General features: G+C 40.3%; 4 protein-coding genes across 4 annotated transcripts; 1 reads left to right on the top strand and 3 right to left on the bottom strand.

The window, feature by feature from the left end:
- Positions 1–20,224: 20,224 nt before the first annotated feature.
- rngtt (RNA guanylyltransferase and 5'-phosphatase) lies at positions 20,225–99,546 on the bottom strand. The gene is made up of 16 exons (XM_070849097.1): positions 99,146–99,546; positions 97,828–97,937; positions 97,635–97,738; positions 97,457–97,545; positions 92,208–92,283; positions 90,761–91,013; positions 88,464–88,573; positions 86,981–87,082; positions 75,289–75,424; positions 71,950–72,021; positions 63,908–64,072; positions 48,882–48,950; positions 36,550–36,650; positions 30,843–30,909; positions 23,156–23,279; positions 20,225–20,635 (listed from the first exon to the last, which is right to left on the bottom strand). The coding sequence occupies exons 1-16, from the start codon at positions 99,207–99,209 to the stop codon at positions 20,469–20,471; spliced, it is 1,809 nt and encodes a 602-aa protein (XP_070705198.1). The 5' UTR covers positions 99,210–99,546; the 3' UTR covers positions 20,225–20,468.
- A 340-nt stretch (positions 99,547–99,886) lies between these two features.
- LOC139218333 (interleukin-31 receptor subunit alpha-like) lies at positions 99,887–112,035 on the bottom strand. The gene is made up of 16 exons (XM_070849897.1): positions 111,948–112,035; positions 108,372–108,641; positions 108,134–108,263; positions 107,864–108,045; positions 107,660–107,772; positions 107,250–107,273; positions 106,926–107,085; positions 105,714–105,796; positions 105,349–105,565; positions 105,029–105,193; positions 104,080–104,181; positions 103,848–103,985; positions 103,610–103,750; positions 102,500–102,584; positions 102,231–102,312; positions 99,887–101,654 (listed from the first exon to the last, which is right to left on the bottom strand). The coding sequence occupies exons 1-16, from the start codon at positions 112,033–112,035 to the stop codon at positions 101,235–101,237; spliced, it is 2,400 nt and encodes a 799-aa protein (XP_070705998.1). The 3' UTR covers positions 99,887–101,234.
- A 1,032-nt stretch (positions 112,036–113,067) lies between these two features.
- On the top strand, positions 113,068–115,696 carry rdh14b (retinol dehydrogenase 14b). The gene is made up of 2 exons (XM_070849063.1): positions 113,068–113,584; positions 114,535–115,696. The coding sequence occupies exons 1-2, from the start codon at positions 113,231–113,233 to the stop codon at positions 115,150–115,152; spliced, it is 972 nt and encodes a 323-aa protein (XP_070705164.1). The 5' UTR covers positions 113,068–113,230; the 3' UTR covers positions 115,153–115,696.
- Positions 115,697–118,700: 3,004 nt separating this feature from the next.
- LOC139218175 (brain-enriched guanylate kinase-associated protein) lies at positions 118,701–130,724 on the bottom strand. The gene is made up of 6 exons (XM_070849733.1): positions 130,627–130,724; positions 127,545–127,706; positions 125,488–125,554; positions 123,702–123,809; positions 123,179–123,259; positions 118,701–120,116 (listed from the first exon to the last, which is right to left on the bottom strand). The coding sequence occupies exons 1-6, from the start codon at positions 130,722–130,724 to the stop codon at positions 118,701–118,703; spliced, it is 1,932 nt and encodes a 643-aa protein (XP_070705834.1).
- Between the last annotated feature and the right edge of the window lie 2,128 nt (positions 130,725–132,852).

The following is a 132,852-nucleotide window of genomic DNA, read 5'->3' as shown; positions in this document are numbered from 1 at the left end:
TAGGTTCTTATGCAATAGAAATTCACTACTCCAGTAAATAGGACAAACCTTAGATAGGACTTGGCAGTGAGAGATATTTCTGGTCCGTTTAGCTCATAGAACCCTTTGGCTCAGCTATGAACCAGAAAGCTAACGTTATGCTAACAAACAGTAAATATAATTTGACAGTATGTTTACCTACATGACTAGTGAGCTGTCAAGTCATAGCAACCAAACCAGTATCAACATTTTGCACGAGTTGAGCAGCGGATGGGCTCTAAGATGAATCTTAGATCGTCTCTGTGATAACAAAGTCTCACTTATCAGCTTGTTGATGGTAAACATAGGCTTTGACTGCATCTGTGTTGTTATGGTTACTCATTTTAACACAGGATGACACTATGTAGTCTGCATTAACGTAAAACAGTGTAGGACAGTTTAAGAAAAAGTCCTTTATGTCATGATCTAAGTAAGAGGTTATTCAGTAAAAGATACTTTTGTTGAACTGGATGATGCTGGATGATGCTGAAGTGCATGGTCACTAAGAGACAAACTTTAAAAGCCTTTAGGATGTGTTTCTATTATGTTTCTGCATAGGCCTATGGTGCCTTGTACAAACAGGATTTGATTGTAGTGGTGAAAATGTATTAATTTAATTATTCACTACAACGCCTTTTTGCTAAGAGTCTCAAAACTAGCAAATATTCACACACCCATAGAAAATACTTTTTAAAATCATCAATCAATAATCAAAATCATTTTCTGAATTAATTTAAAATATTTTTTGGTGCTTTGATTTTTTGAAAACATAAATGTTGTTCTGAGTAGTTGTTTATGCCTGTTAAATCAAATTAAACTTTAAACGATATTCAGCACTATTTATCCTCAGCAAACACTGATGTGCAAGTGGTGCAGGATTAGGTAATGCACATGCAAAACATATGTGCTGCTTTATTAGCTCTTAAATCTTAATCTCATTAATATCTAATGAAACAAAAGCAGCTAAGTGTGTCTCACCCACACAGATGGAGCTGCTGTTTCAATATGAATATATGCTCCTCTGTTTGTGACTAATGTTATTTAGTAAAATGACTTTCTTATTGCCTTCCTCATTATAACCTCTTCCCCCTGCCTCTCTCACAAGCTTCCAGTTTTAACACACAGGTGAACACGATCATTATCAGCCCTCTGGCTCTAACAAACATTCTTCTGAAACAGCCAGACATTTTTGCTTCAAATCTGTATAAGGTCATTTTTTGCACTTTGGCAGCTCCAAAATGAGGGAGAGAGGGTAATTTACAGAGTTCAGTGACCACAAATGCACACGGCCTTCTGATGTTTACCACTTTTCTATGGACTTTGCTGATGGGAAGCAGTTTGTGTTTCAGTTTACCATCTGTTTCAGCTCCAGATTCAGTGTTCGATGAGACGATTGTCAACACTCCAGTGTCTGTATGCTGAGTATGTTGCTGCTGCCAGCAGTTTAGTTTAGCAGAGGACTTGACAGGGGAAACAGGTCTGTTCGACCTTCTAATTAAAAGAAGAAACACCTGTCCAGAACGATAACCAGACATGTTTTCTGATCTGATGTCCCCATTTGCAGGATTTGTTTTGTGTCGGACTATTTCTCGACCAAACCAGTAGCTAACAAGCTGAGAAGCAGCGCAGAATATAATCCATTTTTATGGATTTAACAGCTTTAAAAGGTGCCAGATTTTTTTTCACCTTTGAACAGTCAGGCTAGCCATTTCCCACGTTTACTGTCTTAATGCTAAGCTAAGCTAACTGTAGCTTCATATATAGCGAACAAACATAAGTGAGGTGTCAATCATCTCGTTTAGCTCAAAGACAAAGAAAGTGTATGAAAGTCATTTTCCCAAAATGTCAAACTATTGCTTTGAATTCAACTTTTTTTTAACACTCTGCAGGTTATATCTCCATTAGAGCAACTGTAGAAAAACTCCAAATGTATCTCTGTGGTGAAAACTAGACTTCAGTGACATAAAGGTTGTCATCAGTAGTCACTTTGCATCAATACTGCGTCCTGATGTGATTTATGTAGGCAGAATGCATTTACCATCGACATCCACAATAAAATGTAGAGACTTTTTCTGCTGAAATACAGATGCAGATAAGATGGGAAGAAACTTGAATTACTCTTTGGGCGTAAGTAGGATGCTGCAGCAGTCTTATTGTAATAAATAATAAAGAAGAATCTAAATAAGAACTGATCTTAAGAGTATTGCAGCGAAACTTCAGTTCTTCAGCAAAAAATATATCAATTCACTGGGGAACAATTATGCAAGCAGTATTTTAAGTAGCAACAAAAAGCTCTTGAGAATGAAAATGTATGAGCAAGTAATCTAATTTTTCAACTACTTGCTCATACTTTTAGTACAGTTAATAAGTTGGTTATTTGTGTCTGTCATGTAAGTACAAGTGCCCTGTCCACATGTATGTGTGTGACCCCAAAAAACAGCACTGCAGCAGTGAAACATTTATCAGACAAGAGCGTAACTTCTTCTAATGTATGAGATTAAATTAAAAATGTAATGCACTTTTTCTTCTGTCCAAATTCTACAAATACAATCTTCACACTAAAAACACAACTGAAGTTCATCCAACCAGAAGAACTACTGAGAATAATCTCTTCTCTTCAGGGAAATCATTTAAAGAGATTTAACATTTCACTCCTATGACCCACGATGGACAGTCAAAAAAGGTCAAAATCGACACAGCAGAACTAAAGATATCAGATATATCTAAAGATGCCTTTTTATTTTACACCTTCCTCTCTTTTGTCAGAACCTGCGGTCTCCATTTCCCACAATGCAACTCGACTGCTGGCATTTGGCTCAGAGATTCAGGTGTGTTATGCTCGCAGAAGTTACTATAACCTCAATCTGTCAGTCTCAAGTGACTTCTTTCTAACTCCACACCCCCAGATTTATTTTATTTTCAAACTTGTAGTCTTCAGCCCCAGCTGACGGTCAAGTGTCAGATTTCGCACAGCTCCCTCTGAAGCCACAGAAGGTTTTACACAACTTATTTCCACACATAAAGTAGCACTTCCTATGACCTGTAAAGACTTTGAAAAATTGGCAGTTCACCTTTAAAACTGCCTCTTTCTACAGCTGCTGGTGATACACTTGAACATTACTGTGCACACAGAACTCTCATCTCACATAAAGCTCCACTGTGCTTGTTTTTCATTGGAAATATATGTTCTTAATTTAGATTTAGGTTTGTATCAAACATTACAGTACAGAATTTAAGTAAATAACAAATGAGAGGTATGTGAGGAAATATGTGATGGGAAGAGACAGTATGTTTAGAGGATGCATCCATTTATATCCAGAGGTGTCTCTGTGTGTGCATGTAGCTTCTACATCAGCAGAGAGCTTGTTGCAAGCATGTACAAATCACATTGTACAAAATGTACCAATCTGTGTCTGTCGACAGTTTCGACACCCAGACGGGAAATATTGCACAATATATACAGTACAAATACAAATGACACACTGCAAAGTTGCTGTGCATGATTCGGCTAATAATTATGATATGGTCAAATAAAATAATAAAAACAAACAATTTAACAAATAAATGCAATATAAGAACAGAGGCATCAAAAAATACTGAAACTACTAACATTTTAAGGTGGAGACTTCACATATGCACATAAAAACAAACGTATGCACAGAGATCAGAAACTCGTTTAGCCCACAGATGAACCCCTACAGAAGAACCACTGAGATGTGACGGCAGTGTGTGTCTGTGTGTGTGCAGTTTGTGCCGACAGAGCAGGCGGTGCAGCAGGAAACATCATGCAGCCTCGGCGGGTGGGAGGTGTTGTCTAAAATGGAGTTTAGGTTGACTGATGCAGGCAGGCTGGTGGAGGCTGGTGTGGGAAGGACGGACGAGGATGTGACTGACGGACAAGCTGGAGGAGGGGAGGGACGGCTGTCAACCCCCTCCCCCCCAACGCTATTTACATCTTTTACACAATTTGTGCACACAGACCATGTTGTCACAATCTAGACCCTTCTTCTTACTTGTTAAAATAAACGAGGAGGAGGTTTGAAACAATTTACAGCTGCGCTGACAAGGAGTGAAAAAGTTCATGAGTGCTAATTTGTCAAGACTGAAAATAAAATAAAGAAAGAGCACATGTAAGGGCAGTATTAAGATGCATATTTAAAATTTAAAATTTCCAAGCACCATGGTTTCTCCTCACTTCTGACAACATGCTGTCTTTGTTATCTTGTCTTAGTAAGGGGAATAAAAAGTTTGTTTCTATATGCAATTTCTTTATACAAGTTTTATGACTATTATAAGTAAACTATCACTGTTTGCTGTGTTACTAGGTGTTGCTAGTTTGATTAGTTCTTATATCTAAGACAATATGAGAGCCTGTGAAAGGTACGCATGGTTTAGTCCATGCCTGCAGTGAGCTGAACAAAAATATTATGTCCCCAAACTTTAATTGCACGGATTCTGAAGACTTCAGGTGAAGTCCTTCGGCTGCTTAAACAAATGATTTCATAATCTGTACAAGCCCTGCGATGAGTTTATTAAAAGGGCCTCTCCTGTTAATAAACCCATTGCAGGGCCAAGGAGGACATGCATGTGCATGGGGCCACATTTTTCTGCTTAGTCACTGCTGAGTAATTTCTGATTATTTTACTCTCTTATTTTACTTTAGTCTTCAGACGAACAAACTGACACCCGAACAAAGCCAGGAGTGAGGAGGCTGTGTCCTAACAGGTGGTGCTGTGCTTTAACTACAGATATGGGGTTTTAAAGTAGACAAGAAGGCATGTCTGAGCTGTTCGTTATCCAAAGCACTGTCTAAATGATCACAGCATTATCAATACCGCGTTATTCTTAAAGGTTTGCTTGTGGTTAGTTTGTAAATTACATTCAGGAAAAAAACCCAAGCCTTATGTTTACTTTCCTGCCCAAACATGCAATACTTGCCTGATTTTCTCCTGTTTGTCTTCTCACATCCTTCCCTGTTGAACCATTTTCTCTTTCCTTTCACGTCTTTTCTCTCGCATTACAGAACCTCAGGGGGGAAGCGATGCCGCCATGACATGCCTCATCAACAAAATGTTGCGCCCACCCTGAGCCTCAACTCCCTGGGTTCCTCTACTTGCTCTTGATTGCCAATCGACCGCCGATTCCTCCCTTCATGTGTGACCCTTTTTGCATTTCTGTATGAGCCGTCTTTGATGCCTCCATCCGTTTTTTCAATAAACTCATCCAACGTTAACTCAGACCACGTATACTGAAAAGTATAACAGAAATATTTTTTCTGTTTATTGTTTATACCAATAACATAACTTTTGGTTTTATTATTACACACAGAATTCAAAAAACGAAACAAACAAACAAACAGCATTCAGTGGCAACACTCAATCTCTGCCAGTGCCACACACAGGGTACGGAAAGTAAAGGTGTGAAGCTGTCATGCAGGGATCCAGAGTTCACATTTATTGTTGAGTTAAATTTTCCTTCTTGAACATTGCTACCATAAAGCCTTGTTGTCTCTGACGCCTTGGCTACAATTTTCCATATGAACTTTACCCATTTCTCTCTGGTTTTAGATCCTTTAGTAATTAATGAATGACTCCATCCTTTTAGAAATTTGCAACCAAAAATCAAACAGGTCTCTGCCATCGGTTTTAAACTTAGCTAGCTTGCAAAATTATGAGCAGCTACACCTGGCTGCTCCCCTGGCTAGCATCGCTGACGCTGGGGCACATAATGACGTAAAGGATCACCCATGTGCAGGATTGGTTCCTAAGGTTTATGACATATGAAACCTGGCGAGGCTAATCTGTTGTTTCACAGCAGACATGCTCAGACATGGTGCTGGCTCCTGATGCGTTGTAGCACATGAAAAAAAAAAAAAAAAAACACCACGTGAACATGTTAACAAGGTTTAAAACTTGATTTCACTGGAGGGGGTCTTTAATAAACCCAGTATCACACAATATATATTGGTTCCAACAATATAAACAGGAAATAAACAAGTCCTTTCAAACATATATTCTTGTATTCTTACATGTAACTTCTTGGTTATATTGATGTTAATTATCCAAAATTATTCTTTTCCAAAAATGTAAACTATTCTTACATTTAACTCAAAATTAAAACAAGGACTTAAATGGTGTAGCTGACTCCAATGGCAGCTACAATGGGCATAAAATATGCAGACATTGAATATAATCTGTGCTTTTCTGAATTATCTGAGATTAGCATCATTGTTTGGCTTGTTTGTTGTCATTTTTCATTTGTATTGATTGTCAAACATTGAGCGAAAACAGAGAGAGCAGAGGAGAGGAGAGGAGAGGAGAGCAGAGGAGAGGAGAGGAGAGGAGAGGAGCATAATGCTGCGAGTGAAGAACTCTCTAGTTGAAACAGTCATGGACAATGAATGATAACCCTCATCCCTCACGTATACGGTTTAGTTTCTGTCTGTTTGTTCCCTCTACCTAACTGCAAATCACATCCACTGTTTCACAAGAAAAAAGAAAAACTTATATAAACTTTACATAACAGCAATATATATTCTTATTTCTTATCCTTCTTATCATCTGGCGATCCCCAGTGCTGTAACTTTTGCTTCTCCCAAATCAGCTGGGACGAAATCACTGATCCATGATCAAACAGTGTGCAACTGCTGCTATCTGAAAAGTATGACACAGCTTTTTGAACTCTGAGAGCATCACTCAGCTGGAAAGAGAGCAGACTGACTGTATAATATTTGGTTCTTCATCTGAAGGACTTAGTTGTTTTAGGAAGGTGGTAATCCCAAAATGTTCTGATACACAGAGACGTTCGTTAATGCTGTCCACTGTTAAACCACCACGGATGCTGAGAGGCACAGACCCTGTTTGTTCTGAGTTCGAGGGAACTCTTTGATGTAGCGGGGGCCAACATTATCAAGGAATTCCACTTCTTGAATCCTTCCAAAATAATGCTGGAACTCAGATCGGCTGCGTTTTGTGTTGCCTCTGCTCAGACAGACAATGAGCCAGTGCGGCAGTTACACAAAGGCTTTTCTCAGCTTTAGTTGTTACAGCTCTCGTTTCAAAGCTTTTCCCCTAGTTCCATTATATCAATTACAAACACCCCCTCACACTAAAATCCTGTCTCAATTTTCCGCTCTTCAAAAATGCATAATTACAAATAGCAGCTGGGGTGCAATTTCCAACATTTATCTCCAGCCTCACGGCCCAATGGGCTGCAGGTCTATTTTAAAAGCTGAAATCTCTTTTTGATGCATAGAATTTTGAAAAGCTATTTGGAATATAATACCACTATTGTGTGGGTAAGTTTTGAGTGTGTGTGTGAATAATTTACGATATTCAGCAACATGAAAAGGACTCATTATTTCTGTTTTCTCTATCTGGAGACATTAGAGAATAAAGACACTGTGGTATGTTTTCACTCGCATGTCAGTCACTCTTTTAAGAAGTGTCAAAGTCTATAAGCAGAGTGCTGAAAACCACACCAGCTACTGTAGTGAACACACTGTTGGCTGAATGATGCTCGGAGTTTCCCCCACTCTAAGTGTCTCATCACTGGCTATGAAATGCCTCTCCAAAATCACCAAGCCATGTCGTTAGTGTGGCAGGAAGCCGAGCAGAGGCGGAGCTCACAGAAATCAGGCAGATTCCTGAGGTGACAGCTGTAGAGGCTGAGCAGAGCTGCACCAACCTGCTGCATTAAAAAGGGTTTCTGTTAAAGCAGCCTGAAGGGGGGGTGCAGCAGGTTTGGCCAAAATTGTCACTTTGAGGTGCATCGGCCTGTAACTGACTCCAGAAATAAAAGTCATATTCTCAATTCAGAGGAAAGCACCAGGCAAAGTCTGTCATGTTTGATATTGGCTTTTTCGGCTTAAAGAAACATGTCTGGTCATATTCTATATTTTTCTTATTTTTAACAAAAACCACGAAACGACCAAAACCAAGATCTTACTAGTCTGTGTAACTTAAATCTGATATACGTTATTCATCTGTGCCGCTGACCTCCGCTGTTGTCCAAAAACAATTAAAAACACATCAGTGAGCCCCACTGGGTGACATGTTCCTTCATTATGATGAACATGGGCACTGTAGGTTGTTTTGTTCAGTCCAGCGTCAGTTCACCTCATTAGTACATCAGATGTGTATTAATCTGCTACTAAAACAGTGCCCAACAAATGCACCGCCACTTTGGTCCAGATAGAAATATCCTCACAACTGACTTGTGCAGACATTCATGGACCCTGGACCATGAATAATGCTGACTTTAGTGATCCCGTCAAATGTCTCAACAACTATCGAATGGATCATCATTAAAACTGATGTACACATTCATGTTCCCCGCAGGATTATTTGCTGTCATTCTCTCTCGCACCAGCATTAGTTTGGATTTTGATTTGATTTATGACCAAATACCTCCATCAGCCTCAGCTGTAGTTTCTATACAGTGTTAACATGCTAATAAGAAGATGGAAAATGTTTCACATAACACCTAGTTAACATCAGCGTTAGCGTTGTTAGCAGTGTTAGCATTCAGCCACTCGCAGTCACTATGATTACTGTTTTCGAGGTTTACGTCTTGTGTAAGGAGTCGTAGAACCACCAAGATTGATGACAACCCCGTGAAACCCCGCAATATAGTAGTCCAGGGTAATGACTGCAAAGAGGTTTGCTATTGCACACAAGCCAGTAAACACCTCCCCAAAAACATCTGTTTGCTCTCACTTTGACCAGAGAACGAGCTAAATGTAACACAGAATAGCTGACACTTGTTTAATGTTAAACCTGATCTGCTAACGCTGGAAATAATCAGCTAACATATGTGTCATAATATTCCACTCAACTCAATGAATCCTCTTGACTCATATTATTAAAATCCCAAAGTCAGATGTGAGTCATTAGGTTTGCACTGCCACATCTTAATACATTTCATTGCACGTTCATCTGCTCTGGCTGTGGGGACATGTGGGTGAGAAACGGTGCTGTGATGGTTTGATAGAAGCAGCGCAGGTTTAAAAGCAAAACAGCAATACATGTCTTGAGTGACAAGAGGGGTTTATATGAAACATTCAACTAAAGCAATTTGTGGCTCCAACGTATTGCACCGTAAGTAATCACTGATAAAACTCTTACAAAAACAAATGTCAGTTTTGCTTGCTCTCTGCGGCTAATGGCTTTCAGTCAATAAAAGGTCAGTCTGAAGTCATTCCAGGAAAGATTTCATATTTGTTCTTTGCACACAGGAGGTTGATGGGTTTTCTTTTGAAGAGATAATCCCTCTGAGAAATGTTGACAGTGAGGTCAGCTCCCAGTCGGTACAACTGAGTATCATTAAGAGTAACATTCATAATGGATGTCAAGTGCCATTATTTAGAATGAACACAAGAAGGAGTGTGTCCTTTATGCATGACAGTGGAGGTGGAGAATCAGCACAACTGCAGAGTCATGTCATACCCTTTTTAACAAAAACATCTAATAATAATTTCATTTAGCTATTATTTTTTCCTGATCATTGTCGTGCTATTGTGAATCAAACTGAAAACACCAAACTAATCTTTCACATTAAAAGTCTTCCTACCTCCCTGTTGTTGGTAGACTTTTCTTGTGAAAAATCTACACCAATTGTAGAACGAGTGCTGTTGTACTGATGGAGTAAGTGATGTGTAACTGGACATTTTACTGAATTTATCGTGACAACACAGAGGAAGTTTTGAGTTTGCATTAACTGGGGAACTTAAAATAACGTCATGTCTCTAATAAAGGCCCGGTCTTCCCTCACTGCCATTATTTGACAATGTACTGTACATCAGCACTTTAAGGGTAAGCCAAATTTGACTTATAATTTCATATTAAAATCAGCTTTTTGTTATTTAGGTGAACTGATCTAAGAAACCAAATAGTGAAGATGGACACAAAAATGTTATGTAATGGAGATAGCACAAGTTTGGTATAGGTTTTTTTTTTTTAGTCTTAAATTACCTTTGTATAACAGTAAATGTTATAAGTATAAGACTAATTTCTGTAAATGGAAATGGAATAATCAATCCATTCAATCTCACCACAAATTGGAATTTTATTGTAATATTGTATATTTATTGGCCACTCAGTGATGAGACTCCTTCACTGATGCTGAATCACAGCAGGAATAAACTCATATGACAATTACTCCTGCAGAGCTAGATGATTATGCGATTTATGATGACTATTATAATCTGTTTTTTTTTTTATTGTGCATCAGTGTAATGATTCAGACCGACCTGCATCGGCCAGTTGGTGAATGGACTGCGGTTTCAAACGAGGCTGTATTCAGCATCGCTTGTTCATAAAATGGAACATAAAGGGGGCTTCAGAGACACATATCGAAGGCGAAATGAGTGTGGAGAGGAGTAGAGACATAAATAATGTAAAGATATTTCATCAGTAGTTTATCTCAGGTTGGTAGGTAGAGCTGCTTTACTGGAAGAACTGAAGTCCAAAATGACTTGAAAGTTCTCCAAAGACAACAATGTCTTTGTCCTGTGTCAAGTCTGACTGTAGCCTTGTTTGAGGAGCCTCTGTCGTTTCCATTACCTTTACGGCTCCTCATTAGACACACACCAACACTCCCTACACCTCACTGTCTCTGTTTCCCTGAACATGATGAGGCGTGGCAAGATGAGACCGTACCTTCTGGCATTTCTTTTACTGTGAAACTTTGTCAAGAAAAAACTAAAGTTAATGGATATGCCCAACGAGCTTGTGCGTTTTACTACTCCATCATTTTCATACAGCAGCGGCGGCACACAGTCCTGCAGCTATAAAACATGAAAAATTACTTTTGCTGTGACAAAATCTGCCCCCTCCTTCCTGGCTTCCAACAAATCCAATTTACTTGTCTCCAAACCTCTCTGCCACATCTTTAAATATGATAATCTGAAGATCTGTGAGACCCTGTCAAGGAGTTTTTGTATAATTATACAGAGAATTTGGGATGATTACATCTGTAAACTGCACCAAAAAGACAGCAAAAAGCTGTGTTTGTGACAAATATACGATGACATCCAGGCAACAGCAATCAGAGGAATAAATGAGCACATCATCTAAAAAAACAAGGACAAATGCATTTTTAAGAGGCTTTTTAAGAGCATCTGTATTATAATGGGCTGGATGACACGGATCCAAAATGGCAGCAGTTGGTAAATATTTGGCAGCATCCAAAAGTGCAGATTTCATTACAGTTGCTGACAAAATCTACAATTCAAGTAAAGGGGCCTCAAGTGGACTTTCTGTAGACTTCCAGAGACTCTACACAGTAGTTCAGATTTTATAAGATTAGTTACAACTGACAGCGATGTGTGAACATGAACTTGGAGGCTACAGGCCAAATGTGACAGACATGCATCTTTTTTTTGAAGATGTTTGTTTTAAAGCTCATTTCCAGGTTCATACTTGTATTGGGGGTCCTACTAGAGCAGGTTTTACATGGTTTAGTGTTCAAAAAACACTAAACTTCTTTAACATGGCTGCTGCAGCTGTTTTAAGCCATGGAACAATCTGCGTTTGTTGTTTTTCCCTTTGACATCTTCGTGTTACTGGCAGATGGCAGATAGCCTGGAACATTAAGGAGGTTTTCAGTGGGCGGGGATGGTCAGACTGGTGAAGGGGTGGAGCGGGTCACATGATCAACAGATTATGACATCATTAATGGAGCCAAGACTAAATGGCATGTTTTCTCACAAATTTACTGAAGGATGGAGCAGGAGAAAAAAAGAGAGGAGGGTGTCTGGGCAGACCGGGGACACACATCTATGTTGAAAAGACATTCAAATAAGCATTTTGCATGATATGGAAACTTTAATGTACAAGTTTATCTACGTGGGAGGTTTACTATTGTAAACATATAGAATAAATTGATCTATTATGATCTGCAGAGTTCGACAGGAAAAGTTGATTTGATGTGAGGATCTTCAGCTCCAGGAGCAGTAAAATATAATTAGCAGTGATAATGCTCCTGTTAGGTTTTACTGTGCATATCAACTATTATGCGTATCTTTTGTATTATGTAAAGCAGCAGACTCCGCACGTTTTGCTTAAATGGTCAAGGTCAGTACTAATTTTTCTTGTATAACAGCTGAGGGCTGAGTTGTGGGTGGGAGAGGGTGAGCGTGCTGTCTCTATCTCTGTATTTGCAGTGTTACGTAAAGCTGTTTTTGTTTGCATGAGTTTATATTTTGTATTTGTGGCTATAGGGTCCCTATGACAATGACACGCTGCATCTCAGAAGGCAATCCTTTCAGTTAATTCAAAACTCAGATACAAATATTACGAGAACCATTTACAAAGGTAACTCTTTCATTCATAGCCATGGAAACTCATTGCACATTTTAACCCCTCGTGGCCCAGTGTCCTTGCAGACACAGTCTGTGTGTCCAAAGAGGAAACATTTGGATTCAGCCATTGAAACTTTTCATGAGTGGGGGCTTGAAATACATGCGAATGGTCATGCATCACTATTATATTTGGTGATCATTTTATTTCCAAGTATATATATTTATTATCTATTTACACTTTTAAAGCTCCTTACCTGTTACACATCCTATTCTAATCTTTATTTATTTAAACATACTATTCCTCTTAGTTTAAACCTAATAAAGCTCATTTTAAACAGACTCTGGACAGTCTGAGAGCATCTTATCTTTCCCTCATATATTAATTGTGCACTATCCAATAAATCTCTTTTCTGTAAATGCAAAAATCTGATTTGTGATTGTTTTGTGTTTCTCCAGACGTCAGGCGCCTTTCGACTCAGCTGCACCAGACCTGCTGAACCAACGCTCAACTGATGACAATACAATAGTTATTTGTTATAATGATGATAATGTTTTATGCAGCACATGTTGCTACACTGAACTGATTAAATCAAAAACTAGAAAACAAGTTTTATCTAATGGAAAAGTTCAGAGACACCATCCTCAAATTAGGTCTATTTCAAAATAAAGCGTCAAAGGGCTTCTCATCTCCCACTACCGTGGAAATCCTCAATGAGAACACAGGAAAGTTCGACAAAAAGTCTCAATTTAGAGAGAAATTTTTTTTAAAGAAGCCTCACCAGTTGAAAGTGTGAAGGGGTTCTCTACCCTTTCACACTTTCAACTGGTGAGGCTTCTTTAAAAAATTGCTCCAAAATTTGACAAATGAGTTGAACCAACTTTCAACAAACTGAAGTGAACATTTGCTGCAGAGTATCACCACCGACCTGGTAGACACTGCTATCAGAAACATCAAGGTCACCGTAATGACACCCAGGAGGAGCATCATGTTGGTGCGAGCAACAGATCCACAAGAAGCAAGGCAGGAGACAGAGTCAGGGGCCTCTGGACTGTCCTGAAATCCAATATTGATCACAAGGGGAGCTGTGGTACACATCAGTGCAGCATCACCAATCCGAGCTGAACAGCTCTGAATTATTTATTTCAGCAGTGTTCCCCTTGAACTACTGAACTTCGTACAGTTTGAGAACATAACAGTGTGAGCCTCGCAGAGGGCCGCTGCTTTGAGAGAAAAACATTTTGGTGCTCTTGTCATAGATGGAGCATGTTCTTAATGCACACTAAGGGTGAGTGCGCCCAACGTTCTACCGTTAAGTACTCTCAAAGAGACTGATTCATCTCATGTCTGTGGAACAAAGGTAATGCCCTGTGAAGGGTGCTCCAAACACATAAATAATCTTCTTACCATTTTGGAGAGACCACTACTGCCCTTCAATGAAATACAAAAAAAGTGGTCACATTGGTGCAGTAGAGGCCTGGATATTATGACTTTTAGTTCTTACTATAATAAATAACCCTGTTTCAATTGAAACCATCTGACTACAGTCGGATCACACGGTCACAATGACAGATGTCATCTTAGTTTAGTGTGTTAGCATGCTAGCTTTTGCTAATTAGCACTGAACACCAGCTGAGGCTGAAGGGAAGGTGTTGCAGGTATGTCGTGATAAAACAAAGTTTGACCTGATGATGGCGCTTGATGAAAAGTCAGGAAATTGCAAAACTTGTGCAGTCAGTTCATGACTGTGTGTGTCAGTCCATCAGATAGTTGTTGAGACATTTATCTCAAAAGCACATTTGTCAACGCCATGGTGGCACAACAGAAAAGTCAGAGGATCACTGATGTCACTATATTCATCATCTGGCAACCAACAAATTTCATGGCGAACCATCCAATGTTTTTTGTGATATTACGGTCTGGACTAAAGTGGTGGCCCACCTAACAGCACACATTGCTAACATGGCCAAAAAGACTGGTCAAAAAGGATGCAGCAGAGCCAGGGATACCATGAGACTTGGTTACTAATGCTGGGCACTTTTAAAAAAAACAATGGATTCTGCATTGACAAATAGAAAACAGCACAACATCCATTAATTTCAATGAGACCATGCCTTAGGGGGAAAAACAATGTCGTCTTGGAATAAGTTGAACCCAGCTGAAATTGTCTGGATTGCAATGCAATGTCACTTGGCAAAACATTTTGGCCATTGAAAAACATCAATTGCAGACATGTGCAGATTCCTGGTAGGTTACTTTGTAATGTGAACACATTATTTTTTACAGTTTAGCTCACAACTTTCAGGAGAAAGTGCAGCATCCTGTCTCATAGTATTATATAATCTTCAAACTCATAGATCCGTTACTCACACTGAACTTCCTGTATGAGATTTCATTGACTCACCAGCTCCCGAAGTGACACTCCTGCAGAAATGCTGCCCCTTGCTTTTCTGTTACACCTTGTTAGATCCTCTCTTTCCAATGGAATTTACCTTTAAAAAGCTCTGCAGAATTTTGAAAGGTGGTATTGTAGTTTTCTCTGTTTTACATCATTTAGTCAGCGCCTGCTCTGTTAAAGCCCTGGTGACTGGATGCAGAGGGGCAGGGAAACAAGCAGCAACGATTGCCTACATTTACTCTGAAAAGGTCAGGCCATTTTCATTGAATTCCCCCTTTCTTTCCTATAAGATGTCTCCAGCAACTGTAATGTGCAGCGCCTCTCCTTCAGCATGCCAACACTGGCTGTAATCAACATCAAATCACTTTACCAATAAGTTTTCTGCAGTTCAACAAAGTTCTGTATAAAGTCAATGATTTTTTCCCCCCACAGGCTACTGAGGAGCAAAAACCCAGAAAATTAAAGAATGAACTGTGATTCTTGCCTTTTCTTTACTCCATTAACTTTGGTGCATGTGAGAATGTCAGCAAGAGGTGGTGGTGGTAGGGGGGAGGGGGGGTATCCAGTAGGTGTAATTTTCTTACGGTTTTATTGACTGACATTTTCAAAATCTTCTAGAGTCATTAAGAGTGAGAGCAGGCTGGCCTAAAGGCTTTAAAGTTGATGCTCCAAATACAAACCAGGTAGTGTTTCATCATCGCTGTGTATCCTAAAACATTTTACTGCACAGTCTGATGCTGCTGACCCCTACCAAAGACAGTTTGAAGTATTTCAACACAAAATCCAATAGAAAACATAATCCAATAGAAAACATTATTAAAAATACATTAAAAGAGAAAGATGCTATATTTCAATCTGGGTTTCGTTTTCATAGCTTTGGCCATTGTTTCTATTGGTTAAAATAACATTGTACTCTCTAAAGTAACTGCTAAGATCTTATAGATAAAAAAAAAAACACTTTGAGGAGTTCAGTATTTTCATAAATGATAGACCGGTTGTAATAAACTGCAGTTTATGTTGTATTTCTTGGTGTGAGCTGAATATACATTAAAATGCTTCTCTTTCCTTTTGGTGTAAAAGGTTAAACTACTTTTTATGACCAAATATGATGTGGAGTGACCAGCTAGTTGGACTATCAACTGTCCTCTGGATTTCAGCTGGCAAACACTTAATATCACACAATATCCACCCACTTTTGAGTGATCCCATCAAATCTAAAGGATTGATCGTATATTGTGTATTCAGCATCACTCTGCTTAAACTGCCGTCTGACGGTGACTTCAGAGTTACTTCAGCGATTTGGGAGTCTTGAGAAATGCAACAGCAGACACAAGTGCATTTGAGCAGAGAGATCAGTGTACACTCATGTGCTGATGGCGGCCTCGCAGTGCTCCGGTTGCAAATGATGCTGTCGCAAACAACCACCCCCTTGATTGCTGCTTCTGATGGAGACGGAGAACCAGCGCAGCAGCAGCCATCGTTACAGCAGCCATCATGGCTGCGACGAGCTTATGAGGAGGGGAATCTGTGATAATGGCACAAACCCGCCCACTACTCCCAACTCCTCCACCTCCCAGAAGCTGAAAAACTTCTGCAATTAAATTTCTAATTTCAGGAGGGTAATCAGGTCATATCTGTCTCACTTCATTATCAGGAGCAAAGCTTGTTATTAAAATCATCGGATGAAGACTTGAATCACAATTACGACTTACGGTGTTGTCGTTTTTTCTGAGATTAGGACAAATGATCTCTATTAGTTGGCTTCTTTAACCTCTCCAGATGAAATGCAGCTAAACGGTTAAACTTTAATGTCATATATCTACAATTGAAATATATTGGGGGCAATTAATCAATGAAATTTACATACATCTTTTTTTTTCTTTTTTTTTAAATCAGCTTTTTATACAACTTTAAATTCAGAGCGACGTGCATCAAGTGGAAGCCTCCACAGGAAATCTTTAATATGTATTAAAGACACTCAGTAAGATTCCATTACATGCTTTCTTCAAACTACAAAAGAAAAAAGGTCTCTGGAGAGTTTTAAACAGTTCTGAAATAATGCATGCTGGGAAGTCTGCTGATTAGGTTTCTGTAAAAACTTAATTTGATGAGATTTCAAGTCAAAAAGAACCAGAATTATCTGCTGAATTAACCTGAGTATTTGTGATGTTAATGACAAAGGATTAGATGTTTATACTTCATTTCTGTATGACATCTCACAGTGCAAATATTTTTATATTTTCTGCTGTGCAATTCACAAATATGTTTACAGAAATCATGTCCATGCCTCACTGACTGCAAAGAAATAATATGGATATCTCAAACCGTGGAGCAAATTACATTCAACTAAGAGGGAACTTAGATGAAGAAATGGTTTCATTATGCAAAAGAAACGTGTTTTAAATGGGCAAAAACTAAGCAAGCACACAAACTGCTTTGAGCTCCACAGAAAGCTCGTCTTGGCGCCCCTGATCGCAGACACAGGGAGCGCCACGTAAATGCATTATTCAAACTGTATATAATATCGAGACGATAATGACCTGCAAGTCGTCTCTGCTGATTTAATATCCTCGTGAGGCTCAGCAGCTTCCGGCCTCCCAGCACCTGAGCTGAGATGGAGCGAACCTCAGAGCCACCTGTGCTCATGCAAAGACTGTGTTTACATTTGCAGATGCATACAGTTGCAGAGCTGCCATTCGTGCCTCTTGTGCTCGAAGGCACAAACACACCCGCAGAAAACACATGATTGATGTTCCTGGATCTAACTTTGTGTGTGTGTTTTCTCCAGCTCGGTGTTTTCAGAAGCAGAACGCCACACGCAGGGACCCCTGCAAAGAGAGGACATTTAGCTGAAGGGGTTTGGAATGAGATAGATTTTGGATAATATTAGATCAGGCAGCTAGAAGCTCAGATTGAGAAGATGGAGGATGAACTTAAGTGAATGGATTTTACGGAAAGATAAACAGGTATAAATGTGTGTGCTGTTGCCGATAGCACACCTGCTGCATGAGAGCGAGATGTCTCGGCGGCAGCAACCTCATGACAAAAAGGTGAGAGAGGCTTTGATGAGAATCAGCCAGCTTTCATGTGCAGCCAGAGGGAAGAGAGCCCCGAGAGTACAGCTCATCTATTTCTGCTATAAGGAGAACAGTCGCCTCAGGCACAAACAGACAGGAACTCAAAATACACACACAGGCTTGATTTGTTACACCATCGTGTGTTATACTCCACTGACTTACATTTATTCCCCAACTTCTGATCCAAATTCTCCAACCGGCATGACTAACCGCTGCCGCCACCCTCGTCTTAAAATAAGCACAAATTCTGACTCTCGGTCCAAAAAACTGCATGGGAGCTCAGAAACACAGAGTTCAAATAAACTTCCACAACACACTTGTTCTGAAATGCACACTTTTAGTCAAGACAGAAATAGAAATATTCCCTCGAACGTTGAATCATTTGTGTAGCATCCTCCGCTCTTTAAGAGAGATTGTCCTTCATAAAAAAACAGCAACATGAAAAATAAATAAAAGTGATGGAGACATTATTACACAGTCTAAACCAAACTGTGAATTTCAAAGCGCCAATCACCTCTTGTCACTAATGTACCGCATATGAAAGCTGCAGAGTAAATTATTTTTACAAACACTACAGTGGGTGATTAACAGTGCAGCTGGGCAACACTCCAAGCAACAGGCAACAACGTGGGCAACAGGGTGAGAAAAAAAAAATTTCAAATGTTCCCTGGCAACAAGGCTTACCTGTGGGATTAAACTAAAGGAGCAATGACGAGCATGTTTAGTAATCTAATGGCAATTCACCTTCACTTCCCTGCCCTCCACAGGAAGGTCAGAGGTCAACTATTGTACAAGATGGCGTGACGTCTTGAGCAGGTGGACATATTTCTTTAGGTTTTAAGATTAAGGTGTTTTCTCTGATTTCTGTTAGGAGCTGTACATAAAATGCGTTTGTCTGAAGGATCTTAGAAGTGAGATTCAACTTTATAAATCAAGTTGTTAGACTGTGATGAGCTTCATGATATTAGCAGTAGGGATGTACATTTCATTCATTTGAATACTTCAGATTTTTTTTTATAATTTCACAACTATTCAAATCTTCAAAAATCATGCTCCATCCCTAATTAGCAGCTGTTAAGATGTGTGCTCACTGTAGGTTTGGAATAGTCTTGTAAATTGTGTTAACTCACACTACACGTTTTGTCTCTATGCTAAAATAATGCTACAATATCAAATCAAGCTAACTACAGTTTATAAAGCACCTTTTGAAACAGCCACGTGGAAAATCGGATCATGGAAGAGCTCAAACTGCAAGGCAGCAGTCAAGGCACCAGATTTTCCGATGAGTCAGAAACCATTTCGATCGACTGACAGCCAGATCGTTTGGACAATTAACCAGCTGTCCTGACCCCCAAAACTGAGCGACTACCGATCAGGTTAAACTCGACCTGGTTCTAAAATAGGTTGGGGGTAAAAATCCCCAGGCCCCAGAGACCTTAAACATCACACCAAAAGAAGAAATACAGATGTTGACAAATTAAAAGAAACTCCTGAATAAAGGAGAGTAGAAGCAAATGCAGATGCTTTTACTTGATATAATTGTGCAGTTAACATGTTATTTACACCAATTCCAGAATCCACATCTCAGATTCAAACAGGTCTAGTTTTGTGCTAACTGGCTGCTGTTTACCGCACGCCGGAGACTTCTTTATAGGTGATATTAAGAATGGTGACACCGTCCTCCTGCACAGCACACTGCCTCGCTACATCACTGCAAAACAAACGTCCGAAAAATGGCGAGCGGTGTGGATGAAATGGTCGCAGCCGCACGAGTCGTCGTCAGCACCAACAGCATTGGAAGAGTGATATGCATCGAGGGCGACCAAAACCAGTCACCTTATTAAGAAACTTTATGTTGCTTTATGTTGATTTGTCGCCCGTCTGTAGCTGTCACCGTTTTTCTTTACTCCTTTGGAGTTAGTTTGTTGAAACTGTGTAATCATGTTGTCATCTCTCCACCCGACCATGTGGCCTTTAAAACAAAAGTCCACACAGATGGGCTTCCTTTTGGACAAAATCTTATGAAACACAGAGCTGAGATCTAATCGCTTTCTGTCTGTTGGCATTAGATATGAAAACATTTGACTGAGCATTATAGGTAGAGCACTGGCAGTAACATTGTTCTGCTAAATGGACTCAAACCCAGAACCTGTGCAGCTTTGTGTTAATCTAAATTAGATCTCTGATGCTGCAAACTATTACAGAGTGCTGTACTGATTGAAATGTAGTCAGACAGCAGACTGAGCTTTGATGTCGTGTACTCTTCCTTCAATACAAATAAGGAACTAAGTGACAAAACACAAACAAGGTCGTCATTGTCAGGTGTTAATTGTAGCCATAACAACGTCCCTGCTGATAAATACCAATTAGCTCAGACTTTAAAAAATATAAATAGGAAAACAAACAAAAAATAAAATAAAATAAACTAGCCGTCATGTTTTTCCTTTTAATAAGAACACCAGCAATTAAAGCTACAAAGAAGTCTACAAGGTCATTTGATGATGCCGAGGCAGTCAGTTTAAGGTTTATCAGGTCCTTAGATTTACAGGCTGAAAAGCAAATGTGCTGTGGGTAAGAAAGCCTTGAAATGTCTGTTTTCCATAGGGAGGGGTGGATGTGGCTGGTGATATAGATGTACAGTGTGACGTAGAGCAGTCCAGAGAGCCCAAATGTGGGCTACGGGATGGCCCGGTTGGGTCTCTTTGGAGGGGGAGGGGGCATTAGCTCAGCGTCTGGGTCTGGCGGGTGTTTCCGGTTCTGGGCTTGGAATCCCTGTGAGCAGCGGTCCACGTACTCCAGGAGGATTTCCTTAGTGACGGGCTCCTGGATGCTTTTGCACACAGCTGGGCAGAGAAACAGGAGGAAGGAAGTTACTACAGAGATGGTGACAGACTCGTCCAGTGTCCTGGAGCACACACACACACACACAAACGCACCCTTCACAGGTTCTAAACTCCTGCCTTTAATGGCAATTATCAGCTTAGTGACTATAAGTAGGCAAGGCAGGTCAAACTTTGGATAGTGGCATCTTTTTTTTTTTTAGCTTTTTCAAAACGAAAACCACAAAAGCAGTGAGTTTGTTTGCTCTGATATAAACTGCAAACCTTATCACACTCGGCTACCTGGCTTACTACCTAAAGTAGTAACCACCACCAAGGCTAAGAGGCTAAGGCATTTCATTTGCTAACTATACTATTTCGTGAGGTGACAGCTGCTGTTACAAAAGCCCAGTTCAGGACTGAAATATTCACTGTGTGAAACTGTAACTGTACTATAATGTCAAGGCAAACTAGCTACCCTGCAGTACCTGAGAGCAATAAACTTTACTCGTATGGTTTTCTTTGCATCAGTAAATCTGTCATCATGGGCATCATGTGTGCACCAAATGAATGACCCATTTTCACGTGTAAGCTGGAAACATTAAAGAGTAATTCAACCCACTCTAATAATCCTGCTGTCCTTGCTTACAAGTACTAATAAGGCAACACTGATGCACCATGGCAGGTTTTTCCTGCTTCCAAAATCTTTTGTGGGTTTGCATTCACACTAGTATTCTGTTTTTGCAAATTAACTCAGAGTTAGTGAAATTAGCTAGCTAACTATAGCTGCTAAGATCTGCCAGCTGTCGTCATTTCGGCCGACAAAATCATTAATTGCAAGCTAGGGATGAGAAGCCTATTGTTGTTTTGTTTGAACTTAAGGGGGCCGACTCATGACGCCATGATTCCAACAACATAGATGAGTATGTGGTGGTTTCTGAACAGCACATAGTGTTGTTATCAGCATGAGGACAAATGCAGTCCTATTCATCTAGTTTTTTAGATAAAAGGTGCTTTTGCCATCTGGGCGCCAAGGCTGTACAACAGCCTGCCGGAGTATCTAAAGCTCAATAATTCAAAACTATCTTTTCTATCTTCTTCAATCAATTCAGTTCATTCTTTAAATGTATTTTCTCTCGCTTGTGCTTCTTGTTTTTATTGCTTCAATTTGTACTTTTATGTGCCTCCTTGTACAGCACGGTGAAGTCGGCGTTTAGATAAGTGCCACACAAACAAGGTTTATTACTGTGGTAAACTATTATTTCTGCATTCTTTCTCAATCTTTCTTTGTTTTTCTCTATTTGTTTCTACAAGACACTTTTATAGCTGTGCAATTTTCATATGCAGAGAGGAGACCGTTTGAGAAAAGAAAAACTTTTGTTCAGAATTCAAATGCGAGTTAATCACTGTTTTTGAACTGCCAAACTAAAAATCTGTTTTACCCTTTAAGATAAAATATAGCAACAACTACAACTACAGAATTTAAAGATCATTACTTTGTAAAGTTATGTAAAGATTAAAATCTGTATCTGTTATCAGCAGAGAAACAGTTCAAAAAACTTTAAAAGTTTTGGCAAAAAGTTGATTAAAGACTTGCAGAATGGTAATAAACTGGATTTAAAAACCATTCATGTTGTGTTCTCATTTGAACGAGGAATACATTGTTGTAACATTACAAAACAATATTGGATTAATTGATTTTTTTTTTCTTTTTTGCTCTGGGCAGTGGCTTGAACTGTAAACACGTCATCGCTTTAGAAAGTTTTAATGAAGAACCAATATTCACTCTTCTTTTAGTTCCGTTTTTGTCTCCATTGACCTGTTAAGGGAATATCTGTCTCTTTAGTTCCACAAATGCTCCACTATGTTCACCAGCAATGGAAACCTTTTCTTTTCTGTCTGCTTGGTGGCAGGCAGGTAGCATACAATGAGTTTATTGGAGCTTTTTCTCTGAAAACAACAGCCTGCTGTGACCTGAAACCAGCTTTTGAGAGCACTGAGAGTGAAACCACCACAGCACTGTTGTGGGCCATAAAACCAAAACAATGAGCTGAAAGATGCTAAAATGCTCCGAATTGAACTTCAAAATCAAGTGATAGTTACCTACAGGTTTGTTACTATAGGCGACCACTTTCATTTACAAAATCATTTGATCCCTTGTTGATATAAAAATACTGATGAGTGCAGCTTTAAAATACAACAGTGGAACCTTATAGAAATGTAATCATGCCGCAGTACTTAATTAAGAGGATTTTTAGGTAACATTTTGCAGCAAGTGTCAGTTTTCCCTGTTCAAAGTAAGGAGATCATCTTGTCCCAAATCACCAAAAAGAGCATTTTGGGTCCCAAATACAAGGTTAGACTGACTGTGTGCTCCAAACAGATTCTCATAATAACACAGACATCAAACTAAGACGTGAAGTATTGATAAAACGCGCCATTAATCGTAGGCTGACTGGCTGTTATTCACTCAGTCTGAGACACAAATAGGAGAGACGGTGATATTAATAAACTAGCGTTGAGCAGAGAAGGACAAAGTCTCACCCATCGCTGTGTCGTAGGAGTTGGGGAAGCTCTTGTCCACCCTCTGCCTCATGAACACCCAGCTGTTGTTGGCAAAGGTGCACTCGATGATCTTGTTGTCGTACTGCTTCAGCTCTTTAGTGGCCTGCGCAGACAGAGATGAAAGCACACAGATGGTTTGTATGATTATAGCACAGAGCGAAGGAGACACCAGTGTAATTTTATTTTCTTCGGCTTCCATCACCGCCTGTGAAAATTAGAAACTCTCCAATGTACTTTTCCACATTTAGAAGCTTCGGTGGTCTGTTCTACGACATTTTTGCTTTGTGTCCCTTGAAAGTCACGGGCAGCGATCATTATAACGGCGCCCAGAGACTGCCGCTGCATTTATGAATACCAATAGCTCACAATGACTTAAGTGCCACTGCCGTTTTTTTCAAACACGTTATGAATATGCTGCAAATTATTATCTTTACTTTTGCAGTTAGTACTTACAACTGGATACTTTTAGTAGCAGATAAGAGGCTAAATTAATCTTCACACAGCACTGAGGGAAACCTTTACATGCCATAAATATAATCTCAATATAACCTAAAATGACGGTGGTGTTAAAACTCAAGTTCAACAAATGTGGAGCTAAACATGATGAATGTTGATTCAGGCTGCAGAAGCATTTGAATGCAGCAACTACATTTGCTGGTTCAAAATTTTCACCTCTCTTAATGGTTAGAGGGAGAAATAACAACCACGCTGGCTGTATCCTTTAAATTGGCAATGAATGAACGGCACTCTGGAGGCAACAAATGGATGTCAGAAGTCACGGTTTGAAACCTCTGAGGAATCAGAAATCACGTACTGTGCTGACTAAACTGTACAAAGCCCTGGCAGGTTTGTGATCAGCAATATCAATACACCAGAACACTCACTTTCATTAATGAGTCATCCCTCTATTTTATATTTAACCAGTTAATCATGGCTTCACATTCAAACAGCCTATTTTGTTTCACAGACAGTTATAGTCACAGTGTATTGAAGATGTTCAACACACTGTGATACAAAGCAGTGGAAATGAACATGTTTGGTGTTTTTACTAAAAAAAATTGGTTTTATATTTATAAACCCCATCAGATTTTGACACCCCGTGACCTACAGGTAGCCATAATGCTGCGCCTAATGGTTTCATTTGACCAGTCATGGACCATCAAACAAAGGCAAAAATACGTTTTATCTTGGTGTTTTCCTGCTCACAATGTATATAGCAAACAGTTTTTTCAGTTAAAATAAAATAACCATAACTCAAGGTCCACTCACTAGCCTTTCAGACCCTTTTGACCAGATCTCACAGCCTCCACCAGCAGGCTGAGTTTGTTAAGTTGCCATAGAGATGGACGAGTTGTCCTAAGTAATAAGATAAAGCTTAAAACACAACTAGTAAGCGGATCTCATTTGGTCAAAACACTATTTACGAGATCGAGGATGAGCTTTAACCTCAGGATCAAAGGTTATTCTATACATGACGAGAATACCGATGAGGACTTTTTGTTTTGCTTCAAGTCACTGATATGGCATTAGAAAAATATTTCTGTTTACAAGTGCCGAGCCCCAGATGCTTCGTGTGAAATTGTATAATAGAAATGATTTTAAGTAAGTTATTATTCTTGGCAGAATCATTGACAAATACTCTAAATGAAGCTACCTAAATTAAATGGCCTTTCCTTGGCTGCAGTGCTACGTTAGGTTTTAGGCTAAAGCTGGTGTATTTTTACATGTATACAGAAGATACTCACACAGTGTGAGGGCTGCATCAGGAGATACAGACACTCTGTGCAATAGTTCCTGCTTCTCCCACTGAGCCACACAGGATCACTGACTTATTACATCATATTCTGCTTTGAAAACAAAACCAACTCTACACACTGAGCACACTAACATAGCTGAAGTATATGAAAATGCCACACGATGCTGAGGATCAAGCGTGAGTCAAAGAAGACATTTGAGCATCTGTTGTTTATTTGTCGAGGGACTGTGGCTCACTGAGAGGATTCTCAAGATTTGGAAGATGCAAACCCTAGAGCTCCTGGGAAGCAAAAGCGGGCAACTAAAACAGGCAAATGCAAAGGGTGGCTATGAAAGAAAACAACAATACAGGGACATGAGTAATTGTGAAGTGCTCTCCTGTGACTTTTCACCCGCTGCTCACGGAGGGAGCCTTTCCTGCTCCGAGAGTCCAAGAGACTCAAGAGTCAAGAGGGTGACATCCTGGGTTCAGTGTGAACATGTGACCTTCAAGGTCAGAGAGCGACCATCACTGCCAGGGAAGCACTGGGTTTTGGCAAGATGCTGAAATACAAAGTAAGAGCTTGTGTGATCCTGGAGTGAAGGGCATCTGGGCTCACAGTGGGGGGCAAAAATCACACGGGAAGCAAAGAAAGTGTGCGAGGAAGGACAACAGAGGATAGGCCAAGGGAGAGAGAGAGATAGTAGTTATTGGATTTCAGATAATGAATTTGACGAGTCATAACTAATGAGCGTGCCTAATTAGTCATTGTCATGATTTTAAAAATGTGATTTATCTCCACATTTGTCTTTGATCTCACTTTGAAGACATGGTGTACATTAGTAAGACTAACTCCAGATCAAACATTTCTTTATTTGGACAAGAACTGCGGAGGATCTAAAGGAGCGACAGAATCTTCAAGCTCTCCTAAAGCTCGACACAGCAAGCTGCCAGAAAGCTGTGAAGGGCAATACAGGCAGGCAGGACGCTCTGCTGCAGGCTGGGATCTCTTCCTGCTGGTGAAGGGTGACACATTGGCTGCCATTTTTCATCACCACTTGGTGCTTAATCTGTCCAAATGTGTCTCATTATGGCCGCACACGTGTGCCTCCAGTTATCGGGGACTTTGGCAGTCAAACTCTCTCTCAGCCAGTGTTGCACTACTGGGGAGCAGGAGAGCTCTGCCTTCGTGCCTTTCTATTCCCATTCTGGCTTGTCCAGATTTAGAAACTACAAAAAATACGAGCAAGAAAAAAAAGCAGTATTGTTGGCCCAGAACAGCCTTTCTAAAGTGAAACATTTTGTTTATCAGCTCACTAATAAATATCCTTTGTTTAAACATATAGTGTAAAATCATAGAGTCTTCATTTTATATTCCGTCTGTCTGTGCTGTCCGTACCTCTCCTTCCAGGATCAACTCTGTTACCTTTTTGGCCAATTCAGCACAAACTGCACATTATACAAGTGAGTTTTATGCTCTGTCCTGACTGTCAAAGGCTAAAAAGGTCTTGTGGGAGTGACGGACCACCTGGAATCACTGCACAGAGCCACTGGGCAAACTGTTGTTGTTGTGAAGCCAAAAACTGTGTGTACAAGTTGACTTAATCAATAAGAAATGACAACTCTTAAAGCCACATATTTCTGTGAATGGCCTGATCAAAAATGTATTTCTGAAAGTGACTACTACTGTAGCTTTTTAATCTGAAAATGGCAGGTATCGATATTAACTGTTTAGGGCAAAACACTGGCCTAAACACAAGCCTTAAAAATCTTATTTCTTGCATGTATTACTGTTTGCATTTGTCCAGCTCAGGACAAATAAAGTTTGAGACTCATTATCAGGCTGGATTATTTCATTTAAGAGAGAGCCTGCAGTTAGCATTCAGATATTAAATTATTATTATTATAGTACTGAGCTCATCCTTTGGTCACCTCTTGGAATCCACATATCGGTTAACATGAAGTGCCAGTGTTTCCCCTGATAATCTCACCCAAAGTCAGGGAGAAGAGGACCAAGAGTTTTCATCACTGGGAAACGTGCGACATTAATTCTGTATCATGCAAGTATTGGAGCTATATGGTATCTGACCTTTTACAAGTCTGTGCACAACACAGTCTATCTGCTTCTTTATCAAATGCTCTGGATCTGTGGGGACTGTTGAACTCGTACATTGTGTTGCAGCTTATTGAGAAATTTTATAGGGGTAGCAACATGGATGAGCAAAGAAAAAAAGTTTGCAATTGCCTTGAATAGTGGTTTTGTTTCCCTCACTATTGCTCTCCGACTGACCCTGCCTTTGTATTATTCTAGACTTAATCAGAATCGGCCCGCAGGTCTGCGTCACTGCAGCTCCCGGGTCCATTTTAATAACGAGAAATCAGATGAAAGAATATATAAGTGGGGAGAGGATATAAGATGCAAAAGTACGACCATGAACAAACACGCCCCTAGAGGGAAGAACATTGCTGATGGATAGACCTAAAACCAATGTTCAATCTTTAATAAGCTTTCGAACAGAACGCATCAGATGTCTTCGGTGCATTAATATCAGCTCCTCCAAAATATACACAACTGAACCGGGTGACTCAGCAAACTGTGAATTGTAAAGCTAATGCAATTACTAGGGCCAGTTGCAGCTATATGTGGCTTTCAATGGCCGTGTCAGAGAACAAACAAATGGTCCAATGACACAGCGACTCCTCATGGACCCATTACATGACATCAGTGTCCGGTCTCTGGGGAATTTGTTTAATACCGATCATTATCCCACACATTCAGATTGACTGTCGCATCAGATCTGAGGAGATGCAACTGAGGCAAATGAGGAGAAAGCAGGCGTGCATTGTCAGTTAAACAAGACACGAGGAAGGGGGTAAAAAGCTGCCCACTGAGTTGTGTTTTTACCTCCCAAACTTTTAATTGATTAGTTTGTTTTGTTGTGTGCAGCATGATTGAGTGTTCTGTGGGAAGCACATTAAAGTACTGACAGTATTCATGGTTCTTAAGCCCACATCTCATGTAATTTACAAAAGCTGTGGGCAACAAAAATCTTAAAAATTAACAGCAAATGAAAAATCTATCCAAAAATTCTAATTGCAGTTCACTGAGAAATTGTTACAGATGATTAAACAAACTAACTCTCGCGTAATGATGCATTAAGTGTCGTACAAACTGGGGAAATCAAAAGTTGATGGAAACGGTCGAAGGCATTTCAGCATTCAGCAGGTGGAGCCCACGCTGCCAAACTCTCACAGCTTCATCAAAGCGGCTGTTCTTTGACAAAGAGCTGCTCTTATCCCCGTCGCTGATGACTAGATCTGTCAGACACCATTCAAATTATTTCTGATTAATGAGCTGTACTCATATAGTTCTGTGCAGGGAGCCGACTTCATGAAGCGATGGAACTGAACCTAAATGGGGAGATCAATAGTCATTTCTTCTGCCAGGCTTTAGCCAATTCTACCTTTTCTCAAAGTCAAAGCTGTGGTGATGCAGAGACCCAGAGGGGCTGAAAACAGGCCTTCCATTCTCAGGAACTATGGATTGTAACAGGAGTCTGTATTAGTGGTTTATCATTACAAACATGAGTTGTATTTTTGTACCTTCAGCCAAACTGTTGATAACAATGTTATCAATGTTCCCCTGAAAATTATTGCTGAGAACGCAAAAGGGAACAACATGGCAAAAATGTACAGGTTAACAATCAATTACTAATTACCATCATTCTTTCTCTGGTTTGTTTAATCGGCACAAAAACTCCAGTGTAAAAAGGAAAAGTTGTGGTTCTACAGTATTTTTGGGTCTGACGCTTTAACTGCCTGAAGAATTTGTTAGCTTTGGACGTGGCTGGGCTAGCTGTTTCCCCTCGTTTCCAGTCTTTGTACTTAGCTAAGCTAACAGGTTGCTGGTTCCAGCTACATATTTACTGTAAAGACATACTGGCAGATAAAAGGTGCTCTGCTCCTTCACAATATTTGCTCCTTTTGGAAGGCTGAGCTGATAAATCATCATAATAAGTCTCCTTCCAAAAGTCATTTTAGCAATTCCCTGTAGGCACCAACAGTGTAAGGAATTACAACAATAACGAGCTAAATTGGAAGAATTGAGCCAATAAAACAGGTTTTCATGAGGATTACAGCATTTTTCTAATTACAGAAAAAGTCTGTCGAACTTCTTTTATTCCAGCAGCCAAATTACATCAAATCTACATTACCAACATGCCTATGAGCAAGGCAATGAATACCAGGACTACTCTGTGGTGGTGCTCTGCAGGCCACAAACAAGCACACGTGGGCTGTGCAGAGACGGCACAACATTTAACATTTGTTCCTACCGGGAACATTTATCAGGCAGCGAAACCCCAAGTCGCATGTGGCCTGTGCTGCCATGTAATTTCTTTTTTTTTAAACATTTTTTAGCATATTCACACGTGGATCCACTGTAAAACACACTCCACAACAAAAACGGTAACATGAAAGCGGACAGAAAATGACCCTGGGGCTGCAGCTTTTGCTGCGTCTCCCTGAGAGGAGCTCAGAGACCGAGCAGCAAGCAGAGACTCTACCTTGTTCAGTTACAGAGCCCAGGGCTGATACATGGGAACTGGCACAACTGTGACAATACCAGAGGGAGAGGAACCACTCATTTACTGTGCAAACCATGACCGTGACTGTGACTAATGGAAGGCATACACATACTAAGAGTCATCCAGTCAAAGTGACACATTTCCATATAGTGTAATTGTGTATAGACATCTAAATAAAAATAGAAATCGTAGAACTAATGTACACAAATAAAAGCTGAAATGTTGATCTCTTGTCTCATATTCATCTTTTGATGTCAAACCCAAATGTTTTCAGTCTACAGCAAAAATAAAGGAACTGGCCTCACTGTTCCAATACTTTTGGAGGGGAGTGTATAATGTTTCTACTCGACCTGCTCTCCACCCGAGACTAGTGAATTCCCATAACACCGTAATGCAGATGAGTTGTATTGTTTAATCGTTTGGCTTTTTGGTGCGACTCAAAGTTTAAAACCAAAAACAATATCAGTTTGCTGTCATATAAGAAAGAAAAGCAGCATCTTCACAAATGAGATGTCGGAATGAATAAATGTTTTTTATTTACTGATCAATGATCAAAATAGGTGCAGATTATTTTTCTGTCTATTGACAAACCGATTACTCAATAAAATACTTCAGCGCTAGTTAAAATGATTATGATAATTACACCAGAGTGATTAGTTCATTTAAGAGGAATAAGAGAGATATTTGATTGTTGATTGGAAACACTCCATCAGTGCATGTTTAAATGTCATCTTGTGTAAACAGTTCAGTGAAAGGCGAAAGTGAATGTTGGATCATTTCAAAAGCACATACAGATTCATCAATGGTAAACATCAGTGCAGGAAGTGGTAGTGAATGATAGCAGCACTTATGATGAAAAAATAAAACACAGCACAGTGAGAATGTTGTGCGCTCTGATGAACTGTACATGTCTAATATCTGGAATGTATCAAGACGATAGGCACTACGAAGGAAGATCGCTTTAACAGCAAATTAAAACGAGTAGATCAGAAAACGAGGAAGCTGTTCACTAGAATTTTATAAAATAGGGGGAAAATAGTAAAAAAAAGATCTGTCTCAAATGAAAGTCAGTTTCTGCAGTTAAGGTAGATAAATACCCAAGTCACTATTTGAATGTTTATGATAAGTAAAACAACTACACTGAACAGCGGTAAAACTGCTATAATTATTCATGTCACACAGTAACAGATGAAGAAGAAAAAAAACCTTTATACCCTTTATTCTTGGCAATGAACACTCAGCTACATACTCTGAACAGCGCTAAAGGGGAGCTGGAAGAGCACAGGGGGCTCTGGTTTATTGGCACGGGGATGAATTGACAAAAACAACACAATTATTTTCTCACCTTCATCTTTGCAAAGGGCCTGTCATAGTTGCCGACGTAGAGCAAGCCGACAATCTGTGGAAGCAGCCTAAAAAGACAAAAAAGATCATGGTTAACACCCCCGACACCCTCAGCAAAGGATCTCAACACGAGAGTGTGCAAGTGGTAACCACGGTGCAAAGAAATCACTACGCCGCTTCCATTTTCCAGCTAGTAACAGAACTGCAGAGATGTGAGATTACACCTCTCTGAGCCCTTCTGTCTCTCTGAGCAGCTTGATGTTCCTAAACTTACAGTGAAAAACGCAGTATGGGCACGGCCAAGGCACTAATAATTCTGTGAACATATATAGAGATTCAACACAAGGTCACAGGCGTTATACAGCACCGTAACTCTGTTTATGACCTCACTGCGAGCCCTCAGCACAATTCATTCAGACTAAAAAGGAGGTTTATATGCATAGTTACCACTATTAAAATCACCTCTGTGCTCTAAAGGTTCACTGTATGTGAATGGGCTCTTCTTGTTCTTGTTTTGTGTGAGCTCACAAATTAACTATGTTAAAATGGCAATAAAGTATTGAAAGTTGAAAGCTGATAGCAGTCTTGTGCGTGCGCCTCTTGGTACCCTGAACATGTGTCAGTGCAGTATCCGTGTCTCATTCTAGCGATCACGCCCAGCAGATGTCTTAATCACACACTACTCCTTACCTCCCTCCACCAAAAACACCCCCCAGTGTGCAACCACTATCACTAGTTTAACATTAGTTAACCATTTTTAGAACGAACATAAGCGGGGGCTGGGGAGCTTAAACGATGGCTAAACAACAGTGCAGCTACGTAGTCTGACACACCTTATTCAGAGATTTCAACTGGAGCTAAAAGCGGAGAGCATGTTCCCATCCACCCCAGCCCCCTCCTGTGTAATGATAGCTGGCATTAGCAGGAAGGAAGCAGCAGTAGACATTAAGAGAGCCAAATAGCCTCTCAGTGATGAACACTGTCACGTGCCAAGACCTTACAAAACAGTCCTTTCTGGTCATTGCTTCTATTAATAGCTCTAACATGTTACATGTCCCATATCACTTTACCAAACCTGCAGGACACACAAACAAGAAAATTGTACTCATCATGACACAGTTTTCTAAAACAACAGTGAGATATCAATGAGATTTTACCCGAGGCACTGGAACAGATGAGGAAACAGATGAGAGTATAGATCAGCGTGCCTTTGACTAACAGACTTTTGTTGTCACTTACAAGCTGTTTCACGATGCTAACTTGACGCTCCACTCACAATCTGAATGTCTGAGGTCTGTGTGTAACTAAGAGAGTCCTGTTGTCTTAAATTACACTGCAACATCATTTTTCCCGAGGTATGGTTTGGTGTTAAGATGAGAGACCTTAACAACACAGTGCACCAATAAAAATAGACTCTAATACAAGGCAGGGATTTTTTTTGATTTGTTTTTTTTTTAATCCAAAACAATCAAGATAGTGGTAAATGTCAGTGCAGCATTTGAACAGCATGTAATCAGACCTGTATCACTTAATAGTCGGGACAACATGTGAAATGATTTAGAAATCCACAAAAACAACAAACAAACAAAAAAAAAAAATGTGGAAAAGCCAAAGTGCTGTCTCGAGTGAAACAATATAAAAACCTTTATGACCTGGGCTGGGGAAGACAGTACATTATGACAAATGTGTATCATAAAGTCCCTACCAGCCTTTCTTCTTCTCTACTGTGTGTCGTGATGTCTATTAATTAGCAGCTGAAAACAGTCCCTAAAGAATGCACCATTTTCTATTGTTTGCGCAATGATTGCACAATGCCCACTTGTTTTAGGACATTACTTAGTCTGTTATAGAAATAAAAGCATACTTTATATTTGTCTTCAGTAGGACAGAATGGTATTTGGTGCTGAGTGCCACTGGCAGGGTGAGGAAGTCACAATGTATGGTGATAAGTATCAGGGTTTCTGGCTCATGGTCTGTCTATGGGAAACTTTAAGGTGCCCTTTTGTGAATTTTATTTCTGTTCGTGGGATCGATATGTAAACCTCCTTACCCACAGAACTCAAACTGGATCGTGGACGGGATCACTTTAAACTCGAGTTGATACACCTGTACAAGAGGGATCAGTTGCATAAAACCCCAATGATGTGGAGAGTTTTGTGTGTGCAGGGTTTACATTCTGTTGTGTATGGCAGTGCTCCATTGCTCCAATACGCTCGTCTCTAAACAAATAATCATGAAATAAATGAACAAATAAATATAGAAAGACAGAGTGATGCATTATTGGTTTTGGTCTTTTAATGTATCTGCTGACAATAACAGAAATCTCAAATATTGCCAAAAAACTGTAATGAGTCTCGACAATAAATTCCACAAAAAGTGTATGCTGGAGTTCACTTGCTCTGAATCACATTACAAGTTGCAGCAAGTGGTTTCATTACCCAAATCCTTATGTGCAGCTTTTAAAAATGGTCTATGCCGATTGTTTGGATCTTAAAACTGATGCTGAAAAAACAGTGCATCTAAAACTCAAACTTCCTGACACCACGCGGAGTCTCCAAAATGGCTTGAATCTTTTAAAACAGAAATACAAATGTCAAACATTGTGGTGGCTCTGAGGGCAAATGAGATTAATTCTCACGTTAATACAGTCAAGATTAAAAAGTCAAAGAGCTCGATTCCATGTTGTTAACTTCCACTTTCATTCTTTTACATCATCACTTACAACTGAGAGTAATTGACTGGGCTGTCTGACTGTGGATCCCTCACACAAAATATGGATAGAGGTGCTGTAATGACACTTGAGCCCACAGAGTAAGAAAGACGAGTAACAAGAAGCCTGGACGCTGGCCTCTGGAGAGCCAATCCAAGCCATTCAGACAGAATCGTTCTCCTCTTCTGGGCCTGCAAAATCACTACACACCTATGAATGATGATGTAACCATTAGTCATCGGCTCCTCAGACAGAACGCTAGCTCAGATTATCCATAATTCAAGCAATCTATACAATACTCGAGACTGCTCAATTCCATACTTGGGAGGGGCACTGGCATGCTCTCTGGAAGTGCTTCATCTTTCCATTCTGTTATTTCCACCTCTCCGCTCTTCCTGCCTCACAATAATCACTGTCTGCCTCTTTGCTTGCTTTCAGAGAAGGTAATAAAACCTGCAAGGCTGTATGCCTCAGTGGTACACAAAGACGTGCTCAAGGATTGATTGTGTGGGCTGATGAATAAACAGTTGTTACCTCCTTTCATGTCTGTCCATCTCTCTCTCTCTCTCTCTCCCTCCCTCTCAGACAGTAACTATGGAGAGATTTGAAATCCTATGCCAAGACCGAGTGAGGTCTGATGAGAGCTCCTCTGCCAGCGAAATTCATCTTTTGGGGAAATATCAGAACATTCTCAAATGGCAACAATATTCGTCTGTGTCCACCCACACACAGGGAGGAGTCAAGAAGCTGACTAGCTGGCCTGCTGGCTGGCTTTGGAGTAGAATGAGTGACTGTGCCCTGCCGTGCTCCTCTCAGTCTGTTGTTGGTGAATGGTGGCAGGCTCATGGCTACAGAGCTGGGACAGTCACTGAGGTCACCTGAGTCTCAGAGGAAAACGCAGCATGACCAGAAAGCTGACTGCTATGGGTCTGTTTGCCTGCACTCAGAAAATACTCACAGACTGAGCTGAAGAAAAGCACACAAAGCAAAGATGCTTGTAAAGTGGTGGCGTGCTGGCAGAAAAAAAAAAAAAAAGAAAATAAGAATGCGAGTCTTCAACCATGCTAGCAGCTTGTGCAATTTGTAACTAGACACAGTGTGGTGGCTTTGAGCTACAGCACGCTAACATGCTCACATTTACAATGTCTACACGATGATGTTTAGGAGGTATAATGTTTGTCATGTACAGTTCTGAGTGTTAGCATTCACTAATTGGCCTTAAAGACAAAGTGCAGGTGTTGCAGGTCTTCGGTCGGGTCTTGGACAGATCTTGTTAGATCTATCCCATAGTTGTCGAGATATTTCGCTCAAAGCCAAAAATGCCAATCTCAAGAAGAAAAGTCAGGTATTCATAAAAGTCCTTTGGATTAATGTACAAAAGTTTGTGAAAATCTGTCCCATAGTTGCGACATTTCACTTGAAAACTGTGAAATGTGAAAATTTGCCCTGGTGGTGATGCTAAAGTAAAAGTCAGGGAATCACCAAAGATATTAGGGATTTATTCTGTGTGTTCCAGGAATGTCTATACTTCAAGCAAAAATACAAACACACACACCCCGCTGCTGCTAGATGCTTTCTGCAGTGTTGTTTTTATTATTGGCAATTTTATTTGTCTTAAACATGCATTACTTATGGCAGAATTACACGTTTGAATTAAGTATTTGCAATTTAGCAGACCTAGAGTCGATCCCTGTCCACAACACCTTCCGCTCACCCAGACCAAGCGCTGAAGTGGGAGGGGCGCTTGGCCCGGGAGGAGTGGAGAGAAATCTGGTATAAGAGCTAAGCTAACCCAGCTGGCACCTAAGGCTGCTCCTAGCTAATGGCCGATCACTGAAAGATTGGCTGAATGAGGGGATCAGGCTGCCTAAGCAACGAAAAACCTGAGACAGAGCCCACATCTTTTACACAGACCTAATTTCATCCTCAAATCCCGAATCAATCTACTGCTCCTGATGGACGCCAGTAAAAACAAAGGAAAATACTTTTTAAAACAAGGCAATAGTCGTATAAACTACTTGATTTTAATGAATATTCTCATATTTGAAAATCACGGCCCGTCCTTAGGCTGTGCCAAAGTTTAATTAATCTAAATCGTTGTTTGAGAAATTCTACTGAAAATCCAAAATATTAACGAGCTTGTGGCACTACAGAAAATGTCAAGAAATCACCAAAGTCAATAGGATGTATCCTCTGGGGATCAGCACCGTCCATATAAAATGTCACGGTGATCCATCTGGTAGGTGTTGAGATATTTTAGTCTGGATCGAAGTGACCAATTGACCAGTTGATACGTAATACCCTCCCTAGAGCCATACCACTAGTAAGGATAAAAAAGATGTTGAATTCTTTCAATGCAAGGTGCAAGTCTTACTGCACCTAACATTGAAATGTGCTGCATAAGACTTTTAGACGACTACCAAGTAGTAACTATCAGACATACATACACATTCAAAGCATGTTATGACCTGTGTCAGCTGATTCTCTTTTCTTAGTATGGACTTGTTTTTCTGCAGAGTTCTATTGTTTACCACGATAAGGGCAAGGATAAGCACCGGTGGGTCTCAATAATTTATGTTGTACAGGATAATAAACCAAAAGAGAGGAAAAAGGGGAAGGACAGTAGTGCTCTTCTTTGAAAATATAAGCACATACAGCAAAAAAATTAAAAAGAATTTTTAAAAGAACTGGGACTGGGGAGTGCATGCAGGCAAAGATGGTGAAAGGAATGAATTTTTTCACACTGTGGCAACATTACTGTGGGAGGAATTGATCCCCAAGGCAAAAAGGAAACGAGAGAAAAAGATGACATAGTAAAGAAAAGATTAATGTCAAAGAAATTCAATGGATTTCTTTGATTCAAGGCATGTTTTTGACACCGACGTACACAGCAACTGTGCACGTGTGTGTGTGTGTCTACAAGTCCTCCAGTGTGTCACAAGATGATAGGTGCTAATGATTCATCAGGCAGAGCGTTTCCCTGGCAACAGTGACTTACCCTTCTCCTCCGACTTTGGTGATCTTGAGGCGAAAGTCCACAGAGTTTAGATTGGGAGGCTTCCACTTGAGGATGTCATCACACCTCCCGGCCTTGTACCTCTGCAGGAACACCAAATCCCAAAAAGAGAATAAAATGAAAGATTTTCTGGGAATAAATGCATTTTAACACTGCTTTCACAGAAAAAGGGTGACACTGTGGCACAATAAGTATTTTTTTCTTTTTTTTTTTTAATCAATCCCTAACTCTGGAGGCTTAATGTTTAAGTGATTTGTGAGTTGAGCAAGAATTTTTAAGCAGTCTCAGTTAATGAGCTGAAAACTCTCAGACAAATTAGGCTCCATTATGTTACACTGTTGGTATCTAACTATTTAGAGCAGCAAGCAGCAAGACAGGGAAATGGATTGATCTTAGGTTAAAAATTAGACTGAGTATCAACAACGTCATGAAATGCAAACATAAAAAGAGAGCTAATTAAATCAAGTTCAAGTGCACCATGTTTGAAATGAAAAGATTAGAAGTAGAAAATTGCCTGTTGGAGCACAGGAATACATATGTAAACACATTACAGGCTGACAAATCATGATTCAACATGATCACATTATTTTCACACACGCAACCAAACAACATGCTTTCCTGCATCACTTTGATTATTTATGCGCGGCTGACATTTAGAAGCCCATGAAACAAGACCATTAGAAACACTAGAACATGAGAAATGTAAAGGCACGATGGGTGGAGGCGGGCGCAGATGATCAGGCTCTGTCACTGTCAGGTTGCCCGGTAACAGAAGTCTACTCCGAGGAAATGTGTGCAAAACATGACAGGTTTCCTCGGGAGAACCTGCGCTGTCACAGCATATGACCAAATAAGGAGTTCCTGACTCCACCCACATATTCTCCTATGGCAGAACTTAAAAAAAGGAGTTAAGATCATCACGGGCAGAAACATACCACTACTTGTGAAAAAAAAAACAAAAACTACCCTACACCTGCACAAGCTGAAGGCCTGGTGTCCAAATTTGGCAAGATGGTGGACGAAAATCTTGCAGCCTGACAAGTTTCAATTCAAGCTCAGTACCCATAGAAATTATCATCATGCATCATTCTGCAGCTCATGTTTTACGTCTAATGTCAAGTTCAGTGCTATTGCAGGCTTTCCAGTGTGTGCAGACCATATTTTCATTCAGGTTATCAAATCTGGCATAAAGCAGTGACACCAGTGTTCACTCATAGGCCGGAGTAGATTCTGTCTGAGCCAGACAGAAGCCGACTTAACCGTCGCATTAGCTTTCCTGCTAATGTCTCCTTCTTATCTGACTTATAAACATGAATAAACGTCATGTCCTACACCTTCACTTCTTGAAAGAACAACCAAACAAACATTCTCTGCGGAAAAGTGCCCCGCTAATGTCACTTAACTAGTTAAATAATTAGCTGCTCCTCTGCAGCACATTTAACAGCATGCAAACATACAGTTTCTGCTATTTCCCCAAGACTCTTTTTCTTCCTTCAATACTAAACCACTATTCACAATACAATTTAAAAACATTTAGACGTTACTTCTCACTACAACAGCTAAATGCAATTTCAGCTGTTGTGCATAAGTAAAGAAATTCTAACTTCACAAACTGGTCGAGTCAAGGGCAGACTGACTTTGCCATTTTAGGTGTAAAGTGAAGGGAACATGTGGGGTGTCCTTCTGCTCTGTCTGCAGTGGAGCTCTCCATGTGGGAGTCGGCCTTCATGTGCCTTTGAAACCAGCTCACTCCACAAAGGCTATTCACCGCAGTTAGCTAGAGAGCAGAAAAAGAGGCCATGTCTCTTTTGAAGGGCCTTGACTGAGTACATCTTTTCTTCTGAAAACGTGGGTGTGGAAGGGAACATTCTTCAATGCAGTTAGTTATGCTATGCTGCAGGGGCATCAAAATAGCCTCTTGTGAAATGACTTATTCCATTAATGTAGCTCAAGTGTGAAATGAAATATATACATGCTCCTAGTGATTAAATCCTCCACAATTGCTATCAAATTACTTCCCAAATTAGAAAGAAATAGGGTACTAACTTCTAATGAGCTGAAATATATAGGCATAAAAGGTTTGCATGCTTTATGCTTGTTTTCGCTGTGATAAAACAATAAGAGTAAGTCTGCAAACCCACGATTTGATTAAACTGTCATTTACATTTTCAAATTGTTCTTTAAAAACATAAGCTATATGGTAACAACATCCGTTAATATATGCTAGAAAATAAATAAAAGGAAATTATAGTACCTTTATAGGAGTAGCCTAACAATACTTAGTGGTTTGCTGGTGGATTTACACAGTGGGGGATAAAGCTGTTGGATGATAAAAACTACAAATGACTGACTTTTTGGCTCATTGTTAACAGCTTGATGGATTTCAATGATCAAAATCGAAAGCTAATTTTGCTCAATATTTGATTTAGAATCAAAATTGTGAGTCCTGCAATAGTCACCCCTGGAAAATCCACTAATATAAGGATCTGTTGAGGCTTATTCCTAACTCTGCGTGTAAAAGTGCAGATGCTGCATTCTCACCAAAAAAATTTCCAAACATGAAATTTGCTTAAAATAAATCCAAGCCAGCAGGACTATAGCAAGCAAATAAAAACCAAATCAGAATGCAGATTAAACAAACAGGCAACCTTCAAAGTCATTCCTAAATGAAAATGTGCTACCAGTTGCACTTTCATTGCTATTGTTGGTCTTGTCAATAAGTGACTCCACGTTAAAAAAAAAAGAGCTTCATTATTGAAGTGCAAAACAGACCTTCAAACCTGATCCTGTATTCAGGAACACATCTCTCATCCATCAAATTCATTTTCATGTAATGATGTTCCATTGCATTTAAATTACCTGCTGTTTCATATTAGAAATTCAGAGGGTGAGGGGAAGAAAAACTGAGGGAGATGCACAGTGTGAAAACAATGTTCTTCAGTGTTTTAGTGTTCAAATGAATGTCAAATCAATTGCTTGAACTGTCTTAAATAATATGAAATGCAAGGAAATATGCAAGAACATCTTTCTAGTAATGGACAGCTCAGCCCTACAATCACCTAAAAACTTTTAACACACCTTGCTGTATCTCTTGGTAACTATGACATGCAACTATGTAAATACAAAACAAAATAAACCCTTTCACAATGTTTTAGAGCGTAACTAATAGGTGTCGTGTGGACAAACAAAAATAATGTTTGCATACAGTGTTTCTCACCAACACATTGTGTGTATCATTCAGGTCAAGTGTGTTAAATTGCATGTCTTTCCTCATAAAGCCTTTGCATTTTACAGGCTCACCACAAAATATTTACGTTTTTTTATTCCCCATTTCCCCACAATAATCTTGATTTTTTTGTGATATGGTTGGGATATATCTGCTACTTGAATTTATATTGTGGCTCTAAAATAAGGGTGTGGGATTTAGTTATTGTATTGCTTAAGAATTGAAAAGTGATAACTGAAAAATAGCAGTTGTTTTTAGAAATATTGTCCTCATCACTCAGGATAATCCACAGACCTCAAGGTTAACAGTTTTCAAAGAGACAATTTCATTACAAGAAATAATGTAACTGAGGACATAATCAAGAGAACGCTTGCAGGATTTACTGACAGCTGGTCACTGTTCCCCATCTACCGGCTAACCGGCAATATACTGAATATAACGAACTCTTATAAATTATGCCAGCTTTCAAAAATACCAGCATGAGATGACTGCAGGCACCACCAGCTGCATAGCTGTGCAAGCATGGCTTGGCTGACTTTGCAGTTTTCTATTTTCTACTTCGACTAAACATTTTTGGTGACTGGGATAAAAGCAGTCTACAAACTGCCACCTAAGACTTTATAACTTTCACAAGCAACTACATTTTCAAAATAATCCAGATTGGACGGAGAAAACACACCGATAATGCTTTCCCAAGCATGAATGGTAAATGAAAGCTTCCAAGAAACCTGGAGCTCATGAAGGAAAACACAGGTTGAGCCCATCAAAACAACCACGTATTAAGTTGCTCGAGAGGTTAATAGATAAGCAGTTTTAGGAATTATATTGAAATGAAACTGTGATTGACATTTGTTAAACAAAGTCTGTTGCGATTTGTATCACTATACTGTAGCCCTTCCCTAATGTCAATATGGGGAAATAAAAAACCAGGGGGGAGGCAGACCAAGTATGGGAATCTAAAGAGAGAGAACAAACAGGCAATGTGACAAGCTATTGAACGGCTGTGGATCAGAGATTTGTTACCCTTTTAAAGTCCAGAAATAGCCAGGGTGTATTTGATCTAGTACAATCCATATCTCCACAGGAAGAAATGGGGCCCTATAATTTTCTCTTTGTGAGTGATGGAGGAGACGGTCAGGTGGAGGTTGAGGTGTTGATATAGAAACAGTATAGAAAACAATGACATTTTCAACCTGAGGGGATTTTTCCCATTTGTTCACATTACAGTAACCAGATATTGTGTTCATAATAATAGCATCATTTTTGTTTCTAATAATATGTTTTTAATTATATACAAGCCTATATTTAATGCACTTTTCTTTTTGCCCTTTTGGTACATCTGGCCCATAATGTCTACAGAGTCTGCAGCCATGTTTGCGATGCTCTAAGGCTCTATTCAGGCACAGTGGTGCTTTGGGCTAAAATGCTGTCATTTTGCAGGTATAATGTTTATTTATGTTCACATTCTTAGTTTAGCAAATTAGCATGCTAATATTTAAGCAATAAACACTGCAAGGATGATGGGAATGTTATTAGTTTTGCAGGTATCTGGTCATAAACCAGTTGATGATGGCAATAGATGGAAAGTTAAGGGACCATCAAAGTTCTTCAATTCATCCTGCGGGACATACGTGTCTGTACCAAATTTCATGGCAATTCATCTGGTATTTGTTGAGACATTTAAAAAAAAACAACACACAAACACGTCAACCTCATGGTGCCACTAGAGGAAGAGGCAGTAGGCTTCATGACTGTCTGAATCAAATCCATTGTGACCCATTTAATAGCTGTCGAGACATTTTAACAAAAGTGGTGAACCAACTGACCAATGAATCTACCAGTACTACCGTCTGTAGAGCCATGCCACGAGCATTTGCTCCTGATTTCTTGTACACTTGCAAAACATAGTATTCTGTAACTGAAAGTTGCCACAAATAGAATTTGCGGAAAATGTGGAAAATGAGTAATAAATAACCAACCTATTGCACGAAAATATTTTAAAAGCCGTATATTAAAAAAAAACAATATCTGCAGCGCAGTTATTCATAAATATTTGAGTGTGTTTAATTTCAAAAGGCTGATCGTCTTTAGTTGTACACATGCTATCGTAATCACAGATGTCGTGAATGTGGCAAATTACTGAATATTAAAAGCCTTCAATGATGAACAAAATCTTAATAAATGTAGAAAGTGTCTCTACACAAGAAAAAGCAGCTTGTTTGAGGGGAACGCTTCAAGACGCTTCAAGTCATTTGATTACAGTGGGGGTTTTTTATGTCTCATTTCAATACCAGCTTTTTTGCTCCCAGACAGACTTATTATTTAGGTGTGCTGCAGATTACAGACAAAAGGCTGGACAAGGCCAATAAATCTGTTCCACAGCGAAAAGTTCCCTCTGTTACAGCACATACAAACTGGGCAATTTCTATATCAATAATACTTTATGTGTGTCTGTGTGTGGCAGAAAAGACTTGGAATACAAACAGTTGGGGAATACAGGGGCAGGGGAAAGTTAAATGGTAAATCTTGAGATGAACCCTGTGCAGTTATGACACAAAACGCTCTGAAAAATAGTAAAGCCCACATAAAATGATTATACTGACTCATGAACCACATAAAAGGCACGATAACCAATGATGAGACCTCCTACACTCACACATCTGTCTTGGATCGTCTTTCGAAATATGATTCAAAGGCTGGGTCCAAAAAAAATTGATATTAATCACACCTTCTGTACTCACTCGAGATAAAAATAAATATAACGAACAGCAAAGAGAGAAACACCAAATTCTTCTTTGTATTCTTTGTACAAAGATCACCATCTGGGGCTCTCTCCCATAAGCAACTCTGCCATCTGTGACAATGGTTCTGTTAGAAATTTAAAAGCTTTCTGACGTTCCCTAAACAAAGAAAACATATTCCAAGGACACCATGTGCAGGGTGAGATAATACACCCAAGGACTGCAGGCAGCTGCAGTGGTAACCTTTGTGCTAATATTAATGGACATTCAAACCAGCAAGACCATGCTGAGATTAACCCCGAGACCACCCTGATCCCATTCACACAAGAGGAGATTAACAATGCTTGTTGGTGGAGAGATCGACAAAATCAATGACTTAGGAAAACAATTGCAATGGGAGGCAGTGTCATTTGCCCCCTACACACAGTAATGGTTAGCAGTAGTGTTGGTGATAAAGGAATTGAAGCGTATCCCAAAGCTCAAGCTGTTGCATTTTCTGTAAACTGCTGTAAATGAGTTTTAAGCGACTGTAAACTGAAACCTTACCAGATATTTAGTGTAGAGTGTATGAGTGTGCGCTGAAGCAAAACCATGTCTTGCGTTATGGCTTAGAAGGAATTTCACACACCAGCAACGAAACAATTTTTTCTTTCCCCGATATTGATTCCAATACTTAAAAACTCATGGTGTCTGTAGAAAATGAGTGAAATGATCTGACAACAGAGCACTCTGTCGCAGGATGTGCGTCTCCGTCTCATTCCTCCCCCTGCAAAGTGCTCCCCTAAAAGAAGTTCATCATTAATAAGATGTAATGGCAGTCCAAACTTACTATCAAACTTAGTTTTGTTATTACATGATTAACAAAGAGTCTACAGTCATGCTAGCAGCTCTGTGAGCCTGTACTTTTAAGTATATCATTTTAGGGGGATTGGCTGTTCCCTCAAAAGTGATTATTTAAGCCATCGTTCGATGAAGTTGCTTTTTGAACCAGACGCGGGTACGGCCTCCATCTGCCATCTAGTGTGACTGAGCACGTTCTGGTCATCGGGACTGCCGTTAGTGCATGTGAGTCTATGAGTTGTTCAGTGAGATAACACAGTGGCGGAGTACAAGGAAGCATAGTACCGTTATAGGAGTAGCCCAAAAATACTCAGCTTGATACCTAATACATAACGCGGACAACAAATACAAAACTACAAACCACTTTTTGACTTGTGCTGACAGAGGTAAGCAAGCTAATGGCCATCACTCTTAGGACATACACACAAAAATGCATTTAACAGACCTGTTTATTTGTTAGACTAAAACAGTATGAGAGTGTACAGACCGAGTGTTTGTTTTGAGATGCTGGTGCTCTAGTGTGACATCAAGTGTTTTATTTTTTAAATCTCGTATACAGCACCTTTAACATTTAATGAGAAAATTACAATAATTTCTTCCTGACCAGGGACATACATTGCGAAATCAAGTCTTTACCCAGCCACAACCCAGCACAATAGTTCCCATTGCTGAGTATCCTTCACTTTGCTTATTTACATAGCTTGGCATACAAAAGAGATTTCAAACAAGACCCATAGTGTCAATCAATAACCCAATGACACAAGCTAAAGGTCAAACTAGAATTATTGCCTTGTGGCTGTATGTCTGGTTGTATGTATTAAGTGTATTTTTGGGGGGAATTAGGATTGAATTTTGCCCTATATTGCCATGTATAATTGAAGTGAATTATTTACACTGACAAAGTTGCTTCACTTTGAGACTATTTTTACAGAGGAGCACAGAAGACTGATAGAGAGCTTTGCCAAATGGTGCAACAGCAATTACCTGAAGCTCATCAGCAAAACAATGAGGAACAGGAGCCCTGGTCCTGGTTCTCATACAGGAAGAGGAAGTGAAGGGGTTGCGTCTCGGGGTCCAAATCAACAAAAAACTGGACTGGACTCAACACTGAAACCGTCCTCGGGAAGGGACAGAGTAGACTGGTCATTCTGAGGATATCATCATTGTGTGCAGCAGGCTCCTTCAGATCTTCCATCAGTCTGTAGTAGCCAGTAGCCAGAGGTCAGTAGTCTTAAAAAGCTCCAAAGGAGGGCCAGCTAGATGATCAAGTTGGAAGTGGGCAATGCGGGGCCAGTGGTGGAGAGGAGGATGAGGGACAAAAATCAAAGTCATCTTGGATGACCCTTTTCATCCTTTCTACAATGAGCTGTGGCAGATTGGCAGCTTGTTGCAGAGAGAGGGATGAGGGACAAGATCAAAGTCATTTTGGATAACCCCTCTCACCCTCTATGTAATGAGTAGTTGCAGATGGGCAGCTCATTCAGCCACCGAACCATCTCACCCAGGTGGGAAACAAGGTGCTTCGGCTTTCATTTCTGCCCATTGCCATCGGACTGTGCAGCAGCAGTGGAGACCACTGACTATTCTTTTCTTTTCAAATCTTTTTAACAATCTTTTCTCAAAAAAATGTTCATCTGAAAAAGAAAAAATACCAAGTATCTACAATGCCCTTTATCTGCCTCTACTAATGTCCTTAATTCTTCCCTGTAAATATTTACTACTACTACTAATTTACTACTAATATTGCTCTAGTTTTTCAGTGTCTTTTTGGTGCTGTACAAGTTTTATTTGGTGTTGGACATCACATCACGTTATTGCTTTCAGCATAAGGTTATGTTTCCTATTACTGAGCGTATGGATGTTAAAGACATTTCTGCTTTCAATGTCTAACACTTTCCAGTATAGCAGCATGTGGACTAATCTAAACAGTGCAACATAGACAGGACACATACACAAACACACAGAGTTGGAAGAAGACTTTGCCTGCTGTTTGCCCTCAGCGTCACCATTTTATGAGACTCTTCTGAAGTGATGAGTCAGAGGTCATTCCTATTTACTTTGTGTGGGTTATGATGTTGGTGTTGTGACAGTCACCCTGCCATCCCCAGACTGGTGGGTGTTAAGAGTTGTTACTACCACTTAAATCTGTCTCTGCTGCTGTGTTGACGTGCATATAGAGCCCGACGTGATGATACCCTGGTCACTGCCACACAGTTGTTCTCTTTAATTGACTGTGTTTAGATGAATGTGAACAAATCTAATACATCTTGAGAAAAATCTGTTGGTTTATGACAAAAATCCTCTTTGTATGCGTTGAATCTATATAACTTAAGATGTCTTTTCATCTCTGGCAGCCTTACACAATCAAAACCCTGATAAACAAGCTGTTTAATTGTTTAATGTTGATGCTGTAATAGAACAGTAAAGCCAGACAGAGCTGTTCAATATTTTCTTCTGTAATTTCATATCAGGCGGCCGACTATCTGCATCATCATTTAGTCATATTAGACTTGCCAGCTTTTCCAACCCGGCCCATTTGTTTGAGCGCCTGTGCAGACAGGAAGCAGCTGCTGACCTTCAAGAGTTTGGAGATTTCCCTCTGTTAGAGTTAGAAACTGCTGAAAAACATTGTAATGAACGGCAATTTGATCAAATCAGACTGAGCACAGACAGCTTTACTGGGATATGTGGAATATCTGTCTATGGTGGTAATTTCTAAAATGAACTGCATGTCATACACAGCCTTGCGGTGCTGTGAAAGGCCTTCCATCCAATTCAAAGACGAGAATTATATAAGCGGGGTAAATAAGGCACCTGCTGACAAAATGGATCTGTCTGAACGACGACCTGTTCATGCAATCAGTTTTTGTATTGACAGAACATTTGCAGCTTGGCTGTTTCTATTCCTGCTTGCTGAACAGCATATATTTCAAACCTGTGAAAAGCATCTGCCAAAACAAATCACCAATCCGGGTAACAGTGTTTTTCTAATCCCTGACTGGGATGCGGATGGTTTCCTCAGCCAGTTTGATAAATGCCACGTACAGCCTTACATTTGGAGGACCACAGTGGTTTCAATGCCTTTCTCTGGCCCAGGTTGCTCATCCATCCATCAAATTCATTACAGGGGCTACAGAGGACAACATGACCCTAAATCAGTGGCTGGCAGCACCAAAAGCAGCGACTGTAAAGCTCTAAATCCAAAACCATTTTTTGGTCAGGAATGTGTATAATTTAGAAATTCAATACAGTTTCATGAATATATTCTCTTAAGCAGCTAAAAGGGAAAACAATGATTGCACCCCTTTTTTTTTTTTTTTTTAATAATTAGCTTCTCTTCCATAATGCACAATATAACTTCTCCTACAGTTTTATGAATTAGAAATCAACTGTGGGAATAAAACAAATAAAACACTCCATCTAATTAGCTTCTCCTCTTTGGAAGAGAAACACGGTGCACTTTTCCATAATGAATCTAAAACCAAATATATGAAAAACAGGAAGAAGAAAGATTCTAATTTACAGATAACAAAACAAACAAAACATAGCCGCAAGAATTGCAAGCACCTGCAAAAATAAGATACTTATGCTGTGATATCGATCGAGACAGTGACGCATCAATTAACAAGCCTCGGAGAGATGTGTGCCTGGTGGAGAGAAACTGCAGCTGTGTAACCCTGCCTCTGTCCAACTTTCATTGCCAGCAATCCTGACAACTGTTGCTATACACAGTTTGATAATTACCTCACAAATCACAGAGAAGAGCGAAAAACTGAGTGTGCTAATGTGACACCTGGCAAATTTGCATCCAATCCATTAAATATGGAGTAAACATACTTTCGGCACTCTAAAAATATTACAACTGCATGTTAATGCAAAACTTGGGGCGTTGAGTCTCGTACCATCATTATAACACAATTTAAATGTGTTTTTTCAATATCTTATGCAACTTGTGTTGGTTTGGTTAATGTCATGTGAAATCGCTATTTTGAGACCCATACATTTTCATCTCACTATATTGATCCAAGACATAGTGAAATGGCCATTTGTTGTATGGTGGATTGAGCAGGTCAAGCTACCTAGGTTTTTACTGCTGCAATTCCAAAGTAAATCTGCATAATCAATTTGAATTAAATGATTTAAACACATGTACTGCTGTGCAGTGAGACAAACATAGCCCCCATATGGTACTCTTTAAAGAAAACTATTCGTAATTTCACCTGCTTTTCCCCTCCCGTGGAAATTAGAGACATTACAAGTACTTGAAATATTACCAAGATATAACAATCTTGGTAATCATCACTGACTATGATGGAGGGGAAAAGAAAATCAGGAGTAACTTTTCAACTCTTTCATTGCTATCTGTGGATTAAAATGCATGTTGCTTTTAAGCCAAACTAACCAAAAAAGTCAATGCAGGAGTCAAAATACTGGATTTAACACCTCTGATTGAACTGTGGCCAGACAAAAAAATAAAAACATGCTTGAGCAGTGAAGCAGCAACTGTGATTATTTACTATTGACAAAAGAGATGTTGAACATATGCAGGTTCAAAACACAAAAGACATGCAGGTGTCCAGACACAAAATGTCACAGCAAGTGCTGTCCAGATCTTTGTAATGCAAATTTGCTGGATTCAATTCAGCTAAAAACATTTGGCTTGGTTTTGATAAGAGCTGTAAAGAGAAACTTAATCACCATTACCTTTTTAGAATTACTTGACAATTGAATTAACTCAATTGTATCAAAAAATACAAGCCACATATTTTCCTGAGATTTTAAGCAGGCAGAGCAAATACACAAGTAAAAATGGGGAAGTTCACAAAATTGTGCTGCAGGCATAATTTAGATACTGGTTGAGATAAGGGTGCTTAACATAAAGGGAATGTGTAAAACAGAAGCACAATATGGAAAATCTTATTCAGGTCACTGATATATTTTTTCCTCAAGGGGTATTAGAGTCAGTAGACATGAGCAGCAGCTCAGTAGCTACCTGCAGCTTTATTCCATATCTCAAAATTCCTTAGATATTATTTGTGCTCACATCTAGATGCATACCTGTCATATTCCTGCACTCATGTGCGATAGGGTATTTCATATATTACACAGTAGAATATGGGCCCTAGAGTCCATCACTCAGTCCAGAAGAGGAATCGTATTACTGTCAAAGATAAAAGTGATTTTCTGCCGTTTTAGCACCAGGTAAATCAGTATTCTAACCAAGGCTGTTTCCTTTGTAACGCAAACTGCCATATGTCTGTTTAACTGTGCAGCCTCTTACAGAGAGTCCTGTGTTGTTGTGAATTCCTGTAGGAGTGTGGTTTCCTTTACAATAACAGAGGGCAAGACTGATAGAGAGAGTGACAAACGGCGGGTGGTGGTGACAAGCTGTCCAATTCTTATGTAGGAGTTCGGCGGAAGAAAAAGACGTGCCTGACAATCAACCTGTGGCAACGGGGCTATGGCTTTGAAAAATGACAGACTGTCATACATAGATGGTGGCTTACCCCGCATGGCTGGAAGATAAGCCCATCGACTTCATGGCTGACCTGGGATGTAAAGCTGCCTTCCAGTAGCTGAAAAATACAAAAGGAGAAGGACACAGTTTCAAATCAAGTTGAACTGATAAACAACAAGATGGCCAGCTGAAAGCTTTAGATGGGAACACATGAAATGGCATTGACTTATAAAGTCAACTACAACTACAGAGTCTGACAGCATTACCTAACCCCCTAAAAGTAAGTTTTGAGTTTCAAGATAACTGGAGGGTTTATACAGGACAACTCTGCCGAGTTAAAACTACAAACTCAGGCGCCTTGTTTTCATCCTTCTAGGCCTGAAACTAAGCACTGATCTCTTTGATTGATAACGCATGCTGGAGAGATCAATATCTGTAACTTGACAGCCCAGGTTGAGGGTTAGGGGTCATTAAGGTCCTGATGACTGGAAAGACTGGATTTCATCTGTTCCATTAACACAAACCACCAAGCACCACAGCTGCTGCAGCGAAAAGGAACCTACTGCACCATATTAGACAGCAGGGATGCCCAGGAGACGTGGAAGAGCTACTGTACTATAAAAGCACATTTTCTACGCCATGAAGCACATCAACAGCCATGGCAACCACAGCAAGGCTATAAGAGGCACTAAATACAATATCTGCATATAGAAACAGATGAAGAGACCCCCCAGTTTAAGAGAACTTTCTTTTTTGCTTTCCTCGTCTAAAATATAGGTTCTAAAAATATCAATCCCATTGGGGATTGATATTTGATATTGTGCTTCCTCAACACCCCTCTCTACATTCTACATTCTTACCTTCAGTCTTACTTCCATTTGGAGGTAATCATGCTCTAAGTTTGTAATTTCTTTGGGGGTCTTTGGAGGACATAAACAGGAAATATAAAGCTGCTATGGAGTCTTTTAGTTAGCTGTGGGCTACAGCCACTTTTAGCCTATATCGGTTTACTTTTTCTCCCCAACCTGGCACCATTAAAAGTTTGCCAACTTAGCTTTTAGGGGTTTACAGTGAACCCACTGATATATAGACAACCATCATTGGATTGCTTTGCAGCTGAAGAAAACATTTGTTATTTCTTTATTTTGAACTCTTGAATATTATAAGTAGGTAAGGTAGCGTAAGCGTTCATTTCCAAACAGCGTCTGAGCAGAGAAGCAAAATTGTACAGCGTCAAAAATTCTATGCAGTCAAGTATGAATATGAAGACTCTGAGGCTTCAGTGTATTTGAATAAAGGACGAGACAATGGGAAGATGCCAGCCAAGGTTAGCTGAGTGCTCCATCTTCAGAAATGCAAAACCTTCAAATCAATGTTTTAAAAGTGAGCTCGAAACATGAGATAAAACTTCCACTGCATTCACCCATGTCACTTTCAACTTTAAAGTGACATTGTGCTCTTTGTGATGGATTACCAATCTGAACAGGGTTTTTCTGTACTGCACTGGCATGAAGAGAAACCTGCTGCTGCTGCTGCTGCTGCTGCTGCTTGGAAGGTAGGAAATCAATCTAAAATTGTATCATATGCCTTGGAAAATGTTTAGCTGTATGTCAAATCTAATATGCGACTGCTGATAACTACGCAGAGAGGAATGTGTAAGCCTTTCCAAGGATAGTCACAGAGACTGCAGAATTACTGACACTCATCAATTGTCAAATACGGAATAGGGTTTAAATGCAAACACTGTCAAAACATGAGCAAGAGCGAGGTCCATCCAGCTATAAAGCTGCAGTAATATATTTCTATATGAACGATTGGTTACATGAAAATGATCTCTCTGCTCTACAGTGCTGGTTAGAGTCTCAGTGCTTTGGTTTTAGGGCTCGTAATTGTGTGTCAATGGTTTCACAACTTGCGAAATCAATTAATGTAAGTTTAATAGAATTTTTTGTAACATTTATAGGAATAGGAAAAAAATGAAACTGACAAATCCAAAAGGAAAACCTTCGACATAATGTGGAGTCATCTGCAGAAAATGAGGGTGAGTCACTGGCAGTCACAGAGGTTTCATCATTATCTTATGTCAGAAGATGTATTTCTTTTGCAATCCTTGACAAGTGAGCTTTGCTATTCTGTATGTTCATGCAGAGGTTAAACATATTTAGGCAGGCAGGAAATGGCCTTGGTCAATAAAATAGAAAGTGAATGCATTAGTGCATCGCAGTGGATATCAGGTATCATATCCAAGCCATCAAGATGAACTTAAGCAGAGAGCAATGCATTCTAGCCATACAGGAAAGTAGTGAAAGGTGGAACAGCAATATTGTGCTTAGAATGGCAGGAGTGGCCGTCTCCTGTCTGAATGAGGGAGACAATAAAATTAAACAATTAAACGTGGACATCGTGAGTGCCTGTTGACTAGGAGATAGCAAAGTGTTCAGAGGATATGGAGGCACAATCGCAATCAGAGCTGAGACACATTCACTATACAGGAGATGACAGATTTTCACCATCTGTCTTACTGCTGCTTGGAGACAAACCAAATTATAACCTCAATAACAAACATAAAGCGTGTAATAAACCGTAACTACATTTGTACTTAATGCAACGCTGGTGCAGCAGCACTGGAGGCTTGTAAGAGACAGAGCCTCTGCTGTGAAGATGCCTTTGTCCAGGATCGGACCAAAGTGATCTTTCTCTGCTGCTCAGTGAACGGCCATCTATGGCGGCACATTTTAACATTAATTTAGACACAAAAGGCACTGGTGTGTTGAACTGTGTGAAAGTCAATGTCCAGACATTACGTTTGTAACGGCTTTTGTTATACAAGCTTTTGTGGCTCGTTACAATTTCTTATTGAGCACTTCTCTTGGAGCATTCTTTCCATTGTTAGAAACGCACTTACTTTGCGAGCTCCTTCCCTGCCTTTGTTAGCACAATGCCAACACGTCTTTGCATGCTACTGTTAATAATACAGCGTGAAACTGGAAACAAGAGTGTGTATCGTGATGGCCATATGCTTATGCGCAGTTAAACACAAACGGGAACCCACACAAAGAAACATTGCTCAATCGTGCTACTAGAGGTCAGAAACTCCATGAGGCCCTCTGACAAAGGGGACTCGTTTATGCTATTTGTCGCCGATGTACCTGCCACTAGCCATGATCTTTGCCTTACCTTTGTTTGTTTAGTTTCATTACCTGTTATTTTAACAATGAATTCCATCTGATAGCGCCAACACACATTACTATCCTGAATAAATTCAGTTGCATTTGGGGGGCTGGGGGGGGAGGGCCATGCATGGCGGATGCCAGGACTTGTGCCATTATTTTGATTGTCTTTAGTTATGACAATTCCTGGATTGCACCTGTAAATAAATGTCCATCTATGGCACCGTCATCACAGCTTCTTGAGTCTGTCTTCTACTTCCCAACAGACCTTTAGAGGACACTATCCTACAGGCCCCTTTAAACGCAGTACCCGAAAATGTCATCAGCACAGCACCACAGGTAATTACATCATTAGCCTTCTATAATATATCTTCTTGAGTCTGTTTTAAAAACCTTTTTAGTTGTAATATCTGCTTTTTGAAAACCTCTGCTGTGTTTGTTTACTATAAATGACAATGTCACATGCTTCATATAGGTCATGACTGATGCGCCAAGTCTGTTTCCACTTTTTCTATGTGTGAATTGTTAACATACATTAGACAGATCAATACAAATGCAAAGCTAGTGTGATTATGGATGGTTTTCTAACTTTTTGAACAGACATGAACACCTTCTGGTCTTACTTCAGCACTCTTTTGGAAAACAGAAGCTATTATGGGCTTGGTGATACCCTTGCGGGCCACGGCTCTCTATCCTGTGTCTGCTATATTTATAGCACTGGATGATTTCAGGATTTTCACAAAATACTTTGATGCAAAACATCACTTTTTCTCAAAAAGATGCCTTTCAGGGAAGTAAGTGAAGTCATCAGCCCTTAGAGGAGCGCTGCATACATTTATCTAAAGCAACAGAAAACTGTTCGGTCTCTGCTCTATCTGCAAAGAAAGCAGAGCAACATCAGTGCTCTCCAGAATGATGAATGAGTCACAGCAGATCACACAAAGCTTGACAATCATGCTGACATGGAGAAGGCAGATAGCCAGACTAAAAAGAACTGGTGCCTTTATGAGGGAACGGCATGTAGGCGGAAAGATCTGGGAGTTCCATTTCAGTTCTCTTGCCATCTTAGCACACCCACCCACCACCTTCGTCGAGCACAGTGAACCTTGGATGGAGAGATGGGCAGAAAAAGAAGACTTCCACTCACACATCCTCCTACAGTAAGGAACTTCCTTGGAGCGATAATGCAGAGGAGGGGCACCGACCCTGCTTTCATGGTAAACCTTTTTAGGAAGGAAACACAAAGTTGCGCCTGGTACAGTAGGGATGTGTGGGCGGAAGTGAACAGCAAAGCCCCATTAAGAGATCATGCTTTCATTGCACACTCCGGGGCAGAGACGGGATAACGGAAGCGCTTTGGGAGACAAATCAACCGCTGACATGCTAAGCAATGTCTTTCCTCACAAGAAAATGAAAGTCAGGGCGATGGAAGTCGGACCATTTTCCTGTGCAGTGTTTGGGCTTCACAAAAATTACACAAAAGGACACAGTGATGAATGCCTTGAGGTTAATCAGATAGAATCGAAATGACATGAAATACACCACTCGCCTTGACTGAAAAATAGCCGTCATAATCATAATACCGCATGACCCCTTCCAATGTCTTGCCTTTTCTGACCAATACTCCAAAACCAAAACATATTCAGTTCATTGTGATTAAAAACACCACATCTGAAGAGCTGTAACCAAAGAACGACTGATCATTAAATCTCTATTCAAATACCGACACTGAGCTGGGAAATTGCTCCGTAGATTTAATGACTGATGCGTGAGTTGAAAAATTTCTGACAGAGAATGCATCCCAGAGAAACAACTAAGCAAACACAAGCTGAGAAAAAGAAGAAAATCATTCAAACACACTCAGTATCTGTGCTCATCTTAGTCTGTTTCAATTATTTTGTGAAACTAGTATTGAATAGCGTTAATTCTTTATATTAAGTAAATGTAGGCATCTATATAGCAGTAGCAAAGCCTGATTTAAGTGTAAAGGTTAATTTAGAGTGAAACATTCACGAATGGATGGACACTGGAAATATATTAGGGCCTACAAGCAATTACTCAAAGGCATTTTTGTTGACCATGTTTTCTAAAGTCTGTCTCGTCTTATCTTGTCTTTACCTTTTAAGGCTATTTCATTGGATTTCTGTCTTAGCAGAACAATTCAGACTCTGTTGTATTTTGTTTTGCTGAGACAAAGCGTCCCGGGTGGGGAAATTATACCTGACCTTGACCGTTTCCTGGTGTGGTTTAGAATAAGAGATTCTACAGGCAGGACTTCAATTGCTCAGCTGGACTTTAAAATAAGCAGAAAAGAGCGGAATGCAGACAGGGTTTTCTACCAATTTTTATTCAAGGTAACATCCACGGGGCTAACAGCAAGGTGACAGCAAACCAAGAACCAATAAAGGTAGAGCCAGAATAATCCATTTAATTAAAAGTGTAAAATCAACAAAACCAAATAACTGAATGTCTGCACCACAACACGTGTAGAAGTGACTAAAATAAAAAATATTCCACTGTAAGTGAGAATTCATTTCTGTAAGCTAATTGCTGGTATACTGATTATGAATTCTATAAATCGTACCTTAAGAAAAGAAAAAAAATTAGATCAATTAAGTTAAATGATTAAAGAGCCAAGTAACTAGCAAGCATTTAATACAGTGTTGAGACCTATGAAGTCCGTTTGCCAGTATTCTAGCAGCACTTTGTATGAGTTTACAGTGTACAGTAGTCCACCCTAAAAGAAATAAACTGAGTGATCTTTTCCAAATTTTGCTTGGATGCAATATTTCTCAGTTTAGCCTTTTTTTCTTTTTAAAGATGCCAAAATAATGATTTTGTTACATCTTTGAAGTGGGTAAAAAGTCCTCCATGTTTATACTGAGAGTCATGACGTGGCGTGATGTTTTTAGTGCTCTAGAGTCAAGGTAAGCACTAAGCCTAAGCCTTCCATCTTTATTGCTGAAAATAATTATTAGGAAATTTTGCTGCAACCAATTGGCTCCATTCTGAAGGCACAGACAGAAAGTCTGTAGGATCCATGGCCATTTATTATTCATAAAGAAGAGTCAACAATTGGTGTCATGCATGTAAAACACTTCCACACCTTAAAGCCATATGCAAGAAGCACAATGAAGCATACTCTCACTAGCAAACCCATGCTGGGGCTTATTTTCTGTGCAGTCTCACTAGCTTTTCCCCAGCACACCTGATGCTATGCATTTTCCATTCCTGCAGCCTTTGTGTTTTCCTGCTGTCTGCTCATCCTCATCGCTCTGAGGAGGTTTAGGTGCAGGGGCTGAATCAAAGGCGGGGAGGATGGATTAATATTCCAGTCAGACCACAGGGCTGCTGCTAGAGGGCCCTTTCAAGCCTAATGTGAATGGGTCTCTGCAGTCAGTGTGCTGTTCCCTATTAAACCAAAAGTCCACATCAGAGTGTACGGGCAGGGCTGCAAAACCACTGACTGGCCTGGAGTCAAACAAGGTTACACAGTCTGGAGAAGCTAAACGTCTTCTCTTTTGATGGATACTAGTAGTTTATTAAGAACCATGATCTAGATTAAATTTTACACATTAATTTGTGGTGACAGGAAAAAGATTAACAGAGACATTTACACTTTGGGGATTGAACCAATAGGAGATGGCACAGGACTCGAACAGGCAAGGATGATGAGAAATATCAGGAGACAGCAGGAAATTTAATTGTGGTAAAAAAAAAGAAACATGTGGTGAACTCGACAGGCGCCTTGATGAGTACCATTAACTAGCATTCACTACCATGAAATTTGATAAGTTATTGCAAGATGATGAAGACTTGAGGAGTCAAGAAATCAATTCACTAAAATTCACAATCTCAGTTGAGGCCCAGGGACACACCTGAAGCTTAAATGTCTATTTTTAAATGTGTAATTTCAGGTTCAGTGTCAGGATTACTGATTTATATTATAGGGTGACTATTTTCATCGCTAATTCCTCAACTACTATTTTTTTTTCACAGAACGAATCAATGATACAGGTTTCCTAAAACAACAAAACACTAAAAGCACATGAAGTGGACTATCAAGTAGAAACACAACATGTCTACCTAAACTAAGCCATACTACAGTAACTATCAATAGTAGATCCCTCCACTTCCACTGTGTCTAAGCTGGGTTCAATGAGTAAGTGCCAACACAGGCTGGGCTTTACAGATGGGTTTGTCCTCAGCTTCCAAAAACATCACCAAAAAACATCTAAATGACAAAACTGTTGTAGTTTGTAAGTACTGTAAATTAGTAAGTAACTCAGCCAGTGATTGTTCAGACAATGGATGTGAATTCGGTTCAATGAAAAGTTTCTATACTACAGTACTACCCTAAACATTTCATTCGCATAACAGTCTCTTTCCCAAATATGTACTGCCTTACTCAACAGAGGCAAATGTGGAAATTAGAGCTGCAATCTGTGATTAAGTCCTTACTTTAATCTACAGTTTATTTTCTTGATTAATCAGTTAAACATCTTGTCTGTAGTGCGTCAGCAAGAAATGCCCATCACGGATTTACAGAGTGTATAGTTGTGCCACATTTGAATTTGAATTTCCCTCAAGGCATTTCTGAGATATCCCTCTAACGAGAGAATGGATGGACAACCTGAAAGCATAATTGCCCCCGGCCATGGCTGTTGCTGGTGCAGAGGCAAAAGAACTTTGACGGGGAATAGTGAAATGTACAATAATACAGACAATGTCCAACAAATCTACCTTACAAGCTTAAATTATCATGTTGCAGAGATGGGACTTTGGCCAGTTGAAGTCTGGGCTGAAGCTAAACCACAGCCAGTTAGACACATCACAGATCATTCTCCAGGAGAGAAAAGAAGACAACCACAAACACGCAGCCTACACACTCAGACACTTTCAAACAGACAGCAGACAGAGCGTCAGTGTGAAAAGGAAACGACCGGGAGGCAGCCCTTCACTGGGCTCCTACAGCAGGGCGCTGTGTCTGTGCTGTCTGAGATACAGTAAGAGAAGAGACCGTCTCTGCAATGAGACACATTGCTGAGGCTGACTTGATGTCAGACAGAGAGGATCATTTGACTTGGGTTATGAAGGTGCACAAAGAATTTGCCTCCTCTCATAGATATTCAGCTACTGTCGCATAAGACAGAGAGGAAGCAAATCCTTACAAATGAGAAGCTAGAACTAAGGAATGTTGGGCTTTTAGATGAAACAAAAAATAAATGAATAAATACATTTACTTGATACTTTAAATTGATTTGATTATGTTCAATTCCAGACGGGATCTTCATTACACGACCTACCCCACCCCAAGCTTAAATGATGCTCATAGAAATAGGGTGAGAAACATTTTCCTATGAAGTACAATGTGACGTCTTCCAGTCCACTGGGCACCACAGAAGTTGAGGTTGATTGCCTTCTTCTAATGGCAGCTCTCAGATTTCAGTCAGTTAGCTGCTGCCATGGGAAATGTCCACTTTAATCTTAGAGCTTAGATGCCGTTTCCACAGATGTCCAAAAATGTTTTATCCTCTTTTGTATAATGGAAAAACAGACAAAACACCTACAGTATCAGTGCAGTTTCAATGTTGCACAAAAAGTGGGGAGACGTTCAGTGCAACTTTAAAATAACAACAGCACAGAACAAATAAAAATCAGAGAAGCATTCTAAAGTAAATCTAATGTGCATTTGTATCATTATGGCAGCAGCTGTGCTGGTTATCTCCGAGTTATTGTTGAGAAGAATGGGGGGCAAGGATGTCATCACACATGAATAAATAAACACAAAAGTCATCAGAATATCTAAAGACAGACATCTTTTGACCCGGCCCAGAGGACGTGCTTTCCTTTCCTAGAGTACATCAACACTGAACCCGAAAGGCAGAATAACTAAAACTACACAACACACTGCCGCATCCTCTTGCTCTCCAGCAAATCCGACCTTTACTGTACAGATCTGCCATGCATCATCAGATGTTGCGTAATGTCTTGGAGGCTTTGAAGAAAACTAAAATATTTCAAAACAACAAAGGTAAACAAACATTAGTCATCAAGTCCATGTCGTGTGTTCTTTCAAGCAACATAAGCCCTTATACAACAGTTAACATGTTTCCCTCTGTGAGTGGGTGCAGCAGCAGAGGAGAGAGAGAATATGCATGTGATAAAGTGAAGCTCGATTCTGAACCTAAATGTTGAGGATGGCTATTACACCAAGGCCCGTGTGTGCAGGCTGATGAATACTTTAAAGTATATTCCATAAACTTTGCAAGACAGACGGTTTAGCGGAATATCTATCTTTCCCAGCCAAAGGATTCCTGCATTTTGCTGTTGATTAGAATGAATAAAATATTCATAAGTTAGGTTTATGGGTTAAAAAAAGCAGATTTTACTTCACTAGTTCTGCCATTATCTAGCAAACGGTGTGCGACAGGAGAAAAGACACATATGCAAAATATTGTATGCAGCTATTACATCTTAATTTGTATTTGAGAGGATATAATAGGCGTGGAATTACTACAAACTCCAACAGCGGACAGAGGTGTGGGGCTAGTGAGCAATTTACAACCTGCAGACTGACAGTATAAGACTCTGACTCGTGGATATCGGTATAAATGATAAAACGAAACGAGGACATTTACATTGAGTCAACCACTGATGATGAAGACTGATTCTACTAGAGAGGAAGATGAGTCAGGAAAGCATAAAGAGTCATCACAGTTATGAGGTTGGCTGCAGTTACTCGATTCACGATTTGGGATATAAAGTTTTTCCTTTGACAAGAGCGATGACGTAGAACCTTCAGCTACAGCCTGATCTGCAGTGCACGCTCCGAGATTTCACCTCGTCTCTGCACTTAAAATGTCAGCTATCTAAACATGGATTCCATTTGCGGCGACCTTTCAAAGCACATCGATTTAGGTTGTACCTTATCTAGAAACGTAAAAATGACAAAAGCATATCTGGCTTTGCAGAGCTAAGATATTGGTTTAATCTTAAACATAAATGTGCAGTCCTTCGTCTTGAAATTAAGTTAAAAATTCTTGTGGATATGAATGATACGAAGACGTACAAGTGTTTAGTTAGACTTAGTGGTTTCACCAATTCTGAAACCGCTGGGCTGCTTATTGGCACTAACACCACACGACACCACAATACATTAACGATAAATCTGAGAACTCGATGTAGAAAATGTTTTCTATAATCTTCGGCCTTCCACCTTCTACTAAAAACCTCCAGTAGAGGATGACCTTCAAACTGAAGTATGGTCTGAACTCTCCTTTTGTGCATCTCTACTCAATCAGGAGTCACACCAACTACAGAAGTATCTTTTTTTTTAATGAACATGTTGATCATTGGCAGTAATGCAGTTATCCTAACATACAACGGCATTAAACAAGGAATCGGACAAAAAAACTGACTGAAACCACAAATGTGCTTTTGCCATTCCTTTGTAAGTCCATAGAAGTAGTAGAGACTTTTTTAGATCGTTTTTTGTTGTCAGCTATTGAAATTTCATAAAATCTAAACTTCACAATTTACTTTCTTACTTACATTCTTTTGGCTACTTGGTATTCAGCACATAGGCTAAACCTTAATCGTACCTGCCATGATTAGGTTGGAGCTCTGTGAAAAGGCTGCAATCTTACAAAAGTATCTGGATGACTACTTTTCAGGTCTCTATCCAAAGCCAATCTCGGCTTTAAAAAGGTATTTCAAGATGAGATCTACTCTAAGAAGAAACTCATTCCTTCTTCTCGAGTCTCTCTCTTGCCTGTTCACCGCTGGTATCTGGACTCCTGGGAGGAGACGGGTGAAGGCCTGGGTTCAACTGGAGATTCCAATCTCATGATGGGGAACTTTATTCAGCTTTGGCCTAATTTCTCCAAAAGATATGATAAATGAGCGAGGGATATTAGATATTATGTGAAGGGCAAAGACAAATGAATACCATCCAATTTCCTTTTGTAATTTTAACATTACCAACTTGTGGCTTTATTAAATCTAGATACACTGAGTCACATTTAATTGCTGTATGCTCTGCAAACATCAGGCTTATTCAGACAGGCTGAATATTTCATTTTCAGGAAGTGAAAAAAGAATTATTCCACTTTAGAAGGTGTCCTGCTTTGGAGAGCGATGAATTTAGTTATACAAATACAACCAGACTGTTGATAAAGATAAAAAAAATTCATGCAATATAGTGAGAACAAAACATGTGGATTCAAGACAAAACTAACTAAAGAACAAGACTAAAGAAACCAACTAATATTCACATTTGAGGAGCTGGTTAATAAGATTCTTAATGACTCACACTGACTAACTGATAGTCGTTCAGCTAATCAATTAAATCAACTAATCATTGCAGCTTTACTCGAAAATGCATTGTAAGGGCAGCAAGATGAATTCAATGGAATGCATTCCATTCAAAACATTTTCAACACATTTCAGGACTAAGGGATTTATCCTCGAAGTCAAAAGAAAAGCTTATATTAGAAAAAGCTAAGCTTTGCATATCCTGGACTGAAAACATGAACCATATTAAAAACAAGTTCGAGTTGGATTAGTTTCTTTGACTTGTCAAGCCTACTCTCTATGGAAATTGCAAATTTCACCATCAGCTCTCAGTAGCCCCCAAATGGCAACGCTCATTTCTATAATCTCAGGAAAAATACGAATTTTTACCTCGTAAACGGATTTGCTGTAGAAACTGTCAAATTTGTTGCCTTTAGCGGGCAGGAAAATGACTGGAAATCCCAGTGAAATGACTTGGATTCTAATTCTTTGAAAGAGATCTCTGCCAAGCACACCGTCTGGTCAATTTAGCAGTTACCAGAAGGGAGACACCAAATCTCTCTGTACTGTGAATGTTAGCCATATAATGCTTTGTGTGTTTAATGCAAAGTGTCAACAAGCCCCAATTCATATTAAAAGTAATCAAACGTATACAGAGTAAAAGCAAGTGCACTACAATGAAACGTTGTGGTTGAACTGTTGAAAAGGGTTTGATGAACAGTGAGCAGGGTAAACAGTTTTGAGTTGAGGATGGGTATTACCAAGTACGCCAGGCTCTGAGTGGATAATAAGATTTTTTGGGATATTTCTTATGGAAGATATAAAATGGCGAAATAGAAGCATAAATGTGCGAATCCAGCTGCCTTGCCAATTACAGTGATTTGTGGCAGGCGGTGAGGAGGAGGACTCCCACTGACTAAGGTCAGGTTGGTACTTATTTGCACCTGTTAACCTTAAAACCTATAACACTTGAAATTACTTTAGTTAGTTAGTGTTGAATCCTTTGCCATTAACTCTATACAACTCACTGTTGCATAGAAATGTGTATGTTTTTTTTTAAACTACTGTGATTGAATTTACAGAACAAATACTGTATCAACATATATATGATACCGTCATGCACAAATTATATTGTCATTACATGTCATTGTCGTATGGTGTGGCACAGGTTGAACCCTTTGTAAAACATGAACAAATACATACAGAGAGCGAATGCCTTCAGTTTACTATCTAGTTAAACAGGCAGTATTGGAACAACTCCAGTCACTAGTTATGTCCCTCCGGCCAGCTTGTCCATTAGAGACTGATTGTGTCACGTACTGTACTTGAAGACCGCAGTTCACACCAGTCTTGGTGACATCAGATGCATGACAAGAAATCCACCATTTAAAGTAAAGAATAATCTCTTAAAAATAAAGCATGTAATATTGCAAGCTAGGTACAAAACTAAATGTGCATCATGGAATTGGCTGTAGAACAGGCACCACCAACCGCGTTATCAAGTGCCATTAAATTCAGAATTATTTTCTACTCAAAATATATTTTGTAAGCCAAGTCTATTCAACCTACACAAAAGGGAAATTCCCAAAATACATTGTCTGGTCGTCTCAATGTACAACTGGTGTAATACAAAAAGGGGTCTTTGTAAGATAATTGGACAAGTGGTGAAAGTAAAAAGAATAAATGGTCCCAATTGGTGGGAAATGGCGGCATGAATGTGCAAGTGTCCGAGATGAAAAACAGCAGCCTCGCAACAGACAAAAGCCATCATACAACTACAGCCTGTGACTGAAATATCCTAAAAAGGAATTTCTGGTGGATATGCCATGAAGTGGAGGGTTGTACAGCTCTGAATTAATGAGCCAGATTCCAGTTTCCCTTTTTTAATGTCCCATACAACAGAGATATGACTGTATGGGGAGCAGATGGCCACTGCACAACACAATAGAGCAGTCAGGAACCAGACAGTACTTCCAGTGACTTCATTTCTTGACTATCTTCATCAACATGCCACCCAAAGGGTGGGCGGTGATCCCTCATAAAGGCTCTTAGAGGAGCAGATAGCTCAGGGTTGGACCAGAGGTAACCCAACTTTCCATTCTCAGATTTTCAAAAAGGACAAAAGCACCCAGATATCAGTGTTGGCAGAAGAAGACACGTGAACACAGCACAAGACGTGTAGAACTTCACTGCCTCCACACACTTTGATCATCTGTGAATGTGCAGTGCCAAGATTTCCGACTGATCTTGGTCTGAGCAAAACATCAAATTAAACGTGCTCTGACCTCCTACAGACCTGATACAAGTGCAGGGCTTTGAGAAAGACTAAACAGCTATTCAGACAATAAAAGATCTGCTGTCCTCAGCCTGTGAACAGCACAGTACTATACGCTGAGGCGTGATAATTTATTTATAATGACAACTACAAAGAAAATGCAAAAAATATGATAGTCAACCAAAATAGTCAAGAAAGTGAGTGAATTAACATCACACATTTTAAACTTATCCTTAGTTTTGTTGAGCAGCAATTAAAGCAATGACAAAAGCTGAAAACATCAAATAAAATCTATGAAATCAAGTCTACTCCCATACTGATCAGTGCTTTATTCCACTGCCATATTTTCAAATGAATTTACTACTAACTTAACTTAGACCTCAAAGTGTATTCACACAGACAGAAACAAAGATGTAGGCTGAGGCAATCACTGTCAAATAAAGCTCAACACATATGGCAATGACTTTTCTGGGTCCAGATACTATGTCCCAGGTTTCTTTGCTGAAACAGGGCTACATGAAAATCAGAACATTGACTAGGCTAAACCCCCGTAGAGCCCAAAGCCTAGGCATGACTCCAAGAGGAGGCCCGTTTCTCTATTCTGGGTGAGATTGTGCTTTCCATAATTGACATTGGTACAAAGATGTCTTTCAATTGCTCATGCTCTGGCTCCTGACCAATTAACCCTGCAAAACCCTACGATCTGTTATCCTGGAAAACTACTTTGTGGGAGGTAAGTGGGACATTACTGACTCTTTTTATCAGACCAAGTATGAGCACACATACACAACTGGGGACTTGCTGATATTGCTTACCGATACAAGAACTAATAATACCATTAGATTGTACAATTTCCATGACTATTCCATTACAGTACCATTGCACTTACGTTCGTGTCAGCTGACACCATGCTGCCAGGTGTCAGTAGCTGCCATACAGGGCTGGAGTGCCATTTGATGCCATAAGGGTCATTATGTCAGAAAGGGTGAAATCAAAACCTGCTTAACAGAGGTAATTACATCAAATGAATGAAAAACAATAAGTAGATGGTGGTTCCTCACCATGATGAGCGGGTCAGCCACCTGAGCCATTATAAGAGCCAATCCACACCGACCAACTCACAAAAATATGAATTAAACAAGCAGCCGGATCAGACCCACCAACTTTATGCATCATAGTAACACAACTGTGAGGACTGCATCCCTAATTGTGAGTCAATTGGATTTCTATATCTGTGTGAAAAGCAAGAGTGGGTTTTGACTGGGTCACATCTGTGAAAGAAATTGGGAAAAGAAAATGGGTTGGAGAGTGAAAAGATGCCTTTGTTCACTTTACCTTGCGTGCTGCATGAATGTCAAAGAAGGGTTTATTTCGGACGCTGAAGGGTTCCTTGGTTTTGTCAATCTGTCCGGTCTTCATCTTTTCCATCCGGGGAGAAATTATTTCCTTCTCTATGCATAACAGCCGGATATTGAAATCACACTGGCCAACAGGCTGTCCCTGAAACACACAGAAAAATCAAACTCGGTCATCTCTTTTGGTACACGGAAAATGTACTCATTTATACACATTAAGTCACAGTTTGTTACACAGATAGAGAAAAAAAAACTCATTGTTCTCAATATTAATACAGTCAATAAACAAAAACAACACAGAATAATGTTTATTTGGACTGAACTGTGTAACGTTTCTAATATCACACGATTAGCATACATCTAACATGCATACTATGATAGATCTCTTTTGCGTAAATCTTTTACAGATAAATGAGCTGACAATTAACTGCCATGACACAGGTGGAGGGCTACCACTTCTGTGAGTCAGAAAAAGACCTACATTTTCAAACATTGAAAATGAAAATGAAACTATTTTGATAATTCGTCTCTTAAGTTAGAGAGCAACTCTTAAGAAAGGAAAACTGACTCCTCTTAAGAGAGTTAGTCTCTAACTCTTAAATGTCTCTTTTTTTTGTATAAATGCTCAAATGTACCTGGTTCCAGCTCCTCAAATTAGAATATTTACTGTTTTATTTATTATTATATTAAACTGAATGTCTGTGACTTTTGATAAGCTGAAGTTTCAATAAGAAACGTGCTTGCCAACTTAGGCTTTGGTTCAAATAAACAAATTTTTCCAACAATTAATCAATTAGTCAAGCAATTATTCAACATATGAATTAATAACGCAAACCATTAGTTGCATCCCTAACTACTGCTAACAACCATGGTACACACAATCAATGTAAGTAACAGTTAAGTATCTCATTCATAGCTCAACCTGAAGAGAGCGATAGGCAGGTATAGACTGTTCAGTACGCCCTGCACAACAAGACCTTGACATCAGTTGAGCTCATGCAAATAAACATTACAGGAGTCAGTTTTCCTCTGTCACTATGACAACAGATTTGTCCCATCATTGGCCAGTCACACACGGTTATTTTAAACCGATAAGCAAAGCAACGTGAGCCATCACTGCCTCTCAAACAGACAAGGCCACTAAGTCAGAGCAAATGTGCCACCAAACCCATCTGGCAAACCACTGTGACTGTGGCAGAAAAAAATACTTGAGTTTCTGCCCCTGGCTATTAATAAAGTAGCTTGGGTGGAAAATTACAAACAGTCAAGGAACAAATTTAACAAATATGACTGTACCGCTGACCATTTTTTTAAGTGTCAAATGGAGGCAGAGAAGTTGTGATAAAACCACTCTGGTGCAGTACAGTCAATTAACAGTCACCCACCACCACATATTTCTGCTGCTCAATTGACAAAATGCTTAAAAATAATGACTCACTTTATCACTACAAAAAAAAAGAAAGAAAAATGATAAGTGAGAGTTGAAGAGCTGCCAGATGGACGTGGACTGAATGCATGACAGCAATTTGACATTTAATATTTCTCACAAGTTTATCAGAGAAAGGAAAAAAAAAAAAAAAAAGAACCTCAAACTCAGCGACCAAGCTGCCATTTCTTTTTTTGCCAAGAGACAGAAAAAGAAAAGGAGGCGAATATTATCTATGTCACCTGGACATGATGAGCAGAAAAACCTATTTTAAAACACCTCCCATATATCTCCTACTGCTTTTTCACATTTCCAATCACTCTCCTAAACTGAAAGTCCTGAGTCAGTTTAAATAGGCAAAACGTTGTCCCCTTTTAAAACAATGAATGAACTGTTTCCATTCTACCCTAGTTTGCCAAGATAAACGTATTTGTCTGTTGATTGGGCGAACAGTGTTCCTTATTCTTGCGAATTTTACGAGAAAAACTGGCCCTGGTTCAACTCCTCAGTAAAATGAACAGACACGAAGGAATGTAACAATCCACTGATCCGGATCAATATATAAATTCAATGATCAATATTACGTACGCCTGGGTCGTACTGTTACAGTCGCTAGCTTGATGGAGTCTCTCTGAGCTAAAAACAGCACATGAAAGCAAACGCAAGAAGAACAAAGTTCACAGTATGTTGACACATGAGATTAAAGAATAACATTAAACTCTGCAATGAATGATGGTGACTTCCGTGTATCACAGAGATTTTGCGAGGCAAGTAAGATTCTGCTATCCAGGTATCCATGTTGCTTGATACCTGCATAGCAGAATGTGAAGATTAAGGGACATTATTTGAATCTTAAAATTTTATTTCTTAATATCTATATATTCATATATAGATAATATATCATGGGCTCAATCAATTCAACTGTCTCATATATTGTGACAAACCTTGTCATATCAGTAACTGTGTTATTGTTGTCAAAGAACAGATATAATAAAATCATGACGAATACTGGGATGGGCAATAGCTGGCCAAACTGTTAAATTTACGCCCATTTATAATGTATCTTGATTCATTTGACTATGATGAAATTTAGACATTAAACGACTAGCTAATTGACAGAAAGGGGACAATCAATAAACTATTTACGCCATTTTTTTAAAAATAAAAAAAAGGCAAATTTTCTCATGCTCCAGATTTGAGGATTTGCTTTTTTTCCCCTTCTTTGTTTTGTCTAATTGATATGAATGTAAATTGAATATTTTTGGGTTTTGTAATGTTGGAAGGGCAAAACAAAGAAAAGAAGAGGAAGTCAACTTGGGCTTTAAGAAATGGTGATGGGCCATTTTTACTATTTTGTGACATTTTCTGGACTAAGCAATTCTTAAATCCTCTTTAAAAAAGTAACATGTAGAATAAATATTAGACTGATATGACTCACTGGGATGCCCACATTGTCCTGGCTCTGCTGTGTGTGTGTGTGTAAGCAAGCAAGCAATTGTTGGCTAATGCATTAGCCACAGCAACTTGACATGCCATGACTGTGTCTGTGACTTTGTTTTAATCTGTCTTACTTGCTTAATATAGCCTTGACAACTCTAAAAAAGACAATTTGACAATTAAAGTTTTAGGCACTTTGAGGACTAGTTTTTCTTTTAGAAAATGACCATGGAAAAAACCACACTCCATTTTCCAGGAGCAACAGCTGGTATCATGTCCCACGCATTCTGCACCATCTGTCAGCTGTGTCATCAGGACAGAACAAGATGTAAGTGTGGATGATTCAAGGCATGTGATGTCCACGCCTGTTCAACAGGAAAACACAGCAGACAAGACACTTGTGAATCCATCATCACTGGGCATAAACATTTATCATATCAGTAAAATTACCATCTTTTATTTTTTCTAATGTTGCTGTGGTTCTAGGGGGTAGTGTGTATTGATACTGTGTAAATACCATAAACTCGAACTTGTGGCTACCATTTGTTTCTTTGATGACTTAGTGTCATCACTGTGGGTTTGGACAGGGTGTCTTTCCTTAGTTTATTTTCTTGTTCTTGTTTTGTTGTAGATTATGTTTCTTACAATGGACAGAGAATCTGCTGAGGTGGTTGTAAATTAATTGATATTTTCAATGCTTTTATCTCTGATGAGTTTCTAATTAGGTCTGTGTTGACAATGGAGCCAGGTATTGTTTTAAGAAACACTGAGGTAGTGACTAAAGTTGTTAATACTGTCTATAATTAATACTTAATTAATACTGACTCTGGCCTTTTTTGTATTATTCTGACTTTTTCCTTTATGTTAACACTTAACGCAGAACTGGTGTTTTCCTTTAAATGAAATTGTCTAATAAATCAAATCAAAGACAAGGCCAGAGCGTTTCAACTCAACATAACGCACCATTTTTGACAAGCAACAGCAATAGATCATACTTGATAGAACTGATACTAATCTATAAAGAAACACCTCAGTTGAACCGGATACTGATAGTGTAGATCGCCTCAGGACATCTCTCCTGAAATATTACACATGTACTTGTACATCTACATGTACACATGCATCTTGTGCCAGTCTATTAAACAAACCTGTGAAAATTTGCTGTATATGATGGAACATTAATCTACAGATGCATCCATCATAAAAAGGGACAGTCAAAGATTGTATCAAGTCCAATAAGGTACAATTCAGTTGATCACCATCATGGGTAACCTGAATTGATTGCATTAAAAATCTATATATCAACATACATTTAATATTTAACACTGGAGGGCTGCAGAATCAGAAATGAAGCCTTCTACAGCATGAGGCTGGAGAGGCTGAAGGTGTTGAAGGATGAACTCAAAAACACAGCAAAACAGCAGTATTTTTCCAAAAACTGACAGTGCGGGGAATACTGTTGAAAGCTGTGATAATTTGGAGTAAATGGCATTAAATGCAAGCAAGAAAATTCACATGGAGACCATGAACAGAAGCTTAATATGCAGCTTCCCTTTCAAAACAAAAACAGAGGCTTTTAGTTTTTGCCTAAAACTGCTTATATAACTATAACATGTTATATCTGTTTGCATCATGAAGCCATAATGCACAAGCACCATTTTGAAGCAAAATTGATTTACTCCCTGTCATGCTATCATGGGGAGGGACAGGACTTTCAAGCATTCAATTCCTGTCCCGTTTTTCTTGTGGTGTTGGTCAGTCTGAACACAGCAGCGCTCCTCTAAAGCCAGAAGATCTTGTCAGTGCAAACATTAAGGGCTGTTCCAAAGCTAGAAAGCAGCTTTTTGCTTGAAATACTAATTTCTAGACCCAAAATCTCAAAAAATGAGACTTACCCAAAGGAGAGCCTCCATCCTTTTCCACCATATTACATTATAAGCTGGGCTCTTTCTGGTCTCTGGCTTCGGAAGAGACTTTATTTGTGTCTACAATTGTAAACTGGCAGCTTGTAGGCCACAATTTATGACGACAGTCTATTTAGTTATATAGCAAGATCCAACTGTTCCTGCTCCTTTATGAGTTAATGCCCAGCCGGGCTTATCTCTCAGACTGAGTTCAGAGGCAGCATGAAAAATGCAAAATGAATCTTACATATGGCAAAGAGCTGTCAGATCCTCATGTTTCAAACAGGTTTAAGAGGTTGCATGATAATTTGTGGAGAAAGAAAAAAAAAAAAAACAGAAAATCAAATGCGTAACTATTTTTATCTCAAACACTGAATATGTTTCACTATTCTCTTATAATCAATCCAATAAAACAACATGAAAAGGATTGCATTCTTTGGGGGGGGGGGGACTGTACTAATTTAAGGCATGTGCATCAGTGGTTGTTGTTTCTGAGTGATAATCGAGTATATCAGTATTCTACAGAAAGTGCAGTGCACAACACTTCCTGTGTTTTATGTTGAATTTTCATGCTATATTGTTTGTAGAGAGCACTGCTGCCTCTTCAGATATAATACACCACAGATACAATCATCCACATAATAACCTCCAATTTTTCCTTAATCAATGCCCACATGTTCAACCACATGCACAACATGGAAATGAAGGTGGAGACTGATGGCACAATTAAAGGTAAAATGCAGATGAAAGCCCCAGCAGAGAGGCTTGGATGTATTGTGATTTATGACCAAATTAAAGCGACTGAGGTTAACCACAAAGTCATTGTTAGCCACTAGTGGCTATAACTAGCTAGAGACCACCGAGCAGCAGAGTGTTTATCTATTGACACGTACATCCTCTGCTGTAAGTGACATTCATTACTAGCATTGGTTTAATAGATACACTCAGTGTAACGCACTGCAGGAGCAGAAATTTAAAGTGTGCTCCATATGTCAGCAGACTGCAGGTGAGATGTGACTGCAGAGAAGCTACCATGTGTCATCAGCGTGATGCTACCGTTGGTTTGAATGCAGCCCTGGGACTATTCTTAGGGTGGAATGCCCCGCAGAGCTACAGACCATACCTGCAGCCAAGCTTCTCAAGCAGAAGTGAATGGAGCTGCTTGTCAGTAAAGCAGTCACACCTCAACAGATGAGGTTCCTGAGGTGAGCGTTAAAAGCACTCGGTTCTGCTCGGCTTTTAATCTGATTGAGTCAATTATCTCATCTAATTCTGCACCTGAAGCGAGATTATTTTGTCGAGATGAAAGACAGCGAGGTCTGCCAAAGTGTCAGGACATATATGGGGATGTCACTTGCATGGTTCCACAGTTTTATTTCAAGATAATAGCCTTCTACAGTTACTTGAAAATTAAGGACATATGTGTAATTGTTGTCGTGCTTTCATTACATCTCGTCAGTTCCCCCACAGTGGGGGAGCTGACAGTGAGTGACAAGCAGTGACAACTTTCCAAGGAAACATAAAAAGGCTTTTTATACTTTATAGCGAGAGCAGAAATAGAAAATTCACTCCATGACTCAGGGTGAAAGTCTGGGTCAATCAGTTACATGGTTGAAGAGGTACTGTACACATCAGCACGCGACACAACAACACACTGAGGGATCACCAGGAATATCAACTGCTCTATGATGAACAGTACAGTATATGTTGATATAAATCATTTATCTCCATCAAAATCCACAGAACTACGTCAACTCTGACCCGTCACTCACAAATATATTACCCATCATGGTGAGAGGACACACACTTCTCATCATGCTCTAATCAAAAGAATCCCAGCGCTGTGCTTCACCCGATTTTCCAAACAAGTAATGTGTCACGTTGGGGCATGAGCCTTGCAGGTGGCAGGTTCTCCCTCCTGCTGCATTTCCATCCTCAGTCTCAGGATGGAGCCTCAGTGCAAAGGTGCAGCCCACCACAAATAACGGAGAGGGCTAATAATGGCCAGCTAGAATCGATACAACAGCGTCTTACTGATGGCTAGGGGGGAGTCATGTGGAGCTGCTAACCTCTGCACCATCTCACAAAGATGTTCCCCTCGCCACTGGAGCCTTTATTGAGCTGCTTGCTTGTGGTGATCCTCTGATCGATGTAGAAAAGGAGGCGACAGACAAACATAATGGCTGAAGTAACCCCCCCCACCACCACCACCACCCCACCTTCATCCCGAGGCATTCATCAAGTTTTGAGGAAGCTTATGAGGAAGACCGTGGGGGTTTGCTAAGGGCAAACTGTAGGCTCATTTGTTTCTGGGCCCTGCATGTTTGCCATTAGCAGCACACAGTTTGGCCGAAGGGATGAATTCATTTACAGATTGGAAGAGTGTTAGCAATTAACGGCCTTGTAATGTTGACCTCAGGCTGCTCAAGAAAAATGGCAGAGTCAAAATAATACAACAGGAAAAACGTGCTCTTACACATATATAAAAGCTCATTTTACATGTACAGCAGCACCAGGGCAGTTATTGCTACCCAATGATGGTGCTTGTACACTGTTCAGGTTCACTTAAACCCAATACAATGATACATACAATGTTAAAGGTTTTAGGTTGACGTTTGACAAAATTTTTATCAAAAAATAGGTCAGTGGAGCTCAGAAAAACCTATTTAAGTAGTAAAAGCACAAAAATCTTGCTTGCAAATATTCAGTATGTGTCGAGACACAGTTCAGCCCCAGTGTGGTGGGTGAGGTCGGGCTTTAGTAAAGCCCGGTGCGTGAGAGGATGTGGGGTCAAGCACTGGCGGGGCTCTTTTCTCCAGCTTGCACACTGACGAACGTCGTCATCCCTGGACAAATACTGCAGAGCCTGGATGAACACTGCTCCGCTTCCAGTTATAGTGCAGCCTTGAAGGGACCCAACCGGGAATTTGATTTTGCAGGTTTCGGGATAAGCAAATCCCATTCCACGTCAATGCTTTTCCCTGACGCACAGCCCGCACTTTGCTCTGACTATACATGCTACCAACTGCTGACACACCACGACAACAAAAATTACAGTTTCCTCTGCTGAACCGGACCCTTGTTAACGGTGAGTAAAGAGGATAGGGCAGAGGGAGCCGCTGGCAGACCACAGTGTTAGCGGCATGCTTCCAGTGCGATGCTTGTTTATTCGGACTGACATCTTGATCTGGCAGGTTTTCAGGAGTGATAGGTCAAAAGAAAGGCAACAGATTCTCAAATGGCCCGGCTACTCACATTGAATTTGATGATGTCGTATATCAAATAGCGGGGGACGGGCTGACCATTCACCTTGTCGATGATCATCTCCTGCAGAGATAAAGACAAGAGTCGGGTCAAGAGAGTGAGCGGAGAGAAAAAGAGGTAAAGAGACATACATATTGAGGTAAAGATAAGGCTGGGTGAAGACGATGTACAAACTATATAAAAAGAAAAAACCTTATCTGGGCAGTCTTAATGTTGCAGCACATAGAAATGGTTCCCCTTTGAAACTAGTTATGCAGGATGGAAACTAACAGCTGGACACAGGGGAGGGAGTGCTCTCAGGGGGATGTATGTTCAGAGAGGGAGATGCCTGCAGCAATGGGAAGGATAGCAAGGAATTGGGGAGGTGGGAATGTGGTGTGTGTGTGTGTGTGTGTGTGTGTGTGTGGTGGGGTGGGGTGGGGTCTGGAGAAGAAGGACATGTAGCAGAAATAGCTCTGCACATCCATTATGCAAGACTCTCAAGTTGAGAGTCAGGTGTTGCGGTGGAGTAGCACACCCAACAGGATTCATTTTCAAAGAACTGTTACACAACCATGCGGTGTGGTGACGCCAGAGGAACACGCATCACCGCGTCTGAGGTAGTGCGAGTGAACGTGGGGTTGCATCTCTATTGCTTTATCTGGCATTCATTTGAGAGTGAAGCACTACATTGAGAGAACTATATTTATTCCCATTCCCCTCATAAAATATTTAGGTGACTAACTGTGCTCTACTGCTGTAACTGACAGGTAAGAGAGTCGCAGGTAACGAGCCGCCTATTAGGCAAAAACAGTATTTCAGAACTGAAACACTCGTACTGCCACTCTGCTTCCTTTTCGGCCAAATGAATAAACATGGTGGTGTCATGGCGGTATTTAAAATCAACAGTCAAAAAGAACGGAATTAATTTGGATCATTTGGAGGTGTGCATTGTTTTGGAGAAGTTGACATTTTGATTGGCTTTATCAGAGTTCTTGGGACTCTGCTGTACTGATCAGGCCAGCTTGTTGGTCAGCTCATTGTTTATATAGCATCGTTTTTGCCTGGATTACTGGCACTGCTGATTGATGCACCATTTTCATTTCATTTCCTTCATATCGTGGTCTCAGGCAGGATTTTCTCTCTACTGGGCCTGTGTGACCATTACAGTTAAGCTACTGCTGTTCCATCTGTGCTGAATGCTGGTAAGCTCCAGTCCTGTTTAGCAGATATAATACTTAAGTTCTCTCACTGGGACCTATTATTTTTCATTAAACACACCTACTATATATGGTCACTGTATGTATACACACACACACACTTTTTTATATAACTTAAAGTAAGTTACTATTACTGTTGTGTTTTCAAAATAGCCAGATAAAAGGACGTGCTGATTACAGTTCTTTCCTCTACATTTATCCACACAAATATTGTTTTGTGCTTATCTAGTTTTGTTCTTATTAATTACTTTGGACTTTTTTCAATGTGGATGGAAACCAGTTTTTGATTCCCAGAGGGAACATGTAGGAAAATATCAACGTACTGACAAACCAAAGCTTTGTGGAGGGATGACTGAAGGAGGAAGTCTGAGTGGTGGGGCTAGTGGAGCTAAAGTGGGATTGGGACGGCTATCACAGTCAGACACTGTAACAGTGCAAAACAACTGTCTGTCAATCAAACAAGTCCCTTCTCCCTGCAGGAACTCACTGCATGTACGGACTCATTGTTTAGCTTTTTTTTTTACACATTACAGCCGACAATGACTGACGGAAGGAAGGGATGAGTGTTGTGTCGCCTCAGTGCAAACACAATGAGGATCTACTCCCGAAAGCATCGCTACATACTGCGATTAGTGGTCCAAAACTCAACCTTAAAAGTTGGAACTTATCAAACAGCTCACAGCACAGTAAACTGAAGAGCAGCAGCTTCCACACTGGCAACAGTGTTGGATGTCATTTTGTGCTGTGTTACATCCATCAACCATCATAAATCAAAACAATTACATGCAACGTGCATCCCTGCCGACTGACGTGACTTATTTCATATCAGGCAGAACAAAGGACCAAACATCAACTTTCATTGGTAAAGAGTTGAAAAGGGAGTGGATGGGAGGCATGCAGAGTACTGTATGAGGGGTTGGAGGGGAGAAATGATGTCATTCCTGGAGGCTGCCATCATTATGCATGCGGTGCACTGAACCATTGCACAGACAGACAGCAGCTGATGAATACATTAATGTGACCAAAGGAAACTGCCAGGAATTCAATCTACATTGTGCATTTGTCCAATATCGAAACTCAAGCTGATGTAAAGCTCATTAAAAACTGTACTACGAAAGAGCATGTTAAGACAAAGACCAGTGCCTTCAGGCTAAAGATGAAACATACCAAAACAACACAGCTGGGCTTGCGCGGGGCTCACCGTAAACAGCCAAACACAGCCTCTCTGAACCGAGGGGCCAGAAGCATCAACAGATGAATAAAACGCGCGTCAAAACAAACCTTGTAGCAATCTAAACACACACATCCTTCAAAGGAACACTAATACGCCGCAATTACATGTCCTGTCTGGGTGAGGGAACTAAATTCACCGCATCAGTCAGCAACTGTTAAGCCAACAGGAAGCTCAAACATGTTTTACATAAAATCGCTCAACTCTCGACAAAACAAGACCGCGAGCAAAACACAAACAATCACAGGTGACTTATCTATCTCCGGTGCTGGAATACCAAACACTGGCAGACGTTCTAATCAAACCTCGGCTGACTCCATCCACATTCAGCGATTTCCTTGCCTGCGTTTTTTCAGTTGGGGAGTGTGATAATGACTCATGCATGTGCACCTGCCGCTGGGCCGGGAGCCGAGACCTGTGTGACCTGAGCGGCGCAAACATGCCAATAAAAGTCTGAGCCTGGTATTACAGGTTGAGGATAAGTCAGCGACCCCTGCCACCACCCCGGGGAGCACACTGCTGAGCATTACAACACAACACAGTGTGGAAGAGAGAGGCAACAGTGGCAGGAAAAACTCCCAACCATTTCATTAGTCATTTCTCCAGGACATGGATGATCATTTTCCTGTCAAAGTAGGCTGACAGGCTCTGCCATCGCAGTGAAACATGTTGGTCTTTGACCTAAGGTTTGGCGACTGATGTCAATTATCTGCAAGACGTGGCAGCACGTGGGGCGTGATGTGGATACTATAAGGTCGGAGATGGACGGGGCGTGCAATTCCGGTCAAGGCGGAAACGGGACGCCTTTATGGGATTTTCAGGAAGCGGCAAGAGAAGCTATCGTGGCACATTACAATACAATCAAAAAGGAAGAAAGTATTAGGAAGAACAGTGACTTACCCCATCCAATAAAGTATTAGCTAAGTGGACACGTGGATCCTTCCGGAAAGGAAACTCTAGGTTCGCTATGTGGAAGATTGTGTTGTCTCTGTCGATCATGAACACTTCATTTTTTCCGTTGATCAACATCATGTACCTGTGGGAGAAGAGGATGGACCGTTATGTAGTTGGAATTAGAAAAAGTAGCAGGTTATATTGGCTCTGGTCACTCCGCTAGAGAGACTCTCAATGGACCGCTATGAGCTAGCACCGCTGCTACCCAAGTGAATCTGTTTACTGGCTGTGCAAGCTACTGTATTATTACAGTGATATCTTACAGGCTCTGGGTTTGCTAATGTTTTTTGAGTTTTTATTAATTAATAGATACATTTCCATGGGAAAATTAAGTTTATCATCTTTTTCCTGAATATATTATAAATGCGTGAAGTTGTGCCCTCATTATTAACTGACATTTCACCGACTAGACCATGTGAACAGAGAGACCCACACAATAATAAAAGGATATTCTGTGATCTGTAACACTGTACGGATATTGGAAAAATAATTTATATAGAAGGGATCCTTAAAGCTCCTGTAAGCGTGGCCATGTACTTCTTTACAACATTAAATATTCACAACTCAATAAGCAACAATCAAAGTAGGAAAAAACATCTTTAGGTATTATTTATGAGGAATCTGATTGACAGTGAACAAACAACCCACCGTCCTCTGGAATCTCTCATGTGAAAAACAAAATTGTTTGGCAGAAAATAGCGTGTTCATGTTGGACCCCATTACTCAAAGTTAGAAGCTTAGAAAATGTGTTTTGTGCGCTTTGAGAAAATGCGTTTTCACGTGGAATATTGTTAGCGTGCCACAAATCTTTGGTTGCATTATTTACATTCAAATTACAATTTGTCAAAGACCAATAAAAGTGAAAAGTAAAGAAAGACAGCAGTTTGATTAACAAGATTCACTGTACAGTTACAGTTGTGTTATAAGCGCTTCTTCACTGACTGTTACATTGTTCTATGGACCAAGTGGATGCAAGCTGGCCACGTGTCATGTGACCCTCACCTTGTGGATCATAGAGATTCCCCACTGCATGAGGTAAGTAAATGATAAGTATATGATGTATCAGCATAAAATTAGGGGAGAAAAAGCATTTTGTTCAACTGATTCAGCTAAATTTTCGTTTTCAGCCGGAGTGTGTTGGATGGTTTTCTTTGGGATCATCATCAACAAGTATGGCCCTTGTGACACTTAAACGCTGCTCTGCTGACATTTCATTCCTCCAGACAAACAACAATGCCAATAATTTTCTAATTAATTAGTTTATTTGGAGGACTTAATATGGTAATCATACTTTAACGCTGAATTGCTGTGAGCAAAGAGAGACAACACTTGAGATTTCGGTTCCTCTCAGCCCTACAAGACAACAAAGAACGCGTAAGCCTCTAATGCAAATTAGTTTTGTTCAGTTCAGACGAAACAAAAAAGGTGAAGGCGTAAGAGCTTTTATCATGCCTGCGAAAAGAAGAAAGATTATCTTAACTGATACGAGCCAATTACAACACATTACCAAAGCAACCACTTTTCCTTTTATCTTGCTGTGCTTTATGGGAACTATCATTGCAAACAGAGAGCTTTTTTGATGAGTGCCTTGGTAGCTGAGTGGTTGTAGTGCACACCACAATAAATAAATACATAAATAAATAAATAGCCTGTACTAAGTACCTCTCATAGATACAGGTGGATTTCTGATACTAAAACAGCAATATCGGCAATATTAACTAAACTATGAACTGTGAATAAGTTGTCATAAAATGAATTACAATTGTCCCTACTTGCCTTGCACAAACACCAAAAGTCGTTACTAGAAGATTACTCTATCTGCAAATTGCATACATCCGGTTGTTAGGCGATTTGTTTGCATGAGCACAAAGCTCAACTAATCCGTGGCCAGCCTTTGCAGGTGAGATTAAGATTAAGCAAGCATTAAAAAAAAAAAAAAATCATTTCTGCAGTCTACTACAAATTCAGCTTCTGCAGTAACATAATAAATAATTTACTGAAAGGACGCTCTGTAGCAATCATTAGTAACTATAAAATCATTTTGACAACAACACGTGTTATCCACTGCAGCAGTTCTACAATATATAGCATAAAAAACATTGTTAAATATTCAAATATTATATTTTGTCTGGGCGCTCATCCCTGGGGTCATACCATATTGGTATTAGGATCCGACTGCATTAGACTGCAAAGCCTTGACTGTTTTTCCATCTTACTCTGTATTTCCCTGTTTTTGGCTTCCATAAAAGTAAGTAGATTCAATAAAGAAACCCCAAAAGATTGCCGCAAAATTACTTTTTCATCCACAAGTGCACTTGACTGGAAGATTCAAACAGGTTGAGACCAGTGACTGTTAAACTGGTAAAATAGCTGTCAAAATAGGGCAGCTCACCAGCTTGGGTCACGATATGAGAATCTGAGTTGCTATTAATTTGACTCCACTCTTCCTCTATATTATGCCCACAGGTGTGCCAGGTTGCTGGAGCATGAAGCCCAGACATTAAGACCTTTTCGCTTTGCCTTTTAGACTTCCATCAGCCTTATACCTCCATCTCTGCTCTCAGACATACGCCAGCGGAGGGGGAATGATTTCAAATATCATGTGGCCACATTTGAGCCGTGAACTCATATTTTCTACTTTGGGGCATAATTTTCTTTGGAGGTGTAGGCTGTAAACGTAATCTCTTAACAGCCATATGAGCTGATCTGTTATAATATTAACACCCCATCAGGACAGTGGTCCTTCAAATGATTTGAAACCCAATTACGATTTCAAGCAATCACCCTCCTCTGCATGAGCTGCTTAATAAAGACTAGTCTAATATGAGGCATTTGATGTAATGTTTCAGTCTGATTGGGGCTAAATCAAACTATGCTAGATGAGTTATTTGTCAGTTTATTAGTCCTAGCATGGAGAAAAGCGATCATATTAAAACGCACAGGCTTGGTGACAAAATATAATAGTCCTGAATAATATCCAGTGAGGCACGAGCGCAAACAAAGCATTCACACCAAATGCTTATTGTTTGATCAGTGGAGTCGGCTGATCACCGAGTTGGCAGACATGATTGGCAATTTCAAATGAGGGACAGCAAACAGACAAAATCCTTGATCCCCCCTTCTGTTGACTTCCAAAGACAAGCTGAAAAGATGGGCCACACCCAAAAAAAAAAAAAAAGAACACAGCCATCACTGTTGCCTCTGTGTTATCCTCCAGAATGGCCTGCAACAGTAACTGCTGAAAGATCTTTATCCAACTGATTTGTTAACACTGTAATTTACTGGGATGCGTGCATTTATGTTCCTCTGAAAAGTATATAGATTTGACACAAATCATTATTTCCATATAAATGTTGTTGGACGTAACGAATGTCACCATGTGCTTCTGTAATATTAGCATACCCTGCACAACCCCAGAGCTGTAGGCCAATTAACACACAGCAGCAGCGTTTCTTACACTGGGATCACGTTAGATTGGAGTCTCTTCACTGGCAGTATGGAAAGGAGGAACAATTACAGTGAACAATTTACATATGGGTACGGGAGTGTTGACTTGAAAAACGAGAAGCCATCCTTCAACGCTAAATACACTCGGAAGCTTCCGTATTGTCAGAGCAAGGAGAGACCCTTTGACTCCTTGAGTCTGCATGAGTAAAAGGGGAATTACGGTCACCATTAAAAGTCCTAAAAAGGTCTAAATCTGAACAAGCTGCTCCATGAACTTCCATAAGACGTTGTATTAAAAAAGGAGCAACACAGGATTGTTTCCGTTATTAAACTGTTTTTTTTTCTTCCAATATATCAATTAATTATTTAAATGAAGTCAGAAAGGAAGTGAAAATGGTCATTGAAATCTCTTCTCCCAAGGTGACATCATAAAAATATCTTCTATCGTCTGAACAGTTCAAATTTATAAGACTATTGTGCGCTGATGATGTCTGGAATTCATAGTTGATAAAAGACCCATTATTGTAATGTTCCTCATGAATTTTCTGTTCATCAACCATTTGATTAATTGACTGATTGTTTCAGCAATGTCTGAAGTTAATCATTTTGTTTTCAGGTTGATTAGTTAGTCTAGAGCTGATTTAGAATTGTAAAAGTCTTTTGAGGCATTCTGTTGTGGGGGGGAGTTGATAATAGTATACATGACTCGACTGTGAAGATAAATTAATAAATAAATTAAACAAATGTACATTTTTAGCAATCTGGTGGCCTCATTACAAGCCTCTTATGAACCCAATTACATCTGCAGGCTGCCTTGCTGCTCTTCAACACAAAATACCAGGAGGTGAATGAAGCAGGATGAACTAACGTCCTAATGAGCAAATGCAGTCCTGCTACATTTCCAAAGGTTAAGTTTCCAAATCAATGCCACTGACGGAGGCCAATTATCTTGTATCCTTAACGCATTAGGGAATTTATGCAGTGACAACTGCATAAAACTGGTAGAAAGTCTTGATACAAAGTCAAATAGAGAAGCTCGGAGAGACAGGCTAAAGGGATGGATGCACACTTTTTGGGAAAAGAAAGACAAAGATGATAGAGATGGACTAGAGATTAATGTCTTCCCCACTGACAAAGCTATGCTTTTCTCATACCTGCTGTGACTCTCCGCCATCATCACAAAGGGATTAGATGTAATAAATATGCCATCGCTACCAGCTGGTTCAAAGTGGGAAACTTGACAAGCTGCCAAGAATGAATTTGTGCAGAATACTACACCAGCTAACAAAAGTCTGCACTGACAGCACTGAGCCTTTTAGGAGGGCCGTACTGAAAAGGTAAACATATTTTATAGTACAAAGCTGCAACTTACAATTGGTTTTGATTAGCGTTTAATTAATGAATTGACAATTTGTTCAATTGTTAGAAAATATCCAAAACACCCCGGGATGCCAAGCTGATGTGTTCAACCTGGTCATTTCGTCCAATCTACAATGATATCATAGAAATCTTTATATTGGAGAAGCTGAAACCAGAATAGTCATTTCTGTTGATCCACCAGTCATTTCCGCTGTAGTATAGCATATAATAATATAATAGTTATATAATAATGACAATTTAGCTTCATGAAGCCAAAATGCAACACGCCAAGTAAATGAGCCACGGTAGGGTCAGCTGACAGGTGTAATTACACTTTGACCTAAGTCATGGTTGAGAATCAATAACAATACTTGGAAAAAGTGAAATTTCAGTTTCTCAGGCACATACTTGGGTTCTCATAAGGACATATTGTTACATTTGCATTACAACTAATAAAAGAGAAATCATAGAAGAAATGAATTATTTGTTTATATTCCCCTCGTCATTTTCCTTTTTGGGACAAAAAAGACAAACACAAAGTTCTTTTTCCACTGTGTCTATCATTTTTGAGGCACAGCATGGTGGAAAATTACTATTGAATTCTGAAGTAATTACTTCTTTCAGTGTCTGTTTTCAAAACAGCTGTGAATATGCAGTTACTGCTGTAATGCCAAATGAAGTTGGGTTGGGATGAGAGAAGAGCTAAACCATCGACTTCACAAAAGGCTTCTGTCTTTGATAAACATTGTGCTGCACCTCCTGGAATAAATGTGTAGGTAGATGCCACTCCCTTTACAGCTAGCTGATGATCATTTCAATGAAGCCTTTTGTTCTGGGGCGAGGGGAGTGAGAAGCTAGACATACAACCTAATTATTCCCATTATACTTAAATGCTTCTCAAGCACACTGGCCAAGGAAAGTGATAATCATAACCCGCTTCAGTTAAAAGAGTTTCGGAGAGCTCGGAGCAACAAAACACCAGCCTTTAAATACTACATACAAACATAATACAAACAGCATGGGAAACAAAAAATGTGCGAGGAGAAGCAAGAAAGTGGTGAGTGGGCCAGACATAGCTGCACTTTGATTGTCAGGGTGGGAGTGGAAACAATGAAGGCATTGAAAAGACGTAAAGGCAATGAAGCCTGTACGCAATAAGGACGTGAACAGGAAATGCCCGGATGGCTCAGTTTAGGCAAATGACGATTCCCACAGTTAAGGGCGATCCTCTGGTGCAAATGGATGGTGTCTTTCATCTCAGAGTGGGACCAGTGTCGGAGAAGATCAAACAGATGTGTCACAACAGAGAAGATCTGTCAACCAGTGAGGACACAACAGGTCTGCACTGAGCAGAAGTGGTTCCCCTGCTGTCTAATTGGCCAGTTAGCCATAACTAACACTGTCAAGTATGTTCAGAAGAAAGCAGAGGGAGACCATTAGCGCTGTGCAACTCTCAGAGGTCCTCTCCTTCATCTTCATCTCTCCCTCTCTCTGAAGTTAGGGGAACAGCAGACTGCACTGTACTCCCTTTTCATGTCCAATCAGAAAATATTCAATCTAATGTGATCCTTTATTCACACAAGTGTGTATCCCCGCCTGCTTTCCCCTCCCGTCTCCCTGACAGGCGATGTGAGCCTCAGGTTTTAGCGTCATCGCTGAGCCCCATCCCCTTGGCACTTTAGCCCTAATGAGGCACAGACGGCCATTGTGTGGGCTTTGCCAGTCTGGTCCCGTGGCATGACTGAGAGCAGCTGAGCTCCAGGGGGGGTCTCAGATCAGATCCAGCAGCTTTGCACATCATTAGTGGTGCGTCAGCGAGCAGGACTGCTCTCTTATAATCAGGAAGGCCAGGTTGTCCTTTAGAAAGCGTAAAGTTAAGATTCAAAAGTGTGTTTTGGAGTACATACTACATGTGACACTAACTACATCCCTGTTTTATGTGGCGCTGTTAGGACATTTTTTGAACAAGATAATTTTTTTTCTTTGTTAAAACCACAACTATCTTAGCAAAGACAAATCACATTGAGGGTCTCGCCCAGTTTAACCAAAAGCAACTCTGGCGTTGGCTCAATTAGGGGCCGTCTTATTCACTGTGTGGGAAATGGTCCTGAGTTCTGAATTCAGAGACGAGAAAGTTAACCATACTTTTATTTGCCAAACCAACTGGTTATTCTTCACCCTTGAAGTCTATTCTCTCGTAAAAACAAAAACTGTCTTGTAAAGGCTTCCAATCAAGCATAAATCTGATATTTGCGCCACCGATTTGGCAAATACATGTGTAGTTAATATCCCGACCTCCAACAAGGATCAGTGCCTTCCATGTTTAAATGTAACAAAATTGGTCAGATAAACAAAAAGTAAGACAAGCACTTAAAAAACTAATAAGCTAGTCATAACCAAACCCTGATGTAAGATTCAAACAAAATTTTAACCAAATTTGAGAAGAGACTAGAGGAAAATAATAGAATACGTGAACAACGTTGGGTCTAAACTTGCTTTGGCCCAGTTTTCTACCAACGAACAGTGGCAAATAAGTAGGAGATGTAGAGACGTGCAAACTGTCTCCTGAACAGCAGGTTACTGTGTGCTCAACAAAGCTCTGTTAACCCACACTAGAGCTTTTGCAACTCACGTCTGTGTGGTTTCTTTGTTATAAAGCATTACAGAGCAGGTGTACTGGTAAACATAAATGTGCAGTACTGCAGTTTACAAATTCCCTGCCACACAGTTTCTACTTGTGTGCGCTGAAATTTGTCCCGTGTTCATTCTTGTTGCCATTTGGAGCCACTGATGTATAAAGTCGCAGTACGAGTGTGAGCAACAATACCAACCCGATAGGAATGCAGAGAGCTTTGGTGCAGTCTGGTGTACTGCGATCCACTAAGCAGGGTTATAGATCATAAATTAATTCAGTAACAGACAGCGTAAAACAAAAGGAATAATGCTCTGAAAATAACCAGTCAACGAACAGAAAACAGCTATTTCAACTCAAAAGATCTGATCTGGTACATTCAAGAGAGCACTGGATTATTGTTCCCTCATTTTAAGTGGTGGTTGGGGAGGGATGGGAGAGGACTTTGTCAGAAGAACTGGACTTAAGACAGACTTTGGCTGTCTTAATTTTCAAGTCAAAGTCCAAGTTGAGCAGCATTGTTTGTTCAAAGTCCCAAAGATATAATTGGCCCCTCTTCCTCTTCTCAGGAGCTCAGACCAATCTAGCCCTTACTGAAGGTTCAGCAACAAGTTGATTAAACCCCAACTCAGCCTGTGTTTCCCCTCTTGGCAAATCAACTGATTTTGCTGTCCTTTCCAAAGCCCATTAGAAGCTGTCGTCTTGGCAGACAGCAGGCAGTGGCGTTTTTTTTCCCACTGTTTTTCACTGGTCTGTGCATCAGGGAGGGCTGCATAATATTGTTAGGTAAGAGGGGTTGGTTCAATACTTTGCCACCTTATTGTCCGTTGTTGTGCTACTGAGCAAGGCAGTTTAACCGTCAGGATTGCTGATGCACTGCCCGGTGGCCATTAAGAAGAGGCTGCAGTCGTGCGAGGGACTGAGAAGAAGTCAGTCAAAGTGTTTGATGTTGTTAAAAATTAACGCATTTGCTTGGGTTTTTTTCCTGCAAAAATTATGCCTTTGTATGAAATAAAGCAAGTGACTTATTCTTAAAGTAAAATGACTTGCATTAGAGTGGGGAACTTTCTTATCTTCACCCAAGTAACAAAAGGAAACCTGGAGGGATTCTGAATGTGTTATAGTTAAATGAGAGCCAATATGCATATAGCAATATGCAAGAGAGAAAAATCTTCCCAAACCACCTTGAAGAATAAATTTCCCTTTTAAAACTCCATTTCAGGTCTTAAATATGCCCCTAGCTAGAAAGTAGGACATTTAATACAAATTTCTGAGCAGTCTATGCAGTGCGTGGCAAGAATGACAAATGGAGATCACACTGCACTAATCGGTAAATCTTGCTGAAAATGTACAAACCCAAACTCATTCATCTTATCTAATGCTTTGCAAATCCTCCTCGTGTTACAGCTATTTTCAGAATCATAATGTGTATGTTTTCGTCATTAGATAAAATTCAGGATTAATTAAACCCAAGAGATGGTGATTAAAAGTGGAAATTATTTACTTTTGTATAGTGTTTGTTTCTATCTACAGACTCCAGAAGAACCTTTCTGGTGTTTCTCCATCAGTCTGAAATGCTGCAATATTGTCAACACCTGTGGAATTTTAATCATAAAAAATATGCAGGATTTTCTTTTTCTGGTAACAAAACTGTCTCTTGATATCATCTCTTTTGTGTGAATTCAATCTCAAAATTGTATGAAAGATGTGGCCATTTGCTGGATAAATTAAAAAAAAAAAAAGCACAATGGTTCAGGTGAGGCACTAGTGAGATAGCACATGCTTTAAAAAAAAATAAATAAAAATGATCAATTTCTCAGTTCAGTAGAACAAAGTAATAACAGACCAGCCGTGGGCATGAACAGACTGTCCCTCACAGACAGAATAAACACGCTTCGCTATCAACGTGTGCCTATCAGAGTAGCCTTTCCCCAGATGAAAGCACAACCTTATTACCAGACCACTAGGAGACTAGAGTTGGACATATATCCATAACACTGCATCCATCCTTTCTGCAAATTCCTATAGCTTGTGTCAAGCAAGCTGTATAGTCTCTGAGTCAGTCTTCGGTGAAAAACAAAAAAAACCAAAAAAAACTCATAAAAAGGAACAATTCTGCCATCGGCTCGAAGCAGAAAGAAGCAACACCGACGCCAAGAGGAGATGGGCACCTTAGCGACATCATCAGAGGCTATTGTCTGCCAAATCAAACCTTTTGCCATTTAAGAATATGCCAAATTTGAGGTTCTGAGGTTGTCTGCACATGATAGGAAAATAAGAGTGACTCCAAGTTTATGTTGAGTGTCTGCAAAGTTTAAGAACTTGCAGATATTCTATAAGGAGTTAGGAAACATACTGTATTTCTTCATGTTGCAACGGGACACTGTTGTTTCACAGCTCCGAGAAAACGTATTTTAAGAGCCCAAAAATCATTAACGCGACTACACTTTCTATGCTGTTGTACCTGCTCGGCTCCAACTTTACTCTTTTTTATGTATTATTTTTTATTATGTATTTTGCCCTCAAAAGGAAGGAGGGTTCCCACGAAGTGACTGTGTAAACAGATTTGTACCCACAACATGACTAAATACATGACACGCGCGTGCACACACAGATTAAATTACACTAAATAAATCAGTCTCTCTCAATTTGACTCAAGCACAATATGTTCTGGGGAGACGAAAATTATTCTGTTGGGTGGGCCTGGTTATGTCACAGATGGGCTACAGCGGAGCCAGAGCTCATAGACTCTTAAGAGAACTAAACTCCAAACACTCAGTGAAACCAATATCAGTTTACAAATACTATTCAGAACTAATTAAGAACGAGGCTCTGCTTTTCTATTTTAGTCAGCGAAATCCATTAACGGACCTTAACCAACAATGTGTTTGGCTGTCTCTTTGGGACTTTCCTGCCCTGTCTGTGGCACCGTGACACTCACTTAAAACAGTTAACATAAATCTAGTTAATTCTTTTGTAAAATAGCCTCATCCTTTGAGGCAAAACCTGACCAGATGGATTGTACCTCATGGTCAGTCTGCATCCACAGATTAACCACGTACAAATCTTCTGCATGAAAATTGTTTTTTAAGCAATTATTTAGCATAATCAATTGGAAAATGTTATTTTAGAGTTTGTGTGTTTCTTGTTTTTTCTTTGTTCTTTACTTGGCACACGCTTACTTTGCCTGGATTTACTGATCTTGTTTTGATGCTTAGAAATAAGACGCTGAATCTTTTGGATCCGTGTTTTTATAACTTCAGCTTTGTGTTTTACTGGTTTAATGCTTGAATTTGAAAACAAAGTACAACATCATATCCTCAATGTAACGCAGGTGAGTGATGACTCATGCCTAGTGTACTGCGTGCGTGTCTATGTCTGTTTCTCATGACTTAAGAAAGACTCTTCGAGTAGTTGGGGTGGGTGGGGGAATTGGGTGAAGGACAAGAGCCCGAGGCAGGAGAGGGAGAGCTCGGCGTCACTCTCCATACAAATGTAAGGGCAAAACTTTCTAACAATGATTACACACATCTGCAGCATCTAGTTCAGCGGCCCGATCTGTGCTCTGCTGGTCTCACTCAGGAAATTAAAGCATCGACATGTGAAATTCTGAAATTGACTGCAGTCATAAATATTCACCAGCGCACTGCACATTTGCACCAGTGAGAGAGACGGTGTTTTATAGCAGACTGCTGGAATACTAAAATCCCTTCTTTTTTTTTTTTTTATCCCTCAGCACTAGCTTTTAGCCACAGAGCTGTAAAGCAAGAGAAATCAACAAATTCACCCTGAAATGTTGATAATATCTTATTCCACATTAAACACAATAAGCCTGTGGCTCCATCAATGAAGACATTTTACAATTTCACATCTCCACAGCGGCACGATGACCATCAATGCTTAGCAAGATGACGATACAGTAATTAAAGCCTAATGAGAAGCAGAGGTGAAGTTACTGAAGACTGAGAGCAATACTAACTACACAGAAAGGTGAAGTAGAACGTCAGATACATCGGACACTGATGGACAATTCCCATGGAGACAGATTTAATGCATTCCTTTTGACTCTCATAGGAGAGTCTAATGAATGAGAGGAGAGAACAATCAGTCTAGCCAGAGACACAAAGAGCAATACCTGTATTAACATAAGTAGACAAGGGGTCATTTATTGTAAGGGAAGCCCATTAACAACAGACCCACCGTGTGCCGTCGGCTTTCCAGCTGACTTTGTATGGATTCTGTTCCAGGAAACGAAGGTTTTGCCTGTCCATGGACACAGGCTGAGCACCAGGAAAACCAGACCTGCAACGACAACGAGCACACACACGTCAACACCGACCACTAATATTATCCTAAATGAAGCCTAACCCTTAGAGACACACGCACTTAAACCTAAAACATAACCACAGACACGCTAAGATGACACATCACAAGCTGTGCCAGTGGTATGAAATGGTACACACTTCCTATCTCCTGAGTGGGCGTGGTCACCGCGCTGTGAGCATCATGCGGATAGGGGAAAGCAGATGGGGATGTGCGGCGCATGAATAATAATCTATCGTTTAACGTCAATTAACTCTGACCTGTGCTGAGCAACAGCGGTTTGGTATTTTAACATAATTCACATTTCTGCTCTATGCAGGTTGCAGTTAGCTGTAGGTTGATATTAAGCAGGTGCTAAAATGCACAATGGTGCTATTTACTGTCAGTGACTACCGCTGTAGTTCAACTGCCTCCCATCAAAGACGGTCCAGAAACGATGTCTGTGTTGCGGGAGTGTGTTGCTGAGACAGAGGCAGGTCTCAAACAAAGTTCATTTTCTCCTGATATGTCTGTCTCAAAAATGCCACTTTATTGTCAGAATGTTGGGAAGATGTGTGACCTGTGAGAACTGTGCCAAATATTTAATTCTGTGACTATGGGGGAAAAGAATCTGTCTTAATCTGCAATCACTTCTCTCATTGGACTGAGAAGACTCAGGACCTGCCGCTAGTCTTTTAAAGGGGCGGGGTAGTGGCCAAGCCCTCGAGACAGATAGAAGAAATGACTCTTAAGTGGAGTGTCTCCTTCCTATATCGTCTTTAATATAACCTACTATTAGAGCCTCTTACATGGTAAAAGATACACTGTCTATCCAAATATACACTCCATAAATACACTCCTGTACTGTAATGATGTATGTAAATACAATCGTTTCCTTCCTTCTAAGAGATTGAGAAACAACGAATAAAACATAATGCTGCCAAATTAAAATAATTTCAAATATTAACTGGTTGGTGGATGTTTGCATGCAAATGGTTAGTTTTTAGGTTGATTCCGGTGTTCCGTTTTGGGAAAACAGGTAAAATCAACATTGTATTTTATTCATTTATCTATTTATTGAACATTTTATAGAACATCTAAAGATGAGTATTGGTTTAGAAACAGCAGGTGGAGGAGACGGCAGCATGAATTGTTCCTACGGCTGTAACAACACACAGTCGTAGATCTGCAGCTGCATATTTCTCTGGGAAAAAGAAAATCTATTCTTGACTCTGACGCCTGTCTGACAGTGTCGAGATCTAAAAAAAAAAAAAAAAAGGTGATTTACGGCAAATGAGTCACTCCAAACACAGTACAGTACACCCACGCATGTGTACGCAGACACACACGGTTTCCCACAGGGGTAAAGGGAGGATCTTACTTGTCCCACTCGGCCATCTCCTGACACTTTCTTTGGATTTCTCCTAGTTTAGGTTGTGTTGTGACCTGTGTGACGCCTTTCACTGTGATGCCTTCAAGGAACACTGCACCCTGGGGAGGAGAGAAAAAAAAAAAAAAAGAAGGTTGAACTTGAATTGAATTAAATTAAAGGAGACACTCACATCCTCCTACACATACAAGAAAAAAAAACCCCACTGTAAATACTGGCGATACTTCAACATACTTCTGAATCAGCTTGGGCAGAGACAACAGGTAGAAATATTATTAATCCAGCTTTCCTTTCGACCTCCCTGCTTTTGAAACCACTCTCACTTTAATCATTTCATGGATCCACCTAATAAACCCTGTTACTCTGTAGGGGTGAAGGGAGTGAGTGGGTGAGGAGAGAGGGGAGTTAAAGCACTCATGTTTATGCATCAAGTCGTACCTTTGATGACATCTGTAGCACTCCTTTTTCAACTAAGAATGAGTCCTGCTCAGCCTCCTCATTCCCTAATCTCACTCATTTCTATTTTGCCATGACCTTTTCCCCTTCATTCTGCCCAGATGAGTCTTGCTAAGTGGCATAATATGATAATATATGCTAGTTAGAACAGAAACAGATGTGGTGTGATAATATGTCAGCCCAAGTATCATTAGCGCATACGTTTTGTGTATGAATGGCTGCATAGAGAATGGAAACTCCCATCATGATCGTATGAATCTCCTTCCTCACCTTTCGACCTAGAGGGAATTACATGATGCATTAGGCTGCAGCTTAACCTCATTCATCTACCTCAAAGAGGACATATTATTTTTAATGTCTTTTCAAATTAAATGTGTCCCCCCAGTGCGTCTGGAGACCCTCAAACTATGACAAAAGACCACCCTCTTTCTTTTTCTCTTGCTCCATCTTTCACTAAACGTCTGTGATAACACACAGTTGAGATTTCTTACTTAAGAAGGGGAGCAAGAAAGAAGTATACCTGAAAACGAGCACATTATGTCTCCTTTAAAAGCAATGCTGTGATAAAGACTTCACTATTTGTCATTTTTTCGAGCAAAACCAACAACCATCCTCTTGCAAAAGCTTCTCAAATGCGTCTGAGTGTGTTTCTATGTCACAGTGTGATGATGCATTGACCATCTTTTTGGATTTCGAACTGAAACAAGATATTTGAACACACCGTCTCCACAACATGATATATTCGAACATATTGCAGTGCACAGAGTTCCAGCAGAGACAGAAATCCGATTCCTCCGACTCCCATAACCCTTTCTATAAACCAGCAGGATGGGAGAAACCTTCCCAACACAGACTATGGCCGCATGTAGACTTTCGACTTTTCATATCTACACTCAAGTGTTTGATCTAAGCAGATTTTAAGACAACAAGGAAGGCCTACGGCCGAAATGCATCTGCAATCATCTTTTAATTAAATCTGAGGCAATAGAGGTGTGGCTTTTTGTGCTGCTGTGCCACCTTTTCTCTGCTTTTGAACCGACTTCAACATTACTCCTCATGACAGCCGACTGCCTGCAATCCAGTCAGACTCTGATGCACGCCACTCAACTGAGAGACAGCATTCCTTAATGACAGTGAAGTAATTCAGTCTGCAAGAACTGCTGCTGCTGCTGCTGCTGCTGCTTCTCTCTCTCTCTCTCTCTCTCTCTCTCTCCTGGCTTCTCCCCTCTGGACCTGTCTACAGTATAACTCCACTATTAGATTTGCCTTCATTCAGGTGCTCACTCTGGGAACTCAATATATAACAGTGCAATAACAGTGACAAATAAATATTCACTCTTTGTATTTGGATACGACTGGGATTTGTACAAAACAATTCTATTTCTTGACTTACTTCCTACTGCTGCTGCTGCTTTTGCCTTTCAATTGACTGAAATGTTTCTGACCCCCCCCCCTTTGAATTCAAGCTTCGTTTAAATACTCTGGCTGAGAGCCTCAGCTCAATGTAAACAGAAGAAAACCTAATTATATGCAACTGGAGATGATTCAATGCTTCTAATTTCACCAAACTGCACTGATGAGAGCCTTTACATGAAAGCAGGGAGACGGCGCAGATCTAATCAAAATTATACCTTTGCCTGCCATGAAGGAGATAGAAAGTGTCATGCTCAGATCAAATTTACTGGATTATGATGAATGGTTGAACCGAAGAGTCTCAGCACTTAGAAGAGCAGCCTCACGACAGACCCAACATCACCCTGCATGAGATCCATGTCGTGCAGCGAGGGGGCCAATGGATTTTCTACTTAAGAGTCCATTTCCCGGAGTCTCACCAGCTTTAGCTTCTCTTTCTTTCGTTTGCCAGGCGCTGACCCGGAGGAGCTGGGGCCCGACTCCTGGCCAACAGCATTACCATCGTCGTCCACCTCCCCGCCGTCGTCGTCCTCGAAGCACCACTCGGGGAGTGCGGGGGCCGGGGGTGCGTCCTCCTCGTCGCCATAGCGACGGAAGAGCTCTTTGAGGTAGTCTCCCTTGTAGATCCCTGGGGCCCGGGCCTGGCCGAAAGCAGCCACAGCTGCCTCAACGCTGATAAGAGGCAGCACACACAGGCAGGGCGTCTATTGTTAGTGTAGTTTTTATACTGTTTTTACTGTTCTGTCTTTACTTTATTTCTCATTTGCTATGTTTATCATAACTAGAACTGCAACGATTTGTTGATTAATCAAAAAACAATTAGCAACTATCATGATGATCAAATGAATAATATAGTAATATAACAGTTCTTTTCTGAATTATTGTTTCAGCTAGAAAATAGTGAAAATAGAAAGGAATCCTCAGTACAATTTCCTGAAGCCTAATGATATCATTTTCCGAGTAACATCAGCAAAAAAGCAGAAAATGAAGCTGAAAAGGGAGATTTGGTGCTTTTTGGTGCTTGAAAAAGGACTTCAACAATCAATCATTCATCAAAATAGTTGCTGATTATCTAACTGATGGATTCACTGATTATTTCTTTCATCTCTAAATTGAATTCTTGGGGGTTTTAAGCCTGTCGGTCAAACAAGAAACTAGAAGAAATAGTCAGGCATTTTCAATATTTTTTTCACATTTTATGGACAATCAAACACAAAAATAATCAGGTTATTTCCACCAGATTCTTAGGTTGCAACCCCAATCATCTAATATTACATGTTTAGGGCAGGTATATTTCAACAACTAGCCATATCCCAAAAAAAGGAAAAATCTACCAGTGTTGATCATTTGATTGTTAAATCATCTTGAAACATATGATACTGGACAAAGCTGTGAATGCCCTCTGAATATTCATCACGCACAGCAGTAAGTGGTGGGAGGGTTTTATCCAGCCTTCATGTCTACAGCTTTCAGGGATTCTGCTTTCTCAGACTGCTGCTCCACCTCCGACTAAAGACACATCCTCACCCACCCCTCCCCAGGTTCAGCTGGTGTAAATTATTTAATACCTCTGTCGAGGGGAGAGGAGTCTGGTCACTGCCAACCAGCCAACAAGGCACTCTTTGTGAAGCCTGCGCTGACTGGTACTGACAGAGCAACTCACCGCGCACAGAGACTATCAGCAGAATGTGGGATCATCAGCTGAAGAAGACTGACGGAGATTTTAGACACCAGAATGATGATGCAAGCTACTGGGGGTGGGGGGGGCTCGGTGTTGTATGGTTTGAGCTGTCATGCAAGCCTATTGTGCAGCTTGTAAAACTGCGCTCCCTGCAGTATGAGTGAAAGAAGGGGGTCAGTCTTTACCTCCAGTCCATCTTCTCCACCAGGTACGCACATATCAGAAAGCCTGTCCGGTTGAAGCCATGCGTGCAGTGAACACCTTCAGGAGGGAAAATGAGACAGCACAGAGGTCATGAAATGGGAATACTGCTTTATATTTACATTTATATTAAATCTTAGACATTTAGCTACCTCTCCAGGAAGTGTAATGGTAAAATATGGTCCGAGTCATATCACAATGGAGCGCAAAATAGATTTTTCCCCATCAGTGCTCGACGCTTTACGAAATCGATTTCATATCGCATAATGCAAGCGTGGCGTCATTATTTCTGCGGTTGAACACAATCTCATCCACCGTGTTCCCCTCACACATTATCAACATCAATCCTCTGTACAGAGGCAGAGGCCACGTTTTGAGAAGGGGCATCGAATCACAGGCAGATCCCTCTCTCCTCAGAGGGGGGTCCCACCTTCATGCCAACATTAAAAATCAGGCTGACACGAGCCGTTGCACACACAGTAGAGACCCAGAGATCACTGAAACATTCAGGGTTGCGAGAGTGGAAGAAAAGGGCGGGAAAAAAACAAGAGGAGAAAAAAAAAAAAAAAAAGAGAGAAAATTGTAATCTTTATTTTGAATTGGATTTGTAAAGCACAAACTGAAACACCAAAAGACCCCTGCAGATTTTAGTCATACTTGCTCACCATTTAGATTTTAGATTTTTTTCAGCTTTAACAAACAAACAAAAAAGTCCTCTAACTTTGTAGCAAAGTGGTATCCTCACAACCGGCATCCTTCGGCAGGTGCACAGCAGGGTTCTTACTACACAAAATAAAAACCATCTGACTCTCATTTCTCCAGCAAAGAAAGTTTGCCTGGCAACACCGACGCGAATGAAGATGAAACAAACTAACGTCAGACAATGGGGATCACATTTAGCGGCCCAACTGTGTAATATGGACATGCCTACCACAGAGACAACAAAGCCTAATCACCAGCTGGCTGAAGACGGGACGCTGCTGGGATGACTTTCACACATTCTGCCCCGATGTTTGAGAAATTTGATTTACAAGCCAGGCAGCAGTTCGTAGGTAACACAGATCTGGACAGGGCGGCAAGATGGTGGAAGGAGGTCTAAGAGAGCACCCTGCTGTCACCACTGTGAAAATGCAACTTCAAGATCCATGTGTCCTTTAGGCACAAAGTCACTTGTTATTCCAAACTTTTTTTTTTTTTGACACTGACAGGGAAGCGGCGGGAAGCTGCTTTGAAACAGAACAAATGGGACAAAGAGACAAAGACATTCCACTAGAATTAAGATCTCAGTTGAGGGAGAACTTGAATGATTATTTGGTAACAGAGACCAAGACACATTTGGTACTAGCACAATTACCTAAAGAGAAAAGTTAGAAAGTAATGTTTCATAAACCCTGTCGAGTTAAGTCACCGATTTCAATTACAGCCCAAACGATACTGAATTTCTGGGCCCAATAACGATCAGTACTTGAGAGAAAACGCTATATCCGCTAATAGCAGTTTTTCTTTGACAAACAGATCCTTTAGATTTGTTTTTGGTGGACAAACTACACCACTGTGACACTGTAAATGACCTCACACCTGGCGTTTCTGTACATCCATTTCATGTTGCTTATAAGCAGAGTTACACACTAATACAAATACATCCACAATTCCCAGTTTCTCAGCTGTATTCAAGGCTATTTAGACCGTCAGCAGTGAGCAATCAGCATAAGATAATTCATTAACTTTATTTGTAAGAAATGCAAAATAATAAAAAAAAACACAAAGTTAAAAACACAATTCAGCTGAAACAGAGCAAAAACCTGCCCACATACAGCTCCTTTCAAACCAAATTTATTTAGGCTTGGTGTCTACTGATGTCCTTTCACCTAGAAAAATCACCTACACAGTGTTCAGTGGGAGGGCAGCGTTGTTTCTCCTGTAAAACTCCCACACTGACAACACCAACAATGAAGTGACTTGCCCGACACCGTTTATTTTATTTATTTATTAATTTTTTTTTAAAAGGAGTGTCAGTTTCAGAGCCAGACTTCCCATATCTGTGACAATAAATGACATGTGAGCAAACCTTGAGAGGGCAATTTAACCTCCAGCTGCTACATGGAGCTGCTGTGACCTTCAGCACAAGACTGGTTGTTTTAGAATTTCACTGTATGAATATGAAACACGTTCACTGAAAAAAACATTTTTAAATAAAGTATGTCACCTCGCTTCCATCTGTCTAATTCTAGACAGAGACTGCACTCTGCTGGACACACAATGTACTGCTACTAATAGCTTAGTAAGAGCTTAACAGTGCAATAAACATGTAGTTCACAAAATAAATCTAGTTACTAGTTTTTCCATAGTTTTCCAAGTTAAACACTCAAAATAAATATAGTCTGATTTATGAATACCAAAGTATGTATATGAATAATATGCAGGCAAGAATAACTTGATGCAACACGAGGGGAAAACAGTCCTATTAAATCGTACTAATTGCGGGATGCTTAAGTCGACTTAGCTTACAACAGGAATAACGCCCATTAAGACAGACATTGCTTACAAATTTTAAAGCCTGTTAAGTGAACCTGAGCAACGTAATTTGCCAAATTACCATAAAATAACTTCTGACTTAAATAATATAACAGAGTGACCAATATTCATGGTGCTATTATGATTCAAGACTGTTTTGCTACTAAATGTGCGTTTTCTACGTCAGTTAAGTTATACAGCTTTCATTAATTGAAATTTTTTGGAGGGGAGAGGCTAAACCAAATTTTAAAAATAGATACAGTGGAGATCGAAAGTTTGGGCACCCCAGGTAAAAATTTGTATTAATGTGCATAAAGAAGCCAAGGAAAGATGGAAAAATCTCCAAAAGGCATCAAATTACAGATGAGACATTCTTATAATATGTCAAAAAAAGTTAGATTTTATTTCCATCATTTACACTGTCAAAATAACAGAAAACAAAATAATGGCGTCTTTGGCGTTTGGGCACCCTGCAGAGTTAATACCTTGTACTGCCCCCTTTGGCAAGTATCACAGCTTGTAAACGCTTTTTGTAGCCAGCCAAGAGTCTTTCAATCCTTGTTTGAGATATCTTCGCCCATTCTTCCTTACAAAAGTCTTCAGATTCTTTGAGATTTCTGGGCTGTCTGGCATGCACTGCTCTTTTAAGGTCTATCCATAGATTTTCAATTATGTTGAGGTCAGGAGACTGTGAAGGCCATGGCAAAACCTTCAGTTCACGCCTCTTGATGTAATCCACCGTGGATTTTGAGGTGTGTTTAGGATCATTATCCATTTGTAGAAGCCATCCTCTCTTTAACTTCAGCTTTTTCACAGATGGCATCAAGTTAGCGTCCAAAATTTGCTGAAATTTGATTGAATCCATTTTTCCTTCTACTCGTGAAATGTTCCCTGTGCCACTGGCTGCAATACAACCCCAAAGCATGATTGATCCACCCCCATGCTTAACAGTTGGACAGAGGTTCTTTTCATTGAATTCTGTGCCCTTTCTTCTCCAAACGTACCTTTGCTCATTCCGGCCAAAAAGTTCTATTTTAACCTCATCGGTCCACAGAACTTGTTTCCAAAATGCATCAGGCTTGTCTATATGTTCATTTGCAAACTTCAAACGCTGATTTTTGTGGTGAGGACGTAGAAGAGGCTTTCTTCTGATGACTCTTCCATGAAGTACAATATTTGTACAAGTATCTCTTTATAGTGGAATAGTGTACCACAACTCCAGTGTCTGCCAGATCTTTCTGGAGGGATCGTGCAGTCAAACGTGGATTCTGACTTGCTGTTCTCACAATCCTGCGAGCTGTTCTGTCTGATATTTTTCTTGGTCTTCCAGATCTTGCTTTAATTTCCACTGTTCCTGATGACTACCATTTCTTAATTACATTCCGAACAGAGGATATTGGCATCTGAAAACGCTTTGCTATCTTCTTATAGCCTTCTCCTGCTTTGTGAGCGTCAACTATTTTCAGTTTCAGTGTTCTAGACAACTGCTTAGAAGAACCAATGGTGCTGATTGTTGGGACAAGGTCAGATGAGTCTGGGCATTTAACACCTTTGAGACTGACATCACCTGGTCTTTCCAGACGATGATTGTGAACAATCCATGACACTGTCAGGTCTCAGCTTTCCAAAGGGGGCAGTACAAGGTATTAACTCTGCAGGGTGCCCAAACTTTTGCAGACGCCATTATTTTGTTTTCTGTTATTTTGACAGTGTAAATGATGGAAATAAAATCTAACTTTTTTTGACATATTATAAGACTGTCTCATCTGTAATTTGATGCCTTTTGGAGATTTTTCCATCTTTCCATGGCTTCTTTATGCACATTAATACAAATTTTTACCTGGGGTGCCCAAACTTTCGATCTCCACTGTATATCTGACAGAAACGGTCAACAAAACTATTATTAGGACACTATATTAGAAAATAATACGGTTGCTATGAACTACAGACCAGGCCTTCACACAACAGGGCAGTAATGCAAACAACAGCCTTTCACGCGACATATTATAACGGTGACGGTATGTTTTCAGAGGTGCTCCAGGTGCTTGAACTTAAGATTCAAGGTTTTAAGATTTATATTGAGACGGATACACGGAAGCTTAAATGTCTACAGATCATGAACGGTGAGGTGGTAAACCATCTAAACAAAATTTAAACAAGTTATTGCTGAGGCAAAGCTGCTTCTAACTAAATTATACACAGTGAAAACTCATTTACGGCACCAGCTGCTGTCACACTCCTTGAAATTCTACTCTTAAATACCTTCATATTCCTCTGTGAGCAGAGGTGATACACACACGACTTGACTGGATTACGATCACACTGATATGTTGTTTATGAGTTAAAAATAGGCAGGCAGAGGCGCTTCCCTTCATTAGAGTTAGTGGGTCCATTAAGTGAGTACCATTACTTTACTACTGAACTGAATATTACGAAATATTTATTACTAAAATGTTACAAAAAAAATTAGGGAAGTTCTTCTTTCGATTCTGGCATCTTGCTCATATCACTTATATCAGACAAATTCTCCATAATAATCTATCTGGTTCAGTGTAGGTTTCCATAGCAGGATGGACTGATCCTCTCGTGTACTTCTGATTCAACAACATAACACACAGCACATGTTAGTTACAATAGTTTTGATCTTATCGTTTCATATCCGTAGATCCAGATTCCTCATACTTTCGCTATCAGAGCCTGTTGGGCTGTGGTTCCTTACCTATCAGTTCTGTGGGATTCTTCTCGATGAAGTGTTCACAGAGCCTGATGAACATTGTAGTCGTCTCTTTCGAAGGGCATTCCCCGTGGCTAAAGCAAACAGAATGACACCGTTCTTGGTACATCACCACTGAATGAGCAGTTTTCTTTGACTTACGACTGAGAATTTTTTTCCATACCCTTTACACTGAAGCTTCACATATTTCACGCCGTCTTTTTCAATGTCGTTGCGGTCATAGAAGCGAGTAGTGTTCGTCAAATCCACGAGCAAACCCATCTTCACCTGGGGAAAGACAAAAGAGATGACGGTGAGACGCGGGTCTGACAATTTCAAAATCTTACTTAGAATTTGGCCTTTACGGAGTTACTCACTTTCAGACTCTTTAAATAGTTGGACAGCATGCTCGGGTGAAACCTGTTTTCCTCTGCGACTTGGTCGTCATATCTGGGACCCAACATCGTTTTCATTGGCAGGAATTTACCTACGAGGGAAGAGACAAGCGATGAACGAGTGATCTTAAGTATAAGACTCTGTGCTGTCTGAGTTCAAACTCAAACTTTTTCTTTACAAGACTTTATCACCAATTCAATTACTGAATTCTGTAAAGCCAAGTCTAATACACTTAATAAACACACGCAACTGTCATGACTTTGATCAAATCACGTCATAAATCAAGTACAAATCAAGGAGGAAATAAGTGCTGTGCCTGTTATATTAAGCATGAAACTACACACAAATAGTATTTCTTGGCATGTCAAAGATGGCTAATATCTAATAAAACTCTGGAGCCATCTGTGTGCACTATAGCTAGCTTCTATTTGCCTGAATCTAACCAGCTGTAGCCTTGTAATTGAACAACTGTTTAGGGTCCTGAACAACAGTAAGGCAATGAGGAGTAGAGGCGAGTCTGGCAATGCAAGATCAGAATAAACATGTTGTTAGGTTAACATGGCTTTAATGGACGACGACCACCACACAGCATCAGGAGCAGCCAGCCCCGGTTTGTTTTGACACGTGATGCTTCGACAGCAGGGCTAGCATCTCACTAGCACTCTTCTGATGCACTTTTACCAAAGAGGAAATGAATGAACGCACCACAGCCTGCAAACCCAGCTTTTGTTCATAATTAAATAAGAGTTGGTAACTTGCAAAAAGCACGCATGTCTGCGAAAAGTTTAGTTTTTATAGCCCGTTAGCCACGGCTCGTCAAGCTAGCTTAACAACGCGCGCCCAAATAGTGTCATACCAAACTCCATTTAAAAATACTGCAAAATAAGTTTGCCTCGCTACAATTGGCAAATGCGCCTACTGCTTTTAAAACGACTGAGCTCCTTTAAAACATTGGTGTCATCCAGAGAGGTCGGCATCCCAGTTCACATTAACCATTGCTTTAATTCAGTAAAACGACATTAATTTGGACTGCATTGCTAGCTAATGTCAATTTGTTGTGATGCAAGCCTTGCAATTTTAGGATGACTGAAAATGGACAAAAATATCCAAGCGGTGCCTGTTACATCAGGACGTTTGTAAAAATTTAAAAGCGGATCATGACAATTCAGAAAAGACATTCAGTTATGTTAAACCCCCATGTTGTGCAGAGAACAATTCATTTGAACTGAAATACGTGGCTACTAGCTATACGTAAATTAAGCTGGTTAATCTGGCGTTGTGTTATCTTTTCTTTCTCACCTGCCACAGGTTGTCCTCTCCTAGGACAATTCCGCCATCGTGGAGGGGGTCCGGTGTGTGACATGTTCAGGAGAGAGGTTTTGGTGCAATGAATATTACCAGCTAGCCTGTGGTGCGGCTTGGTGCTCCCTCTCTCAGGCCACAGTGATCCCCGGTTGAGTTTCACCCAAGCACCGCGGACTCAGGGCCCTTTAGCTACTAATTCAGGAGAGTCATCCAACAAGTTTAAGCCCGGACAACATGCTAACGGGCCGACGGGCATTTACAGCAAACATAGGTTATTACGACTCACGGCAGATCAGCATCCCAAATATGACGTTATCGTATTGGTCTGTTTCCTCTTAAATCTAGATTGTTAGCAATTAGCTAACACGGCGTCAATCACCAAACGTGCTAGCTAGCTAGGGCTAAACTAGCTAGCCTTCTTCTTCTTCTGGTTGTTCATATCTGTAGTTTTCAGACGCATCCTGCGTTATACTGCCACCTGCAAGTGTGTACGCAAAAGGACATCAAACTACAAAAATGAGAAAACTGAGTGAGAAACCAGTTGAAGTTTGTCCCTCTGGAGTCTTTTCTCCAAAGACATTCTCACTAGTTAAAGTCTGTTACAGCTATATAACTAATCTGATCTTTTTTTTATTTTAGCAAAAACAGACATTTATAATCACAGCCTGAATAATCTTTGTCTTTGACACTGATGACAAGCAGTACTTTAAAAATATTTAATTCTCAAACAACAAGAGTGCCTGAAATGTTGCTGCTGTTACATTTTCAAATAACGAAACAATTTTAATAAATAAAAATTAGCAAAACATAATGTCAAAATCAAAATATAATGCATTGGATTGTGTCTATAAACAGCTTCTTGAGTGCAGTTCTGTAGCCATTTGTGCCCCATTCACATAAAAAAGAACTATACAATTTCAGGCACATTTTTAAAAAAATGCTGGAAAACAATACATGCAGCACTATTAAGCAGCTTATGCTTGATGCTGAGTTATACAGGGAAAATTGCAATGAGTGACAGCCTTCAAGCAGGCGGTTTAACACTGTTTTTACAAGAGCTCTCACCACTGATGCTGATATGAAGAAACATACCAGTTATTATAATTTACAGCAAATATTATGGTTTTTACAACAAAATAACATTCTCACAATTTATATAAATCCTCCAGTCGCTGGACAAACGTTGGTGTTGTGATAGAATGAAACGCAGTCTGTACATGAGCACATTTGTTTCATTATTTATCTAATTTCTATTAAGAGCTCTGACTTTGCATTACATGAGACTGACAACTGCTGCAATGGCAACAAGTTCACTAAATAAAATGGCTACTATACACATTGTTTTGCTATAAATATTACATGTATTACAATAAAGGATAGACAGTAGCAACTTGTATTTACACAAAACATAGCATTATATTACATTGAAGTCAACTGCTCTGCCGCAGACCGGAAGGTGCTACAGCGGGTAGTGAAAACTGCCCAACGCACCATAAGGACTCCTCTTCCAGCCATTGAGGACATCCAGAGGAAACGCTGTCTGCGTCGAGCTCGCAGCATCCTCAAGGACTCCTCCCACCCTGACCATAAACTGTTTGTCCTCTTACCCTCCGGCAGGCGCTTCAGGAGCCTCCGAACCAGGACCACCAGACTGAGGAACAGCTTTTTCCCCAGAGCTGTCTCCCTACTGAACTCTGACCCCCCTGCCCCTACACATCACCATACTGTCCTCTCTGTAAATATAGTATTTAAATCTAGGTAGTATGTATATCACCTCAATCTGTATACACCTGTATTATATGTACATTCCACTCTCAGTCTAATCCGTATATTCTATTTATATTTATACCTGTAGTTATTAGCACACATGTTCATAGCACTAATCTGTATATAGCATCTGTAAACACCCTTCTGTATATTCTGTATATTCTGTACATACCCTTTATATATTTCTGCACTTGCTACAAATTGCACTTCTGGTTAGATGCCAAACTGCATTTCATTGTGCCAAGCAGGACGCGACGCTATCATGGGAGTCTTTGGCAAGATTTAACCACATCTGCTTTGTTCAGAACCGATTGCCTCATCTGCCCTGGTGTTGTTCAAACATGTCCAGAGTGACATAAACAGTCACTGGGGCTGCCTTTTCTTGCTGTTTCACTGGATCATGCTTGAATTGTTTAGTAATCCTCAAGGCAGGAGCTTCCACAGAGTTCTGACTTCGATATGGGCTTAACATGTTGTTATCTGCAGGGAGCAACGCTGTGGATTCTCCAGGAGAACACAGGTTCTGCGTCTCAACACGTTCAGCGGGGCATTCTGCCTGTGCTGGTGCTGGGACTGATCCTGGGTCAGTGTATTCCTCCATCTGGTCACTGGCTGGGTTACCAGCAGTACAGTCTGTAGGCAGCGGAGAGGTGGACGTTCTCTGAGCTTCCTCTGTGTAAACTCTGTCACACTGGCTTTCGGATGGATAACTGAATGGCTGAAAGGGGCTCATTCCCTATGGACAATGACACACACACACACACACACACACAAACAGAAAGGGTGAAAAAAATTGTAAGGTGTTGCCCTTTGAAAAGATTACTCAGGAGATGAAAGCCTGTATCCAAGGTCTCCATCTAAAAACACCTATTTAATGACTAACCAGAGAAAAATACCAAAGGAGCCACAAATTAGCTGCTGCCATTCTTGGTGGGAATGAAGTTGTATGTTGACATGACTACTAATGGGACATCAGGGCTGCAGCTGTTTTTGAGGGCACGGAGGCCATTTCCACATTATTCTTTGTGTATTTTCTTTTTTTTTATTGAAAGTTAAATCTATTAAAAAAGAAAACATGTTAGACAGAAGGACAACAGACAGCACAAACAATCTGAACAAAAAGACAAGTTGAACAAACTCAATGAAGATTACAATTGAATCATTGCCTAGTTTTGGGAACTTAGCAGACAGCGTGGGTTACTAACAGTTATTTTCACTACGGATTCATTTTACCACTGGATTGACTCACTCCCTCAGCTGCTTTGAAATAGATATAATTCATTCCTCCTAATTCCCTCCTCCCTGACTTCACCTGCTGAGGACCTGCAGACGCCCACAACGCCACAGAACTGTGTCCAGGGTTAGGAAATGGCATGTCCTTGAATTTCTTCCACCTGAAATGAGAATATTAGCGACACATTTTTTCCAATTTTTGTGGTCGCAAATGTAAAATATAACCACAGAATGTAGTGCAATATGCCTTTTATTATTGCAGGCAGGGGAATGTCACTGGTTCAGTGTCGTTGGGTATCACACCGTCACTGACAAAAGACAAAAGACTGACAAAAGCTTGAAACTTACTTAACAGCACAGCATAATCCAAGAGATAACACCAGAACTACCAGGATGCTTCCGCAGACACTGAGCGCTGTGATGAGCCTCGGATCTGCCGATCAGAGGATAAATTATGTTGCAGTAGCTTGGTGGAGCATGGCGGAGAAATCACTCACTTCTCCAAAACTGAATGAAATGCATGCAGCGTATTCAAAACATTCCCTTCTCACTAATGAGAGAGGCACGATAGTGATAGTGATGGATGGTGTCTTGACTGGTTGCTAAAAAACAATGTAGAGAGTCGAGACTGTTGAGGTTGAGATTTAATTAATCTCAATCATAGCATGGCACAAACAAAGTATCAGTAACAGTAAATCCTGCCAAACATTAACCAACAGCTTGCGGCCGCTGGCGTCTATGAGCCATACAGCATAACATGTCTGTCATTGATTACAGCAGCAGTCATTTGAAAGCAGCCTTCCATTCCTGTAATGATCACTATCAATTACACAAAACTTACTCAAAAAAAAAAGCAGTGCAATATTTTCAATGACTGATTTCAAGTCTTCAGATTAGATTGCATACATCTTTTTTTTTTTTTTTTTTAAATAAAATGGATTATGTGACTAATTACAAAAACTGCCATGTAATTTGTACATTTGTACATTTCAGTTATCATCCCTCCCTCATGGCCCTGCGGTGTTCTGTAGCCAGTTCCAATTCCAGTACGATATAATGGTAAATGATAATGTAACAGAAGACACTAGTTATAAAATTGGTGAATTGGCTCGATAATATCGATTACATAGCAGAATCTATCTGAAGCATGCTAACATTAGCCACTTTAAGCTACTGGGTAATTTGCTTATGAATGTAACTTTTTGTTTGTATGAGGGAGAATGTGTATTTATCTTGTAAAATAATCTCAAAGGAAATAATCCTAATCACCAGAGGGGATATTCCTCTGGCGTTCAGCGTGATGCTCCATCATGTGGTGGAGCTCTCTTGTTAAGGAATCTCGACATTGTCACTGTTATGTTCGGATGGTGCCACAGCAGGGGGTGTTGTCCCGTGCAACATAAAATCCTATGGAGCCATCAGTGGGAGACGTGTGTGAAGTAGACTGGGTATACTCACCAAATATTTTGGTTTTAAAATGCCTTTCACTGCTTTTGGTAGTTCCGGTGAGAGCGGTGGCCTTGACGTAGATGCTGTATTCAGTGTCTGGCTTCAGATCTGTCAAATAGGAGTCCCGAGTCGTGCTATCTACAGTGACATCTTGAAGAAAAACATGGCAGAAATGGCACAAAAGGTTAGACGACACAAATACCTTCAGTTCATTTGCAAATTCCACACAAGTCTGTGGTAGACCTACTCAGCTGTGGTCCTCTCTGAGTGCTGTAGAAGATGGTGTAGTTGACAACTGCACCGCTGCACGCTTCTTGTGACACACTCAGGCTCACTAAGGCACTTTTGTCATAGGCCTGAATACTGATAGAGACATTTCCTGGATCTGTAGGGACCGGTGTTTTCAAAATCAGACACGTGCAACACAAAAAATATTTTTACACAATTCCAAAAAAAAAAAAAAAATCTGAATGATGTACCTCCCACTCTGGAGCAGATGTGAAGGGCTTGTGCGCCATGACCTGTTTTGTCATCAAAGAGGGGAGTTACTGTTATATTGTAGGGCCTCTTATCCAGGAGGTCTGTAAGGAAGGGAAGACTGGTATGAGAGTTAAGTGGCAATAACCACATAAAAGTCATAGATTAGCTTTAGCATGCCAACCCTAAAATTAAAGTGACCACTTCAGTGGACCAGTTCACCACTTTGGTCCAGACTGAAATATCTAAAAAACTTTTGAATGGATGGTGATGGCATTTTGTAGGGACATTCATGCTCCCCAGAGGACGAAGCCTACTGACTTTGGTGATCCCTTAAATTTTCCACCAGTGCCACCATAAGTTTGACATTTCTGGTTTCTTTCTTGGGGGCATCTGTGCCTTTATTACCTCATTACCTTCATGACTCTATTTTAGTTGAGAAATGGCAGGAAATGGGGGACATAAACACTGACAGCAGTTCACAATGAACAAAAATGTCTCTTCATGTGGTGCCATCATCAGGTCAATGTTTTAATTAGCCAATGGTAGCATGCTTTCATGCTAAACTAAGATGGTGAACTTAGCAAATATTACACTGCTAAATTAAACATGTTAATGTGGAGCGTGTGAACATGCTGACGTTAGTATTGCTCATCTCTGCGAAAGATGAATCACAGTTCTCCAAAATTCCACTTTCTAAATAATAAGATCTCTCTGACCTGATGCATTACAGAGCTGCTTTTAACAGTTGTTTACGGTGGCTGTATCCATTATTTACCACACCCAGACAGTGAGAATAACGCGGCAATTATTCTGATGCCCAAACAAGTCCTAGTTCTTCAAGTCAGCATGGGTTTGATTCTCTAAGGCTCATTCCATGTTTTATTGTTAACGCCCACAAAGTGTGTATTTTACATCCATCAATCATTTCATGCCTGTTCTCTAACTTACCAAACAGTGTTATGTTAGTGTACTTGCTCTCCTTCCAGTAGTATTGATTTCCATTGTGGGTGCAGTCAACCATGTAACCGCTGACAGGCTCAACAGGAGCCTTCCAGCTGACCAGAATAACACCTTCACGGGTTGAGGCCTGGATGCCTGTAACTTGAGGAAGGCCTGCCAAGTGAGATCAAGTGACAAGAAGCTAATTACTTGATGGCAAACAACTAATGTGCATCAGGGCAAAGCATCACTCCATTAAAAAGAAGCAATATGATCCACAAATTCTGGTAACCCATTAAAAAAGCAAAATCGATAACATTAGAACTCACTTTCTCCGATGGCTGGAACATAAACAGAGTCCTCTGCAAACAGGGCTTCATTATTGAAGACTCTGAGATTTATTACGTGTGCATCTTGGTTCACATCCACATCACAAGTTGAATGGCCACATCGAGTATCCGTATAATCTACTCCAGTCATGTCTTCCTTGTAGGGAGCCTGTTTGATCACGTAGGTTAAAGTGTCTGGACATGTTGAATGAAGCTCCTGCGTAGACAGTTTGAAGCACTTAAGATCAAAAAGTAATATACATTTCCTCCTGAGAAATGCATATTGTAAAGTTACATTATGAGTTTGGAAATGAAGGCAGCGATTTTTAAAAATATGTGAAGGCAGTGATGAGAGGCTTCCGTACTGTCCACATGACACGGACTCTCCTGACTCCATTTTTCTCCAGTTCAGAGACCGTTCTCCACAGGCGCAGCTGGACGTCGCTCTCTGTGAAGCGTTCAAACATGTTCAGAACTATCGCACTGGAATACACACAAAGAAATGCGACACGGCAACGTGACCAGTTAAATAAACAGTTTTGGAGAGAACAGGACCAGAAGCCTTAAGCTCATAGTAACAGCTGGAAAACAATTGTGGGGTGATGGGTGATATTTGTCAGGGTTTGTTTCTGGTTTTCCACAATTCTAGTCCTGTGAAAACCTGTGGCAGTGTCTCCAGGCTTGGAATCATCTGTTATCTTTCTAACTTTGTATTAGGCATTTCTTATTACATTTCCATTCAAGTCCCAACCTGCAACTCAAATGTGTCAGATTTCAGTAGCCCAACCTGTTCTTTCTACCCTCACAGAGCAAGCACTACTGTTTCTGAACTTCGCTCTTCCATTTTGTGTAATAATACTAATAATACTATCATTTTGCAAATAAATATTAGTGTATTACTAAATAAATATTGGTCAAATAAGACAACACAGAAGTGAATACAAACATGAGCTGTCTTTCTCTTCCTCAGTAATAGGCAAACATAAGAGATAAATAAATCTGGCTATTCCCGACAGGGTCTGTGTCTAGTTTAGTAAACGTAGTAGCATTTTTAGAAATAATATCTTACACAAGAAGCCGCAAAACTTGTTGTGTGGCTCCCTTTGTAAGTAATGATTTCAGGGTATTTTCTTGGCAATATGCCCACAGCAAACTATCTAACTTTATTTATTAATCATTTATTGATCCCTGTTAGTCATCCCTGAACCTCAGTGAATCACACTCAAATTATAAAGATGATAAACCCCAAGTGCTAACAAAGAAGAATTGCAATCTGTACTTATTCAGTGCTTCAAAGTACAAAATCAGTCTGAAATGGAGAGAAATTGTCATATTTGGTCTGAAATTTAAGCAAAACCTACTTCAAGGAAACCACAGTGGTGCAAAATCATTGTCTTAGTGTTGCCAAGTGTAGCCAAGGCACAGTCATATTTCATTTACAGGCCTTAAATATTACAACTAAAATGCAAAAACTCAGTACTAGTAATGTAAGATGAATTAAAAATCAGATGACAAACTTTTTAAACCTCTTTTATCAGCTCTGATGCTGACATGTGCAGTTTTCACGTTGTTCTTACTATTTAGTCTGGTCAGAACTGTCTTCTCCAGGCTCCAGTCGCTCCAAGGGGCCTTGTCTAAAGCACAGCGGACTGCAAATCTGTAGTTACTACAGGATTCCACTTTTTCAATGGTCACATTCCCTTGTTCATGAGGGTTTAGAGTCTTATTGAGAACCCACTAGGAAAAAACAAACACATTTCAGTCAGAAACTTTCCTTGAAATTCCAGGGTCCAGAGGGTCCAGATATGCTTACATGATGTTTAACCACTATCCAAAGTTAAGCTTATCTATTAAGGCAGATTTTAAACAAACTTCACAGAACAGAAACATGTGTGTCTTACCTCTAGAGTTCTGTCATTTACAGCCTAGAACAGAAAGGTCATGGAATCAGCCATGAAGGCGAAATGCAGAAAACAAAGGCAGAGCAAAAACAGCTGTACTTGATTTTACACCGTTTTTATTTTCATTAGGAGCAACAAAGATCAGTAAACTGTGACATTCATAACTTGTTGCTCAGATCGTTATTACCGGCAGCCAATTATGATTTTTCGATTTGTAAACAGCCTTCAGGGGAACATCCAAGTCATGAATTCCATTTGAAAGAGTCAGATTTTTCTAAAAACTTCAACATATCCCACTTGGCACTAAATAATAAATAATGTAGCCTCTGAAAACCAAACAAACATGGATTCCACTAAATCAGCCAAAATCCGTTGTTTAAGGTAATTAAACCCAAAATAACTGTACACACCTTGCTGTATTTGACTTGACAGTGACACTTTCTTGAGGTAGGTGACCGGGTCCACTGAACCAATCGATGGTCAGAAAAGGCAGTTAAGTTTAACACCGGACGGATTATTTTCACTGAGGAAACATGATCGTGACGGCAGATCAAAATGCAGAAATGTGCAACATTAAAACCCGGAGAGACAGAAATGTACTTCATGTTACTTACATATGTGATGTGGGTCAAACTCATAAGGGGCGGAGTAAGCTTCCCAAGCAGCAGTTTTCGCTCTCACAACAACAGTGGAATTCTTAATAATATTAATTTTATCTTTAGGCAGATCTTCATAATTGGTTGTGCATGTTGTTATACGTGAGTTGCAGATTTCACTCTGTTGAGGGTAAGAGCCACTGAAAAATAAACATGTTTTATATTAATTCCATAAATCAACGAGACAAAGAATTGTTCTTACACTGAGGAAGGAAATATGAAACCCACCACAGAACAGTGTAGTTTATTTCCAATAAGGGATGAATCTGATGCTCCCAGCTGCACGTGAACCGATGTGGTAAACCACGCTCATCTTGGTTAATATAATACAATATGCATGATATTTTTCTGGGTTTTGCTGCATAAAAAAAAGAAAGCATGCCAGCAATGTAATTTATTTCATGTGATTGCAGGTATCCACATCCACATTCACTACTGGAATATAACTACCAAAATTACTTCTTACAGTACGTTCTGATGATGGTGCCTCCGATGACTTGGTGAGTATCCGCGCTGTGGCATTGTATCGTGGCGCTGTGGTGAGTGAAGTTCCTCAGTGACAGGACTGTGTGTGAGGAGTTGATGGCGTATGACAGGCTGTCATCTATCAGTCTGTTGTTCAGTGTCCAGAAGACTTTGCCATGGACGTATGAGGTCTGGCACAATATCTCGGTATCGGATCCCACTTCAATGTACTGATCTTTTGGGACAACGCTGAAGGCGCTTTCGTGCAGGCCTGCAGGAAATGATCCAAATGTACATTAAATTCCACTATTATTAACAGACCATTACTTATTTGCTTTCTTACCCAGGGTTCTGTAAGAGGACTGATTCTTGAGTCTGTCTGGCAAATGTGTGACTGGATAACAGCAGCTGGTTAACTTTGTTTTGCACAAAGACTGGGAACTAGTAAGGATTACTAGGTTACCCAACATGGTTAACTATTCCTCACAAATATTACATTAGTAGTAGTGGTCTACTTGTGGTTTACAGGAGGGGTTTATGGGAAATAATGGGAATAAAATGGAAATAAAGGAGTAATTTGCTCAGTCCGTATTTACAGTGTCGACCTCACATGTAGATAGAAAGACACCTTTTACCATATTATAAGCTGACTAAATTAAAAACCCTGCAAATAGAAATAAAAAAGAAACATTTTAGTTGAACTGAAATTAAATTAAATGAGTTGACTCATTTAACATTGTATTGAACTGTCCTTGAACAACAACTAAAAGACATTCTCTATGTCCCCCCTCCAAAAACAAAAAACTAGTTAAAAGCACTAATGTAACGCCACATACACATAAATAGTTAATGCCATGAAGATTTGTTCATGAACCGAACTTTTTTGAAGATAATTACCAATTAATTTGTCAAATACATACAATGTGAAATGTGCCATGAGGTTAAAGTGAACAACTAATTTATAAGAGAAATGTTTTAACATAAAGAGTCAGTGTTAAAAGATTATTAACTCCTGAGGAGGCATGCTCAGTGCAGCTACGTCCCACATGGCAACAGCTAGTTAGCTTTGCATTAAGCTATTACCTGCTGGTCAACTGAAATATTATCTAAAATATAAACTCCAAACTTAGAAAGCACATAGTCGTGTAGCTCTGAAGAGTTGGCAGTAGTGTGGACTGCACGTGTGAAGGCAGAATGCACTGTGCATGCAATTTTTCCCATTTAATAGTGGGCAAATTATGTTGAATGCAGTGCATGGTTCAAATTCAATTAGATGGTTATGCTCTTCACCTAAACATGGCATAAGGCCTAGAATTGCTTTTTTGTGCACTATTAAAAGGTCTTTATACTGAAATAAAGCAAAATCTTCTAAATTCCTCACATTACCGAGCTCAATATCCTTTGGAACATTTTCAAAAGGAAATTTTCTAGAAATTCTCAACTTTAGTGGTGTCAGAGGGGCATTTTTGTGGTGTGTGTCAGTATTTCTAAATATTATAAACTGACACAACATCTTCTCTATTTTCCTTTCTTTTTATAAGTAATACTTTTATAAAGTTTTTATTTTTTAGACTGCTTAGTTCACTTGTGATTCTTCCACTCTGCCCTTGCCATATCCGACACTTTGTGCCTTCAATAATTAAGTGCCAAAAAATGTCCAAATCTCCACGTAGACCATCTTCATGTTTTTTTTTTTTTTTTATCAAACACAGTTAGGAGCAGGTCACTAACCTTGATGACGCAACACATCCTGTTGCTGCTTCACAAACAGTTGGAGGTGGAATGCTTTCCACATGAAGCAACGACAGGAACACTTCTGTTTCCATTAGCAGTACATTAGCACCACAAGAAATTTTATTACAGCTCTGACAGTAAAGCAGAGCCCATTATAATACTATGTAGCTTCAATAACCACTCTTACTGGTGCCTGTTGTGAATTACCATAACCTTTGCGTCACCAAAATAATCATGAAAAAGATGGCTGAAAACAGTCGAAATGCTCTTATTCTGTTTGAAAATACAACAGAAAAAGTAGGCAAGTAGGGAAACAGGTTAAAAATCTTCTTTTATCCTCCAGAAAAACAGAATATTTTTTCATCCAGACGTTCAGAAGAACCTTTGGGTGCTTTCACACCTGTAAGTTCGGTTTGTAGTTCAAGTTCATGTTAACACAAACTTTCTTTTTTACAAAGGAACCAATAAGGAGTCAACATGGGGTCAAACAGGCTGTCAGGTAACTCATTGACTCCCTCAACTCACACAATTCAATGCTCCTTATTCTTATGTGTATAGAAATAACTGGTTAGAAGCTTTATTAGTGTTATTAGACTAGAAATCAACAGCAGATGGATTTATTAGCAGTTTAGAGTTTGGCTAGAGACCCACAACTACTGAAAGCTGAACATAATGAAAGTCGTCCATTCCTCCTCTCACCAAATCACCATTTTGCACCATTATGCTTGTGTACTTTGTCTTGTATATACATATCTACCCTGTATTTTTGATCCTCCCCTTTCTAGTTCTATTTCTATAGTGTTCTTATTGTACTTCTATATTTGTTTTGATAGCAGAGGTCAAGCGTCTTGTGGCACACTTGATAGAACTTGAAGTCATCCAATACCAGAGTGTAATTGACCCTGCTGCTTATAGGGTGGGCTCTCTCTATTCCATGACAGAATAGTTTTGTTTGAAACAAGCACAGCATATGTCCACATGTGGTTTGCAGCAAGTTTCTCTACTAATGCTTGGACCTGTGTCTCACCTCCGTGGCTTTCCCCACACTTTTTGATGCCCCTAGACCCTAAATAGCTCAGGAACTGTTTCACGACATGTGACAGGAACACAGAATTAACGAGGCTTTACACTGCACAGCCAGCGCAGTTTGCACTTGACTTATACTGTATGACTGTGCTGATGATCCATAAAGCTTTTAGCTCGACGAACGGGTTTTCAAATGGTGTTGTCCCATTTGATCTGTGTGGGCTTTTTATTTGGATGAAAATGACTTGTGAAAACATCTGCAGCTGATGTTGAGCTCCAGCATGCAGCGGTCATTGGCATTTGACCCTCAGATATTTCTCACAGCTTGTTTGACTTTGAATTTTTTTTAAAAAAGTGCTTTTTTGTGTGAAAATGAAAGCATTAGCAGTAAAATAAAGCACAAAGAGCCTACTTTAATTTCATATCTCTTAGTTTTGTTAGACAATAAAACATTTACTGTTGCCTACTGTTAGATCAGTATCTGTCTTAATATGAGAATAAGAAGTCTTCATCTACAAAATAACTAAAGGGAAGAAATAAAAAAAGTACGCTGCAGGGCTCATCTATAACTGTAAACGATCATTTAAAATGCTGATTTTGGGGGATTTTTCTTATATCATTATTATTACAGCAAATTCAAAACATTTTAAAATAATTGGTCCCCTTTTTTTTACTATCTCCTATTAACCATAGTGAACACTGTTATGAAACCAAAACAAAGCAAGCATTTCCCAAAAGTCCCAAACATGTATCTGACCTGTCAGCAGTTCTACATTTTAACACCACAAGAAATGTGAAACACAAGAGATTTACTCACCTTCACAAACGGAGGGGATCACACACAGGATGACCAGAGGTAGGAAGACAAACATTTCTTTGATCCCATTACCGAAGACAAAATACATTTAGACCAGGGAGGTTTTTTTAGTTCCGCAGGAGATAATGAGTAAAATTGTGTGGTAGGACGGACTATAGATCACACACCCTCCACTCTCAACTCTGCGTCTCTGCCATCAGGCAACAGGAACTGAAGCGAAAGCCTGAAATAAACGGTGGGTATTACTCAACTGGAAACACGGCGAGCTAAGAGGAAGTGAACTAACATGCAACTAACAGTCCGCAAAAACTTAGAGAATGTGTATCATTATCTATCATTGTCACTGGAGAAGGAAAACATACAGAAGAGCAGTTACACAATAGAAAACCACCGCCAATGTGCTCTAATAACATATGAAGACATATATAATGATAAACATGATCTATAAGGCAGTTTGTTAACAAGGTGACAACATCAGCTCCATCTGACCAGGAGTCTTCAGGCTGAGAAGAGTGACTAGTCTGAATTCATTGAGTGAGTTGCCGGACTAGCTGATGTGTCAGATCACACTTATAAAAAACAGATGTACTGTAATCTTCCTGTGGGCCGTTTTCCTTCACCACTAATGTATCTAATAACTGACAGTGACCTCATGCTGTGCAGACAAACATTTTTAAAAGGGCTTTTGGCCTGCTGCCCTTGTTTTATGTTCCTACAGCGCCACCTAGTGGCTAATAATAGCACACAAAGTAGTAAACCAGACTAGCTGTGGAAAGACATTATTTCTGAGAAGAAAATGAATCATTCTAGTTTGCAGTATACATGCTTAAAAGGTGGCTATCTGAATAACCCCGATACTTTATCCTTTTAAACATAAAACCATTTATTATGACTTCGACGGGCAGGACGTTTTAAAACTGGTGTAACGTTGCATTTAGTAAAACGTGTAATATGGTTCGGTTACAAGTACACCCCGGAAGTAGTTGCAGCTAGCCTTGCTAGCATAGTTAGCCTGCTAGCTTTAGCAACACTGCTGCGCTGCGACCTTTGGCCTGTTTGTCTGTGTGCCTGTTTGTTTGCCTTCACGCCGTTGGCTTCGTTAGCTCATGCGTTGGTATGTAAAAATATTAACTTCATAATATACAATGCCAACAATGTCAAGTGTAACGTAAAGTTTACACACTTGCGTAGGAAGTGTTTCCGGGGTGCTTTTGTAACTTGAACACATAACACTCCGCGGCACCCGGAGAACTTGTCCCTGCTGACCTGCTGCCGGTGCTTTCATGTCCACTGCGGTGCTGATAGCCGCTGTTGTCGGCGGTGGGGTGCTGCTCCTTATGCGACGCTTGTTCCCTCGGCAGAAACCTGTGGAGCTGCTCCGCTATTCGCCCGACACCATGCGAGGAAAGACGGTCATCGTCACCGGGGCTAACAGCGGGATAGGGAAGGCCCTGGCCGGGGAGCTGCTGAAGCTCCATGCCCGGGTCATCATGGCCTGTAGAGACCTGCGGAGCGCCGCGGAGGCAGCTGAGGACATCAAGAAACAAGCGGGACCAGAACAGGGGGAGGTGGTCATCAAACACCTGGACCTGGCGTCTCTTACATCAGTCAGACAATTTTGCGTGGAAATCAATGAGGTAAGTTGAAATGGGAAAGCAGGTGTGAGAAAATAGGCCTGCTGAATGAACACTTTATTTGGTGTCTGGTTCATTCCAGCTGTTGTCAGGTCCACAGCACAGCTACTGTATCTGATCTGCCAGGTGACTGTCCGTGGTGCTGAACTTTAGGCTGATCACCTGTCAGATTATTGCCAGCATGTAGAAGTCTGGCAGCATCCACTAGCTAGAAAGTTTGGCTGAATATTGATATGGGAATCTTTTTTTGTAACATGTCAATTAAGACTTTGAAGGCTTTATTCAGTAGTAAGTCAGACTGTATATTTTATTGTTGATTATTCTGCCGGTTCTACACTTTGATTAATCCTCTTTGTGTGTAAAACACTAGAACACAGTGAAATCTCATCCCAAAGTCCAACGTATCGTGTTTAAATGTCTATCTTTTCCAAAAAACGGTCCAAAACCCATAAATATATACATTACTATGATGTAAAAGCAGCACATTCTTACATCTGGGAATCTGAAACCTTCAGATATTTGACCTATTGTCTTAAAAATACACTTAAAAGATGAATCAATATAGTTGATCTATTTATGGATTGATGGACTAACCGTTGCAGCTTTACACTCAACAAATATATTAATGTCTAGCTCTTTTCATGATGAATATATAATCATAATAGCATATTATTCCATACTGAACTTACTAGCATCAATGCTACACACATACACCCAATGTTTTCCTTTGCCATGAGACAACATTTACCACTTATAACCACTGGGTGTCTCTTGTAAGACCTCACTTTTTCCCCAAAGGAATGAATCATTGCTGTAATAAAAGCAGGTACACTGTGAAGATCTGTCATTAAATGTTTAAAACACATAAAATACAAACAGTGCATTAGTCTTTAATGTGATATTAAGTTGAAAGTGTGGAGTCTTAACTGATTTAAATTTCTCTGACCCTCTAGGAGGAATCCAAGATTGACGTGCTCATCAACAATGCAGGTGTCTACCAGTGTCCCTACACCAAGACAGAGGATGGATTTGAGATGCAGCTCGGTGTGAATCACCTGGGTCACTTCCTCCTCACTCACCTCCTGCTGGACCTCCTGAAGACCTCGTCTCCCAGCCGCATCGTCGTGGTTTCCTCCAAGCTGTACAAATACGGCCACATCAACTTCGATGACTTGAATAGTGAAAATAACTACAATAAGGCTTTCTGCTACAGTCAGAGCAAGCTGGCCAACCTGCTGTTTACGCTCGAACTGGCGCGCCAGCTGGAGGGAACGGGGGTCACGGTCAACGCTCTCACCCCGGGCATCGTGAGGACCGGCCTAGGCAGGCACGTACAAATCCCCTTCCTGGCAAAGCCGCTGTTCCACCTTGCCTCACTGGTCTTTTTCAAGAGTCCACTGGAGGGGGCCCAGACTCCTCTCTATCTGGCCTGCTCCCCTGAGGTGGAGGGAGTGTCGGGGAAGTGTTTCGCTAACTGTGAGGAGGAGGAGCTGATGGCCAAAGCTACAGATGACCAGGCAGCCAAGAAACTGTGGGACATAAGCAGGAGGATGGTTGGGCTCGCTGACTGAGCAGAGTCCTCTTCTGTGGACAGTTCTGGCAGGGTGGGGGGGGGGGGCCCATATGTGGTTATGTGCTCTTGGATGAAATGTTTAAGCAGCCCGACAGATTCGGCTCTGCAGGAGGTGGCTTGTGGAAAGACTTATTTCCACCTTGGGGATGTGATCATTTAATTTAATGGCATATTCAGCCAATGAAGTGTGTAAATTAAGTGACTAAGCAAGAGTGCTCTGAGTGTACATTGCAGTGGTTTGATAAGAGAAAGCTCTGATTTTAAGAAATGTGGAAGAAGCATCGCTTTGGGAAACGATGATTTCTCCTAATCTACTTGCTCTGCAGTAACTTCACCTGCCATGCACATGTGTACATGTAAAAAGCCAATAAAAAATGGTTACCTGCATACATGGTTAAGGAATCTGCGTTTTCCTGGGGAAATGAGGTTTCTCTAATCCCCTACCCTGGTTACGGAAAAAGCTGTTCGTTTATACAACATTTAAGAAATCGGTGAAATGGAGAAAGCTGTGATGCAGTAACTGAAGGGCTTGTAAACTAACAGAGCAGGTGTCAAAACTACCTTCAAATCAACATTTCAGTGGAAGTTATTACTAAAACTGACTAATTTTCTGTACCCAGCAACCCCGGCTGGTCTTTGTTCAAGAATACAAATCGTAGATGGCACCATTGCTTGCTGTCTTTTTTTTTTTTTTTTTTTTTTTTTTTATCCAAGTGGCCTGACCAAGATTCACACATATCAAGATCAAAAGGAAAGAACTCATCACCCCCATTGCATTCATGAAAGCCAAGCTGAGTTCTCACCTTTCCCTCAGAGCGCCTTGAAAAGCATATCCATTTCTAGTTCAGCTATTGTACTTGAATGCTAAATCTGTGCATGTATTTTGCAGTGTGGCTGTTAATCTAGTTTCCCTCTGTTGATGTGTTTGAAGTGTAAATGCGTGCTGCTTTGTCTGGAGGAGCTGGAACAATAAGGTTGACAATGCAGATCAGTGAGATGCTGCCGGCTCCCTCCTCTAGATGGATTCAGTCTCGCATGTAAATCTCCTCACACCTCGGCACGAAGGATGAGAGGATGAGAGGAGATGCAGCAAGATCAACAGCGAGAAATTCAGATGCACAAGTGCACAAGACTGAATGAAAGGAAAATTAATGAAACAGATAAGTGTCCTCTATCTATATCTATCTATATATATATATATATATATATGCCAATATAACAACTGTCTGCTAATAATGCTGAATATAGAGGGTTGACTGAATTTATGCCAGCAACTCATAATTATTTTCATCAACGATTAGCCTGCCAATGATTGTCACAACGATCTAATTTCTCACAATCACAGTTTCTTAAAGCCCAGGTGTGCTTTTTTTAGTCCAATCTACAGCTCAAGAGCCAAAAAGATTCTGTTAACAATTGCATAAGATATAGAAAAGCAGCAAATTATTATTTTTGACTGACGGTTTCAGTAAATAAAGGTAAGACCTCAATGGGGCTGAAGCTAGCGATTTATTTTCATTATTATTTATTTCTTCTGATTATTTTTTGGCATTTTCTGCTTTTATAAACAGTGAGAGTAGAGAGTCTCAGTCTTAATGGCATGCGCGCTACCCGGTGAGCTGGCGGGGTGCTCAGTTATTTTTTCTTTTTTTTTTAGATTAAACAACTAATCGCTTAGCCTACAAGCTGTCAGAAAATGCTGAATCCAAGGTCTTCAAATATCTTGTTTTGTCTAACCAACAGTGCAAAACTGAAAGATGTTCAATTTACAACAAAGAAAAGCTGCAAGAGGCTGAAGCCAGTAAATGTTTCTGCTTGATAAAACCAATAATTGATTGCCAAAAAAATTGCCCTGCTTGCTTTAGATGTTTCCCTGCTCCAACACACCTGATTCAAATGATCAGCTCATCATCCAGCTCTGCTGAATCTTGATAACGATTCATTCATTCGAGTCAGGTGTGATGGAGCAGGGAAACGTCCTAAACATGCAGGGCAGTGGGCCTCCAGGACCAGGACTGGCAAACACTGGACTACTTGTTTTGGCCCTACACCTCATTGCAATATATTTACATAAAATAGGTAAATCAGCAGGTCTCTGGCACAGTTTCATAAAAAAAAAAAAGGTACATATTTAGGTATTTTAGTACCAGCATGACACTTGCAATACACAGCAGAAGAGCAATGACTGCCTTGTGCTGAGTATTAGCTGTTATTTAGTGTGTTTTAATATCACTAAAAGTCTCAGTATAACAAACATTTCCTCATAGTACTTCCATGATGACTCTTTGGAAGACAAAAATAAACTTTCTGGTTTGAGTTTGCTGATCTTGGCAAAAAAAAAAGCTTCTCTACTAACCTATTTTTAAATTCACAACAGTGATAAAGCAGGGCTTCGTAGTGACTCAGCAGGCACACGCACCACATGGCTGCAGCAACGTGAGTTTGACTGATGAGGAGTCTCCCTCTCTGTAAATCACTCGACTCAACGCCGTGGATCAGCAGACACGTTATTATCTTAAAGCAACAGCCGATCACACAGACATTAACGTGTGACGTCTCTTTCACACGCTCCCACACGGCGACATCTGAGCATTGAAGGAAGGCTTGGAGCTTTTATGTATAATTTGTGCTTTATTAGGCGAACAAAACAACCAAAATATATAAACATGCATTGTTGTCAAAGAAACGGGGGTTTACAGTGGCTTGATGGGGTGTCGGCATTCAAATCTGAGGTAGAATGGGGGCAGGAAAAAAACCTCTCCGTGGGATAGAGAAGAGCAAAAATCAAATAATACTGACTGCGAAGACAGGTCTCAAAAACGTTCCATCAATAACAACATAACACACCCACCGATACTGTCAAATTCAATCAACAGAAGAAAAACAAAACGGATTTCTCTCATTTAAGTGATTAGTTTTTGTTGTCTTCCTATGTTCAACATTCACATTTAAATCCTCACAAGGCCAACGCTGTTTCAGTCGATTAAAAATAATGACCAAAACAAACGTATGTGCAGTTTATACGGGCATCGATTCCCAATTAAAATACCTCTCTGAGTTTTTGAATATAGGATTGGCAGTTTTTAATTTATATACAAGTTGCAGGCTTCTCAAGTAGATTTGCATTTTGTTTGATTGTTTTGGATTTATTTCTTGCTTACAGCTACATACAAAATATATCACTCAATTTTCAGTTATAAGTAAATATTTATACATTTGTAATTTAAATACATACACATTCTTACAAATGTTACGGGCCGCTTCAGCGCCTCTCCGCCCTACTACTGCCCCACATCCAACTCTTCCAACACGACCCACTAGCCCAGGACAAATGTAGTGTAAACTGTTGCAAACCACTGCCAGACAATCAAAGCTTTTAAATAATCAGCAATAGTTACATGTCTGTGACTCTGAATTATTTGGCCCCCGGCTGCTATTCAAACCATTTTTCGATCAAAATGATCAGGCTAACAGAAGGTGTAGCTGGACATAGCAGGGCCGTGCGTCTGGCATCCTATCAAAGAAGAAACCTGATTGGAAAGTCCTTCAGTTCAGAAGTGTTCCATAAAGCTGGGCCTTGGTCAGACTGTCCTTCCTGGAGAGTCCCAGGGAGCCAAATTTTTGGTTGTAGGGAGGAGGAGGGGGTGGGGCCGGCGGTGGCGACTGGCTCGGCTGTGCAGGCAGACTGTGCATCTCCACTTGGTAGTGCTGCAGCTCCGTGGCCATCTCCAGGGTCCTCTGGTTCAGGGACTCAGTGGAGCTGTTGGGGCTGGGGTCCACATAATCCGTGCTCTGGCCGCCCGCTGCCACATTACCCTCCCTGTCTTTGGAGCTCCCTGAGTGGTAGAGGCTGTGCTCTGACTCCTGGCTGTCCTCGCCTCGGTACAGGTGGGCTTGGCTGTGAGCCTGCCGCAGCCCTGGGCTGCACTCGGGGCTGGGACTGGCGGCTACCCACACTGGGTCCATGGCACCGACCCCGTGATGGTAGTAGTCAGCCCCCTCCTGGAAGCTGCTGTAGAGCGGCCCGAGTCGGATCTTGGCCGGCCGGACGGAGAAGTGCTGCTCTGAGAAGCTGTAAGGTGAGGCCCGACCTGGGCTGCGGTAGGTGTGGGCACTTAAGTCCTCCACACTCAGCTGTCTCCATCGGCCAATCAGCTCCTCCTCCTCGGGGGCTAATGTGCTGCCTCGACGACTGTCTCCGTAGGCGACACTTGGGGAAGAAGAGGGAGGGAGTGGCTCATAGGGCTCACTGAAACAGGAGGACATGGTGCGGCTGTAGACGGGCGAGCTGCCATTCTGGTGGTGGCTCAGCTCCGTCTGCTGGAAGGGATGAGCATTGGCAAAGCCTCTTGGACTGTCCCTCTCCCAGGATGAGTCACTCTTTCTCTCATAGTCCCCTGCATCTCTCCAGTCCATGTAGAGGGAATGGTGGCGCGGGGAGGAAGCTGCACTGCTTGGCGGGCCGTTGCCTTTGTCTTCTGACCCCCCTCCACTGAAGCTGGAGTAGGAGCTGGAGCCTGCACCCAGTGTGGCGGGGAACTTAGCAAAGTGCTCCTGGGAGAAGCCAGCCCTCAACCCCACCGAACCCTCCTCAGGGTTGCTGTCGGTGGAGTTTTGGGGCCCGTATATCAGCTTCCTCTGACCGTGAAGGTCCATGCTGGGCCTCCGCTCACGATGCCGGTCATCAGGGCAGTACAGGGCCGTGTCGCTACTGTACAGGTCAGATTTGTAGGCTGCACGGAGCCCCAGCCGCTCTCCTGGTCCCAGGCTCTCCAAGATAAAGGCGTGGTCCTGGGTTTGGGGGCTGGGGGAGCGGGAGGCCTGGCTGCTGCTGCAGGCCTCGTCCGGCTTCTCGAGCACTTTGGCAATGAGAGAGGCCGGGACAGTGTCGGAGTAGGTGTGACAGAGAGGAGACTCCTCCTCCATGTGCATGGTCAGTCGCTCCTGAAAATCAGCAGGCAGCTAGAAGTGTCAGAGAAAAGAGAAGGGCAGGAAAACAGGTGATATAAGTGTCGCAGTGCCAACAAATGGAGCTGTACTGTAGCATGAGCTCAATACTTGGTCTGCTGATAATATTTTGATATTTTGAGAAGGTTTTTGAGAGGTTTTTGAGAGGTTTTTGTCATAGATTTGTCAAATTGTCATAAAATATTCTATGTAAATATGAAATAGTCTGAATAAATACACATCATTACATACATACATACATGGTTTGTACTTTTTAACAGCATGCTTATGTTTTGTGCCTGGTTTCTTTGTGCTATTTGCTGCTCCCTGTCCTGTCCTGTCAGTTGCTTTTGTACTTTTTTAAAATTCTTTTATTGCGTATTGCGTCACAAAAGCTAGATCAAAAAAACAAAACAAAACTTCTGTCATTTTGGTTCGTGAATGTGTTTCCTGCCTTTTGTCTTTACTAAAAACTGTCATGTTCTTTGTCGTTTTACGTCGTATTCTGATTGTTTGGTTTATGTGCGCGGGTCGTAGCGTCACTTTCCGACAGTAGCGTCAGTATTTTGCCACGGGTTGTCTTTGGTCGCCAAATGTCTAAATCAGTGCGACCTAGGCCACCTTTTTAGATTGACAGCCAAAGATTTTATCGCATATATTTGTAGAATGATATCTGGCTCATGCTACAGTATGTTGTCATACAAGCGCTTCTGTCCTTGTGCACTGCAGAATGTATGTCAGTGTGTCACACCGCATCATAAACATACACCTCTGCATTTACCTGATTTGACTGGAAACATTGTGTTTGTCACTACAGTAAAATCAAAGTGTCATTTTCAGTGACAATTGCCAAAAGAGACAAATGTATGTGAGAATGAAGAGGACATGAGTCGGCGTCATTGAAAAAGAAGGACATTGCTCTATTTTATCAACAAAAAAGCCTCCATAGACTATCTGAGCCTCTCCATAGCAACAAGCATTAAGCCAGCACATCATCAACAGGAATCTAGTCAGTTGTTCCTAATTGGCAATGAGAGCCAAGCTAATTATAACTTTGTAGATAGAGAAAAGACAAACACCACAGAGAACATGAAAAGACATTTTATCATAACAGTTTTATTACAACTTGGACCAAACTAAATGCCGCTTAATTACTGTCCACATATTTTTCATTTGAGCTTGTTTTGAACAAGATCACAATTATCTTTTATGCGGCGTTCACAGATCCGAGCCCAATTGTTTTTACCCTCTCTGTGCTTGTTTTGCAGCAAAACAAATGACTGAGGCACTTCAGTAGGCACTGAAGAGCCACTGCACTTCTCAAAAATGCTGCAGCACCATTCATCAATATGCTTTCGATTAGCTCCCGCCCACAGATCCAGCAAACCGCTGGACATACAGTGAGTGCATGTATAGCCTATGACCCCCATTATGCCTGGCAGTATGCCCGCATATCCGTACAGCGAGGGTGTGCATGCGTTTGAGTGTGCTGTATGTGTGTAGGGGGATTTTTTTTTTTTTTTCACACAACCAACTGCAGTTTGCATTGATATTTCCATTCAGCCATATGGGCAAAACGTGGAGAGGCATTCTATAACCTCGTGGACGCTTGCCAGCTTTAAAATCTACCCTTGTCACATGGGCGAGGCACAAGGCCCAGGGCTGATGCAGCGGAAAGTGGCGCCAAGCTGGCTTGGTGTTAAAACACTTGTCAATACCCACATGCACCTCTTTTTACAAGCAACGGCGGGGTAGCGTGACAAGGCTGCGGTGCACTCTCTCTCTCTCTCCATTTACATTTTGCTACATACTGTAGTTTTAGCTCCTTGAACAGTTAACTGTCCCTCACATCAGTGCACAATTTGCCTTGAAGTAGTTTCCGTAGCCCTTCATGCTTAATCACTGTCAAACAATTACATGATTACTAGACTCTGTGCAGTATAATTACATTCTGACTTTGCAGCTTAGTGAGTGACAGGAGGAGAGAGACTCCAGAGCTCTGGTTTACTTCAGACTCCTGTCTCACCCGTTGTCATACCAAAGCCCATGTCATATTTCAGATAAAGGCCAAAAGATTTCGATAACAATGCCTATTTGTAAATTCTTTGTCATATTTCTCTTATTTGACACAAATTAAATCGACAAATGTATGCCACAGCACCTTAGTTTGCAGGTAAGGATGTATATTCAACGAAAAGCACAGTTATGTAACCTTTAAACCTAAAAAAGTAAGAGTGCCAATAAAAAAAAGTTACAATAATGATATTGTAATAATGTAATGGAAATGTAGTCGTTTCAATAATTCATATAAATGTAAATGGGCAAATAGCAAATGTAATATACAATAGGTGTAGTATACTGTCAAACACAGACGCTTTTTTATTCCATGACCATAGCAATCATGGCTTTCAAAGTAAAACTACTTTATAAAGCAAATCATTTTGTAGATGGTGTCTTTTTTCTCAGGATAAAAGCATGTTATATATGATCTATTAGCTGCCAACTTCACGAATCCTTGCCTCTTTCACTTCTCTCCGGTGAAGGTTATTTAGCCAAAAATGTAACTTTAGTTCTAATCTTCCCGTGAACCACAGCATTCACAGCTCCACCATGTCTCGTCCCTTATCTCTCCCACCTCACAAAGGGCAAGATGACCTTCAGCTACAGTCCAGGCAGCACTTTTTCTTTTTCCTTTTTGCCAGTCTTGTTTCATTAGCTGAAAAAATTCATCTTAGAAACATCTCGCTCACATCTCCTCTTCCCCACAAATCACAGCCATTTCACCAAATCCTTCCCTTTTACTTGGATACTATTGTGCTGATAAATTCTCAGTGTGTCTCTTAGACATGATTATTCACATCAAATGTCAGAGCATAAAGGTCACCTCTAGTTTGAAATTTAAATGTATTCTACTATTACACTCTTCGGGGTTTCATGTGATTGAAATCTTAATACATTCGATGAAAGAGGTAAAAATGTTTGACTAGAAAAGGCAAGTTGCACTAAATTCAACATAAATTAATAAATAGATAAGATTTGAGCTTGATACTTAGACCCAGAGTCTGTGTGGAGCTCACCTCAGAGAGCTGGGCCCTGTAAAGAGCTTTGTTGCACTGGAGAAGCTGAGCAGCCAGGTTACAGTCCTTTCTGTACAGGTCCTGTTGAGAACAACATGACCACAAAGGGAAGACAAGAGTGTTGGTGAGTATTATCATCATCTACACCGATTAGATCTCACTTTACTTCGACCCCCTCAACTTACTTTGCCTGAAACTGAAAATCAAACTGTTAATTGCTGCAAACATCATATTTTGTGTTGCTTTTGTGCGGCATTATAAAGGTTAATCAGAAAGACAGTGTCTCTAAATGCTTGTATTTGATGAGTTTTACCATGATAACCTTAGCCAAGCAATAACAAAAGGGCAATTCCTCATTATTCATTTCTTTTTATTAAGAATGACGTATTATAACAAAATAGTTACGTAAAATTAAGCAGATTCTTGTTGTTCAAGGCAGGAATTCACCACCACAGACAGTGGACAAGGTAACGTAAGGCCGTATTTTTACCCTCTAGGGCTGAAAATAGAAAGAGGCTCTTACATTGTCCTCCCGTAGTTTCTCGATGGTGAGTTTCGCCTCCATCAGGTGGTTGTTGAGGACGATGATCTCTCTGCTCAGCGCTCGCTTCTCATCGTCGTGGTGCTGAGACTGACAAGACAAGACAAAAGTTTTAGAAATCCCCAGCACGGAAAAGGAGACTTTCGCATTGATCTGCAAAGCTCTCCGTCAGAACAACACTCATCAGTCCAATACGGTAATTCACATCACTGAGCACATTTGCCATGACTCATCTGTGTCCAGGTTTATTATTGATATTTTGTCACTGGATATGTGGTTTGATGATTTTGTTACTGGAGGTATTTTTCTCTCCAAATGAAACAGGATTCAGCAACGGAGACTCGAGCAAATAAACCCCAAACCAAATCATTTAAAAAAATGTTAAACAAAATAAAATCTCATTGATATGAGGCTTTAAAAGAGCAGCTTTCAAAACTTTTTTTTTCCATTAAAACTGGTACTCTGACAAACGTGGAACGTAAACAGGGTCTTATTTCTGTAGATGTTTGTGCATGAGATCATGGCTCTAACTATGAATACAGGATGGATACAGAGACACTTAGCAACTTCACACATTGATAGTGTTAAAGTGGCGGCAAGAGATGCCGTAGCTGATTTTTTCTGGTTTCTATGGGTAACCAAGAATCCATGGCGTCAGTAAGCTGTGTACTCCACACATGTAAATTCCCTCTTTTTGTTGGCTGGTGAGGATGAATATTACTAGAGGTGCAGGTTTGTCTTCATGAAGCACTTTTTTGCTTTGCTGTTTGACAAATTTGCATTTCGTGTGATGTTTTAATTCCTTCCTTCCTGCCTTTCATGCTGATTTCCTGTCAGTGTCCATAAACAGCACGAAAAAATACTTTGAGGCTGGTTTTGTATGTGGCAACTGCACTAAAAAAAAAAAAAAAAAGTGGCCTTGTGTTGGTTTGAGTTTGCAAAAGTCTGGTCTTTCTCTCTTCAGACTTTTCATCCTGTAGCTGTGTGAGTAGAAGCCCGTTCAAAGTATATCACAGTGTTTATCTGTCTTGTAATTACATTCTCTATAGTTGTGCAGGGCCACGGGGTCAGATGGGTTTGTGGCACCTCTGGAGTAAACAAGCTTTACGATTTACAGGTAGACTTACTCAGCACCTCTCTCACCCTCGAGGAGGGAATACGTGAGATGAATCAATAAAAACTGATGGGGACGATTCACCAGGAAAAAAAAGAAGCTGTCGGTCGTTATTTCTTTCTTTTTTTTAAAATGACCATTTTTCTTCTCACAAGAAGCCATGGTGACCTCCAACCCCCTTATTAACCTGTTATCTCACCGCTGTAGCGCTGGAATCACGACAACATACGTAACGACTATTATCTTGTGCTGTAACAAACGCATTCAGTTTGAGTTTTCAGCTGTCTATTCAACAGCAAAGACACCTGATTGTCATACAGTGTTCTCAGGCAGGCTAGTTAATTGTATCTTTCCACCGGCAAAAGCAATGTCTGACAAATGAAGTGAGGTGCTGTGCACTGAGGAACAATGGGTTTGCTATCACTCTGCCACTGGAAGGAGGACAGCCAATTGTAATAAGCCATAATTAATGTCAGTGGTACCAACAGCAGGGCATATTCATATTCAAATTGGCTCTCCAAGTGTTCTGTTCCATGTCTAAACACCATGACTTCCTTACGCGCTTCTCTTTCTTCTGTGTCTACAGGTGCTTAACCGCAAGCATGGGAATTCACATGAATACACACACACACACACACAGTCTTTAACACTTACATCTCTGTGGATCTTCTCCTCCAGATCTTGGTTGATCCTCTGCAGTGCCGAGTAGCTGCTTTGTATTCTAAACAACCCAATAAACCAAATTGCTCACTTACAGATGATAGTCTGTACAAACCCATACAGTTTATAGTTGCAGGCAGAAATCTCTCCAAACTAAAAAAATAAGCATATTGGCAGGGTCAGCAGTAGACAAGTCAGAGCAATATTGCATGCTGCGCTTTTTAGTACTTATAGCACTCTACTGATATGGTGATTCACTGACTGTTTCGTTCGGTTATTTGTGATCCAGAAGGCAGAGACATACTGGATGAGCTCCAGATAAAATTGCTCACTCTCTATGCCAGTGGATCCCAACCTAGGGGTCCCAAGATGAATCTAATAGGTCCAAAGATGATTAAAGAAATGATAAAGCTCTGCCACACAAAATGGTTTTTCTATACATCTTGCTTTTTTTCCCTGAGGTTTCAGATAGTTACACTCCATCAGGTTTCTTTACAAATGTTTTGTTTCAGTGCTCACAATTATCCAAATGGCAGGTGTGGACAATATTAAATCCCATAGTTTTATGTTTCATGTTTGTCTTTAGTTGACAGTGAAACCATCCTGTCTAATACTTGATTATTGAGATCCTGCACTGACACACTGCTCAATACACTGTGAGACAACTTGATGCATTTTTATCACTGTGCCTTGCATTTCATCAAATCTCACACCAGGAGAGAAAGAGTTACATACTGTCCTTCTCATTTAGGCTTTGAGGGTCTCCTCTCCTAAAACTTCCACTGTTTATTACATGTCTCCTCAATTGTAAAGCTGCTGTTCAATGGGCCAGAACGGACCACTGGACCTAACTTTAGTTACACATGGGTAAATACTGAAATCTGAAAGTTCAGTGCAGCACACTGAGAACCTGAATGTGTCATCCCAGTGAATGAATTTAAACACAATGCCTCTTGGATGCGACTGTTTTGGATACGTCTATTCACAAGTGTGACTGAACTGTCTTTGTCATTATGTCCCCTGTGTGCCCATGTTTCCCCTGCTGTACTCAGGTTTCTCTGACAATGCAGATTTCAGTCGAGATGAGTTTTAACGATAAACAAGGAAACAAAACAATTCCTCAAAACTCTGATGTTCTGTGGAGTCTTTTTCTTTGCCTTCTATGATATTTATTGTTCATTGTACTTAAATACATTTTTGAGGTACTATTTCCATTTTAAGCTTCTTTACTGTTCTATATTTCAGAGGGATTCGTTGTACATTTTCCTCCACTACATTCATTTGACAGGTGTTGTCACTAACTAATTTTCACACAAAGATTCTACAAAAAAACATTACAACAAGCTCATAAAATACAATTCACTGTTAAAGATGAAACCATTAACCTGACCCTCAGGTTTAAAATCACTGTTTTAGAAAAATAAAACTAGCTTCACCTTAACCAGCTACAGCAGTAACTCCTCATACATTAATGCATCAGTATTAAAAGTTTAAAAAATAATAATAATAAAATCGGTGTCACTTTAAATACCCTTTGCTAATAATACCTCTGCACTTTTACTTAAATGAGAACTCATTTACAGTTCTCCCAGAGTATTACTGCATAGGTGAAAAAAGTTGTATCAAGCGCGTCTGAAAAAGTGACTCAAGCGATGTCATAGTGATGTCATTTGAGTCCGCGTGCGTTGGGCCTGAAGAGAGTTTAACAAGTACAAGCTTGAAAAAACATCTGGGAGGTGTGGAGGTAAGTTTACCAACTGCTTCTCCCTTCAGCTTGAGGCAACATTAACCACTACTAGCGTAACACACGAATCTATTAGCCAAGCGTTGTCGAACAAGTTGCATTGTGGGCAATGAAGGCGTTAGGTTTTGACAAGAAAGTAGAATGTGTGGACTGAAAAACACGATATCTCTGGTTTAAACTGTCCATCATGAGTCAGACAATGTAGAGAGTGCAATATTAAATCAGTGGAGTACTCTTTTGAGTAGGATTTAGAATCCTGGTCTCTGGGGTGTTGTTGTATTGATATTTCAAAAGTACGTAAGCCCACCTGCGCAGTTTATCAGTAAACTTGTCCAGCTCCTCCTGGGCGCGGCGCAGCTCTGTCTCCAGGTACTGCCGTGTGGAGTCAAACTCGCTCTGCAGCAGCTCCAGCTTGTGTGTTGTGTAGGAAAGCCTTTTCCGCAAGTCCTCCTTCTGCTCCAGCAATGAGCTACACACACACACACACACACAAACACACACACACACAGCAGATGATTGTGCTCAGGGCATATGATGGAGCAAACGAGCTTGTAACTTGGGTGTATGTGTATCTAAACTGACTTATAAGGGTCTACATATCTTTTTAATGTACCCCTGAATGGCCATGCAGCGGTGATGAGAACATTATGAGAGGGTGATAAAAGCAGAAAAGTTGTGTGAGAAACTGCTTTGTACGAAGAAAACATGGGACCAAAACACAGATCTCTAATTAAGAATCCAGGCAGGGGTAAGTAAGGATGTGGAGCTTTTTAAGTCATCAGATATTTGAGCATTAGATCTCTGTTTCAGCATTAAAGCTCGGCAGCACATCACAGAAACCCAATAATCAGTAAGATTGGTCCCACTGAAATAAGGGAGGGTGTAATCTGTGATGAAATATGAGCCAATGAACTCTAATACATCATATGGATAGACTGTGAAGGCTCAGATTTACGGAACAGCGATACCCCCCACATGTAATTCAGAGAGACAGCACGGTGATGACTATTTTCAGAGTATGTGCATTACCTGGGCTTCAATCTAATAAAAGGGCAAGTGTGAGTGGGAAAAGAGGAAATGTCTGTTGCCGTGATGGATCTGAGCGTGCACGGCTGGGCTTAATGGACCCTGTATTGACGGACAGATGGAGGAAGGAGGGTAATGACTCTATCTGCAGCCGGATAACAGATAGCAGAGAGTGGATGGAGATGTGGTCACGTCGCTCTTTTCACATCCTCTCTTTGTCTCTTTTTCTCTCTTTTAACAAAATCATAGATACGAAGGCTGGTGGCTGAGAAAGACAGTATATAAAAAAAAGGAATCAGGGACAGGTTCCTTTCAAAGATTTCAGTGGAGGTTTCATCCATTTTCCAGCTCATTTACATGAGGGATAATAATTTTGCAATCAGTGGGATGAAAAATAGAGCTACAAGTATGACTAGATATTAACACGCTGGCCATTTGTCTTCATTTTTTTCAAAATTTTAGTTGATTTTTTTTGTCTTATAAACCACTTTAGCTGGATTATTAATTTTGGACAGTCACACAAATAATACAAATAGGTTATTAATGATGTGAATTGATTCACAGACACGCCGACCACGCAATACCCAATGGTATACAATAGGTTTGACAAATATGTACACAGGATGTATTGGCTTGCTTTCCTTTTGTTTTCTCTCCCCTTTTTAATGTACATTGTACAATGTACCATTTTAGGTGCGTGACACTTGTATAAGAAATATTAATCAGCATATTCCTATGGTGGAGATAAAGCAAATATGTGCTGCACAATGGTTTTTTCTCAGAGACAAAGCTGCTCCAGAGGCAGAAACCTCGCCAGTTGGTTTGAATTTCAGTGAGTGGGGTCAAAGACAATTTCTTGGCTCTCATATCTTCTCATATCTAAATGACAAATTAGGCCATGTGGTTTTTTTTTGTTTGTGCTCCAAAAACTGCTCCAATGAGCGTTGTGTGATCTGATACTCTATGGTGTTGTATGACATATTTTAGGCAACTAATATTTCTTGGTATAAAAAGGGGAAACATTCATGGTTAAAATAAGCTGGAAATAACTGGTTGGTAGGAGAAGGCATGTGAACCATGGTTTTCAGCATCAATGTCACAGGCCTTGAAGGCACCACGGTCCTTCCTAAGAAGGTTTTGTGACAACCTAGAGGTGGAATTTAAGAATCGCTTTTTGGCCTCTATTTAGATGGAAGTTTACACAAAAGTTCAAGTGCCTGAATTTAAATTTTGTGGCCATGTTTTTCTTGTGATGTCTCTTTTCTTTTCATAGCAGTAATAGCTGCTATTAGAAATCATGGTCCTTGCAGTAGCTAGCAAAACTAAAGTCTGTGTTAGCTAGCTGATGTTTCAAGCTCAAATAAGCCACAGCTACAAACTTGTCAAGTTCCAACAGACAACATGGAAACAAACGACAAATAAAGGGCCCTAAAAATATTCAGTGAACAGTTATTTTTAGGGTTGCTAGTGAGCTAATTTGTGCCTCTAAAAAGTCAAAATATATTTCCCTGACAGGAAAAGAAAAACTGAAGCAGCATCTAAACTCACTAAATTCAGAGGAACACAACACTTTTAAAGTTAGCGGCTCTTAAAAGGTTAAAATTCCCCACTGGTGATGTAGTTTTGTCCTAGTTTTAGTGTTTTGTTGTACTTTTCTCAGGGTTACTAGTTAGCTAAGTTGTGCTTCTAAAACTGTGGTAGCCTACTTTCTATTTTTAATTCAAACAATTAAGTATTTCTGCCTCCAGCACAGCTCTGCATCAAGAGATGTACAAATAAAACTGCAGTCACCATTAAATACAGTATTATAAATACTTATATAAAGAAAATACTTTTCTTGATATGCATTAAATTAGAAATCATCATTTTACACTTAGTCTCTAATATTGTTTATTTTTAAGGTGATTATTACGATTTACGTGGAAAGCTGCCATGTCTACAACCAAATCAGTGAGTAAAACGATACCTGCTTACAGAATGATTCAATGAACTTCTCAACAGAGTGGTTGGCATTTCAGTGCTGCATTACCCAGCAGCCCACCTCCTGCTCATCTTTGATTGGCAGGGATTCGCAGGGGAATACAGGTGTTTGTTGTTTGATATAGGATGAGTTTACGTGAAGTGGCTCCAGGGATGAAAAATCCTCCCATTAGTGACCTGGGAGCTGAGTCAGACATAATAAGTGCTTTCATTCCGGTGAGATGAGATGACGAGGCAGCACGACTTCTGGGCTCGGAGAGGCGAGATGAGGCTGCTTTAGCACCACTGGGCGCCAAGAGGAGACACCTCGTGGGCGGATGAACGGACAAACAGATAAAAACGAGGACGGATGGAAAGATGGCGTCTGACAGTTTCAGTCTTACCTCTTTTTCGGATGTTTGCCGCCATTTCGGGGGACTTTTAAGGCAGTTTTGCCAATGTATATCTTTTTCATGGTTTGTCTGTGTTCCTTCCCTCTCATGTGTTTATAGGGGTTGACCACAGGCAGCCGTCATGTGTGTTAGTTTCCCAAAGGAGACCAGCTAAGTCTGGCCTGCAGAGTTACTGAGTGCTCTACTTGTGTTGACCCTGCCAAACAAAGCAAAAACACAAGTTGGCAACTATTAGTAGCTAATAGTTCCTGCTTGAAGGACAAAGTCGATATTTGTTTTGCAACGATTCTCATTTAAATGTAAAAAATCCCCAGTTTTGTCCTTGGCAAGGGGAAAAAAACTGAAACAGCATTAAACTCTGCATTAAATACAGAGCAACAGACCATTTCGAAGGTTAGCAGCTCTTAAAAGGTTAAATTCCCCCCTTGGTGATGTAGCTTTGGGGCTAATTTTAATGTTTTTTTGGTGTACTTTTCCTCACAATGTTATACAATGTTGTTTCCTGCGAAGATCCAGTAGAAGAGAAATTGAAAGTATTTTAGACATCAGTGGTAAATGTCAAGTTTTGGTCTCAGTGCTTCAGGCTTCTTTCTGTTTTGCAGCAAAGTTCAACAATCATATGAGGACAAATCTATCGAGGGAGAGGCATGACACATTCCATAGCTGCACCTTTGCGGGATTTATGTTGCAATGCACTGTTACATCCTCACAAATAACAAAGCACAAAGCATAAGTTTACTTGTGTACTTGACCTGTACTTTTCCCTTAAATGAAAGTAAAAAAAATCGGAAAAAAATATCTGTAGGTATTATTTATTAAGAGTTTAACACTTCTTCAGGACTGTGTGGGTGTGGTTTGATCAGATTTTGACAGTGGCATGGCAACATAAACGAACAGCCCCGTAACTATCACATATTCATCACATATTGATTGAGACAGCATCAGTCGGAGAGCACAGACCTCTGTCAAGGCCAACAGTCCAGTCTTATAGGCTGTATCTGGATACCTTTCTGTAACTATGTGAATGATGTAAGAATACCATATCAAGTGCTTGTTTGTGAGTCGGATCCTGATACACTTCTAGATTTAATGGGTCCGTCTTTGGCCCCTGCTACACCCTTCCACCAAGATTCGTGATAATCGGGTAGCAGTTGTTTTGTAATCCTACTGACAAACTGACAAAGTAACGGCACCCAAAAACATAATCATTTTGGTGGAGGAAAAAAAGTTTCATTTTCATCATATCATTGGTGGTTGATGAAAAGGCCTTGTGACAAGCAGATATCAGACTTATCAGCAAAAACAAACATCCCTCTAAGCCTTTCTGCAGAGCCAGCGTCTTCATCTCATATGTGTCCAAACACAGAGGACATGAACCGACACACCCACCCATTCTGAATGAGAAGAGTTTGACAAGGCCAGTGCACTGAGGCCTCTTTTCCAAATATTCTAGCGTCCCCTCAATCCCCCTGTGTCTCGATGGCGTCGGCAACACAGGTGCAGCTGTCAGGCCGCAGACAAATGGTGCGGGTTATTAGATGAGACGGGCAGTCAAAGCGTGATCAAAGCGCCTCTGATCTGAACGCTGGACTGTCCACTCGGAGAGGAAACAGTGACAGGCTGTGGATGTGACTAGAGCGGGGCGTATCCGAGGAGAGCATCACGTTTGGGATGTTGTATCCGTAGATACTGTACATAACGCTGGGGTAAAAAAACAGATACAAGTATACAGGTATAGAGACACATGTTGATCCTCTGACACACAGTAGTTGGGAGATGATTTATGCTGCTGGCCGAAGAGGCAGAGAGACATGTACTCCTCCAGATGGTGACAGCTCACCATCGCCACTGGAGCCTTCACTCCAGCTGCTCCCCTCTGAGTCATAGCACACCGGCTCTGAATGTGTGTGTGTGTGTGTGTGTATAGGATTTGGTGGGTGTGAGCATGTGTTTGTGCATGCATGAAGCTGTCACTTTGCGGATATGTAGCTATTTGTGAGTTTATACATGGGAGTGAATACTTGTGTGTCTGCGTGCATGTATATCTGTGCATTACACATGCATGAGACTGCGTACCTGCATGTCTCTGTGTGTGTGTTTCTGTGTACGTGTTTGTGTGCTGCGGCATCAGCTCTGCCCATTCAATCCCCTTCTCCCACGAATGAAATAAATCGAAAGCCTCCACGGTAAAAAGTCAAAAAAGACAGCTGTTTTATG

This window comes from Pempheris klunzingeri, chromosome 18 (genome assembly GCF_042242105.1).
Source record: "Pempheris klunzingeri isolate RE-2024b chromosome 18, fPemKlu1.hap1, whole genome shotgun sequence".
Classification (NCBI taxonomy): Eukaryota; Metazoa; Chordata; class Actinopteri; order Acropomatiformes; family Pempheridae; genus Pempheris; species Pempheris klunzingeri.
Note: the sequence above shows the minus strand (reverse complement) of the source record. Positions and strands in the feature narration are given on the sequence as shown.

What these genes read in the sequence shown, in the direction of transcription:
- rngtt (XM_070849097.1), bottom strand. Translation starts at nt 99,209, where the DNA reads ATGTCACACACCGGACCCCCTCCACGATGGCGGAATTGTCCTAGGAGA. An exon ending in ACTATTTAAAGAGTCTGAAA is followed by an intron (nt 97,739 to 97,827) that starts GTGAGTAACTCC and finishes GTCTTTCCCCAG; the next exon opens with GTGAAGATGGGTTTGCTCGT. An exon ending in CTCCTACGACACAGCGATGG is followed by an intron (nt 20,636 to 23,155) that starts GTGAGACTTTGT and finishes TTCTCTGCCCAG; the next exon opens with CTGTGTGCAAAAGCATCCAG.
- rdh14b (XM_070849063.1), top strand. Translation starts at nt 113,231, where the DNA reads ATGTCCACTGCGGTGCTGATAGCCGCTGTTGTCGGCGGTGGGGTGCTG. An exon ending in TTTGCGTGGAAATCAATGAG is followed by an intron (nt 113,585 to 114,534) that starts GTAAGTTGAAAT and finishes CTGACCCTCTAG; the next exon opens with GAGGAATCCAAGATTGACGT.
- LOC139218175 (XM_070849733.1), bottom strand. Translation starts at nt 130,724, where the DNA reads ATGAGAGGGAAGGAACACAGACAAACCATGAAAAAGATATACATTGGC. An exon ending in TTTACTGATAAACTGCGCAG is followed by an intron (nt 125,555 to 127,544) that starts GTGGGCTTACGT and finishes TGGGTTGTTTAG; the next exon opens with AATACAAAGCAGCTACTCGG. An exon ending in AGGAGAAGATCCACAGAGAT is followed by an intron (nt 123,810 to 125,487) that starts GTAAGTGTTAAA and finishes TTGTCTTGTCAG; the next exon opens with TCTCAGCACCACGACGATGA.
- LOC139218333 (XM_070849897.1), bottom strand. Translation starts at nt 112,035, where the DNA reads ATGTATTTTGTCTTCGGTAATGGGATCAAAGAAATGTTTGTCTTCCTA. An exon ending in CATCTGCTCCAGAGTGGGAG is followed by an intron (nt 103,986 to 104,079) that starts GTACATCATTCA and finishes CGGTCCCTACAG; the next exon opens with ATCCAGGAAATGTCTCTATC. An exon ending in TTTTAAAACCAAAATATTTG is followed by an intron (nt 102,585 to 103,609) that starts GTGAGTATACCC and finishes TCTGATCGGCAG; the next exon opens with ATCCGAGGCTCATCACAGCG.